A 103,138-nucleotide genomic window follows, 5' to 3' on the forward strand; every position below is an offset into this window, starting at 1 on the left:
GTCTTGTTTTCGTCCAACTAAGTCCCAGTCCCAAAGTTGTTCAATGGCATTTTTTGCTTGAAAACAGACAAATAATGGATTAATCAGATAATTGTTGCTGCTGTAATCTGTTAAACATGAGAGTCATAATAAGTGCATAAACTTAAAAAGATATACCATCTAAGAAGACATTTTTATACATTTTCAGAAAACTAGACTACATTTTTTAATTTGTTAGGAAAACTGGTTTCATTTCGCAAATCCCAGCTCAACGTCCATGTACTAGCTTTTCCCAGAGCTTTCAACCATACATACATGATCTTCATCAGTCATGGAAATGGTTCTGTTTGACATTCATGACCTGTAGCTGTTATGATTTCATCCTTTTGGCACTTTTAGGACTTCTAAGCATGAAGTTCCCACCCAACATCACCCAACACTCAGTTTCTGATGTATGTGGAGGCTGAATGTACAGAGATGCACATTAAAGCTGCGTCAATGGGCCAAATGTCCCAGGCCCAGTTATTGGCCGCCATTTCTGGAGTCTTAGCGTGGCTTGTCTGAGTTCAGTCTGCTCTGTCTGAAAGCAAAGATGGTGGACATATGATGATCGGATCGAAACACACCTCAATATATGCTTTGCTAAAAGGATCTTTGGCAAAAGAAGCATTTCACAATAATTATAAAATAGTTATAAATCCATATTTATTTATCCTCATATGCTCTCTGTATCTGTGACTAAAAATTTCTCATTCCCGGAGCCATTTTGTCACTTCGTGCACCTGCAAACCTTGCGGCACTTTTGAGTGCTCTCTGACTTACTCCCGGTGGCTTCTCCTTCATCTACTTTGGCTTGGATTGTCCCTGATTTGTACGTCACTTTGGGTAAAAGCATCTGCCAAATGAATAAATGAATAACTGTAAATATGACCCAGATTGCAGCCTGTTGGAGGCACAGTCTGTATTGGCTGTTTTAAAATGTAACGCAACCATGAGCAGCAATCAGATGTTTTCTTGCCTCGCTTCTACATTTTTAGGTTACATTGTCAGCCACACATGGCTCTGTGTCTATCAGTCTGTCCGTCCACCACTTCAGTCCAGACAAACATCTCAGCATTCATGTTTCCCTCAGGATGGTCACAACTTAACTTTTATTTTTTCCTCTAGCGCCTCCAAAACTGATGACATTCCCATTAGCCTCAGTTGTGCTACTTAGCTAATAATGCTAAGTACTGAATGTTAGCATACAGTAACCCAAAATGGCAAACATTATACATGCTTTACATTAGCATGTGAGCATTGCCGTTGTGAGCATGTTAGCATGCAGATATTAGCATTTAGCTCAAACCACCACTGTGTCAACATACAGCCTCATAGAGCCTCTAGCATGGCTGTAGACTGATGTCCTTTGTGAAACACTGTAAAAAGTGCAATACAGTTAGAGTCTGATATTATATTTATAAGCTTAAGTCTATATAATACAGAGGGTTTAAGACACCAGCCACTGGCACCACTGCACATCAGCACTGAGGGTAGGATTTTCCAAACCTAACCACCAAAGGCTGTGACATTAAGTTAACTACGTTTGAGATCCAGCATACCCAGCTGATATTTCTGCCACATCCTGTTATGGTATCATTATGTTACATGTTTCCTGAACATGACAGCCAACATCATGACAGCAGATTATAACATGTTGCAGGATCTAAATAAAAATGTGTCAAGTAAAGTCAACTTTGCCATATTCATGTACAGGAAGGGATGTTTCTCTGTAGATTAAGTTGTCTGCCAGCGCTGCCTTATGTTTGCCACATGCTTTAATTACTGGTAGCAGTGTCCTAGTGTTTGCTCATGTCATTTGCCAAGATGTTTGTAGTCTTCAACTCTGCACACATGCCAGTTTAGTCTTTTTAAGTTCTCACTTTTTTGCACACTAATAGTCTTCTTATCTTTTCCCTTTGTTTGGTTTTTGTCCCTCCTTCACTATTGAGACCCTGTTTGCGTCTCACCAGCTGTCATTGTGGAGAAGACTTTGTTCCCAGTTGACTTGCCTGCTTCTGTCTGTCTGAACTTACTTGACGTGTGGCTGCGAGAGACCTCATTCGACCCGGGGCGTGTGAGGTTACGTCTGCCTGAGAATGACTGATGGGAGGACTGGGCCAGCCGATGTTGCTGCTGGTGTGAGAAAATCAATAAACAGTGAAGAATTTGCCACTGCCTGATCTGAGGAAAGTGGACGGCCTTTTCTATACGTCATATCCCTGTCTGTTTACTGGCAAGTTAGAGAGATCATTAATTTAGGTTAAAGGTACTTAATTGGTTAATTTGCAGATATTAATGGCTTATGTGTCCTCTCGACACCAGATGTGAATGTACATCATCCCACAGGCAGACACTAAGTGCAGGTCTGGGAGCAAAGCAGCAGTTTGAGGTTTACCGCATTGTCCGAGGGCACTTGGGCACAAGGATTTTTAGTTTTGTAAAGATTTCAGATGTCCGGCTTATTATACCCAATATAGACCTCTGATTTTATTTTATTTTATTTTATTTATTTATGCTGTTTTTATTCCTATTTACTTAATCTATTTCACTTTTATTAATTTTATTTACTTGTGTTCATGTCCTTGACCTTTTTGTCATTTTATCTGCCTTATCTGCCTTATATCGTTGTAACATTGTTAAGAAAAGTGCTATATAAATAACGTGTATTATTATTGAAATTATTGTTATATAAGGACAACTAAGGAATTTATTAATCTTTTTCATGTTTTCCAACTGTTTTACTACATTTCAGTAGAAATTCAGGTTATTAAAGTTAGATATGGCCTTAAGTGCATGGAGTTAATGCATGGAGACGTACAGGATACTCATAACTCATAACTTCTCCTACCCAAAGAGAAGAAAAGTAAAAGTAAAATCTAAAATACACAAGGAATATGAATAAAAATACCATAATTTTAAACTAATCACTACAAATAAAAGTACACAATTAAAAGCATTTAAAAGCGCAAAAACAGAATAGATCAGAATAGAAAATACCACAGTAAAAACACTGAAAGACAAAATTAACCTATTTGTAATGCAAATGTTTACTACAGTCATTGAAGATTCTAAATTAAAATGGGTTGCACCACACAAACTCACTAACGTCCAGGTATAAGTGTTGTGGAGGCCTACTGTAGCTAACTGACCAGGCTAGCTTAACTGGCAATAACAGCTTTCTCACATACAACCTAGTTAGACAGAAGAGTAAATGGGTCATATGGCTAACATATCTGACCTGACACTTGATCGAAATTCTGTTGAATAAACATGTAAACTGGGAACATTAAACATTAAACTTTAAATTTCACCAAAATAACTATATATAACTAAGATTACAAGTGCTAACATTAGCCTAATGAGCAAATAATGTCAGTTTGGTTTGGTTCTTGATCAAATATTTCCCTCTCACTGTGCGAATACTATTAACTTTCTCCACATATAGAACAAGCTAGCTAGCAGTTGCTAAGAACTTGACTTAGGGCACACACACCTGGTAATAGATTTATGAAGGGCCAGTCGAACCCAATCAGAGCTGAGGGGTCCTGGCTGTAAAAGCTAGCTAAGATTTATCCACCGTCAGAAGACCTGCCAGAGGATCAGATGACCTGAAGCTGACCAATGAAGTTCTTTAAACACAGTCAGTCACGATCAATCAACCCTGAAACTGAACAGTGAAGAGAAGCCGAAACAGAGACAACACAAGAAAGCTAGTCACTGGGTGTCTTCTTTTACCTTTAAGGAGTAGTTTTCATTTTGGGAAATACAGTTATTAAAACTTCTAGCCAAGAGTTAGATGATACTACACTCATGCCTATGTGGTAAACATGTAAGTGTAGCCAGCAGCTAGCTTAGCGTTAGCATAGAGCCTGAAAAAGAGAAATAGCAACCCTGGCTCTTTCTGAAATCCATCTACCAGCACCTCTAAAGCTCACTAATTAACACATGATATCTCATATACTGAATTTGTACAAAAACAGATGTGTAAAAACGAAAAATTTAAGGGGTTAGGATTATTTCCTGGTTGGGAGCTGTTGCCAGGCAACAAGCAGAGATTCCAGGAAGTTCTGGCACATGTTTGCCTTATATTTAACAAAGAAGTTCAAGAGTGATTTTGATCTTCTCCTCTAATCTCCACCAAAATGCAGGGCTTTTTGATTTTTTAACGCTTCTCAGCTCTGAAGTAGAACTGGAATAACTGCAATACAAGGTGAATTATTCCTCTGAGGGGCTTGAAGCGCTCCTGACTGATATTTCTGATAATATTTATGAATGTTTCAGTCAGTCAGTGTGTGATGACTACTGAATTTTCTTGTGATATTTTATGTAATCTGCACTCAGGTCTCTATTGCAAAAGAACGCTTCCTGAATAGATAAAAACTTAACGACTACTACATCAAAAAGTTTCCTGTTTAGGTCACTGAGCAGCTCCGCTAAAGCAGCTACAGACAAGGCTGAATGCTCAAAAGCACATAAGCAGCTGTTAGAAGCCTGAACAGTGAGTGCCGTTATGTCACACGGCAGCTTTTCCTTCTTCTTCCTCCTTCCTTTAGTCGACTGCCGCCCACATATGAAATATAACTTTATGGGCCAATTTGTGCTGTCAGGAAGAGGATTTTCGGTCTTTGAGGGTATTTTGACAGAAGCACTTGAGATTTTCCACTCAGGTAAAGACCGAGTAAACAGACCGGCTCTGAAGTGGTGACCACAGAGAGGGAGGCAACCTGGACCACTTAGCAAAGTTTTCTGTCCATGAAATTTGAAGAGCAGTGAGAGTTTTTAGTTAACGGGGAGGCTGAAAATAAGAACTTCTGACTCTCTTTCCCACACATTTCCCTCCATCGACAAACCTCCTTTCTGTCCTCTCTTGGGTTTTTTTCCACCTCCAAGTACAAAAAGAGAGAGCATGCTATATAAAACTATAAAAGAGGGGGATTTTTTAATTTATTTTTTTGGATTCTAATTCATGTCCAGTTTATCAACCCCCTCAAAATTTCATTTGTCTGCGATGGTCACATTATTTTAGATACTGTGAATCTGCCCATAATGCTTTATAGGAAATTAATTTTAAAGGAGGCTGTAATGAGATTGAAAAATAAATTGGTTTCTGATTCTGGAATGCAGGTGTCAAAGCAAAGGTTGTTATTTTTTTTCCTAAATTAAAAAAAAAAACAAACATAGAGAGAAAATTACTCTTATAAATGGTCCATTGTGAGTTTTATGGAATTTCAGTGAGTTGGAAGATGTCAGAGAAATATTTTAGTGGTTGCCAAGATGAAGTTTTGGCTGAGGAAAGATGAGTCTGGTGATGGTTGGTTGGGAGAAGTCCAGATATCTGTTACTGTATCCTACAGGCGGTGAGGGCAGCAGGCAGGCATCATGGTTGTTTTGTCCAGACTTGCATCAAACAGCATCGGCAAATAAACCTTGATGCTGTGTTTTTATTTTATTCAGACTGTCAGGGGTTTGCTGCCAAGGACAACATGGTACACTTTAAAGTTTGAGTGAATTTAGTGTAAACCAGCTCTGTGTCTGAATTCTAATAACTTTACAGAATACACAGAAGCGTTCGTCCTCAGTTTGACCTCGCTCACATCATAAGAATATTTGTTCTGAATCCATGCAAATCAAAACGCAGTGAATGTACATGCATAGCTGACATGCTGCCAGGTCAAACAGTAGTACGCTTATAGCGTATTAGAAATGTCATTGAAGTACAGAAAAGTCATTACAAGTACACTTTTATTTTTCGGTGCTTCATTAATAATACATTTAAATTTAAGTAGTATATTTTCTCACCTGGGAATTTGCATGTATTATGAAGGCCTGCTGAGGTTACATCCACTCAGCTGAGGGTTTTGATGGACTCTGGAGTCTTTTTTCTTTTTCTTTTTTTTGTCCTGGATAGATAAAAGCTTCAGTACGACAAAAAAGATCAAAAAGATTCCTGCGTGAATCACCAAGGAGCTCCACTAAACCTGTTCAAAGCCTGAAGACTAATACTTGCTCCCTAATTTCAATGTGATCTTCCAGTCAGAAGCCAGCTTCTCTCCATTCAGTCTACTGCTGCCCACGTATGAAATATGACTTTATGAGCCAGTTTGTGCTGACAGGGAGATTTCTTTCAGGGTTCTTTAACACAAGAACTTTTATTCTTTTATAAATCTTTTCTTTGTTGCTGCATTCCTATCTCTGGAAACACAAGTTGTCCAGTTTGCAGTCAGGAACAGTGAACATGGGCTGCACAGAGACCTGCTGAAATATACAGCGCCCTCGGGTGGGCATCATGGGCAACAACAGGTCGACTCCAAAGCTGACAGAGACTGTGTTGTCAATGACTTGCTTCATCCTTAAAAAGTCAGGAAATTATGAAAAATAGACTCTGAACCTCAAAGTGACATATTCACATATTCTGATCAGCACTCCAAAACCCAGATATATTCAGTCATATATATATTCATTTACTGTCACAAAAGACAGAGAGACAGAGAGAAAAACAGCAAATCATAACATTTCAGAAGCTGGAAGCAGAGAATGTGTTGCAGTTTTTTCTTCATTACTTTTATACATTAATCAATTAATCATAAAACGCTCTGATCAAATTCAAATGTCTTGTTTTGTCTGATCAACAGTCCCACGACCCACAGTATTCAATTTACAATGATAGAAAACAGCAAAAAAGGCGGCTGCAACCAGAAAACGTGTCATTTTCACTTGACTTAAAAATGTATTGATTGTCTGTTGATTGATTAATCAGTTCAGCAGCACTGATTAAACAGGCTTTTCCCATTGGGACTGTTTTTCTCAACTGCTTCAAAGGTCAAAAATGATCTTTTAATCTTAATTTTTAGTCCCCAGAAAGATTGTGTGATACAGAGGAGCTACTAACGAACCTTGTGAAGAGATTGGATAATTTTCCACGATACGGTGCCAAACAGACTATTATTTCCTAATGCTCCACAGACCAATATGGGATTTTATAGCTGCCGAACATCCCTCGACGTCCTCTAATCACATAAGAGACAAAACCTATTTGAGAGCCTTAACGGCATCTAACAGGCTCTAAATGAGGGGTGAAATGCTTAGCAATATTTTTTACAAACTAATCTGTCTAATTAAGATATTATCTGCGCCAATCATGAAGACGACAGAGAGATTTCTATAGAAAGCCCCGTGAAGAGATCAGCTCGGAGCTCAGGGCCTCATCAAAGACAGATTCCTCATCTATTCTGGGAGCCGAGCTGTCAATCATCCCCTCATCAGGCTCACAGACTCATATCAGATCCTGACACCGACAGCTGTTACATAACCGCAGCTAATCCACATGTAAGATGGATATACACACGCATTCGAACACACACTCTGGTAGACAATAAGGGCCAGCAGCTGCCACACACACACTTTCTGCGGAGCCAAGAGAAACAGATAGACGAAGGCCGGAGATGGATCCAGTTCAAGCACCGGAGTGCAAATGGCCTATTTAGAGTTTAAACTGGGTAATTAGAAACCTAATCAGGGCTCACTTTCTCACCCCTGATGAACGTAATGAAATGCTCCTGTCCTCGTACGTGACGCTCACGCTGACACAGATTCACAGGGCTCCAAAAACAGCTGTGACAGCCTGAAAACACACCTCGCATCACGACGTGCCGGCCGATGTGTCTCAAACACAGTTCAGCAAGAGCTGGTTAGTTCACGAAAAGACGAAAGATGAATGAACACTGTCAGACCTGCACTTTGAGTGAATACCACTGTCTCTGTCCTGCATTGGATAGTTTATCATCTGTATCAGTTACAGCCAGAATCAACACTGATACTGACACTAATGAAATAATTATTGATTATTTTAGAGTAGACAAGAACAGTGTAATTTGTTGCATGAATCAGGTGCTAAATAATATTTACTATTACTGGTCCTTAAATGTAGTTACAGTGAAAGATAGTAAGACTATGAGGCACAAAGGAGGAACAACAGGACAGGAGAATTTACTGATTTTTGTAAATTCTGAGTACAGATGGGGTACAGTGCTGGGAAGCAAGCTGAAGCTTAGGAATAATGGTGCTATCAACCCTGATATTGTAGAACCTTATAAAGTAATACATAACTGTCATGAATGAAGGGTTTTTAGTCTCTCCCAAGACCCACAACTGTTGTTTAAGATGTTGCTGTAATCCATAAATGACTAACAAGCCTCCTCATTACTCCAAGATTTGACCCTCCTTTCTCAGAAGCAAACTATTGCATCTTCAGTAACATGCAGCATAAGCTTTGAGAGATTTTCCAAAAGCACCTTCTGTTACCTTTCTGTACCTCTGCTGTCTTGGCACCATATCGTAGCTGTGAAACACCGTAATTACTCTACAGGTTCTGCAGAATATCAGTGTTGTTCACACCTTTTTTCTCAAACTTCAGTTTAATTTCTCAGTACGGTCCGGAGGTGTGAGGGAGTTAAGATGAACACAAGTTACTACTTATGAGTCAAACACATATCGTCTCATCATATGATCAAATGAGACTTAACACTAGACAGCATACATATTACCCAGCAATCATCAGTTTATGACAAAAATACCAAAGATAAGAAATCATTTATTTAATTGATTCGTTTTTATTCATTTTATAATTTATGCAGAATAGGGGTATATGTATACTGTACATATGCAGGCTAGCCTCTGCCACTTCTGTCTGAATGTGTGTGAATGGGTGATTGCTGACTTGTGTTGTAAAAGCGCTAAAATACAGTCCATTTATACCATAACTTTGTCAACGATCACTGCTGACTGTTTCACAGCAACAAAAAAATGAAGCCATGATGAAGATGCGTTGACGAGGTCGTGTGTAGCCGGTGGCGCCATTTTCAATTTAATGTGACATCTTTTTTGAACAGAGCGTATTTCAGAGGTGGTAATCTGAATTACTTTTCTCTCTACGAAAACCCCCCACCTCACGGGCCCAAGCGCTGCCACACCACCTGCACCGTCTGTAATTACACCCCTGGTACAGTCCTCTCAGACACCCAATAGTTACTCCCTTATTCCCCATAGACTTGTCTTCTTCCACTGTGCCTACATTTAAGTACCAGAAAGATAATCCGAGCAGCTGACTCATAGAAAGAAATTACACTGCAAATCGTCACTTTGTTATAAGATGTCACTGAAAATGGTCTTCAGATCCCCAAAACATAAAGTAGCCGACACTGTGGAACACAAGTAAAAAATAGATAAAATACCTGAAATAAAGCAACAAATATAAAATACTGGCACAGACACTGTGGAGTGAGATTTGAGGCTCACTTTATTCCCCTTACAGCTTCGTCTTTGTCTTTCAATCCATGCACTGATTTATTAATTCATTAGTTTATTAATCAAGGACAAAACAGACGACATGTTTCATACAAAGAAACTCTGCAACACGTGTAATGTACAGAGGACATCTAGCTGAAGCCAACATCCCTGCACAGACATTAAAATTCAGGTTTAAACAGCTAAAAAAAACAGAAGTATGCAAAGGATTTAAGATGGAATAATTTAAACAGCAATAATTTAACTCAAGTCCTTCTAATTCACCTTTCTAAACATTTAATACATGATTTCTAACACACTGTAATGTAGTTGTAAGACGATATATCTGCCTCTTGTGGGCATATTACATATTATATGTGACCATATGACAGAAAACAGCTGTAATAATATAAAATATGTCTCCATAGAAGAAGTTATGATTGTTGAAAAGACTGTGAGATAAATTGAAATGATCTAATATCTGCTTACAGCTACATTATAATGTGTTAGTTAATGTTTACATACTGCTTTTAAATGCTAAAGAGGGGATGTCAATTAAATTGGTACTAATTAAACCAACGTGTGTGTGTTTCAGCAGTCTAACACAACTGCAATAAATCTTCCCTCCATGAAGGTTATAATGTTCAGTTTTTCCCTCAAACATGGTGGACAAATTAATAGAAACCCCTGTCAGTATAACACAGCATGATTGCGAACCCTCCAGTCTGTCATATTACACTGCTGGCGAGCAGCAGCTGTTACTGGGCAGTGAGATGCTGGTCTTACTGGGCTTTATATAAATCCAAATATTTAGACTGCGTGGAGGAGATCAGATGTCTGCTCGACCTGAGGGTCCATAATGAGTTTTTATCTGGACTGAACAGGAGATCATGGATCCGGACCAAGACAGAGAGAGGACACAAGACCCAAAGTCCTCCAGAAGCTTCTGAACATTTCAGGTTGAGGGAGATATTTCTTTTTGTTTGGCCTCTATATCTTTTCAGCAGATGCATTTCTGACACTAAAGTATTTCAGGTGTTTAGCGTGCTTTCTTCTTCTGCACACAGGTATTGAGTTGCTGTACATTACATCTCAATCTCTGAAAAAACAAAAACGTATTCCAGTATTTTATAACAATGAGGTGTTTATTTAAAGTAAAGTCTGAGTCTGAGTTCATTTAAATTGTGAGCAGATCTGTGAAATTCAGATCAGCTCTGTGTTTCATTGTGTGGAGGTAGATGAGTGTTATCCTCTCTAAACAGCACATGACATTAATTCAGTGCCAAAAGCCATGTAGCCTGCAGAGCAGGAGCCTCCCAGCCAGGCCTGCAAGCTGCGTTCAGGCGCTGTCAGTTATTTTAAAAGCTGCAACTTCACATGCCGAGGTTGGGCGCAAAGAGGAAAATCTTGGAAGAGTATTTTTAGTTACTTTCAAAAGCAGCAATCCAAGGAGAATAAATGTGCATGAAGGGTTTGAAATATATTTTCCATAGCCCCATATTCCATACTGACTGTAGTTCATGCATATCAATGTCTACAAATGGCTCTGACAGAAGAACTAAATCACATCAGGAAGCTGCCTGTTTAATGTTACACACTGCTTTCACATCAGCTGATCAGCATATGTTAAAAACATATTCAACATGTCCTCAAATGTTCCCTGACAATATCATCATCGAACATCAAGGGCATGTGTAGCTGTGCTGGCTTCCTCCTTCCACTGACCTGAGTTGGTTGATACTCACAGAACCACACAGCAGACGCTGTTAAAGACCCGAAGCATTCGTACGATGGCCAGAAACATGTTGCTGTATGTTATGAACTTGTTGAACAGGTTCACTACCAGTAAGGCCAGATGAAAGGTGTGCTTGGCCAGCAGTGTGGTCTCATTTGATACGTGTGTGTGTGTGTGTGTGTGTGTGTGTGTGTGTGTGTGTGTGTGTGCACATTTTTGTTGTTCAGCTTTGTTGTCCTTGTTTTAAGCTGTGTGTCTATCTTCTTATAAGCTTACAATAGCAACTGATTCTGATTGTTAACTTGATTTATGAACAAAAATACAACATTTACATTAGTCTGATAAGGCTCACTGACTCATTTCTCCACAGTAATGTAAACTGAGGGTAGCTGAGCTCTTGAATGTGCAGTGCACTCAGGACTCTCATCTTTCCCACAGCTTGTGAACGCAGCGCGGCTCCCGCGGCCCGCAGCCGCTTTCCGCGGGGCGACGCACCGCAGCGACACATGCGGCGAACAGCTGGCACAGAGCGGCGTGTTTGTCTTTGCGGGCTCAATAATACGGTGTAGGTTTACCAGCTCTGGGGATGTGGGCTCTCCCTTTGTAACGCTTAACCGGAGTCTTAGTGGTCTTTGTCCGATTTATATTTTAATTATCTGCTAAACTGCGGCTGGGGGCCATGTGGGAAAGAGCCGAGGACTGACCTCAGCAGCTGCCAATCACCCAGCAAGGAGGAGGACGGTGGACAGACACCACACATGTTGTTTATTTAATGTAAAGAACATTTTAAATATTCGACAATAAATCAGGTCTTTTATTTGGTTCATTTCATTTCAAACTGCAGTGATGCTGTAAGCAAGATCCTCAACCCGGAGTCTCATGTTCAAAACATTTGAGGTTTCTAACCCAAATTCAGTTCAGTCCACATGAGTTTGTATCTGACGCCATCTGTTGGTCATGAAATCCACGTCTGCAGAAAAAGATGCTGCAAAGACCTGGATTTTCTCATCAAACAAACAAATACAGACAATATCCTATACTGAAGTAAAAGTATCAGTACCACAATGTAAAAATACTCTGTTACAAGTGAAAGTCCTGCACTCAGATACCTAAATGAAGTGTGTGACTGATGTATGATTCTATCTGACATTATTAGACTGTTAATGCTGATGCATCAGTGTGTCATCAGCATCAGCATCAGCTTCATTATGTACAGCCAGCTAGTTAGTTCGTGGTTTCCAACCTGTGGGTCGGGCCCCTCCAGAGGGTCAGAAGATAGACCTGAGGGGTCGTGAGTTGATTAGATAAAAAAGACATTATTTAAATTCATAGACATCTAAACTGTGACTCTAGCTGCTTTCTTGTGAGGAGCCTCAAGACAAAAAGCTTCCACTGGTTGACGTTTGAAAAATGTATTTTATGAGATTAAATGTTAATTAAACCTTAAAGAAAACTAAAGATGTTGAATTAATGTGGTGAAATAAAAGGTAAAATATTCCCTCTTGTTGTAAAGTAGAAGTTTAAAGTTGCATAAAATGAAATAAGTATAAAATGTCCTATGTAACTAATTACTTTCCACCATTCCCTATGAAACTGTGACTGTTCTGCTATGGTGGGTGTGATTACAGCCCCCAGACATGTTTGGAGGCACTGGAAAATAATTAAAGCTCCACATTTGAAGGATACATGTGATGTTAGAGACAGGATCCTTTTTTTAACTATATAAGACATATAATAAAAAATATAAAATAACAATACAGGGGCTGTTGTATAATAAAATAGTCTGCATTTTCCACTTTAAACCCTGTACAACTCTTTTAATTTTAAAACAGATATGTTTTACATTTTTTATTGCAAATTTCTGTTTTATATTAATGATTTTTGACTTTTTCCCTCTGCTTGAATGTGAAAACCTACTTGGAAACAAATAGATTTTTGTTTTTTATTTCCTACATCATGTCTTGTAATAGTGTCTATTCCTGTAAACATGAAATAATATTAAGATTTTCATGCCATTCCTTCAAAATATATAAAACTTCAGTGTCGAAAAAACTAAAACTTAACATATATTTCATGATTTTTATGCAGCGATTTATAAACAGCAGATTATAATCTGTTCTATTGGTTGTCATGAATGTAACCTCCTCCCTCTCATTCTGCTGCCTCTGTTGACGGCCAACAATCATCTCAGTAGCAGCTAATAGAGATCAAAATGGGGGGGGAAACAAAGAGGAGAAGAAAAGGAAATCTCCGTCTCCAGCTCAGAGGAAGCCCTCTCCTGCTGTCTGCTTGTCTGTGGTGAATATTAAGTGACGGCCGGATGATTTGTCCTTGCGTTTGTCCTCCTCTGATACTTCCTCTCTGGGCGTCGCATCCCCCATGAAGAGGCTAATCTGCTCCCAGCGGGGGCTCCTCCCAACGAGGAGCTGAGAAAAAACGCTCAGACGTCCGAGCTTTTTGTCCCCAGTCAGCAGCGAGGAGCCGCACCTCTCACGACATAATCCAGACCTTGTGCTGATATTTTGTTCTTGTTTGGTGTAACAGCACTGAACCTTCATTTGTGTTGTGTTGTATGTTGCTAGATTTGACCATTTCATGCCAAAAATAAGACTCACTAAGATTTATATTCTGTGCTGGAGCCTTTAATCAGAAGGAAACTGAAAACTGAAAACCATCTTATGTTTAACAGCAGTTTTTTCATGAAAAAAAACCCATAACTTGGCTGTTGAAGACGTAGTTTTAGGTCTTTTCTTGTGTTTGATGGTGTGACTTCACTTTTTTCAGTAAATCATACAAACCGCAATTAAAATGTGTTTCCACATTTCACAATCTCATGCCAAAAGTGACTCAGAAACTGAAAATCACGTGTGAACATCAAGAAAAATGTCTGCAGATGACGTATTTTAGGGCCATTCTTCTGTTTTGCTGTGATTATTGTTTCTAGACTCAATATTTTACACCAGTTTAAAAAGAAGGAAGCTCGTTTTAAATGAGGCAAAGCAACAGATTTCTGCCTAAGTAGAGCAGAATGCAATGCAGTTTCATGAAAGATAAACTTGCAAGTGTTTAAATTTGTTCTGTGGGCAAAAGGCATGCTGGGAAATGTAGTAAATGTAAAACATTACTAACCAAAGTAGAAGAGATAGAGTGTATGCAGACAACTGCATCACCACATCATGAAACAGCATCTTATACAGTTAATCTATCAGATGAGTCTGTGGTCACCAACAAGCCCAGGAAGATGCCATTTTTGAATCGTCTTCATAAACAGAGCTCGCAGAGGCCGAGCTGCCTCCCTGCAGTCTTTGAGAGACTGATCCAACACAGTGGAACAAAAGAGAGAGGCGCATCTAAAGTGGGGCGAGTTTAACGGAGCCCGTCTGACTGTTTGATGTCCCCGGGGAACGCAGGAATCATGTAAGCCCCCTGTAATTTACTGTTTGGGGTTGCCCGGGTAGGGTTAATTCCCATGAGGGCCTTCTCTCAGTGTTTTTATAAAGTCAGGATTTGTAAAGCTGCTCTCGTTGACCCCCTGCAGGTCATGAGGGCAGAAGAGCTGCGTGACCCTCCTCAGGACTGAATATGAGTGTGTGTGTGTGTGTGAGATGAATGCCTGGAGGAAGAGGCAGATTGTTGGAAACACTTCACACACACACAACATAACAATTCTTTAAGGCTTTAGCAACGATTGAAGGAAAACTGAGATATTTTCATGTAAGTAAATGAGCAATAAAGCGTGAAAGAAACTCAACCTGAAGCCATGAATGTGAATGAAAGCAGTGTTGCTGTTAAGTCCGCGATAAGTAATGTAATCTACTTCACAGCAACGGCAACAGCGGTGTGTTTGGAGTGTATGGAGGTGGTTAGCACAGCGATAGCCGCCCTGGCTAAATAGGCAGAGCATACAGCGCCACCTACAGAGCCTTTGGCTTCATTCAGGGATGGGTTATCATAGCTCAATCAAAGCTGTTTGATTGAAAACAACATGCACTTGGCACCACTTGGCTCTCATTATAATCTATTGCACACACACACACACACACACACACACACACACACACACACACACACAAACACTCTAATAGCCATTTCAGGAATTCGACATTGTGCAAAGAAAGAGATTTCTGCACACTGCTCTCGCTTTCTCGACGGTTATTAAATTTCTTGGATGCATAGAGCGATAGATAGATAGATGAATTTGCTTGGACTGACTGATGCACTGCACTTTTCCCATCATCCCTCACTGCAGGCCCGTCCGACCCGCTTCTGTCCCGTCGCCTCGGCTTTGAGGGCGTCCAGACGTGCCCGAGGATTCCCGGCGGTTCTTAACCGTCACGGTCAACCTGCAGGAGAAAGGGAAGGTCGGGATTACGAGGGACTGTTTGCTCTCTGAGGCCCCTCTGTAACCTTCAACCTGCCCTCCAAACTGACACACTGACCGCTGCTATTGATGCAGTCATCACAATGTCAGACCCCCCCCCATATCCACTGTGAGAGTGTTGTGATCTCATTCTGTTATCGCTGCAGAGGAGAGACGCTTATCTGTAACATTAGCATCAGCAAACAGCAGCATTTGGTCGAATTAATCCTCATCTGTTGCACTTTTTCACGACAAAAACGAACAGTTTCTGGTGTGTTTGCAGACACAAACGATGTAAAATTCATGACCATTAAGAATTCACTGAACAGCTTTACGTAATCGTGTGATGATGAAGTTCTGAATGTTTATTATCATCACTGCTGCTCCATCCTCTCATTAATGTGGTCTCTTATCTTCTGAGCTGATGGTTTATGCTGTTCAATTAATTTTTTGTGTACATGTCCTATTTTCCTGTTCTGGTCTAAACGTTTGAGTGAACGGGACACAAAATGTGGACTGGTTTTACTGGGAAACAGTGGCAGAAATCAGAATTTCTGCTGGCGAGACTTGTGAGGTAAAATGGATGCAGAAGGAATCATTTTATGTTTAAAATATCTCATCTTGAAAGGCTTCTTTTGCCTGTGATAAACTGGATTAGCTGTTCAACCACCTGATAAAACAATCAAAAATGACATAGAAACCTTTATTTTGAGTGTGTCTGTGTACCTGCAGTCTATCAATGCTCATTTCAGGCAATCATTCCTGGCCTCTGCACAGCTGCATGAACTGTAAAAGTGCCATTTTCTCAACTTTTAATAAGTGTTTTCCGAGAGCGATTGTTTGCCATTATTACATAAATTAAGACATACAAGCATGTAATGTGGTTGTGTGTGCAACTATATCTCAAAAAATGTGATTTGTTGACAAAATGAAAGTAACCTGTAAGCTTACAGGGACATAATTGGCCGTGCAGGAGCCAGCGAGGAGCTTAATGTGCGATGACTGAGCAGACATAAACAGCACTAATCTGCCGATGAGATGGACTCTAATCTGAATTTCAGCGGTGGCCAGTGTCAAAGCCAAAGGCGTTTGTCCGTGTGCATTCATTGACAGGATCTGAGAGGTTATTTGTCAACACGACTCGTATAGCTTTGGTAATCTCCCCTCCTCGCCCGCAGACTGATTGATAATTGATCCCTGTTCAAACAGGCTCTCTTCGGGCCACAGTTGCCTTTGAATGCCAAACGAGTCATTCTGCCCCGTCCCCTCACAGCGGCCTAATCCGATAAACGAATGGGAATGAGTGTCGTCCTCTGCTGATGTCAACCTTTCACTCTGCTATTTATCTCATATTGTTTACTGATGAGGCCCTCGAAATGGACGGGGTCACTCACTGAGGCTGCTGTCGCGGAGGAAAACCTCAAGCCTTCCTCAAAGAGAAAGCTGGCACACAGTAAGAGCTGCAGCTGAGCATTGAGACAGCGAGCAAAGTTTTAGCTCCTGTACTGCAAACTCAATTCTAATGCTGACAGAACGTCTGTCTGTCGGCCAGACTGAAAGATCTCAACGGCTATTTGATGGATTGCCATAAACTCTTGAGCAGACATTCATGTTCTCCAGAGGCTGAACCCTGCTGACTTTAATGATGCCCTGATTTTTCCTCTTGCACCACCATGAGGTACACATTTTTGGATTTGAATATATTATATGTATTTCAACACCTGTTAAATGGATTTCTTTAAATGTAATTAATTTTACACCAACCAAGATTGTCGAATACTGTAGTTTATGACAAATGCTAATGACATCCCCATCAGCCTAAGGTTTACTTTAATGGTGGTGATTAAATGCTAACATGCCAACACACTAAACAAAAATGATGAGCATTTGACGTCAGAAACCATAATTCACCAGATTCGGTTGCATAAACTTTTAATGTTAATCGTTAACCAAGTGGAGATTTACGCATCATTAAATTGAAATGGGTTGTACCACATAAACTAGTTCAGGCATAGAAATTAGTTGTTGCTACATATTTCTAGCCAGTACATGTCAGGCGAGCTGCTAACGAAGCTCATTTTAGCTTTCAGATATATAAAGTAGGTACAATAATTGTATACAGTTTACGCATTTGCTGATACTTTTTAAAAATATGCTTTGATAATGGTCTTAAACTAGTTCTTCATTTCACAAAAATAACACATCATACCGGAAATTACAAAATGTTGCTAACAATGCTAACAGAGAGGCCAAATCATGTTGGCTATGTTAGCATAAAGCTTCTCACTCTAAACACTATGAATATTAATAACTCTGAAACACATATTTATCAACTTGTGCAGAACAATAAAACATGATTTTAAGAAAATTTACAAAATATTAGCAGGTAATTTAATCATTTTATGCTTTAAAGTGTTTAGTGTTAGCAGTTTTTTTCTCCAGCTTGCGATGCTACAGTCACTTCCTGTTTAATGTTGATTGCTTTGATTGGACGATGCTATATGCTTCCTATTTACAAATTCTTTACAGGTATCCGATCTTTAAGAGCTGCAGGACACAGGAACACATTGCTCTAACTCATATTTCAGGTATATTTAGGCTTTACACAAGACTTTGGTTAATGTTTTTTGGTCCAACCTGCTGTCACCCTGCTGCCGGTGTTAAATTCCTCCTCCACCTTCACAGTAAAGAGGATAGGTCAGTCCGCGATCAGCCCCGGCACTGAGCGACACAGTTTTATTTGTAAGGCACAACACGGGGAATGACATTTAACTTGTTATTATTTCCCAGAGAAGATTAATGATAAATTGTCCATTATTTTTCCTTAAAAGTAAAAGATAAGACCACAGTCATTTGCCCTTAAGCCAGAGTGCCACCACTATGCAAAGTGACAGCCAATTATCGCGGCCTAGTTTGGGATAATGACTTTACAATGAATCTTTTGATTGAAATGTAACTCGCTTGGCCCTGGGCAAAGTGCAAAAAAAAAAATGAATAGGAAAGTTACAGAAACAATGAGCACTATATAACTGTGTTCATCTCTGTCTCTAGGTCTCTCGCCCCCGCTCTCTCTCCACTCCTCTTTAGAAATAGCTATAGGAGAAAGCCAGAGATATGCATACATTGATGGAAAAATTATTAAGTCGCAGAGGGCTTGCAGCAAACATAAATTAGCATATTCAGGGTAAATATGCAGACTATTTACGATAATAAGACCGGATTATTCAATTCAATGAATGTTAAATAGATGAGGAAATGGTATGTGTCTTATCTAGTCAAAGCTTCTATTCATTTTAATCGCTTCCCAATTGAACTCTTCATTTTATTCTCTCTGAGTTATTGTTCCCATTCCAGCCAGCGATGGCACCTATGGGTCCTGGGAGATTTCCGCCGGTCACGTGGTTTAAGTGGCATTCACCTTATTCTCGGCGGAAATGGAGAAAGTCGACGTCACCCCGAGGCCAGCATCATGATAAGCCCCTTTTCATTATGCACAGGGGCCGATGGAGAACAAGATTAGCGGGGCCTTGTGTGCATAAAGGCGGGAACATACAAGTCATCTAGATTAAATAAAAACAGCTTTTTTTCCCACAGCACAGGTCCATAAACAAAACACATTTGGTTTCTTATTGTGCGCTTTAAAACTTTAGCTTTCTCTGTGTTTGTGTGTGTGTGTATTAATATATTACTGTCGTTCTGACATGCATGCACACAGACACACAGATTTTTACTGCTGCAGGCTTTTCTTCTCTATGAAAGACACATTTGAGCTAATTATTAATCCGCCTACATGTGGAACTGATTGAATACAAGCCCGTTCAGGTCTTAGAGGGGTTTCATAGGGTCCTTTTGTGGCAAAATGAAGTGTAATTTGGATGATATTTTGCACTCAATGCACAAACAAGTGATTTAAGTTATACACAGACTCCTGAGAAGGTGAGATTAATGAATGTGTATTGTCAACAAATCACATTAAAAAGACTGAAACCGACAAAAACAGTTTTTGGAAAATAATTCCATTTGTTGTGGGCTATTTTTTAATACACATTTGGCTCATTAGTGAGTATTTGCAGCAGCGGGATGGTGTATGTGGTGTATGGAACTGACTACCACACAATGATGCTGCAACTTTAAAATAAAATGTAAAAGTTGACACGATGCTCTGATGGATTAGCACCTCCACACATGAACAAAACCACAGACGACCGAGGAGTGTACGCATTATGGGTACTGAATGTATGCATTGAAAGCAACATTATGCAAGAATTGGTATTATTTACCTACAGTTTCTTAGTGAAACGCTGTCATAAATATGGACAGTCGTACATATGGGTTTGTTATGATCCCATCAGTTATGATCAAAAACTAGCAAGTCAACAACTTTTCTAAGAGCCAAACATCAAACAAGCCCTGCAACAAAATACACAACTTAGCACACAAGCTAATATTAATGGATACCAGTTTGGTATCCATGTTGCAGGATTTTGTCTTGTAAGAAAAATAAAAATAAAGTGTTTGTGGTTGTGAGAACACACTCAGCCCAAAGCATGTATGAACAAGGATCTTTTATTAACAGTTATATTAACATGTTTCACTCAGTGTCAGCCAGGTTTAGCTGGTTTAACCTGGTTTAACCCGGTGTGTGAACCTGTGAACAAGAGGCGACTTGTGATTCTGAGTTGTAGAAATAAGTTTGACTTAAATTGGATAACAGTATAAATGCAGTCCAAGTTTATCAGCAGCACCTCAGTATCATATGGGAAAAGCTGTTTTCTTTTTTTTTGCCATTAACTAAAGCAAAAGTAGCTCAAATACACATGTTTTGGAGCAAATTACATCTTTTACATATGAATTTCAAGCCTGCACCTGCTGAAGAAAGTGGCTGTAATTACTTTCACTGATCAATGATTTATTGATTGACAGTCTTCCACGGCACTCTTGGACATACATAAATAAATTAAGATAATATATAATATTTTAGTATCAGCGACCTTCTTAAAATGTTTACATTTTAATCATTTCGATATTTTTTACATTAAATAACAGTAAAACATGTCGCTGTCAGTGTCCCCCCTGTGGTGTCTGTTTTAATAAGACTTTCACTGATTCAGTCACTCCGTCCACCTACTGCTGTGACATCTTATATGTCAAAGTCTCCATCTAGTGGCTGAGACGAGGAATGACTTGAAGAGTATTTCTAGAAACTCTCATCTGCCGCCCTCTACTGTTGATATCAAGGTATTGATTTTTCTTTTTTTTTTTAAGAAATGAAATGATCTTTCATTTGATCTGATCCTTCAGAGGAAGGTTGTCTGACAGTATATGGTTTGACAGACTGAAGTGGAAGCCACTCCATCCTATGTGTTAAATTATGACTATGACTATGACACAAACATGTAGAACAAAATGTGTTATTGGGGACAATAATCAACATAGAATTTTTATTTTTATTTTTATTTTTTGCTTTTCTGTTTTGTGCATGTTGGCAGGTGTTTGTTCCAAAACACCAAGAAGAGCATTTTTTGATGCTCAGAGTGAAAAATGTCAAACTGATGTGTTTTTTTCCTCCTCTGTCACACGGTGGCACTCTTCTCTTAGTATTTCTGCAGGTCACATACACATCATCATTGTTGACACGAAGCCTAGAAAACCTCACAGTTCTGCACTGAAGGCGAGTCAGCGGCCCAATGCTCTGTGGTGTGATGCACTGGCTTTATTCTGGAAATCAGATTTTACATCCAGGATTATTTGAACTGAACTTTTCTTTTCACAGTGTTAAATTATCGTTTTCCAGTTTTGTTCTGCCATCATGTATCAACAAAAGTACTTAGATATGAAAAGTATAAGTACTTATTGTGCAGTTGACAGTCACCTGTCAGTAATATATATTTCATTATTGGAGTATAAAATGTATATTTCACATTTTTACAATGAGAACTTCCACAGCACACCTACAGGCTCAGTTCACTTTGTACTTCACGTGAGTCTTTTCTTATTTTGCCACTTTGTACTTTTTACTCCATTACAATCATGTGACAGCTTTAGTTACAAGTTACTTTACAAATTCAGAAACCACATGAGAATGTACACGTACATCTGTAATGATTAGTCAATTACTCAATTAGTCAACTGACAGAAAATTAACTGATAATGATTTATCCAAAAAAAAAAAAAAAAAAAATCAGGGTTCCTTCAATGTGCAGATTTGCTGCTTTTCCTTTGAATTATTTTCAGACTCTATTTCTTTACTTTCATAATGAAAATGCTAATTACTTGCAGTCCCACACATAACAGTTTAAAAATAGCTCCGCCTCAACCACACTGAGGAAAGGGGAGATGGTGAACATATATAAATTGAGTCTATACGAAACAGTTCATAATATATGTCAGTCTTGGATATTTAACTTTAATCTTGAGGATGTGAAGTCGACTGATCTCAGTCATGTTGAAGTTGAAGTTTGAGATGCTCACTGATAATACATAATTTTTAAGAAGCTGTTAACCTGTTTATGTGCCAGTAAGCGACTTGAGCTTTTTAAGATAGTAGATATCATTGACTGACTTCTGTTTGACTTCTGCTTTGCTTTGACCGATGCTCCACAGTCATCATCATGGCGGTCACACTCAGTTTGAGATGTGTGAGGAAAAATTAGCGTTTCACTTCATTTGCATTGAGTGGTGCTGTACAAGCTCTGTGGCAGCACCAAAAGCTGCTGGAATGTTGGAAACATAAAACTAATTAAAAATAACACTTATTTTGTCAATAAGCTGCTGCCAGACAGTATTTTTATGTCTGTTATTGTTCTTTTTTGTTCAGATAAATGCAGAATTCGGGACTCGAGGCACAGGACTCTGCTCTTCCACCTGGACTACTACACACTGTATTAAACATCTGAAGGATCTGAATTCTCCTTCCACCGCTGCTCATAATGAGCTATCAGTGTCAGCAGGAAGGCACAGCAGGTAGCAGCACAGTGGTAACATTCATCAGCATAAAGCCTAAAAAGGAGGAAGGAAACAAAGCATCATAAAGGCAATGGAAGTAATAGTCACTAAAACCATATATATACACACACAAATACATACACACATATAGTTGTATATGTATATATTTATATATCTGTGTGTATATATATATATATATATATATATATAAACACACACACACATACATATACACACACAGTATATATACCGAGATATATACAATGTATCCATATACAGTATCTGCTGATGTCTTTGGCTTTTATGTATTTATGATGAAAAGAAGAAAAAAAGAAAAGCCCCCATCCGCTCCCCCTCCCATGCACACTATAAAAAAAACCTGACATTAATTATTTGCTATTTTGCAGGCGGGAGTCTGCCCTTTTCCTAAAGGGAGTCATTTATCCCTTTGCATGATGCCTGAAACAAATGAACAAAACAGCGATGGAGATGATGATAATGATTTCCTGCAGCTCATCGCAGGTCGAACACGGATTTATTCACACGGGCAGCGAGATTAAAACCGTCGAAGAGGTGAAATTCACCCGCTGTCTGATGCACGAAGATGCTGCAAGTCAAGTGGTTTCCGTCCACAGGTTGTCGTGGTAACCGTCAGTCAGTCAGCAACCTATAGGAGCAACTTGATGTCAGCAGCCATCACTGTTGGGGGAACATGAAAGCAGTCATGCAAAACAGGGTCGCAACATCAACAGCAAATTGCTAATCACTTCTCCACTTCTGAGCAATAACATCAATAAGGAGAGGCTCTGACAACAACACGGTTTATGTCTACGGTTACCTGGGGAGATCCTTTTACCTTTGATCTCTCTGAATGACACCAATGACAAAAACCTGCTTTTGTTTTCTTTGATACTGTAAAAGCTTTTATGCATCAAGGGATTTGGGACACAAATGTATCACGGCGAGGTCTGCTTTTTATGGTAGATATCCCCGTGGTCGAAAAAGTACTTCATCTTTGTTTCTACTCTGGTCCATCTCCAAAGGGAACATTACCGGAGTTCATTTAGACTGCTACGGAGCTCCGGGTTTTTGTTCATTCTCTCCCCCCTCCTCTCTCTCATTTTCTTTTACCGTTATTTTGTCCTTCTCCGGCTTTAAAAGCCTCGAGGGAATGTGAGGGATCTAACTCTCGCACAATACCGATTCAGTCTAGGATGGAGTGGTGGATGCAGAGATGACAAAGAAAAAAAAAACTCACAGGCATTTGCTGTTGTATCTGATTTGGTCTGGGTTGTTGCCCAAGAAAAAGACCCACAATTACAGTCTGAGTACCAGACACTAAACTTAGGCGCACCAGTGATTCAAAATTGCCTCTTTCTTCCTTCCAAGACTCCGCTGAGAAACCGTTTTGTGCCAAGATGAGACTTTTTTTCGAATGACACACAGTAGAAAATGACAGCACATTAATGCAGCTTTTAAACGATAATAGCAATCATGACTGACAGAAAGATGAGGACGAGGTCTTTTTCAAATAATTTCTTTCAAGTTATATTCTCCCTCAGATGGATTAGTAATTGAGTTTTTGAATGGATAATGACTTCTTTCATTAATTCACAGCCCCAGTAAGTCTTAGAGTCTGCAGCCATGCCAGCTGCAATGTGTTTGCACACCACTGCTTTGAGCTTCATGCTAAATGCTTTAACTGAAGAAGCCTCTTGGATGAGAGGCAAAGGTCTTCTAGAACCACAAGCAAGTCCAGTTGCCTTTTGGAAGCACTTAGAGGTACCATGAGCTGGATGAATGACAGTCTTCACAGACTTAGAAGTCTTAAGTATTATGTTTGAGATTGTTATGGAGTTCCACAAGGAAGCGTACTGGGGCCTGTTCTATTTTCTGTATACATGCAACGTCTGAGCAACTTTACACCAGACTGACAAATATTACTGTTATACCGACGATATACCGCTGTATATCTTTGAATGCTTTCATTACCTGTCTAACTTACATCAATATCTAACCTGGAATGCTGATTTTGATCAATACAGCAAAGGAAAATCACATTAGCTTGATGCTTGCAACACTGCACTGGCTACCTGTGTATCCTTCAGAATTAATAATTTACTAAATTTATAAAGCTAAACTTAACGGTAGGGTTTGCTGCTTCTTGAAGGAAATGTTAGAAGAGGCTGTTAAATCTAGTCGGTGGTTTAGGCCTCCACCTTCAGCACCCTCTAAATTTTCCACCCCCTACCCGAACAAGGGTCTGTATCCAATCCCTACTTTCATCTTTTGACTCTACCTCTTTATTTTCTATCCCCTACCCGAACCAGGGTTTGTATTCCCACCCCGCTTTTTCTTGGTGCAGTTGGTGAGAGGCAGGGGTAGATGATGGTAGTGTGGCAATCGGCAGTTACATGTGGCATCTAGGCCTGTGGTAGCATTGTAGCAGCTAACAATAGCTAAAGCGGTGAGAGTATGATAGTATCTTAGCAGTTAGTATTGGTAGCTAGCAATTAACATTAACAGTATAGGTGAATCTAGCTTTATTATCTTCTTCTGTTCGTCTTAGCAGGTAGCGGTTAGCACGTAGCATTAGCTAAATGGTAGCATCGGAACTGTATTGTCTTCTTCTGTTCTTCCTAGCCGTTAGCATCAGCATTAGCAATAGTTAAATGGTAGCATCGGTACTGGCCACTACCTGGAGCATCTCTGGGTCAGTTGAACGTGGCGGTGCTGTTTGGATTGTGTAGGAGCAGTGTGAACTGGCACTAGGGGGGGTGACTCTGGGACGCCGGAGTTCACCGCCTAACCTCCTGGAGGTGTAGTGGGACTAAGGAGGCGAAACACTGTTGAAGGGAGGTTTCCACCTGATGACCCCCAGAGACGTGTTAGGAATCACTGCTCTTTGGCAGGTATAGAGGCAGATTAGAGCTCCAAGGTTCTTCACTGAGAATGAATCCTCTTTTTGAGCACAAGTATCTTGTGTTTAAATTAACTCAGCATGTTACCTTTATTAATTAAGTGAATTTGTATCCATGCTAGCTGCATTGCTCTAAAGACGGCAGTGTCGGTCAGTCCACCACTTTGGTCCAGACTGAAATGTCTCAACAATACTGGATGGATTTGTGCAGTCCCCTGATCCCCTGACTTTTCTTCCAGTGCCACCAACAGGTCAAGGTGTCAGTTTGTACAATACTTTGGTTTGTGGCCAAATACCTGCAAAACTAATGACACTCCCATCATCCTCAGATTTACATTGTGTATTATGTTATTTACCAATGTTAGCATGCTAAGAAGATTAATTTAATTAGTGAAACTTGTCAAGATTACACCTGATTGAAAACAGCATGTTAGCATTGTCACTGTGAGCATGTTAGCATTAAGATCAGAACACGGCTGTTCACATCCTCACAGAGCTGCTAACATAGATTCCAGTCACATTAAACAGAAATCCATATCATTTGAATCTGGTTTTTGGTTTGGGGTGATCCCACCATGTCAGGTCTTCAGCTTTCATTAATTTAATTTCTATTGCTTGTAATTTTGTTTAATGATGCTGTGTCTCTGCATGAAAGATGATTTAAAAATTAGGTTATTATTATTTGTATAATTAATCTTAGACTCATGAGAATATGGTCTTGTTATGTGGAGAAATTATAACAGCATCTATGTGTAAACGAAGGCCCCGTCCACACGTAGCCGGGTATCTACTAAACCGAAGATATTTTCCTACGTTTTGACCTGTCATCCACACGACAACGCATCAAAAACGAATATTTTTAAAAACTCCGGGCAAAGTGAAGATTTTTGAAAACTCCGTTTATGCGTCTGCGTGTAGACAGGTATAACCGGAGTTTTGCGTTTTCGAACGTCACAACCTGCGCCGAAATGATAACAAATGTGCTCTGACGTAAAACATGCGACCTTCGTTTACTGCAGAAGCCAGAGCAGAAGCATGGATGAGTAATGGACCGGAGTAGTGCCGTGAAAGCTGTGATAGCGTTAATTATTGTGCAGGCGCTTTTTACATGTTTAATTTTAGAATCCCAACTATTGCTCCAAGAGCACAGGCGACGGACAACATTGCGGTCCGTGATTTACCCCATCATTACCAGTAGGCCTACACATAGGCATGTTCCTCGCCGAAGTCGTCGACGCCGCTTTTGGATCAGACCGGGACGCACTGCCAGCTGGTGGGAAAACTTTGAGATGGAAGTCGTACTCCCACAGGAATGGCGTGACAATTTCCGTATGTCCCGGTCCTCTCTCCTGTCGCTGTCGGAGTTACTACGTCCTTATATCGAAGGGCAGTCCACTGTCATGAGATCATCCGTCAGTGTCATTAAAAAAGTTGCGTGCACGCTTTACTATTTAGCTGACGAGGGCAGATTACGGAAAACAGCTAATGCTTTTGGTTTGTCAAGACAGGTTGTCTCAAACATTGTCAGGCAGGTGTGTAGAGCAATAACGGTGCACTTGGGACCCCAGTTCATACAACTGCCAACAACTGAAAGTGCAGTGCATACACTAGTGGAAAAATTCGAAGAGATCCATGGCCTCCCTCAGTGCATGGGTGCAGTGGATGGGACCCATGTGGGGATAAAGCAGCCTTCAGCAAACTCCACTGATTATGTGAACAGAAAGGGTAACTTTACCTTAAATATCCAGGCAACATGTGACTATAAATACTGCTTTTTGGATGTTGTAGTCAAATGGCCGGGAAGCGTCCACGACGCCCGAGTTTTTTCCAACTCAACCATCAATGATTGTCTCAAAAATGGAAAAATCCCTCCTTGCCCGAAACAAATTGTTGACAATGAAGCACCCATTCCAGTTTACATTTTGGGTGACCCTGCATACCCATTACTGCCATATCTAATGAAGGAATATGCCAATGGAGGAAGCACAGTTCAGGAACAGTATTTTGGACTGTCTTTGTGCAGGGCACGCATGGTAATAGAATGTGCCTTTGGGAGGCTAAAGGCCCGTTTTGGAGCTTTGAAGAGAGCAATGGATATTAATCTACATGACCTGCCCTTTGTCATTTATGCATGTTTTGTTTTGCATAATTACTGCGAAGCCTCCAAAGACACAATAGATGACAACTATGTTACTGAAGCCATTCGCCATAACAGGGACAACCAGCCAGACTCCGAACCAGTTGCTGTCAGAGGAGACAGTTTGACGGCTGAAGGGAAGAGGGTCAGGAGAGTCCTAACCCAGTACCTGGATCCATAAAGGGGACAATGTTAAAAAATAAAAGCAAGCAAAACTCTTCAAAGCTGTTTAACTGCCAAGTGGCATAATTTTTCTTTTATTCTTGATAACAGCACCTCATATGTTCACATTTTGCACGGTTGTGCACACATTTCTTGAAAATAGAAATCCTAGTTTTGAAAAAAAAATTGCACTTGTCAAAACAAATATTGCACTTGTCACTGAACTTTTGGTGTGCAAAATTACTCTTTACATAAAGCAAATAAGAGCTTAATATTCCAATGAAAGTAAACTGAAAATTCTGTTGAAGGATGTTTCCCTTCGTTCCTCACAATCTTTTCTTTTTATGACCCGTTTCATTTCTCTCTGTGGCTGATATTACTTCACATATTGTATGTACAGTATGAGAGCTGCTGCCATCAGCATTGCTGCAGAAATACAAATGTAGAAAATCAATATTGCCTTGTGTCATACTTGGTACGCTTAGAAACAGCAAAGAACAATGCCTTTAAAACCATGCTACAGAATAGAACTTTGCATCTTAAATGCAAAAAAGTAACTTAAATTGAGCTCCTGTAACCAACTGTAAACTTCATATTCATCACAAGAACATGTGATGAACATGTTCACAAGAAAATATAAAATATGATCAATACTCATCACTGAAAAGAGCTTGAGTGTAAGAAAACCCTGTGAGCCGTGTGTCAGCAGTTGGGCTGGCATGAGCAGCATCTTGTGTGCTACCTGCATTCTGCTGTGTTCCTCTGACAAGAGGTGGGTTGTTTGATAATGACTGAAAAGCTTGATTGGGATGTGCCGATTGTGTATATGGGGAGTGTGACATGTGCCCTCTTACTCCGTATGGCATGTAGTGTGATGGCTGAGGGGGTGGAGGCTGAATGACTTGTCTAAGGACACTAAAACCTTCTGACACGGTTGTAGTCAACATGTTAAGTGTCTCTGAAAGTCTAGCGAAGTTATCGGAAGCTTGCTTCTCTGACGTCTCCAAAAACTCTACCAGTCTCTTCTTAACACGCTGGTCCTCCTCCACTGCATTAAGCCACTGGTTCTCCGCAGGCAGCTTTCTTCTCAATCGGCTGTGCCGATGTCCATTCAGTCTTTCCTTTAAAGAAGAAAATTAAAAATGTTCATATTAGAATGGCTATTTCAGTGCAACTACTGGGCTCGTTTGATGGGTGTCACAGGGATCTACGCAGCCATATTGTTGATAAACATAGAAATTAATTTCTATGATTGATATACACCAGTTCAGATTCTAGTTCCATTGCTGGCCCCAAAGATACGAATAACCAGTCAAGCCTGTAGCCGAGCCTGAACCATTCATCTAATAGATAACACGATGTTTGAAAAGTTATTCCTTTTGTTATGGTCACTGTTAAACAAAGTTATGTAGCCTATGAACGATGGCGAGGTGTGTTTGTAAACTATATTTAGCCTAATTAACTGCAAAAGAGACAAAACTGCAAATACTGTGTTGGCCTACCTGCAACAAGTGTCTTCTTTCCTTCACTGACGTCACACTGCTCTCCTGCTCCGTGTCTGAAGTGGTATCGGATGGGTCCACGGTGGACGAGGATTCAGTAGGGGAGGGAACAGGAGGGCCATCATTCAAATCATTCGTCTCTATGCCAGACGACATGGTTGTCGTTGCTGGGGAACCACCCCATATTTGTTCACACAACTCGAAGTAGAGAAGAACGACTCTCCCAAAGCCGCTTCTGCGTCCGTTGTCCACAGCCAACCGATATTTACTCCTCACAGCCTTGATTTTAGTGGTCAGGATACTCCGCGTTAGCTCGCCCCTTTCATGAGGGAAATCATTGCTACTCTCTGCGGGATAGTGCTCCAAAAACAGGGCCAATATATCCAAATATTTGCTTTGACACGATTCCCAGTCAATGTTTTCTTGCGTTTTTTGAAGTTTGTACTCCAAAATCGTGTTTAAAAGCAATTCCGTCTCCGAATCTGTCCAAACAAACGAGCTTGGTGCCATGTTTGATGTTTAGGAGGAAGTGACGTCAACAGAGGGCTAATTATATGTGATTTGGGGAAATAATGCCATCTACAGGTCTGGAGTGCTTATTGAAAACGCAGATGTTCGGTTATGTGTGGAAGGGAATTTTTTCAGAAACGGGGTCGTGTGGATACGTTTTTTTTTATAAACGGAGGGGCGGAAATGTTCGTTTTTAAAAATACCCGGCTACGTGTGTACATAGCCGAAGGCACATTTGAGTGCTAGATTCACATTTTCAGAGGTGAAATCAGTGGGAGCAGATTAAGCCTTGCACAGTCCACAACATATCAATTATCTCTGATTACTGCACGCTGTGAGAGCAACGCTCCTGCTCGTGCTATTATATCATCTCTCTAAATACCACCAGAGCCTTTTCCCCCTCCACACCGACACTATGCAACTGTTCATTCATTAGATCTGAGGCTCCAGAGTCACTTAAAAAGCCTCTCTATCCATCCATATCTCACACTACTTCATCATGCCTCACGTCTTCCTAACCCCATACTGTGATGGTGGCTCCCGTCTCTTAGCAACCAGCCCTCTTAGAGGAGGTGACAGCATTTGAGTGGGCACCCTCACCTCTCCACATACGACCCCCACCCCGCTCCCTCCCCTCCATCATCCGGATGCTCTTCAAGACAAGTAAACACACCTCGCTCTGTGGTGCTTCATGCTTCCTGTACTTACGCATTCGAGTCACTGTATCAGACTGATAATGAGCCTAAATTATCATTTTGTTTCATATTTTGATCAGTGAATCACTATGTGAGCACCTCAAGTCAAACCAGACACAATGTGGTCTAATTCATATTTATTTGTGATCTCTACACTGAACTTATGAAGCAGTTCTACTGTCGGCCATGACGTGATCAACATTAAATACAGTTTCTTTGCCAGAGCCGTGATAAAAATTCAATGGCTCCACGCTCAGGTGCATTTCTTTGGTTGTAGCAGGTTGCTAACTCAGATCTGTTTCAGCAGATACTCCAAACTGAGGTTTCAGATTCTGTGTGTTTGGAGGGAAAAGCTGGATCTGTGCATCCCGACTTTCAGTTTTGTGATAAAACTAAAAACTAAAAATACATAAATGTTCGTGTTCCATGAACAAATTACTCATCATCTGCAGTAAACGGATAAAAGTTAGTGAGTCATTTTTAAAGGGTTTTAATGGATGCTGTCCCAGATTCTCTGCAGCTGTTTCACAGACGGTTACACAGTCGAACAGTTCATTGGCGAGATCTTCCTGGCTGATGAAACTGCTGTCTGAAAAGACAAAACAGGCGTCATGATTTAAAACAATGTTCTAATACAGTCTTCATTTTTCAGATCGAGGCGTGCGCTCTCAACTCGTCGAATGAGATCATATAAAGAGAAAACATTTGGAGGAAGCTGGGTGACTCTCTCTTCACTGAAAGTGAAGGTGTTTTGTGCAGAAACATACAGAGCTTAATGTGTGAAACATGCGTAACGAACACACCAAACTTAAAGCCAAAACCATGAAATTTTCCTCCATATAACCAAGGAGTTTTGTTGCCTGAAAGTAAAGAAAGTGGACCGTTCCACAGCGTTAACCATGTGTTTAGTGTTGTTCTCAGAGAGCTTTATTTTGAAAGCGTAACTGGCCGTTGTTTTGTTTTTTTTAATTGTTAGCTTGACCATGAAGACCTACTTGTTGAAAAATGATGCTAAAATGGGAATCCATTGCCTTTAAAAGTGACACTGAGGGGTCCTGACAAAGCGCCCATAAGTTGGCAATAAATGATGTATTGCCAGTTTACTTATATGGTGCTTTATTTGAAAATGGTACCAGCAAAATTCCCTTGAAAAAAGTCTGAATCAAGTTAATTTCACTGTAACGTTTGCTGAACAGCAGCCGCTGTGGGCACGATTGGAAGGTTCTGGATAATAAAAAACACTGCATCAGTATGCTACACAAGCAGAGAAAGTCATCAGAGCGAGTCAGAAAGGCTGGTTACACAACAATATGTCTCAGAGGTTTAGCTGCTATCAGCTAGTGGTCATACCAGACCACGTAAGGCTCTAACAGCAAAAAACCTCTGTGTGTAATGAACTGAGCAAATGTGTGTTTTATGACGTGAGTTCAACATTTTGTTTAAGAGAGAAACAACAACAAAAAACCTCTTTAAAAAAGTGACATGGTGTCACTTTAAAAGCACTTTAAAGCTGCTTTAAATGTTTTGGATATGGACAGAATAAAGAGCCAGTAGACAAAAGTCTATCCTTAAATGTTGTTTTTCTTCTCGGTCTGCCTCAGAATGGACGTTCAGGTCAGGATTGAAGTTCGGATAGTTTTACAAGGTTTAGGAAATTTGAGCCATTTGAATTCAGCAAATTGAGAGATAGATCTTCACTTTTTATTTATGGTAGTTTGATTGTATTGAGTCGAGATCAAGACATTTTAAAATGCATGCAAGGGATGTTAAGTGGTTGCATGCCTTTTTTGTAATCCATTACATGATTTGATTATTATTTGAATATTTCATATGGTGGCACAGAGTGTCAGTATTTGTTTCCAGTAAAACCCGCACCTCTGTTGCCTTTTTTTTACATGTTGCATTTGTGTTTTTAATCCAGAAGATCCTGTGTGTGTTGTCTGTTTTCTGGCAGATTTCTGACACGCCACGCCAGCCGGGATCCCTCTGTGGTTTCAGATGTAAATCTCATCACGCTGCGCTAACATTTGGGCTGGCTGCAGCCTGGAGCCACACTGCTAAAATGACGTGAGTGCTTGACGATGCTAAATGGCAGCACTTGAAATAGCCTACCTGCCAGCCTGCTCACCCACTCGCTGATGCGATCACGACCCCATTCAGAGCGCTTCAGCACCGCGGCGCGCTGGACAGCTCCACCGCCTCTTCCGCTCCAGGAGAAAAAGTGGAACACAAAACTATTTCACTTCATTTCTTGACTTTTTTTTTTTTTTTTTTACTTGAAGGAGCTCGAACTTTAAAGTCACAAGGGGAGAGATGGATATTGATCGACCTGCAAATGTTTCCTTTTTTGATTTTGTTGGAGGAGTTCAACTTCTCCAGCGGGAGGAAACAAGGACCGCCATGCCCGTCATCCTGATAGGGATCTGCGTGTCCGGTGCGGTTGGGAATTTGCTCGTTTTGCTGATTTTCATCCGTGACTTTAGAAACGGGAAGGGCTCTGAGGTGAAAGCGCTCCTCGCCTCTCTGGCCTCCACGGACTTGGTGATCCTGCTGCTTTGCGCCCCCGTGCGCGCCGTCACCTACTACAAGCAGACCTGGACCTTGGGGAGTTTTGTCTGCAGCACCACGGACTGGTTCCAGCACTCGTGTGTGGTTGCAAAAACTTTAATCCTTGCAGTCACCACCAGAGCCAAACACACTTTGGTCCCCAGCACCGCAGCGGGGTCCCTGTACAGCCCGACGTGGATTCACGGAGCCCTGGCGTTCATTTGGATTGTGTCGATGATGTTTCCGATTCCTCAGATGCTTTTCGCCTCTTTGGTGCAGCATGGCCGCGAGGCTGTGTGCGTCTCTCAAATGCCAGTGTGTGCGTCTGACTTCATGAGTTTGTTCTACAAGATTTATCCAACTGCGACCTTTGTGGCGCCGGTCATCTTCACACTTGCCTACTACACAAAAACGTTGCACTCTGCGGTGAATCACGCACCCAGCCCGCAGCACCAGAGCAAGGTTACCCTGGTTTTACTGTGTCTGAGCGGCGCCCTCGGGCTCATGCTGCTCCCAGAGTGGGGGACTTTCACCTGGATCAGGCTTGGGTACAACAAACCTCCCGTGGGTTTGATCATCTTTGCGCAAGTCCTCCTTTACGCATGCAGCTCTCTCTCTCCGGTGATCTTGATGACCATGTACGACGACGTGCGCCAAGGACTGATCACCATCTGGTTCATCGCGACCTGCAGAGGCTCAAAGCGCGTCCCAAGCATCAAGTGTCCAAAAACGGAGGGGAACGGAGCAGAAGTCGGAGCCAACGCCGTCGCCAACGCGGTCTCACCGGACAAGGAGAAGACCTTCCCGGACGTGGAGCACTTTTGGACGGGGCGCAGGAATACGCAGGTGGAGGAGGAGCAGGACCCGGTTCCGTGGGAGAGAGAGGAGAAAATGTTGTAGTGAATCAGATGTGAAAGTGTCTTTTTTTAGCAGAAGAGTTCATCTTGTTCTCAGCTGGTTTCTAATGTGTTTGACCCACAGTGCAGACCCTCGTTGAACGGCTGTTGTGGCCGGTTTGCTGTCGTGAGCTTGATTAGATGTAAAATAAACTTGTACACTATCATGTTTTGGTGTTACACATGCTTCTACTCTATATTTTGGATATGTGTTCTTGCCTGCAGCATTGCTGCGCTGTCAAGTAGAATAACACCTTTATTAGCGGAACTTTGTACAAATATCAAGCATCAAGGGGTTTGTTGTGATTGTACGTGTGATGAAAAACGTGAATATTAAACATTCTCAAATATGGACTGCTGCGGGTTTGTTTTTTTTCCGCCAAAGGCTATGAAATACTCAGGTCACCTTAATCACGGATAAAATACAATTCGACAATCAAATCTCTCAATTTAATTCAGAAGGTTAGGAGGTGACATACACAGTGCAAACAGAGATCATTTCTCCATATTAAATTCACAACTAATCCAGCTGCATGTACTAGGTCAAATCAGTCATCATATTTCAGTGAAAGCAGCATTTTGGCAGTTTTAACAAGACGTGACGTAACTCAAGTGAAAGCAACAATACCACACAATAAAAATACTTTGCTATAGAAAACAATTCAATTTAAAAGTAAAGTAAAAGTAGAAAAGCAATAGCATCAGATCGTACGTACAGTCCTAAAGTAAAGAACTCATCATGAAGAATGGCCCATTCTGGAGTCATTTACATATCACTGGATTATGATTATTGATGCATTCATGTTTTTATCACTTATCATCTTATCTTAACCTATAATACTAAGTCAGATCTATTTGCTGGTTATATTTTGTGGTGTTAGAGTAATCTGAATTTGCAAGGTAACTAGTAACTGATGTTAGCAAATAAATGATGTTAGCCCAATAAAAAGTACACCATTTGAAGTATAAAGAGTATAAAGTAGCATACAATGGAAATACTCATATAAAGTACAAGTACCGCAAAATTGTACTTGAGTACATGTGCTTATAGTATAGAAACATTTATAAAGCGTTTAGTACACCACAATATCATGTAGTTGTATGCAGATGAGAAGTATTTTTATGTGTTTATGGATGCAGATGTCAACAGTTTTAACTTTGCCTGGATGAATGACACAGTTATGATATAAAACATGTCACATGGGAGAAGTTCTGATTGGGTAACACTTTACTTTAAGTCCCCCTATTCATCATTTATAAGCAACATATTAACATTTAACACATGTTCACAACACACTACAAGTAGTTGTACGCAGCTATACGTCATATAAATACTACATTATAGTGTGTCATAAATCATTTATTAAGTGCATTAAGTGCTTTTAAATGCCAAATATGTGAGACTTTAAACAAAATGTTACCTATGAAGGTTCAAAACCAGCACATTGATAAACAATTAAAGATGTTCTCTTATCTGCATTTAACTATATTATAATGTGTTATTATGAAAAAAGTATTATATGTTTACCGATATGGACGGTTAAAGTAAACTTTCTTTTTCTGGTCACAGTTACTTTCAGCATGATAAAGTTAGATAATATGAATAAAAGTACAAAGAGAATCACATAAATGTTTCTGAGGCATCACTGAAGCCTTTATTACAGTTTGAAGTAGGAGCTCATTTTGATTTCTTGTGTCGTAAAAACAGTTTATTCACATTTTACACAGTTAAAATGAGAAATTAAGACCTGTTAGATACTTACAAAAGGTATTCCTTCATGTAGACGTTGTAGGCTTTGGTGTCATATATATGGATGGAGAGATGCCCCCTCCACCCCACATGACCCGCGTCAGCAGTCTAACCTTTCAGTGGACGTGAAAAGAAGCCTGCTTTTAGTCGTCTGTGTGTTTACCAGTAAAGCAGCGGCCGCCTGTGGCTCCGACGCCCCAGACGATTTGACATTTTAGTCTGCCTGAGTGAAAAGAAAGGTTACAGGTTGAAGAGAAAAAAAAAACAAGCTCTTCAGCTTGATTGTGCTCCTGCACATAATTTATTCATTGACAATAGACCATGTCTCCAAATGTCTGCCCTCAGGTCACCTGGTTTTTCATTTTATGATTCACTATATTTTTAACGTTCTCCATCACAGGAGGAGACGACGCTGAAGAACCGACTCTCTGTTCAGCCAATCAAAGAGTTGCTTTAATGGACAAATCAAATCAAATCAAAATGAACGTGATAACCTGTTAATTATTTTTTTTTTTTTTTTTTTTTTTTACATAAAATCAATAGAGAACAGCACAAAGACAATATATTTAATGTTTGACCTCATCGGCTTCATTGATTTTTGTAAATATCTGCTTATTCTGAATCTGATGCAGCAACATGTTTCAAACAACTTGGGACAGGTGCAACAAAAGACTGGGAAAGATGTGGAACGCTCCAAAAACACCTGTTTGGATCATTCCACAGGTAAACAGGTTGATTGGTAACAGGTGATAGCATCATGATTGGGTCTGAATCATCCTGGAAAGGCTCAGTGGTTCACAGCGAGGATGGAGCGAGCTTCACCACTTTGTGAACACATGATTGGATAAAGCAGATTAATACATGGACTCAGGAAGACTTAAAGACACTCAGGTCTCAAACTGATGAGACAGCAGTGTGTATTGACGATAGCAGAGAGTCCAGGCTGGGAGAAAAGTTCCTAGTAGAGGGAGTAGATATGAGACAGTTGTGAGTTCTTGAAGTGAGAGAGCAGAGAGGGGTTTATTTCTCTTTGTAGGTTTATGAGGAAAAAGTCGAGTATTTCTCATTTGGTGGTTGAGAGATTTTAACGAGGGCAGTCCTCAGCATTAGAAGCCAAGATATGTGCAGTGCACGTCTAAGCAGTGGAGTACAATGAATTAAATAACAATACAAACCTGCAACAAGTGTTCACTGGCTGGTATTTAGCTTTGTTTTTTGCTTTACTTTTGTGATCAAAACCACTGAAAAGTTTAGCAGTGATGCACTAAAACAAAGGAACAGGTGCACTGAGTTCAATTCAAATACTGAAATATTAGCAACAAAATGTGCTCAAGCATAAAAAATAACACTCGTTAAGCAGAATAATCCCATTCAGAGTGCTGTGATTCACTGCTGTATCGTGCAGAAAAAAAGTACAGCATTTCCCTTGGAATTGTAGTGGAAAGTGGCATAAAAAGAAAATACTCAATGCAAAGTACAAGTACCTCAAATTTGTACCTTTGCACAATACTTGAGTAAATGCACATTCCACCACTGCGCTGCTGATATGCTCCCTGCACCACCCCAACCTCCTTATGTGCTATATTTTTGTTATTGTTGATTTAAGTAAGAGTTACTGTCCATAAGGGGAACTAGTTGCCCTGCAGGCTCCTCAGTGCTGCTCAGCTTCTTTGATATAAAACATCAATATTTATCCTTACACTTTTCTCCACTGCTGCCTTTATCGACTAAAAACCCAGATAGAGATCTAGCCTCTAACCCCGATGGTGTTGATGCATGTCTGAGCTATCCAGGACCTGGACCAGGTACTCACAGATCAGGCAGACACAACCTTTATGCACTCAGCAGAGGATCGAGGTTGAGACACTCTCTCATAACCCAGAGCGATTTGTGACAAGTCAGCTGTCTCCTTGCTGACTCCACATGAACCATACAGCTGTGTTTGGATTGAAAGAAACCAGCGACCAAACATAGAGGAACTGTTTGCAATGATTTTATGAGCTTTTCAATGCTCTCAGAGGGGCAGTATGTAGAAATATCCATTATCCCAGTGTCTAAGCAGCAATGATGATGCATGTTATGTAATGCTGTGTAATGCAGCCACAGTGCTGGTTGATGGTTCATTTGGCTATTTAAACATAATGCTGGCATAAAAGAAATTAAACTGCCTTTGGGGGATAAAGTCAATAAGGGCCCTTACTCCCTCTGTCACATGTATGCCTTACAGAGGAGGAAGAACTCTCTCGAGCATGCACATAGTTCAAAACATCAGTGAAAGCCATCACATTCCTCATTCATGCAGTCAGTGAGCTTCCTGGTATGTTGGTCAAGGGTCAGTCATGTCTGGAGGGCACCCTGTGGCTCACCTGGTAGAGTCCTTAATGCAGCGGCCCAGGTTTGATTCCAGCCTGAGGCCCCCTCGTTGCCTCTCTCCAGCCGTCAATATCACAAATAAAGTGGAAATGCTGGAAAAAAATCATTGTTAAAGAAAGGAGGGGTTAGCCATGTCTGCTCTAAGACTGAGCTAATGAGCTTTAACCAAACTCTGAACTCACTCACACCCACAAGTTCATGTTGATGTACACCTATGATGAACAGGGAGAGCTGAAAAATGATTTCAGCCACACCAAAATGCAGTGGCAGAATGTGATTAAATACGTTTAATCAAGTGCTTCTGTACAAACTCGAGCTACTTGTACTTTAGTATTAGTATTTTCTTTTCCTACTCCACTACAGTTCAGAGGAAACATTGTATTTTTCACTCGACTGCATTTATCTGACAGATTTAGTTACTGTATTTCTAATAAACTATACTAGTGTATATAGTGTATACAGGTACTTTTATCTTTTGTGTTTAATTTAAAGTATGTTTGACACATACTTTTAAAAAGTGTACTTCTAAATAGATGTCATTAAGTTCTGCTGAAGCATATTAAAAATGAATATACTAATTCTCAAATACTTAAAGTGGTATGTCAAAGTACTTATAAAAGTGCAAGTGAACAGTTTTATTTCAAGTCCTTTGTAAAACACTGTTAGCAGCTTAATTAAAGTGTGCTTTAATTTCACTTCATTTGAAGTATATTTAGGTGTAGAGAAGTTGAGCCAATTTAGCAACTATTTACACTTCAAGTACACTCAAGTATTACTCAAGAGGTACACAAGGACTACTTGAGTACACTTAAGTATATTTGAAGGCGACAAAAATAACACAAAGTGTACTCAGTACATTGTTCAAAAAGTGTAATTTAATATGTTTTCACCTGCAAAGAGCTTTTAAAATCTCTTTTAATGCTTTAAGTACAGTTTCCTGATTATAATTGCAGATTTTTACTTGCAGGACTGTATGGTATTAGTACTTATACTTCAATAAATGAATTGAATACTGCCAAACTGAACCAACACTAAAGCCTGAGCTGAAACATGTGTGCTGTGTGTATTGAATGCCAGTGTTTCTTAGGAATGTGCTGTACAGTCCTGCTCTCTTGTTGAGGCGTACATGGTGTTTTTTCTCCCCACTCAACCGTGATGGATTGTTGCTACCGCCTCAGGCTCTCACTGTGGCTTTATTTCTATCCTCCTTCCTGCTGAAGAAGGTTTGCCCTGCAACATATGAAAGGTTTGAAGCAGACTTGGGTCAAATAGGACTCACTAATAGTTTTAGTATTTCCTCTGAGCTGCATGGAGAGTTTTTACCAAATAAATATATCTAAGTATTGTTTAGCATTGCTCTAAAGTGATTTTCATATTCCTAAGAATGTCATTGAAGGTTTCTGGTCAGTTTCAGGTCTGGATCACTGTGTCATCACGGTGATTCAGCTTCATTTTTAGATTTTTCTTATCACTGACAGACAACAAAAGAAATACAATAACCCTAATTAATTATAATAATTAACTGTCCATGTCTGGACTGCAGGCCAAATATGAGCAGAGCTTTAATCACATAATTAAAAGACGGAATCGTTATGATAATAACCTCGGATCATCACATTTTCATACAAACACATCTTTGGTTTCCTACTTCATGCAGCAGAGTGATCACAACAGTAATTCAGCCTGTTCACATTTACTTTTCCAAACAGCTTCCTGGGAAAAATCCTGTGGCAGCTTTACATTTACAAATCAGCAAAAAAGAAGACATTAAAAGTAATGGCACCCAAGGCTGAACAGACAAAGACAGAAGCACCACCTAGATGCAGAAACAACAAAAACAAAAGCATGACAGGAGATGTCACAAACAAGTACCACCCACATTTGATTGACAGGTGATGTCTGGGAAGTGCAGTGCAGAACGTACAGAGCGATGAGCTCCGAGCACCAAAGATGCCCACAAGATAAAACAAGCTGGGATGTTCCTCGAAATTCTGTAGAGAGTTGAGGTTGAAAATATTGCAAGGTTCTCCAGTATTTTAGTAATTAGACCTTCATAAAGCTGAAGAACGTCCAAGAGACGTCCAAGTCCCTAATATGGATCAAACTCCAAAACTCCTGGATCCTGCACTTCCCACAGTGCAATTTTTTTATAACATCTTTCACTTTCAGTTACAAATGTGCAGCCTCCAAATTTAAGATGAATAACTTTCAAAACCAGTTCAGTGATTTGTACAGATTTGACAAAACCTCTGCAGGTGCAACGCACATGAACAGGTGAAAAAAAACTTACATTAAAACAGTCTGATTTCATGAAGGGACAATAACCAGCAGGTTTACTGTTACTCTACTTGAGGCAATGCATTAAACATGTAAGGCAATCAAGTATGATATGATATAATATATTCAAGCAATGCAATCCAACATCTTTAATCCCTGTTTCACAGAACTGCAATAAAATGAATCAACATCCTGCCTGCTGTCGTTATCCTTCCCACAATCACCAGGATTCTGTTCATGTTGTTAACACACAGCTGTTAATAAAGATGTGCATTCAATAAGATTATTGTCACGGAAAGACAGACCTACTGTCAATATAGATCATTGGAAACATCCTCATTTCACTTTCATTTTTTTTAAATGCACAGTATGTTGTTACTGAACAGTCACATACAGTGGACCTCTCATGTCTCAGTGAGTAAGTGGCGCCACCTTCTGGTTTGAAATGAGCATAAGCCATGATTCCACTTCACTCGGTCGTGTCCCTGCTCTCGTGCTATGAAGTTCTGGTACACCCAGAATTAAAGTAATATTAAAGTAATATAACTACTACTATAGAGGACTACTGTTTGCTGCCTCGTCTATTTCTTTACCGGTTTACAGATTTTAATTCTCCGCACGGGCTGAATGAAATTTATATTATCTTGTTTTCTTCAATGATCATGTTTCAAAACTATGACAGTCATAATGTGAAAAGTGTAAAAAATAACATGACAACCACATAGATTTCAATTAAAAGGCACTTTCCTACATTGAGAACATAAAAACTTTATTAAAAAAAAGGTGAAGTTATGAAAACAATAAAAGACAATAACACACTATTAAAACACTCGGAACGGCAGTTCAGAGGTCTGTGATGAGATTAGTGACTTATCAAACATTGTAGGTAATTTGTCGCTGTACAATAACACTACATATATAATTGTACAGTCGAGGCTGGTTTACTACAGAGGGGCCCAAAAGAAGCCCCAAAGGCCCCAGGTTCACTGTGTAGCAATTTGTTTGTTTAATTAGATTAACTGCAAATTAGTTTGGTATGATATACCACTAAAGGAGAATAGTAAGTGAAGTAATTAGGGCCTTAAAGCAGGTCCTTCATTTTCATTCTTGTGACTGTAAAACTTTTATTATTTCAGGTAATATTGCACTTGCTTGCTTTTCTGGTGGGCTGATCAGTCGGTGCATACAGCTGAAACACCAGAACTGCAAAAGAACTATAATAATAGATCGTACAATAATCTCAAGGTTTTGATGCTGTTGTTTACGCTGTTGGCGGATTAAAAAGGCAGCACTGCTGAGGCATATGGAGAGGGAAGTATGGATTGTGGAGGGTAAGTATAGATAAAAAAAATCATGTTGCTACTGCTGTTGATTATAGTTGTTGCACACAGATTAGTCATGATTAAACATGGATTAGTATATTTGCAATCTGTGCTGCAGTATTTTAGTGTTATTCTACTTTATACTGCTACTCCACTACATTTCTGTAGTTACCTGTTACTTTGCAGGTAATCATTTCACTTAGAAAACCTATGATCAGTTAAGTGACACATTATTAACTACCCAACAATATATAAAGTAATTAAAATTAGTTTCCTTTACTTTTACTTAAGTAAAGGACCTGAGCATCTCTTCAACCACTAAATATCACTATGTATACCATAATGATATACTTATAGAAGTATTCAGATTACTTAAGTAAAGTACCTGTACTACGCAAAAAATACTTAATTACAAGTAAAAGCTCTGTGTTCAAAATGTTACTTAAGTAAAAGTATGAATATAATATGAATAAAAATTACTTAAATATCAAAAGTAAAAGCACTCAATGCAGAAAATGGCTATTATCATTATTACATTGGGTTATCAGTATTGATACATCAATGTGTCAGTAGTTACTGCTGTAGTTTAGTGCTTTATGTAGTGTTGCTTAATCTATAACAGTGCATCATATTCCTGATGATCATCAATGTTTTGTAAGTAAAATCTTAATCTGCAAAGTAACGAGGATCTGTAATTGTCAGATAATGCAGGAGTATCGTGAAATAGACATATTCATGCACAAGTACGTCAAATTTGCAGTGTATTTGAGTAAAGTTACAACCTACCACAGTCTTTTGCATGCACAGATAACACAGTATATCCCCCCACTCTCTCTCTCGGTCCATGTGAACGGATTAGGATCAAGGATTATGGGCAGATGTAAACCAGAAGTCGAGCTCCAATCTAATTCTGCTGCCATCACAGCGGAGGAAATGTCACGTTTAGGGTCAAGATTAAGCACATCCCGCCTCCATTTAAAGCATGACCTCGTTTCTATTGCTCCACATTTTTGATTGACGGTACTGTCGTCCAATGGGAACAGAGAACGGGGATCTCGGGGCTGCCGCTGCGCAGATGTGTGCGAAGAGGACAGCGCAGGTTTTAGTGAGAGGAGAGGTAGCGTTAGAGAGGGACTCACGAACTGCTGAGGCACCAAAACACGAAAGGTGAGCCCAAGATTATGTAATATTACGTTAAATATACTTAAATTAAGTGTGTAATTACAGTGATTGTGTGTTTCATGGAATACTTTAGTCGGTTATAGCCTGCCAACTCTGGAAACAGAGGTGACATTAGCTAACTTAGGCTGCGTCGTATTTGTCAATTTAAAGTAGCTTGTACACAACTTTTAATGGCTAACTTCCGTTCGCTAACGTTATTTTCACGACATATTTCAATAATTTAGAGGCAGGTATACGTATGTGTCATTTTTGTGCAGCCTTTTTATGTCTTACCAACCTTCTTAGTCGGTTGTTTTACCAAAAAATAGTCTTTGTTCGCAATATTTCAATAAGGTAGGTAGGTAGCATTTTCTATGCTCCTTGTTGTTTCTGTGTAGCCGTTTTTAATTGTTCCCAACCGACGGTGGCTGTTCGCCAAAACTGCCTTGTGAAGTTATTTCCTCATGCCAACATATAAATCTAAATGTCTGTACTTTCGCTTCTGATCAACTCTTGCATGCGTGTCTTTTGCTTGCAAGCTTCCTGAGGCTGAAAAGAGAGACAGAAGACATGAAGCAGTTGTTGTGAGATTTTACTCAAACACATCTGTTATGCATGAAATTTGATCCAGAGACTTGGAAAGCCGAGGAGACTGGCAAGACTGTCAGACCTGCTTTCTTAGAGGTCATTCATTTGGCTCAGTTCTGCACGATTCGACCTTGTTTCAAGGTGCTTTTTTGTCCTCCAACACAACCTTCCTTGGTTTGTTAATCTGCAGTCTCTCATCAATTTAGATGCATGCTTGAAAGTAATCTCTCTCTTTAGGCCTGAACACGATGCAGTATTTAAACCTGACAGGCTGTGTGTGTGTCAGCTAAACCATGACCTCTGAGGGCTAATGATACAACGAGGAAGACTTTGCTCTTTGGTTGCTGCCTCTGACATTTATTCCAGTGTGAGACGCAGCCAGATTGCTGCTGTCCCACGTTTGCACTAAACTTCAACATACTGCTCTGCGATGTCCTGTGAAAACGTTCCCCCTGAGTGAATCTGACAACAGATTACTACAGATGACTGTTTAGGTACAAACATAGTGAAGGTTTTAAGGTGTATTCAATACAAAAAAAGTGTGGTCAAGCTTCCTCTTTGACCCTGTAAAGCCTCAGCAATGAGTGGGTGTGTTTGGAGTATGACGTTTGAGACTTCCATGCTGCGCAATTTAAGTTCAGATATTAAACTGTAGTCTGGAGGTGATTAATCAGTGACTAGTCAGGACCAATTCACTTTTCTCTCCAAACAACTGCAACCTTGAAATGTGGGAGTGTCGTCCTCTCCTTGAATATTACAGAAAAGGGTTGCAGCTGTGCAGATAGTCACATCCTGTCTTTTTAAATGTTTCTCCTGAATTGAAACAAAAAGGGAAAATGTGATTTTTTTTCTCCCATAGCTACATGCTGGCTGATCTTCACTTTCACTTTCAGTTTCATTGAATAAAAATCCCCGAACTGTGTCTGCGATCATTGCACACAACAAAGATCAGGTTTCATCACAGTCTTTTGCGTACTTTAATATTTCATGTAGTAAAGGGGAAGCTTAGAAGTAGGGAATGTGGCCAGCGTGCATCGTCATCTTAGGCGGTGTCTAACAAGTACAGTGTGTATTAACTATCGAAGTACCCCTTTGCAAAATTCCACCATATAACCTGGCATCAGGAGTAAAAGTTATTAACATTTCTTTCTGTTATCGGTTTTTGTCCACTTTCTCATTTCACAGATGTCGTTTGCTAATGACAAACTGTACAAGGGATACCTGGTGCGGAATATGTCCACCATTGTGACCCGGGTAAAAGTGAGAGAGATAGTGACCCGTTTGCCTTGCTTGTCTGATCATGACAGGGTAGGTGTCATTAGCTTTAAGGAACTTGAACTGGGGCTGGGGAGTGTTTGACTAATACTGGACTAATGTAGTGTATTGGTACTAGTATGCACATTTTTAGACACTTGTGCTATTACAATGCCGAAATTTCAGTACAAATGTCAAAAAACATGCTTTCTCCAACTGATAACTCCTCTAATAAACTGACATGTTTTTTTCTCATGCTTTTTTTTATGAAATCAAATTTTAGGAAAACATAGAGGCAAAAAGAGAGACATGTGGCAACTATGACGGCATGGTGCTTCTTCTGGACTGTCTAAAGAGACGAGAGAACTGGCCGGAGCAATTCATCGCAGCACTTGAAGCCTGTGATCATCCAACTTTGGCAGCTGAGATTAGAGCAGAATACAACGCTCTGAGAGGCATCAACAGTAAGTCAGCAAGTATTTGTATTATTGTGTAGAGTTTAAGAAGTATGCAAAGATTAGAAAATATTTGGCACTACCTCAAGTCATTCAAAATGTTTTTCAGGTTCCCCATCATCTAAGTAGTTTGTGAGATAAAAAGGGAATATTTTGCCCTTAAATTAAGTGTATTCCCTATCTAAATTCCTCTCTGCTAAATTGGATTACCACACAGTGTTAGCAACCATATTTTCAGTTTAGCCTTCTCCTGAACAGGACCACATTGTTTCCCAGACCTTAGTGCAGAGTGTCCCAAGGTCATCTCTATTCACCCATGCATGGACAGTTCACTGGCAAGTAAGAGTACTATGTCGCACAGTTGAAGTGAAACATTGTCCCCTTGCTTTCTGACCTTTGATTTAGATCTCTGTGCAGAATTGTGAGGAAGAATGTTGACCTTCTTGACCTCGGTAACTGAGCATGAAGCTCAAAATGACAAAATCCATCATTTATAAATTGTCAGGGTGAGATATACTGTATGTCTTCTGGATATCTCACAGTTATCTATTGTGTTGTGCTACACACACACACACACACACACACACACTACAAATAGAAAAGCATGGAGAAACAAGTTATCACAGCACAGTAGTTGAGGACAAACAGCAGGGACAATAATGCATCAAGCAAAAATAAAACTTGCTTGTCCACTAGAGCCCCCTAACATTCATTTTATATTCACTAATATGTTACATTAGTGTGATTTTAAGAAGTTAAAAATCATATTGAACATGAGGTTGTTTCCACAAAACACTGCCAGGAATAATTTGCTGTATGTTTGCTGCACTAGTGCACTTGAGACCCCAGTAAATGGGTAAATGACAAATGATGTACTGTGTGGTTTCAGGGTTAGCTAGTCCTTCAGGCGCTTTAGTCATATGCATTCAAAACAGATTTAAATGACAACATTGTTTGCTCTGCCCTAGATTCCAACCCCAGCTCCCCTCCAACGACTGTCATCAGGGCACACGTCCATCCAGCACCATCTGCCAGTCATCTGTCCATCCCAGAGAGTGGTGGAAACAGTCAGGCTGCTGTTGCTCAGCCAACCGAAGCATCAACTCTTCCAGAGCCAGCTACCCAGCCTTCACCCCCTCTGGAAATTCCTGTGCAGCCACAAGCCCCCCAGAGCTCAGCAGTCCAAGTTGCTGAGGCTGTTTCCCCACCTGAGCCTGTCGCTGAGCTTCCACAGTCAACTCAGATTGAAGTGGCACCTGCTCCATCAACACCTCCTCCATCCCCTGAAACCCTGCACACTCAGGCAACTATAACCCCACCACCTCGCAGGGAGAGTAATTCTCACCAGGAGCCAGTGGAAAACTCTGAATCAGACATCCAGGATATCTCTGCTGACAATGGTGTGATTCCCGATCAGGTGAGCGCAAGAAACGGCAAGGTATCGATCATCGCTGTGGCCACTCCTCAACCATCCCGTCCCGTTGATCAGTGTGATAGTCCGCCCCAACCTAATATTCTCCCAGCAACATCCACTACTGCGGTGGTCAGGCCACCGCAGAGTCCCCCTCCAAGTCAGATAATCTCAGATGTGAGCAACGGATCCTCTTTCCCCATGATGACCCCAGACAAGCCTCCAGTCCAGGACACCACCCCTCCTGTTGTCCAGCAGCCTGAAGAGACTTCTGAACCTCCTGCCACACAGGTGAGTTGTTGAGTTGACTTTTTCTGTAAACAAAGTTGTTTTTACATTGTTTCTGACCGAAGTAAGTTAAGTGAGCTCTCAACAAAAGTGTTGAATGGATTTCCTTCCTCATAAAACATCAGATTTTTGAAATCTTCGAAAGGGCAAATTTTGCATTGTTTACATTCATGAGCATGCAGTCGTCTTCTTTCTTACCTTTGCTGGCACATTGCTGCATTAGAGCTGAGAGCTCCCAATCTGTGGAATAGCATGAAACCTTTGGTGGAAATGTTTATCACATAGCCACATGCTCAGGCTTGTGCATGACATACAAACAAAACACACTCCTTCAGTTTAGTGTACACCTGTACAAATTAGAGGAATCTAATACAACAACTGGGCAATAATTTCTACCTCTGTGAATCTTATAATGTTGACACTAAACACTAAATCAGCGAGAGAGCGATTCAGCTAAACTTTAAGACAGAAGTGTGATTTCACTAGACTGCATTATAATGGCACGTCTTTCATCTTGTCAGGCGACATTCACATACATGAGAGGTAGACGAGATGTTAAAGAAATAAACTTGACACACATTCATCAATTTCACCTGCAGGTTGTTGGAGGCAGCCCACAGGCAGAAACTCCAGCTACAACCTTCCCCCTGCCTGGTGCTGCTGGGATGGACGCCTCTCTCTCTGATGACAACACCATGTGTCTTAGCAAGCCAGGCCACCTCATCAGCATCCAACCACAAAATCATGGCAGCCCTTCTGATCCTGCACCCAGCTCGCCAGTGGGGCCCTACTCGGGTAACAGTGAGCGACTGGAAATAAGCAGTGCTGCTGTGACCTCTACCCACGTTCCTGCATGTTCTGCTGTCAGTTCCACCACTGTGAATACAGTCTCTGCACTGCCATGCCAGGAGAACGGTATAGCTCTTAACCATAACGAACCGGAGGAAAACCACTACGAGTCACCCTGTCAGAGTTTGGAAATGCGGGAGGTGCGGGTGAACGTGGTGCAAGTATCCGAGGAGATGTCTATCCTTAACCTAGACGGCCAAAGCTCGCCACCGCAAGCTCAAAGCATCAATGGTGAAGCAGCGAAGGAGATCACCTCTGCACCCCCACCACCCACCATTGCTGCTGATACTGTATCGAGTGTAAACACCCCTGCCAGTGAGAACTACCACCCCTCTGAGCCTGCTCCAGCTGATTTTTCACCAGAGCTGAAGACGCTGCAGGATTCAGAGGAGAAGACTTCCTCTCCCACCCTGTCAAATAATACAAAGTACATTCTGACTGCTGCAGGAGTGGGCGCCTGTGCACTGCTGATGGCGTGGAAGTTTAAGAATTAAGGGGATTTAATATCTTAAAAGGAAGGAAGAGAAGATTAGGCTTTAAGGCGTTGGAAAGAGGATCTTAAGGTTATGGTGCCTTATTGTAGTCACTGACCTGGGCTAGCATGAGGCAACTGTTTAATAATTACCCATAGTAATAATAGCTGACTTGCCAGACCTTTGATCATGTCATTACTTACATGCCTGTTATGAAGCTGTGGTTTTATCCTTTTACCATTTAATGAAGCTGACCCTAGTGAGTGAAAACCAAATCTACCCTTTTTATTCAAGTTAGAGAACTGGGTTGAGATCTCAGGTTATATATGCACTTGCTGCAAATATAGGGTTTGTAATGATAGAAATATTTTTATGTTCACTTTTGTGATAAGCACTTTCAAGATAGGAGTCTTGGCTGAACACCAAATTACCTGAATTTTACTGGATGTGGACTGTTGATGAAAGAGTACCAGCATCACACACAGTAAATTTTTCTTTTCCTGTTGATAGTGGGAAGTGGTGCTGTAAATGATGGCTAGTGCACTGTCTCTATTTATTTGTACATATATGTACACTATATAGATATCAAATTATGTATTTTAAGAAATGCAGATGAGTCAAAAACATTCCAAAGCAGTTATAATGTCTCAGATATTCAGCAAAAACACCACATAATTAAATTGCATACTTTGCCAATGCATCTTTTCATAGTCTAGACCAGTTGCTCCCAACTGTTTTCAAACCATGGCCGTCTCTGATCATGATTTTTCCTTCATGGGACCATCCTGTTTCTTTCTGAGCTAGAAAATGTGTTAAATGACAAGTAGCTGTCATGTCATTAGCTGCATACTTAACTGGGTTTTGAAATGATGATTTTTGATGATTTCTTCTGCTATGATGTTTGAAAACATCAAGTTAATGATTACTTATATTTTTGATGCAATGAGATAAGGCATAAAAATGTACAATAACAAATTGGACATGAGCAAATCATGCTGCACTCGGAAGGAACCGACTTTGGCAACCACTGGTCTAGAAAAGCAACTGTGTGCTTCCTTGTCATTATTTGGTGTAACTGTTTGAGATTGTATTTTATTTTTCCATAGGTTTTCTTCCCCGTTAAATAGAAATAAGTTTGACTGTGTGATGTTCTGTGAGATGAGATTTTACTGTAAATAGCATTGTCAATACAAGAAATGTCACGGGAAAAAAAATATTTTGAAGGTTTTTGCACATTTTAAGAGGACATTTGAGCTGCAAGGATGCTTTGTAGATTAACTGTATCGTCATTATGGTACATATGTAAATTGTAGTGTCAGTTAAAGTTTGAGTTCAATTTTTATGCACTTGTCTCTAGCTCTGCACTTGAAAATCACTTAAATAAACCTGAAATTCTTAAAAAATTATGCAATTTGCATGTTGAGTTCATGAAACCACAAGTTTATATCAACTCCGTTTTGGTCTTAAAGAACAAGGATGACAGAACATCCAAAAAACTGAAGAAAAATGTGACATCAGCCTCTTTTTATCAACTGTTTTTTGACTGGGGGATTCGCATTCTGATTAGTTGTGGCGTCCTTCAATCACCTACTGAGCCCGCCCACCGCAGTCTTGACAGCGAACATAAAAACGACATGTACCGCGGCCGAGTGTAACGACACAGCTACTTAGCTAGCTAATTAGCTAGCTTATAGAGCCTCGGACTTAATTGTCCACGGAAGTCATTGAGGTTCAGCGGTTTTATTTATCTTAAACTACAGCATATATGTAGCTAATTTATAATTTCAATGGCGTTCAATGGCCACCAACGCGACGATGAAACTATCGACAAAGACGAAACGCCCACGAAGCAGCCGCGGTCTAACAAGGAGATGCCCGGTTATTACAGGAACGAGCCCAACAATGAGGCATCCGCGTCCGCAGGAAGAGCCGCATCCGACCGGCGGACCTCCAACTCGACGGCGAGGCAGCGGATCGACTCGGTGAAGAAAACAAGGCCGCGTAGGTGTTAACATTGCCGGAGTGGGCTTAGTGTATTTGCTGGGAAAGGCACCGTTGCATGTTTACAAAAAAATCAAAGGCGTTCCCCACAAAAGACAGCCAGTGAAAATACAGATTTGGTAAGAAAACCCTGTAATGGGCTGGATAAATTTTGGGCGGAATAAATCTTAAGTAGCTGCATAATGCGCTGTGATGATGCTAAATCTGAGAAAACCATTTTGGCATTGCTATTACAATGTAATATCGGTGCGCTGCAATAGCAGTAGATAGCCAGAATCTGTTTTGCAACAAGATGGCGTTCGCGGTACACACTGTACCGCTGCTTCTGTGGATGGAGCTGCTTATCATTATGTCGGCCAACAATGAGACATCAGCTCTACTTGTCCGCCCTGTCTCTAAGCATTTAAATATTAAACTGCATGGTGTCATTAAACGAAAAAATGTTGACTAATGTACATTTCTTTGCATTTATTATCTCACATATTGCAGCATTTCCCTGGTTTGGGATGGACATTGGAGGCACCCTGGTGAAGCTGGTGTATTTCGAGCCCAAAGACATCACAGCAGAGGAGGAGCAGGAAGAGGTGGAGAACCTCAAGAGCATCCGGCGCTACCTAACCTCCAACACTGCCTATGGTAAAACAGGCATCAGGGACGTGCACCTGGAGCTACAGGACCTAACACTGTGCGGCAGGACAGGGAACCTGCACTTCATCCGCTTCCCCACGCACGACCTGCCAGCCTTCCTGCAGATGGGCCGCAACAAGCACTTCTCCAGCCTCCACACCACCCTCTGTGCCACAGGAGGGGGGGCGTACAAGTTCGAGTCTGATTTCCGCACGGTGGGTCTGCAGTTGTTCTCTTCTGTTTGCTTTTACAGGCTGGACAAGAAGAAGAGAGGAGAGAGTGATCACATCAGCATATATGTCATCACATATTAATAGCATTGGATGGAAATTCATGTAATCATGGCAAAAGTGATGGAGAGCACCTTCAATCCACCGCCAGTGAATACTAGGATGAAAAGGGCGTTTTATTAGATTAGTTTTATTCTTAAAGTCCTCATGCAGTTGGCAACAAGTCAAAGAAAATGTATTTTCTGGCGCATTGTTAAGATCACTTTTTGCCTTCTGGACCACGAGAAAGCATTGGTTAATTAGTTTGGACAAATTAAACAGTGATGACGATGAGATAAATCACATAAGATAAGACTTTATTATTCCCCAGGCGGGGAGAATTTGAGTGCTGCATCATCTGTCCCTTCAAGTGTTACATTTTTATTGAACTGTGGGATGTACAATTGCACAATTACCTGTTAATTTTGGCAAGAAAAAAATCTGTCTTTTGGTAAATATTAGATACAATAGATATGACTTTCCTTTCTGTCTTTCTTGGTGAGACATATTCTAGTTGAATTTTAATAAAGGTTCCTGTTTTCTTGCCCCCCCTGCTTTCCCTCCTACCCCAGTTTCCTGCCTGTGTCCTCTCGTGACCACATCCCCTCACTGATGTAATCCATGTTCTCTTTCCTCTCACCAAAAAAAAAAAAAAACAACAAATGAAGATGGCGGACCTGCAGCTTCACAAGCTGGATGAGCTGGACTGTTTGATCAAAGGGGTGTTATACATCGACTCGGTGGTGTCCAGCGGACCCTCAGAGTGCTACTACTTTGAAAACCCCACCGACCCCGATCGTTGCATCCAGAGGCCCTACACACTGGAGAACCCTTATCCTCTGCTGCTGGTCAACATAGGGTCTGGGGTCAGCATCCTGGCCGTCTACTCTGAGAGCAACTACAAACGAGTTACAGGGACCAGGTAATTATCTGTGATGGAGATTGACAATGCACTGGCCAGGTGATGCGTGAGAAAGTGAGGAAGAAAGAATGAATCTATGAACTAGCTAGCTAGCCACTATATTGTTTACTATGGGTTGTATTGTTCATTTTCATCTGCAATGATGGTGTTTTTTACAATGAAGACAACTCCCATGATCCCACACAGTCGTCAAACTTGGTCATATTGTGTGTTTAATTTATGTTCATGACGAGTCGGGCCTTCGTCTGACACTGACAAAGATTCAAGAGGTCAGATATTATTATGCAGTCTTTGTTAAAGAAAGACCAAAAGAAAACAAACTTTTTTTGTTGAGTGCAGCATTACACATTTAAAGATACAGTGTTTTGCTTTTAGTGTCACTGGCCCCAAATGAACAACAGAACCGTGACTCGAGGGGACCACACGCAGGCTGAGACAAGGGTAAAGTGAGGCAGGGATTTGCAGGACGGTGCCCTCCATTCGAGCAGGTGGCCTGTGTCTCCCTTGAGCCTTTGTGTGAAAAGTAGCAGCGATTTTATTTATTTATTTTTGTTTAGCCGTCGGTTTCCAAACCACTTTCTTCACCAACTGCTTGCTGTGAGTTGAGGTAAAATAGTTCTTTGTTAGTTTGATTTGGGTTTAAAGTTTGAAAAAAGTTAAACTCACAGTCCTCACTCCTCCTAGTCTCTCCTCTGGTTTATTTTTACATGTGGTTTCTCTGTCTGGTGGTTCTGAAAGGGACCCATGAGTGCTTAGTTCTACCTCGACATAATGGCCCTTTGTGCCGAGAAGGAAGCACTAGATGACTGTATTTGAATTGGGAGTCTGTATAATGTAAATAACCTTTTTTGAAGAGGTCAGTCATTTTTCTTTGCCCTCGATTTCTAGACTCCGAGCGAGTTACGATCTCTGCACGGTCTAGCAGTGAATTTATATTCCAGACATTTCTAGAATACTGAAGTCCAGATGAAACAGCATTTTGAGCTTCTGTATCGTGAAGCATTTCAGAGTGAAACAGAATATGCAGACTGGATGTAATGTTGGGAGAATTTGATTTGAATGTTAAAATCAGTGTGTCATGACAAATATGGAGAATTATAGTGATTCAGAGTTGGATGCTAGCCTCCATTCCATCATAGAGAACAACTTGCCCCCCTTTAACACCTTCATCACCCTTGTTACAAAGCAGGCTGAAGTATCCCGCAAACTGCAGGTGGAAACACTCCACTGTAAAATGCATTGTGCATAATCTTATAACCGCTTTCCTCAAAGTGACTCATTTCTAGCCAGCGGACCTGTAACCATGGTATTTTGATGCAGCAAACACCCGACGACATGCCGACCTACTGTGCTGTGGCCAGCTAGCTAACCTATGAATCTTAGTTCTGTGCCGCTAAAATACGATTGATTGATGGGTGGATGTCATGATATCATTGGTTGAATTCATTCAATTGAAGCTTGTGTAAGCACACTTCATATTTTGTTTAACAGGAAGAAAACAGGATTGGATTTTGATTTAAGAAAACAGAAGTGGATTTTTGTGTTTTCCTTTGTTTGTGTTTGTGTGTTTTTTGACATATATTGTTGAATATCTGCACAGTATGACCAGGGATGTGATCTAAATGGATTTAAACAATATTTTTCATTTTATCTCGACTCTAATAGCCGATGTATCATCTCTGTTAATGTGTGTGTGTGTGTTTGCAGCCTTGGCGGTGGGACCTTCCTGGGCCTGTGTTGCCTGCTGACTGGCTGCTCTACTTTCGAGGAGGCTCTAGAAATGGCTTCTCAAGGGGAGAGCACCCGAGTGGACAAGCTGGTTCGGGACATCTATGGGGGCGACTATGAGAGGTTTGGGCTGCCAGGCTGGGCTGTGGCCTCAAGGTGTGGGTTTACAGCAGCTTTTTTTTTTTTAACCTGTAGGACACAAGCTTGTTTTAAATGAAACAGGAAACCAGGACACTGCTAAATTTAATCTGTTTCCAATCCCATGGTGAAAACAAGAAGCCTTGATATCAATTCAATGCACTATGAGCAAGACGTTTTTATCCACAGATGGCCAGCGAATACCAACTTTCAATATGTGTAGCTTCCAAATGTGTTTTAAAAATGATTTGATCTGAAACAAGCTTTTGGGATCGGATGTTTGATGTGTAACGGTGCTGAACTTCCAATCACAGCTTGTGTTTTGATTTGGCAGTTTTGGCAACATGATGTCGAAGGAGAAGAGGGAGTCGGTGTCCAAAGAGGACCTGGCCAGGGCAACACTGGTCACCATCACTAATAACATCGGCTCCATCACCAGGATGTGTGCTCTAAATGAGGTTAGTAACCGGGGTCGGCCTCTAACTGTAGTTGCAGGAGAGTATTTTATTGGTGTTATACTGGCTGGATGTCAAGAAACAGCGGTGAGGAAGTATTTATTCATTTTGATCATATACTTACCAATTAACAGTGGATTGCAGCAGTCAATAATGATGTGATGGCAAACAGTCATCAAAGGCCTAACTGAATCAGATAATCAGAACAGTTGACGACAGTGAGGCGTCCAATGGATATCAAATATCTTGGTACGAAAGTTGCAACTGCAAAAGTGTGGTGACATACAGATGATTTTTTGTTTGTATCAGACTTAGAATTTTAATATGGGTTGTTATAAAAGAACTTACTTTTGATTGACCAGTGCGTGGAAAAATGCGTTCCCCAGCGGCGTCCCTGCTGGCTGTTTCCTCTTTGCGTTCAGCCTCTTTACGGTGCTGCCTTGTGGCGTCTTGATCAAGCAGCATTGTACAGGGCTATGAAGGCGTAGAGGAGGTAAGCTGCATTGTTGTGTGTCTTTCACGGCCCAGAGCAGGGGGTTTAACCAGTTAAAGACACATGAACCAGCAATGATGTTTAGCTGTCAAAGTAGCACATTTCAAAAACACAACCCTATTTTGTTGTCCAATAAATGTATAAATTATGTTTTTAAAGTTAACATGCAGATAAGATAAAAATGCAGAAAAGCAGAAATATAAGCATATTGGAGAGAAACACAGTAAAAGTATAAGCAGAGCAGTTTTCCTGTATGTCAGTGTGATTTATTAGTTGAGTTGTCTGTTTTATGGAAACCATAAATAGTTACTACACACACTATCTGTAAGACAGTGGCATGTAGTGTGTTTTTGCTGACATGAGTGTTCTTTGCTGCTTTATTTGGGTAAAATGCTGATGTGTCCAAGTACACCATACCTCTCAACTTCATTTTTATAGCTGCTGCTGCTATCACTGTCTGTGCTGTAATAAATAATATGATATGCAAGTAAATCATATCAAATAAGTAATATCACTGTCAACGTTGTGGGAGGAGGTTTTACAACTGCCTCAACATTTCCCAGTTTGAAATACAGATGATATTTGTCAGTTGTGTTTATACTTTTTTGAGGTAATACACTTATATTTCATCCTCATTCTCTCTCATCATTAAGAACATAGAGAGAGTGGTGTTTGTGGGCAACTTCCTCAGAGTGAACACTCTCTCCATGAAGCTGTTGGCCTATGCCATGGACTACTGGTCTAAAGGACAGCTCAAGGCACTCTTCCTCCAGCACGAGGTAAATAACTGAAACCCGTATTGACGTCAGACACCAAAAATGAAGTTTCATGCTTTCAGTGTTCTTTCCTTGTTCTTTTAGGGTTACTTTGGAGCGGTTGGAGCCCTACTGGAGCTCCTGCATCCGTCCTAATCCGTCCAAACTACACCCAAAGAAGTAGTTGTTAATCTGCTGCAAAGACCATTAGCACTTTAGTCTGTTCAGATGAATTCCACACTGTTGTGCCAGCTATTATTCAGTTACTGGTCAGTTTTGATTGTGACAGGCAAGCTGTCCAAAATTTGGAGGTCCTGTTTCATTCTCATAAATCAAGGTGCTTTGTAAAATGGTGGCTTCTAAATGTTGATACATATCTACTGTTGTGGTCAGTGGATGGAAGTCTGTGTCCTGCCCTCACCAAAGTTGTATGCAGAAAAGTCGACAGTCATCGTCAGCAGGACTTTTCAGAAACAAGCTAAGTTTGGTCTAAAACATCTCAAGGAAATTCACCACAGTTGCCTGAAATACTGTAGGTCAAAAATTACTCATCATCACGTAGTCTTCTTGTGGACTGAACTTACCGTCAGTGAGTATCAGGTCCTGGGCCAAATATGTGCAAGTACTTTGTAAGGTTTATGTTACTCAATGTAGGTAGCAGGTGGATGGGGGTTTATTCAATTGGACAATAGTGTGTGAGTTTATACTGTGGGTGCTTGAACATAAAGATCATCAGATGAAAGATTTTCCCAGAAAAGCATCATTCATCATTGTTGATTTGCAGAATATGTTGTTGAGTTATAGTTTGGTCTATAAAATATCAGAAAAGTTTAAAATGTCCAACATTAGTTTCCAGAAGTTGACTTAAAAGATTCTAGATTTGGCTGATCAATATCAATAATTCTAAACCCAAAGATACTTAGTTTACTATCATATAAATTAAAAAAATGCAGGAAATCTTCATGTTTTAAGAAGCTGGAACCACCAATTACTGTTTTTGCAATTCTATTGATTATCTGCCTATTGATCGACAGATCCTTTCAGCAGTTGTAAATGAACGCCAACAGCACTGGTTGGTTTTATAAAATACATGCTGAGCCGATTGATTGAGCTGAGATGATTGAACTGTGCAGCTGAAAGCACTCACTACAGACTGTAGCACGACTGACCCTCTGTCAGACAAGATATCTTCAGTCCTGCCACTAGGCTGAAACCAAACACTGAGACTCATTTACAACCACTTAATAGTGTTTTATCTTCTGTTAGCATGTATGTGTTGTCACCAGTTCAACTTTGAATGAGGGTTTGAATGATAAATTATTTTTTAACAGTTGCTGCAAAAAAAGCGGGCAGATTTTCCTCACTGGGTGTTGACACACATTTAAATTTACATTTTACATTTCAGCCTCCATTAGCATCATAATTGATAAAAATGCACATTGTCACCATTTCCTCAGATGTATTCTTTAATCATAAAATTAACAGTCATTTGTTTGTCATTTGTAAATTGTTTCTGCCTCTTTAAACGGTAAATATCTTCCTGTTACAGTAGTTTTTCTAACTGGGATCTCAGTATTGGTTAAGTTTATGAAACAAATTGTTTACTCCAGGCTGTTTTTAGCAACAGTGCTAGTATCAGGAAATCTAGACAATCAGTTTCGGGGTTTGTTAGACTGTACTGTAATGTATGAGTGATACATTTAAGTCCCTTTCTGACTCCAAACCCCTGCCCTGCTGAAGTGTCCTTGTGCCACTGCATCCATCCCCTTGTAGAGAGAAATCAGAGCAAGTTGAAAGCTGTTAAGAAATGTGAAAATGGAACATGGAGGTAAAATCAGGACACTATATCCCTGAATTTTTCCAAGGATCAAGAAAACTTCTTTTGATGCAGAAACTTGATGCACACCTCCAGTGGAGGTTCTGAGCCCTGTGATCCCCCAAACCATTTCTGTGTTGTTGATCATGTTTAGTATACGCTCAAATATTAATGTTTTGAATTTAATGTACTTCTTGGTCAGTCCCCCTGAGGCTTTTGTTTTATAAGAGGACTTCAGCAAGGTAGAACTTGAAAACTGTTCAAGCTTATGTCTCCGATGTGTTACCAGAGTTGTTACTCTTTCCATCATTTTATTTTATGCTTATCCGTCCCATTTTAATGTAATCTTTTTGTTTTCCGTTATCGGTCCATCGATGGATTACAGGGACCATAGTGAATCATAATCTACCTAATGAAGGGATTTGACTCCCGAAACAGTTGGAAATTCGGTGGACACAGTTTTTCATCTGTCAGGTATCTGAGATAATGTATCTGCAAGTTATACAGTGAGTTCATTTTAAATGAAGTGCCTGTCATGCTTTATGTATAGAATGCATACAACAAAGTGATTTAAAATGAGATGAACTGATGTGTAATTCTCAAGGTTTCCCTCTATTGTTTGCTTCTATGCTGCAAAGAAAACATACCTCTTTTGTAACAGATCGCAAATTTCTTATTGCACTGTCCCTATTAAATACAAACCTTTCAAATCGTGGTGACTAGTTGTGGCGTTTTTATGGAAGAATTTTTAAGGGGAACATTTCACATTTTGGGAAATAACTCGTTATCTTGCTGAGAATTGGATTAAAGATTTACACCACTCCTCAACTTGGAAGCTTAACGTAATGCTACGGCCAAGAGCTGGCTAACGTAGCTTTGCTTAGAGTCAGGAAGAAGGAAGTTCCCTGTCACCGGGACAGGTTGCCAGGCAACAATTGGACACTTGATGGAGTTACTGCTCCCGCCAACGGATGATAGAGCTCCAACGTCCAATAAGGGAGTTGTCTTTTAGACTTTTTTTCATAGAGGTCAAACGATAACTTAATTACTAAATTTTAGAGGTATCAAAAGGTGGATTTCGTTAACCGTTGTTTAAGCAGAGCCAGGCTAGCCGTATTTCTTTATGGTAAGCTAAAATACCCAGCTGCTGGCTTTAGCTGTATGTTTAGCTAACACAAACACAGACTGAGACTAATGCTGTCTCATTCCAATGGGTCTTGGCAAGAAACCGAGCGTGTAATGGTTTTTCTCATAAAATTCCAATTGTTCCTGTAAGTTAAAGACTCATTGAAAAGGCAAAGTAGGCTAGGGTTTGCTAGTTGGATTGAAGTAGGTTAGTGATATTTTTCCGCTACCTTTTTGACCCATTACACCTCCTATGTAAGAAGATACAATTTTAATGTGAACTCACCACCGTGTCCTACTAGGCAGTCTATTTCAACTGCAGGTCAATGTAAGAATATTTTATTGATTTTACAGTCAAGATATTTTTACAAAAACATATTTGCAGCTGTTTTTTTCCGGTTGTAAATCTGCTGACACGTAGCGCCCATGAAATAAGTGAAACTCACGTTTTTTGGCGTTATGCAAGAGAAGACAGCCTGTTACAGAACCATCCATGAAAGAGTTAGTGTCTTTCCAGGGAATAAATCCAGCCCACTTCAGTCTTGCAGCCTCCTCCTCCTCCTCTTCAGTGAGGGCTGCACAGCTGGCAATTTACAGACCGTAGCGCCGTAAGGAGTAATTGGCTGCTAGGTGGACCACTGCCCCGCAAACTGGACCCGTGTTTGATGGAGGAGATGATTTAGCATAAGTATCGGGATATTAATTTACCTTTTGTCTTCGGGGGGAAGAGTTTATCAACCTCTGGATCGCCAAAATTTAGGACCCAGCTGCCCCTCTCCATTTGAACCGTTATAACCTCCTCATACTAGAACCTGAAGGTAAGGCAGATTTGTTAATAGTTTCAGTTTTTAATGACCCAGATGAAGAAATAAACAGGGTGGAATCGCGACTCAACTGCAAAACGTGCATTTTGCTGTGTTTGAACAGTAAAACTCCCTAATTTGTAAGAATAAAGTAACAAACTACATGTAATACTAATGTATGCTACATTTCAGTAGTGCTTTAATAACTATGAGGCAGCTTTGTCCTATATAGTCGCTTCATACAAACTCAAGCTCATCTGCAGCTGTCTATCTGTTCATAACTTCACTTTTAGGATGCAGAGTGGTGGAGATTAAAAAGGAATACTGCAACAGGAAGTAAAATATGTTCCCAAAATCACTTTAAAAAGTGTTTGAAGTGTATTCACAAGAAGTCCTTCTGCCAAATATCTGGTGCACAAGTTGTAGCTATATTTATTAATGGCTCCTTAATTATTTACTAATGATTTATAGCTCACCATCGCTGGATGGTGTTTTCTGTGGAAATCAATGTATATGAATTAATAAATTATCATTCTCACTTTTGAATAAGCTGTCACACCCGCAGTTATAAATGTTTTTAAATTGTTCATATATAGATTTCGATCTGGGTGCTCTGCAGCTGTTTTCCAGAAGATAAGTGGTGAATGGGTTCATTGGTGGGAGTTTTCTCAAAGAGCTAAAAAGACAGACACATTATAGTCATGCAGAAACATTATAAACAGCAGCCAAAAGCAACCGAAAAGTCGTTCTTAAGTCTTATTAGGAAATGGTACTGTTAAATTTCTCTCTTGAGTTTGAAAAAGACTGCATCTCTGTGTAATAGTTTCCGATTGGACTCTATTCCCAAAACAGTTAGGTGAAGAAAGCCAACAAGCCCTAATTGCACTTTCTCAGAATTTCAAGGAAATGTTTGACCACCACATGTTTCTATTTTGAACCACAGTTGTTTTCTTCCTTCCTCCTATATATTTCCTTTTACATCTAAAATGTATCCCTCAGTGCTCATCTGTAAGGCAGCTCCTTCTATCGGTCAAACACTCCCTTTGATGTGGCTCATGCTCACGTTGACTGGTTTTGGTATACAGTTTCACATAGTTCCTGTGAGGTCAACAACGTGCCTCAGCACGGCAGGAAAATCTTTTCTGTTGTCCGAAGAACTTTCACTCCCACTTTATTTCAGTCTAGCACAACAAGGTCTGGTAACTCTGGTAGTGATTAGCAAGCATATTCCAAGTTGTGGTTGTGTGTGTGTTTTGGTGAGAATGTGTGCATGCTGTGTTTCAGGACAAGATTTTGATGATTTGATTTGCGACGACCAAAGTGTTCTGTATGTTGAAGCAAAAAGCCACGCTGATCCAGAGAACTGCTGCCTGGTTGATTTGAGCCTTTCACAAGACCTGATCCATGAGCACATTGGTATGGAGTGTCCCTGCTTCAGTGAAGGGCGAGAGAGGAAGAGAAACAGTTCAATGTGTGTGTGTGAGAGAGAGATTAGGAGTTTAGGTTTAGGTTTGAATTAGGATTAATGTACAAGTGTTGGCCTTGGCATTCAAATCAGATACTTGCCAGACTGTGCCGCGTCATGTGATGGAGGTGTCTTGTAACCAAAGCTACAAAATCATCAATTTTTACGGAAATTATGAAATAATCTTTTATAGTCTGCATAATGTATTGCATTTATTTAATTAATGGTCCACAGTGGTCGTCAATGGGCCTTTCTCCTTTACAGGATAATTGGAGTTAATTCAATTTGAGTCTTATTTTTGTAGTTTTGTGTCATCATCTCTATCAGCCATGATATTACTACTGCTACTACTACTACTAAAAATGATGGCTAATGTCTGGCATCTTGGTGACTTTGCTGCAGTGAAGTCACATGAGAGGTCAGATGATCGCACAGGCTGTGAACGATTAAACCAGATCATCTAAAATACTCTATTTGTGCACCTGAGATATTGGTAAAATCCCGAACAGTACAGAGAAAATGTGTGTATGCAATGATATGGTGAGTACAGTAGGTTAGGAGCAAGAAGTCAGTGTGTAAATTGTGATGGATTTTTACTGCACACAGGATAAAATATTAGTATAGTTCAGCATAGTTTGGGTAAATTGTTACAGCCTACATTTCCCAGAAGTTCATTTATTCATCTGCAGATAAAAACGTCAGCGACTGCATATTTTCTCCTTACTCCTTCTTTAAAATGTCTAAAGATGTTCTCACTGCCTATATTGCAACAAAGTTCTTCGTCTGTGATCATTGAACATTTGTGTTAATGAAACATCAAACCAGAGTCTATGCTAGCTGCTGGAAATACCTGGCTGTCATATATACAATATAACCAAACGACAAAAAGGAATTATTCAAATTACCCATTTCGACCATCTCATGACGTATTTGATGCATTTTTAAAGGATGAGGAAGTAGGTGATGAACATTTCATTTGTGTTTTTTGTCAGTTGCTGGGTAAAATTTCTTCTGTTTGAACACAGTGGCTGTGCCTTTAAAATCCCCCGCCGACTAAAGCTTAGCGTGAACGTGTGTGTCCTTCCATACACTGTGAAATTGGACTCAGACGACACAGTCATTCTCAGACATGTTTTGGAAAAGGCCACGTTAAGGTTGTGGTTTCTGTATAAACACATCACACTACTGTATTTGTGTATCTGGAGAAACAACCCCCCACTCGCTAAAAGCTAAGACGGAGCATAGCTGTCAAGTTATCAATAGCAGGCCTATGTTAGCATCAGCACCTACCAGAGCTGTACAGGAAAGGTTTAAGAGAGCAGAGTGAACATTTTGTAGGGAAAAGGTGGCTTATTGTATCAAGAAATATGCATAGAAAAAACCCCAGAGGAAAATGTTCTGAATAATTCTGGTGTCTGCTTAATAAAAACTGAACAATAGCACATTGACAGAAACTGGAGAGAAAGGCCATGAAAAGGGATAAACTGTAATAGTGCAGCTGATTTCATAAATATAAACATTAATGTCAGAGAGGCCTACATATTTTTAAATGTTTCCTGTTATTCTTGCCCCTGTCAGAGTCAAATAAACAGTATCCAGATGGTTTGAATCAAGCTCCTGGAGCAACTCTACACTCTTAAATCAATCCTGCTTCCATATGATTTCACCTCTTGGTTTTACCTATAAGTATTTTCAAAATACTGAGCAATCAGAATCATTTGATGATATTTTCTGGTATATTTTGTGGTCACAAAAGTATAGTCGAGTTTGTTTGTGAGTAATTAGAAAATGTTAATGATGTTTTGTCAGTTCAGTAAATAGTTTCTCATGCCCATGACATACTTCACTGATGTGCACCAGATACTTGCTCAAGCATCCCTGCTGTTCACTGGTCAAATCTCCTAAAGCTTATGTGAATGAGCCCAATATTCAATATTTTGAATTATAGAAAAGCTGAAACAGTCATTTTGTTCAATTATTTTATTCATGTCTTGACATTGTTTTCTTTTTCTTCATGTGCAGCTGAAATAATGGAGAAGTCAAGATGCAGGAAACAGTTAGCATTCAGCCTTCTGTTTGGGTTGTGGTTTACCTGCTGTTTGGCCCAGACTACACCGTCAAACACAGCCACGCCGGCGCCCACGCCATCCCCGTCCCCCAAGCCCCAGACCGAAAGGATAAAGATCAGACTGACTGGATACCCACGTAAACACAACGAAGGTCGGATAGAGCTTTTCTACAAGGGAGAGTGGGGAACCATCTGCGATGACGACTTCTCAATAGCTAACGCCAACGTGCTCTGTCGCCAGTTGGGCTTCGTCTCGGCCACAGGATGGACCCACAGTGCTAAATATGGCAAGGGCCAAGGTACTGTAAGAGTGACCTCAGCCACTTTCTGAGATTCAGCTTCTGGTTTAATACACTGTGCTTTGCCACATCTGTATTAGTGTTCATGATGGTGTGGATGTACACAGACATCAGAGATTTTCTGAAATAAGTTGGCGATCACAGAATTCTGTGACTTGGATTGATTTGGAAGGATTGCTAAGAACTTTTGTACATTCATGTCCCCCTTGTGATGAATTGTAATTACAAAATGATACAGGTCTAAATTTCAACTGTCTAATATTTTAGGCTATGACAGAATACCTGCAATACAAATGGCCTTCACATAAGCCAGTTGTACTTATTTTTTGTTTTAGTGCAAGTTAGCGAATGTTAGCATGCTAACGTTCTAAACTAAGATGCTGAGAATTATATCTGCAAAATATCAGCATGTTAATCTTGTAACTGTGAGCACTTGTGAGCTGATGTTAGCATTTAGCTTAGCCTCACAGAGCATGCAAGTGTTGCTGTAGAGTGTCATTCTTATTACAACTTGTTTTATGGCTATTCTTTACAGATCTTTACAAAAATATTAATGAAATTGTTTCACAATGTTCAACCAACTTAAGGACCACTTGATTCCACGTCAAAGACACCCCAGTGGCCTCAAAACTGGAAAAAAAAAAAGATTAAATTTTTTACATTTTTTAAAAGCAGAAACTCACGTTTATTAGGAATGATTTTAAACATGTTGAACTACATCCATAGTTTAGGTATTTCGCTGTTTAGAATAAGTGCAACTGTGGAGAGCTCGCTGCCATAACTTCCCAGAGCACCAGTGTTTGAGGCAAATAAGTGTCACTTCCAGGCCTGCACGGATTACTTTCCGCAGGCCTGGGAGTGTGATGGAGCCACACTGACAGTCTGCTGCCTGTCCAGGGAAAATCTGGCTGGACAACGTCCTGTGTAACGGAGGTGAGAAGAGCATTGAATTCTGCAAGTCTCGTGGATGGGGCAACAGTGACTGCACTCATGATGAGGATGCAGGAGTGGTGTGCAAAGACGAGAGGATTCCTGGCTTTGTGGACTCAAATGTTATTGACGTAAGTTGCCAAAGTACATTTAAAGATTTTTTAAATTTTGTTGCTGTAAAAATTATGTTCAGAGTTCATTAAGAAGCTGTTATAAGACCATAAACTTTTGCATTCACGCGCTGCTGCTCCACAGCCCATAGACTATAAGATTGAACCCACATGGAAGACATTCAATACCTCAGTGTGACGCCACCTGTGGGTGCTACACACATGGTGTTGATTAGCTCTGCTGCTCTATGCCATGTGTCTGAATCCGTTAAAAGCAGCAGCTTGGTATATGGTCCTGGGGTGATGTAGTGTGTGGTAAGCTTTCTTAGTAAACCTGGCATACCTTCCAGAACAGAGTGCAGCAAGTTCCTTTGTTTTTGTGGGGTTGTGGAGAGGAGCAGGGTCATGACCTCAGGGTCCCTGCTTCAGATGTGAAATTCTGCTGTTGTGACGTTGTCCCCTCCTTCAGCAGCAACTCGCACTTTAGGAATATGGGCAAAGCTTAAAGGATTAACTCTCCCAAAGACTCCTCTTAGCCAAAGTGTTTTATATCCATCCAGATATTCTCTCTATTTGTATGGAGATAAACATCCGTCTGGCATGCTTTGGTAGACGAGAAAGTGCAGTTTTCTGACACTGTTCAGTTCACTTGTCAGATAGGTCTGTGTTTGATTTGTGAACATTGCTGTTGAATTTTTAAATGTTATTTTCTGAGTGTTTGTGCACTAAAAGCAGTTGAACTGTATGTATGAATCTCCAAACCTCAGCACATACTCATTATCCTCATTATACTGAATTACATTGTGGTGTAAACTGGGGAATATGGAACCTGTGCTGGGATCCAATCGCAGTACATGATATCTGCCAGATATCATCGGATGTCTGTCCTGACCAGACAGATGTAATGTGCGCCATCATTTCTCACATTTGTCTTAATCATTAATACTGAACAGTAAGTTGCTCTGCATATAAACTCCTGATAAATATCCTAAATGTAAATAATAGTCCATTATTATATATAGAAAGACAGTCAGTGATACTGACTTGTCAAGCACTACTCTTTGTTTCCTTGAGTGAGGAGGCACTTCACTCCCACCACCTCCGGTAGAATTAGAGAGTATGGACTCTCAGGTGGGAACGATGGCTGAATGAATGCGAAGCAGAGTGTTTCTAGAAAAGGCCAAGTGTGCTCAGTAAACCCTCCCTGGATAAATAAAGATTTAAGATGTTTCCAGCTGGCCGTCATTTTCCGTTTGTCCTCTTTGATGTCCATCTGTGTAACTGGTCCGAGGTGAGCCAGGTTAGACTGCGGACTCGTCTCCACAGACCACTGGAAACAGCTTGAATGGCTGACTGAGGTGTCTGTTACATAGAAGGATCTTATGAAAAAAAGTTTCATAAGAATAAGTAGGCGGTCTTTCATATGCATAACGACTCTCCCTCTTTCTGCCTGTTGCTGCGAGTCAGGCTTAGTCAGAAGTAGTGTCCAGACTTCAATCTGTGACCACAGGCAGTTTTTTTTCCAAATAAACCACAGCGGAAGTGACTCATTGAAAAGCTGACAATTAGAGATAGTCACGTTTACCACTAATGAGCTATTAGTGAAAAGATTTGATCTAAATTACTCTCTGTCTTAGCCATGACTCAGTGTTTAGTCGGCCCCTCTCATTCAAGAGTCTTAAACAAACATGCATATGTGAGCTTGTCTGTATGTCTGCATGCATCAGTATGATTATTACAAGGAAAATGACCCCATGAAGCCTAAAGCCTTCCAACAATTTAAGTACAGACAGGTAACGGAAGTCAAAAACGAAGCCCACTGACACATTTTGCATTCATAATCAATTAATTCTTCATGAATATATACAGATTTTACAGTTGGAAGACAATTCAAACCTGGAATTATTTTTAATTGAAAAATGATTTTTTCCAAACAGGCTCATGTCGATGAGAACAAGGTGGAGGAGGTGCGACTCCGGCCCGTGGTTGCCTTGGCCAAGAAGAGGCTGCCCATCACAGAGGGCGTGGTGGAGGTGAAACACAAAGACGGCTGGGCACAGATCTGCGACCTGGGGTGGACGATAAAAAACACACGTGTGGTCTGCGGTATGCTGGGATTCCCACATGAGAAGAAAGTCAACAAGAACTTCTACAAGTGAGTGAAATGCTCGGCTTCCACCAGTAAAACCTGATTCTGCTGTTCATGAGGTCAAAGCTGCAACTGACAACTCTTTTCACAGAAAAGTTTGAACTTTAGGGTTCATATAAGTTGTCATCCGAGAATGGCGTGCTCATGTTTATCAAACCAGTCTGCAAGGGTTTATAACACAGAAAAGCAAAGGAGGAGAGGCAGTCAGCTGTCTCAGGGACTGTTTATCTCAGCATAAAGACTGGAACCAGGGTGGAACCGCTACCTTGGCACATAACCCCCTAGAAAACCACATGGTGTCATTTTTACGCTTTAGTTTTTGTACAGTTTAACCAAACAAGATATATCGTATTAATTGGTTAATCTTCTGATCTATTTCTTTGCAAGAAAGTGTTTTTTCCCAAAATGTCAAACTATTTCTTTAAACGGATAAAAATGGGCAACAAAGGGAGAGTCTATAAATTTAAGGACATTAAACTAATATCGCAATAGGCACAATCTTTCATTTTTCAACTTTCTTTCCCAGTATCAGCAGTGGGAATTAGGCCACTTGGCATAGTGACTGTAACTTTCTCATTCACTCAGGATGGGATGTTTGGTGCAGCCTGTTTGACATTCCCGTGGTTTTAGTCAGTAAAGCAAAGTGGCAACACTTTGACCAAACCACAAGTAGGATCTTAGTCTTTGTTCAGTAAAGAGTGGACATTATAGGAACAGCTGTTTACTGCAGACTTTCTCTTCTATCTGCCAGAACTGCAGCTTGACAACAAAGCACAACGAGCCTCTGGTTGTTCTGTTTCTCATTTCTTCCTTCAGAGGATGTTTTTGTTTTTGTTGTTTATTTTCTTTGGATAAACAGAAGAGCCCTTCTGTGCGTGTGTGTGTGTGTGTGTGTGTGTGTGTTCTGGTCGGGTCACATATTTCATGTTCTCGTCTTCTGTTCATTACTTTGCAGAGGAAGTTGAAGAGAGATCATTATAACTTCCTGAAGAGATGCAAAAGTATGAACGAGCGTGTGATTTGTTCCATGTGTTTTCACATCTGCAGGGCTCGATTTGGCCCAGTGTGGTATTTCATAAAAATCTAACATGTCTGCATTCATGAAAGTGTCAATGACAAATTTGATCACAGATTTGTTTTTAGTGTGTTTAATCAGGCAAAAATGTTCAGCTGTGAGGATTTTATGCTGTTTTCTGTTTTATATATTTTTAAATTGGGAGTTTTTGAGTTTTGGTCTGTTGGTCTGAAAATCTAAGACATTTTAAGGCATTACCTTAGGTTTTCAGTTCTCATCCTTAGCATTTTTCACTACTGTTTTGACATTTTTAATTTGCCATGTATTTTCTCAATTAATCATTTGAGCTAAAAAGTGTCAGGAAGTAGTGAAAAATACCCATCACAATCTTCAAATGTCTTGCTTTAAACAATGAACTGATTATTCCAAGTAGTTGCTGATTATTATAATTGTTTCAGCTCTCAATGTAAATAGTTGTAGTTTTAGTGTTCTGTATTCTGAACCACTAGATGTCGTTTAAAGTGAAGATGAAAATCATTGTACATGACTTGCTTTCATTAATCTATTGAGTTCATTCAGTTTTGGCATAAATTGCCCAGAGGTGTAAAAATAATTCATAGTACTAGTGTTAGTTGACAGATGGGCAGAATCAAAAGATTATTGCTCCAACTACAAATTAAAACTATATGGACTCTGCAGGGGTATGAGAGGACAGTGATTATTTTAGTGGACTCTCCGACCTCCACTTTCTCTTCCCAGTTTGTTCTTCCAGTATGATTGCACACATTCCTGGCTGAGCTCCAGTTGAAGCCGTTTTATTCATCCCCTGGAGACAGTTCACAGTAGTATGAGGGGAAATGTGTGTTTTCTCTCAAATGTGTGTGAAGGCTGAGACTCAGGGGAATGGTCCAGGGTTAGGGAGGGTGGTCTCATAATGTACAAACAACAACGGCTGGAGTGAAGCCAACCTGCATACAGTCACATTTTTTTAATAATGCCCACCCCTAGCTGCTATCTACAAAATCACAGCATGGTCAGTGACTGGACCAGCACCAGCCGATAACAGGTAGACACTGAGGTGTGGTAGCTGCTGAATGAGGCTCAAATGGCTGCTGTAGTGCTGAATTCTGAATAGTTGGAATAGCTCTGTAATTGTGATGGTGCCCTCGAAATCTGAGGTCTGTAACAGTATATACTGGAGACTTGTGGAATGTAAAAAATGCTATTCACCACTGACCCTCCAGTATTTTTCCTTAAAGACACGTAGGTGTGCAGCCCACATACAGAGAGTGTGTGTATGTGTGTGTGTGTGTGTGTGTGTGTGTGTGTCTGCTTGCAGCCTATGCATAAGTGTGTGTTTGCATGTAGTCTGTCTCCTGTATGTGATGGAATTTGGCTGTCTCACTGTTGCAGACGTCTGAAAAAGCGAGCGGCTGAGAAGGTCTCCAGGCCAAAGGTTAATGTTTCAGCCGGTGGAAGGTACACTGTCACTGGGAAAACCCACCGTCCACCTCTGTCTGCACTCTGTTTACTGTAGTATTGACAGTGGGTTTCCTGTTGGAGTAGACAATAGCAATTTAGCTCCTGTTTCTAGCTATTCAACCACTTCCCCTCTCTCTAATATCATATTATTATGATGTGCAGCATGTGAATGGGTTGAGTATTTTTATTTTATCCTTGGGTTGAGGTTTAGTTTTTTCCACTCATTTCTGTTGTTTTGTCTGTCTTTCTCTTTTTAACTGACATGGCACAGATGCTAAAAACTGACCTAATCAAAGTAATGTCAATATCTATTGCACAAATAATTTATAGTTAGAATTGTTAATAAATAGAGTAAGTGTACATAAATAAAGTTAATTGGGTACTAGTCTGTGCTATGTCAGTGACAGGGCCATTTCTCCACAGAAAAGTGGTCCTTTAGTCCTTTTTAAACTAACGCAACAGCTGGAAATCCCATTCCCCACAATGGCATGCTTTTTGGAGGAGGTCAGTAACTTTTCATTCTGGGTTCGTCAACTAAGAAGTCACAGGCCTGAGCCTCCTGAGTCCGCATGACAAGAAGTGATCTGTGTCTGGTGGAGTCTGCAAGTAATTCACAGCGATTGTTTTAGCTTGCTCAGAGTGCCAGAGGGTGGAGTTCGCCACGTTGAGACAATAAGAGAGGAAGTCAGTCCATCATTTTTTCTTTTCAAAAGTTATGTGACACCATTTATAAAGTGAAAACTCAGAGAACAGGTTTCTGACATTGTTATTGTACTGAAGCCCTACTGACACTCCAGATATGTTAAAACAATTTGATAATCATTTGCAGATTTTAAATGACTCGGGGCTGGACCGGGATAACAAAATATCTAAGGTTGTTTTTCATACATTAAAACTACAAGTTTATTGTGAAACCTGTACTGAAAAAGTTGAGGAACCCACTAACATAGACTGCGTGTGGTTTAAACCACGTAACATCATGCTATTGATAATTACACCTACCTCTATAATTTAAAAGCAATGCCATACATCAAACCAAATGAATGTGGTAACGAGAGGTTCACATTGGCAACAACCACAGTCGGATTGTTTGTACTAACTAACATGTTCGTGATCGTGCTTTACATTTAATAAACTATGTGGCCAAAGGTATATGGACACCCAAAGCGTACAGCACTTATTTGTTCTCTTTCCAGTTCATCCTAAAGGTGTTGGATGGGGTTGAGTTCAGGGCTTTGTGCATGTAATGTTTACACAGGAAAGAGTCTTCTCCAAACTATTGCACAGTATTGTTTAAAATATCATTGCGTGTCATAACATTAAAATTTCCCTTTGTTGGCAGTGAGACGCTTGAACTATGAAAAAAAGTCAAGAGATGTAGGAAAGTGAGTGTCCACATACTTTTGGTCATGCAGTGTATAAAAGCCTGATGAAATATGATGAAATAACTCTTGAATGTCTAAATTTGAAGTGATTTAATTGTTTGTCACATTTGTGTTGTCATTTACTTGCATTTACAAAGGATGTGTCACTTTCAACGAATTTGTGACTGCTGACAGTAACAACTGTGTTGAAGGCGACACGTCCATTTTAATCGTTTAACAACAGTTTTTAACATAAGTGTGCTTCATGTAGTCTGTGTTACTATAATATTTCACCTTGTCACCTCATTTTTTTTCTAACTGTGCAGTCTAACCGATGTTTACATTGCAGGCCGACATCCAAAGCTAAAGCTAACGCTAAGTCTAAACAGAGCAGCCCTGGCAAAAGGTAATCTGAGGATAAACAATTCAGTGGGTAAATTCAAGCTCTCTGAAAAGACCCACACACATGCTGCTTCCACAAGCCTCACAGACAAATTCCACTTAAACTGATAAGAACATCGGGGGATTTGCCAAAAAATGTTGGATGTTCCCAAGAGCGGAACAAGCCACATCCATCCCCTCCAGTATAAACACCTGCTGTCCACATGTGGCTAGTTAGGAAGAATGTCCATGCCCTTCAGAACAAAAGCCTAGAGCTTAATCCAACAAATGTTGTTAATATGTAGACGAAGTACTGATGGATAATGGATGTGCAGAATAGTCCAGCACCTTATGTACAGGATGTGCTTTTGCTATGCAAATTATTCTGTTTGTGATGACAAAGAGCCTACCGTAGAGAAGTTAAAGAAATACTTAGACATTTTGGAAAATATGCTTATTCATTTTCTTGCCATGAATTAGAAAATAAGATTGATCCACTCTCATGTCTGTACGCTCAATATGAAGTGACAGCCAGTTGCCAGTTAGCTTAGCTTAGCATGCAGACTGGAAATGGGTGGAACAATTTGCCTGGCTCTGTAAGGTATCAAAATTTGCCAAGCAGTAGATTAATACTAACATTGGTTTAATACCAACATGGATTACACTAATAGGATAAAACATGTAAATTATGGAGTTTGAGAGATTTTGTCAAACAAAGCCTCTAGTTAATGGTTTAGCAAATTAAATTTACAGTCAATTTAATATTGGGCTTTCCTGGACACAGATTAGCTTTTGGTACCCAGGATTAAACTCAGCCCCCAACAGCTGGAAATATTTCCATTTGTCCAACATGTTTTTATAATTTAATACAATATCTGTGATAGTTTGTATGAGCCTGAATGATTTTAATTTTCCGATTGATGCGTGTGCATGTTCTAATGACCTGGAACAAACTCACAGCGTTTTCATAACCAGACTGTATGTTCAGTTTTCCTTTGTGAATCAGGGCCATTATGTAGACTCATTTTCACTTGTTTGTGCATTTGTGTGGTTATTATTTTATTTTTTTGTTTTCAAATGTTTGGTTATCTACTGATAACACAACTAAAGTATGAATTAATTCATCTTATCTATCTAAACTAAGAGCAGTCAATTTTCAAGTGTGGTGTTAATGGACACGATTGTCCCACAATGTAAAAGGAAACGGAGGAGCTCCTCACAGCTGGAAAAAATGATAATAAATTGTGGTTGGAGATGATGTTTCTACTGTTCCTGTCATTACAGTCCTTGCCCTGCCTCTGCTCCCCTCAGGTTGTATTTGGAGCGTCAGAAGAGCTACTTCCACGTTCACTCTGTGGCGTGCACGGGCACAGAGGTCCACCTGGCAGCCTGCCCCCTGGAGTTCAGCAAGCCAAACGCGACATCGACCTGCGCCGGCGGCACGGCGGCTGTGGTCAGCTGCATGCCGGGGCCCCTCTTCATGCAGAGCAGTGCCATAAAAAAGAAACTTAAAACTTCGGTAAAGTAGCTTTTATCTTAACAGAAAGGAAAAGGCATTTTTCACTGCAGACATTTTGACTCATCACAGTAGGAAAATCACAGGTGTTACTCATAACAATAACAATGGCTCTGTTCTATTTAAGTGTGCCAGTGAGCCGTGACGGTGTGACAGCCGGTTTTTCCAACGTGAAAACAACAAGCTTCTTAGTGCACGTCGTTTAAAGCCCTCGTTTAAAGCCCTTGCGTTTATCAGTCGCTGAGGTGGAATAAAAACCATAAAAATCTGAATTGAATTCGTCTGTTGTGCATGAATTTTCAAGCTTGATTTTGGAAATAGTAGTTTGACCAAAAAAATGTTACCTCAAAGTAGGACTTACTAGAGTTTTATGGGGCTTTCAAACACATCGTACTGTCTTCCTCAGCAGTTTGCTCAGCTGTCGTGGAAAAAACTATGTATTACGTGACCCAAGTGAAGTATGGACCTTTGGTCACATGATTACATGTGAAATGTGGTTGAAAGCTCCAGATAAAGCTAAGTCCTGTAATGGTCTAATTTCTGTTTTCTAACATGAAAAGAGCTAAATTCCTTGTTAGTATTTGTATTTTTTTGGAATGGAAGCAGCATTACATTTTGTGTACATTTCTTCATTCAGTCTGATTGCCTTGTGAAATTACTGTAGACGCCTGCCAGTCTGCTCAGAAGACTAACCTGCCCAACATAGATTAAAATATAATTTTATTTGTCTGCTTGCTGTCTAGAGCAACGTGAGGCTGAAGGGAGGTGCCAGGGTGGGCGAGGGTCGGGTGGAGGTGCTGAAAAACAACGAATGGGGAACGGTGTGCGATGATCGCTGGAACCTGCAGTCAGCCAGCGTCGTCTGCAGGGAGCTCGGCTTCGGCAGCGCCAAGGAGGCTCTCACCGGAGCCCGTATGGGACAAGGTCAGGAGACAAGTGTTGTACTACAGTGACAAAAGTGTTCTGGTTTGTGCCAACCCAAACAGAGGTTGAAAAGTCTGGTAGTTATGATGATAAATTAAAAAATGATTAGTGATTGTAAAACAATGCAACACAATTTTAACATCACACAAGTAAGTAAGCAAAGTAAGTAAAAAGCAGTCAACCTTCTGTTTGAGAGGAGGCCAAAAAACCGTCGTTACGTCTGCCTGCAGAGGCAGAACTCCATCCTGTACAAGGCTCTAAAGGCTCGCCCTGCAATTATAGATAAGTTTCCAATTTAGCAAACCTCTCAAAAATTCTATCTTTGGCTGCACCCACAGAGGTTTGACTCGACCAGAGATGTTATTTCTGCATCTTTAGAGATGTGGTATTATAGAACTTAATACAAATTAAAAGTACACGATTGAACGTGGCAAAAGTAAAGATAAATTGAAAATGTCTGCTATTTTTTTTGCGATGTTGACTTGCGTGATAATAATGTCGATCCTCTAGTCAGAAAATCCCCATTTCAAATGATTGCTGTTCATGTCGATTAGCTGTCTTCAGACTGGACTTCAGCTGTCTATCTGCAGCTTATCCGTCAGGTCATCTCTTCACCCCAAAGACCTCTGTCCTCAACAAGTCCACATTCCTACATGGATTCCTCATTTGGAGCTTATTTTGATAAGTAAAGGAATGTTGTGTGTGAAGAAAAAAAAAGAAACAAAGGCTAAAAGACATGAAACAACTTCACAGTAAACAAATATGTTGTTCATTTCTGACCAAGTTATTACAACAATAGACAAATCCTAGCGTATCACTTCCTTCTATTAATTTTTCACAAATACAAGATACCCCCTGTCCCCCATATGTCAGGCATTTTTTACAAATGAAAACCATATGTGTTATTCAGGTTAGGCTTTGGACCATTTCATGCTAAAATCAGTCCAGCTTGTGTCTGAGTCACACGAGTAGCAGTAAATCTTAGTAACAGTAACAGTAAATCCTCACTGAAGCCTGAATGTAGCCAGGATGGAAACCCTAAAGCTCCTTGTTATTCCTTGTGAATGTATTATATCTATTAATTAAATATTCACTTCCATGTGCAGCATGACAAAGGTCACGTGAAGTGAAACATTGCTGTGAATAATTACAGTATATGAAAGCTTTGAGCCAGCGCTACCATGTCACTCAGAATAATAGTGCCAGCTAAATATTGAAATATTTATCTCAGTGTGTGTGTTCCTCATTAGTGATTCTCCTCAAGAACGTGGAGGTGTGTGTAGTTTTTAGGTAAACTACCCTGAGATTCCACCAAAGACGAAACAAGCAGTCCTTTGAAGGGCAGTTCTCAGAAATGCTGGGTGGGGATGTCTGCTCTCGTGTGTGTACATTATGATTTCTACCACAGAGGAAGTCGGTGGAGGAGATTCATCACAAAATCTCTTTGAGGCAGCAGCATACCTGCTCTGTGCTCAGATGGATGTCAGACCACCACTGGGCTGAGTCAGGCCAGGAAACTTTCCTAAACGTCACTGAAGTCGGAAACGAGCGCGGCTGAAGGAATTCCTTTCACAGAAATTTCATAATACAGTCACCTCATGGTGCTGTGACTTGAAGTGATGGAGTGAGAGTTTACAGGGTGAATGTAAAGCAGGGTGTCGCTGACAGAGAACATGCACGCTCAGCAAACATGCCGCAGGTCAAAACGTGAGCTGATTAGTCTCAAGAGATAGATATACTGTGCATCCATGTATCAAGATGTGTCTCTTTGTGTCTTTAGATAGATCATTTGTTGTTATGATGAAAAGCAAGTTTCCTGTGACATTTTCATGCGAATCACTGTCTCTTTTGTATTTTTCACTTGGTCAGAGAGGCTGTCAGCAGCGATTCGGGCTCAGTGAATGCTGCAGTAGTTGCAACATATGAAAACCCTGTAACTGATTAAAACATGCATTTTTATATTTTATCATTTGTTGCCGTTAAAAATAGTTTGATGAATAGCTGTCTGGAAACGGTAGATCCCGGGATTCTACATATTAACTAGAACATGTGTGATTGGTGGTGGAAGAAGTAGTCACTTTTACTTAAGCTAAAGTAGTAAAACCACAGTGTAGAAATGCTACGTTAGACATAGAAATTAACATTCAAAATCTCTTAAGTAAAAGTAAAAAAATATTAGTATCAGAATATACTAAAAGTAAACAAAAGTACGCATGGTGATTGGCCCATTTCACAATATCTATGTTACTATCTATGTTAGTGGATTATAATTGTTTATACATAACGTGTTCATCACTTTAATGTCGCAGCTGGTGAAGGTGGAGCTCATTTTAACTACTTTATATACTGCTGGGCAGCTTGTGAATGTCCCCTGGGGATCAATAAAGTCTTATCTTAATGAATAATGATACATCCTAATTAATCATTTGATTTATATTTTGTAATATTAATCACAGTCTACAAGGTAACAAGTAAATGAAGTTATCAAATAACTGTAATGGTGTAAAAAGTACATTATTTGCCTCTGAGATGTCATGAAGTAGAAGCTTAGGGTAGTGTAAAATCAAAATACCCAAGTAAAGTACAAGTACCTCAAAGTTGTATTTACAGTACAGTTTGTACTTTGTTAGTTATTTATAGAGAAGCTCTAACAGTATTGTTTGTTCAAGAAGCAGTAAATAGAGAGGTGGTTCGGCCTAAACCATCACTTTGCTTCCACTCCAATCAGGTTCAGGCTGACAATGAAAGCAGAGCTTCAGACTGTTCCATAAACGAGTCTGCCTTCATTTACCTTTAAGCTGCTGTCTGTCTGTGCAGGAATGGGTCCGATCTACATGAACGAGGTGAAGTGCCTCGGACAGGAGAAATCCATCTGGAACTGCCCCTTTAAAAACATCACATCGGAGGACTGCCAGCACATGGAGGACGCGGCTGTCCGCTGCAACGTGCCCTACCTGGGCCTCGAGAACTCGGTCAGAGCTGAACCTCCTTACCGAAATGTTTCATCTTGAAATTGTGCTGTTAACTTATTTATACTATTATTATACTATTTATTCATAGTTATTATCAGCCAGCACAGGAAATTATGTCCATTACTTGTGAAAATTGGGCTGAGTATCTTGCAGTTTATTCTGCTATGATAAATGTAGCACAGGAAAGAACTTGAAAAGTGTCTCATTTTATACTGTGCTTATTGTATTTTCCATTCATTTAGTTCTTTGCTGCTCTGGAAGTCTTTTTGGTTTGCCCTAACATGAGATTTAGAGCTGATACTCACAGAAATCTCTCTTTTTCACTGCTGTCACAAAAAAACATCATCATTAATCATTTTATCTTTTTCTTAGTTGAAAGTTCCATATTTGTTTGTACTGAATTAGTTTAATAGCATGAAACCATAGTGTGAAAAAATATTTTTGCTGATACTTTTTGGGACAACAGAGATTTCCTTTTTAACACAGAGTATTTCTGGTTGTGCAGTTTGTATATTACCAGATCATACTCCTCCATGTTTCCAGTAGATACACACAGAGGCTGGACTGAGTGGGATAAAAACTCTACATGTAAACCACTAGTAAATAAATCTTACAAAGTTTTTAGATCATGAACTTCTAACAGATAACAGTTAGAGTTTTTACCCGTCCAGCTCTTGTGTATCTACGCTCTGCTTTGTGGTCTCTCACCCCTTCGGCCCCACACAGATCCGACTCACAGGAGGACGGACCCGTTACGAGGGCCGTGCGGAGGTGCTGAGCACAGACTCTAATGGGACGCAGAGCTGGGGTCTAATCTGTGGAGAGACCTGGACCACCAATGAGGCCACGGTGGCCTGCAGGCAGCTGGGCTTGGGCTACGCCAACCAGGGCCTGCAAGTAGGTTATTAACACTCCTGAGGCCAACTTTCTGCAGCAGAGTGGAGCTGCTTTGACCGGTTGCCATGCAGGATATTTGACATATGCAAATATAATATACTGTCATAAACACCCATTTTTTTGTGTACACAACAAAAAGTCTCATTCCTATAATTTCATTATAGTAAATGCAGCTAATTCTATGCATGTATGTTCAAATACATTAAATATTTCTGTTCAGTCACATATTTAACATGCACAGCATACTAATACTAGTTATTATAACTGGTAACACATTAAGATATATACTTGAACATGCATGCATGCATTAATGACAGTATATTATAAGATTCATATGGACTGGATGTGAAAGAACACAATACTGTTTTGGTCTTTTCAGCCAAAACAGACACACATGAAGTTCCTAATCAAACTCAAAAGCCACTCACCACTAAAGCCAAGTGGTGACCTCATGTGGAAACCACGTTAATGTTTTCCATGCCTGGAAAAGTCTAACCAAGCTGCCGCTTTAACAACACATTCTCCACTGAGGACTGTACATGAACAGCGTTAGTCGCAGCCCAGACAGCTCAGAGACAGGACAGGAAGTGTGTCCCCTCACTGACTCCCAGCAGGGCATTTCTGCAGATCCGGATAGCGGGCGGCCGGAGCAGTTATGAGGGCCGGGTGGAGGTTCAGGTTGGGTCCAAGTGGGGCACAGTATGCAGCACAGGCTGGACCACAAACGAAGCCATGGTGGTTTGCAGACAGCTAGGGCTCGGATACGCCATGCATTCCATCAATGTAAGTAGGACCAATGGCTTAAATGGAAGAGATTTGTTCCACAGTGAGACATTGGACAAATTGATTGTTTATAGGATGAACCTCTCGAGATGCATCATGAAAAAAACACGCAGAATGCAGGCAGAGAAACAACAACAAAAGCAAAACAGCATGACAGTATCATTGTCATGATTAAATAATAATTACAAATGTAAACATTAGAGGCTGGAGTAACTTGATTTGAAGCAAGAAATAAGGCTAGTTTTGATTACATGGGTTTAACCTGAAATAGAAAAGTGTCTTTGAAGAGTTTTTCATCAAAATCTTTTTTTACCTTTTCCAGTAGAAACTGAGGGAACAGAAGCAATGCATGTCATTGTCCGCATATATATTGAGGTATATGGCTGTAAAAAAAACCCTGCTTCAGATAAACTGGGTAATTAAAAGGAATGAATTTAATATATTAACTTTTGAAATTGATTTAGAGACACTTAAAGACAGAAGAAAATTAAGAGCTACATATCACATTAACTACTGGAAATTACATTTAAAGGTAAAAGGTAGTATTAAATTTTGAAATGCTTGATATAATTTATATTTCCAACCTGAAGCAAACTATGATTCTTTTTCAAGTAGAAATCCACACAAAACCCAAAAGTAATGCCCCTTTAATCATGGGCCCATTTTGTTTGTTTTCATCTGATCGACACAACACAATGCAGTTTGATAGAATATGTCTCAGCTATCTTAAAGATACACTTCATCTTATTGGTACTGCAACCTCCCTCCACATCCAGCTTGTTGCTGAAGCTGTGAAACTCAGCTGTGAGCCGTGTTGAGTTTTAAAGCAGTAAACTGGAGGAAATTTGGGGATTAGGATGTACTGATGTGCAGTTAAACATAATTCGGGAGTGTATCTTTAAACATCAGCAATAAGTATAATAATGTCAAGTTTTGTCTGTTCCCCAAAATCAAAGAAAAATCAGTTTTAATAGGCACAGAGACCAGTTTCTACATCCACAAAACAAAACGTACCACAGTTACAGGGCAAGACTTAATTTGTTATTCTGTGGCTTCTCCTAAATGTCGTAACTCATTGACTGAAGGAGATCGGTGGGTAGGGAAAGTGGGAACACAAACACTTAAAAAATTGCAATTCTTCATGTCAATGTTGCATCTGGAACTCAGTGAACATCACAAAATGATGATATATGAGAAGAGTACATTGATAGATTTTTGAAATTGAGAAGCCAAGTAATATGATTGCTGAATCACTCAGCATTTGCACAAAGTTATTGTCGCGCAGTGATCATAAACTCAGCATTACTCTGTGTCCTCAGTGAGCAGCCGAAAGTGAGTCATGAACATCTGTTTTTCAAAACAGCAACATCACACTGAACCCTCTGCAGATCATTTCCTGATTGATGCACTGTGTCTGTTTTTGTCTGCACGTTTGTCTGTTTGCTATCATCTGAACCGTGAATCTAAGGAAACCTGGTACTGGGACAGCAGCAATGTGACGGAGATGGTGATGAGCGGTGTGAAGTGCACGGGCAGCGAGATGTCTCTGAGTCAGTGCCAGCATCACAAAACCGTCAGCTGCCAGAAGTCTGCAGCAAAGTTTGCAGCAGGAGTCATCTGTTCTGAAAGTGAGTGACTAGAACAGAAACAAATGGAGATGTTTGAACAAACTCCTCTGTTTACGGACAGTCTTAAGTGACATATTTTGTTGATCTATTGAAACTCTAAAGAAAACGTTAACTGTTTACTGATGTACTGATGTGGGTCTGTAAAGCTCAGTGACAACACGTGCAGATTATTCAGAAAAAATACTGCAAAGTGAGAAAACACAACTAAATACAGAAACGCTGAAAGTAGCACAGACAACAAGGGAACCTGTTTCCAGGGGACACTAAAAAGTGATGCACACAGCTGTAATGTGCTTGTTGCCATGGTTCATGACTCATGATGAATGAAGTTATTGAAGTGGGCTATCCATCAGTGCAGTTGGAAGATGACAAGTTTTTTTGTTGGGACAACAAGTGTTCATCATTTTTAGAGGCCCCTGTGCAACGTGTAAATCCAGCCGGTTGAAGCCGACTAACATCTGATGGGACAGTCATTTTCCCGTCCAGTGTGATCTGCATTGTTTTGCAGCTTTGTGATTCTCTGTACTCAGCAGTTTCACAAAGACAAATTGCTCCCTTGTACTTCCAAATAAAGCAATTCTGATCTTGTTTTTTTATAAGGAATATAACTCAAACCTAATCCTGCTACTGTCCCTGTGCCCAGCGGCCTCTGACCTCGTCCTGAACGCCTCTCTGGTCCAGCAGACGGTTTACATCGAGGATCGCCCTCTGCACATGCTCTACTGTGCTGCCGAGGAGGACTGCCTGTCCAAATCTGCAGCCAAGGCCAACTGGCCCTACGGACACCGACGCCTGCTCCGCTTCTCCTCCCAGATCCACAACATCGGTCGGGCTGACTTCAAGCCAAAGGCTGGGCGGCACTCGTGGGTCTGGCACGCCTGCCATGGGTAACGTTGTCTTGATTAGTCTCTGGAGGACTGCTCCGTTTAGATGAACTGTTTCATCCTATTAACAGTAGACTGGAGTTTTAATGATGGGCTGATCTAAGTCTCAGTAGGCGGAAATAAGGGATCGGGAGTACAAGCAGGCAAATCTGACAGGAAGCATTCAAAAAACACAAAAAAATAAATAATGTGATGACATTATTTTGTCATAAATCTACATTATGTACTCATTTTATACATGGCAGTACAACTCCTGTCTTTGTTTCTATTATATGTGCAAAACTGAGTTCAAGAATAAATTAAAGTCATTGCAGCAGAAAAGGTAGATACAGATAAAAATACAAAATTAATCCTGAAGATACATTGACAGTTCAGAGTAAGAGCATATATATTTATATTGCCTGTGAATTGATTTTATAAGATAGATTTAAACCCAAAACTCCTTCTACCATTACATTTGGTTAATGTTCCATCCATTTACTCCTTCTGAGGCAGCAGAGTATACTGTAGCTTCTCTGCTATTATTCTATAGCCTCTTACGCAACTTAGAGTGTCTGCATCTGGTGGTCCTGATTCCCCAGACTACATCTGAGTGGGAACAAGACTGAAAACCAGTTCCCAACTGCATAAAAACACAAAAAGAAGTTACTGGGAGACACAAATCTGACATATGTATTCACAATGAAAAAATGCTGCAGAAGCAAACCTCTTCAGTATGAACGCTCTTCAGTAATAAGTGAACTGAAATGTTGTTTTTCCCTTAACCTTGTTTTAAGTTTCCCCATTTAAATAGACATGTGTATCAAGGAGGTTGTGTATAAAGGGGTTTCAATGAAGATAAATAAGCAAACAAAACTAATCTTGCAGGCACCAGGTGATCGTTAGGAAAGCAAAAACTCCTGCACAAACAGCACTACGCTTATTGAAAGGTGATATTTTAATATTTACTCAAACTAGGCTCCAGAATGTTCAAAATCACCCACAATCAGAAAAGCAAAGAAGTCTGAAAAGGGCCTAAACAGACCAGAGTTTTATCTGCTAAGATGAGGTCTGCAGTAAATCAAGGATCAGAAGTCCCGTATGTCCAGTTCTCCACCTCTCTTTAGCCTTAAAGAAAGGGCGTTGTCACACCCTGATTGGCCACGACAGCACTGTACCAAGCTGCTCTCAGTCAATATTTAAGAGCCACTCTCCACACCCTGCACAGCAGGTGATCTGAATAACCCTCCAATCAACTCAGAGAGATTTCATCATTCAGCTAACATGAATTTGGGAAAGAGAAACAACAGCAAGTACCAGAGACTGAGGCTCTGCTACATACAGTAGATATTTAGCCCCTGTCACAGATCTCATAATTTGAAGTCTTATAAAGTTACTTTGAAAAACAAAGTCCAGTATGTCTAGTATCACAATATTAATGTACTGCAGTATTTGGTAACTTTTAATTAGCTTTTCTGTGTACCTTTTTTTTCAGGAAAAATCAAGTCTTTACCAAACATCAAATTAACAACAAAACATTAAATTAACTACCAAACATCATGTTCCATTCAGAAAAACATTATTTCATAATAATTTCACGAGATCTCGAACTCTCTTGTTTTAAAGCATAAAAACAACAACACTTTTTTGAATGGTGTTGAATAAAAGTGCCATAACTTGTTTTGTGTTCAGTTATCAAAGGAGATGCCAACAACAACATATTCTCTGTATTATGCAGCCACTACCACAGCATGGATATTTTCACCCACTATGATCTGCTGAACGCCAACGGTACCAAAGTGGCGGAGGGACACAAAGCCAGTTTCTGCCTGGAGGACACAGATTGTCAAGAGGGTGAGTCGATGCTTCAGGTTAGAGTCAAACCACTGGGGTCTGTTTTCATTTGCTTTGGAGAGCCAGAAATGAGGCGTCATAAAGAGTAAATTAACTTGGGAGTAAATCAAATTTCACCTTTAGAAAAGAATGACCCTTTATTTGCCTGATTAAATATCACAGAATCAAAGAGAAATCACATTAAATATTAAAATTCCAGTTTCATTTCTAGACATTCCCAAGGATCACTTCATACGTAAATATTCTAAAACTTGTTTATAAAGTTTTTATGGATTCACTAAAAAAAATATTCAATGCAGAAAAATGTCTCCTGTGACTGTTAAACTAATGTATAATATATCATTGGATTATTATACCTCGTGTATTAATGTAAAAGCAGGATTTTGCTGTTGTAGTTGGTTAGTTGGTTGAGGTGGAGCTCATTTTGAACTATTTGTGCAGGCCTGCATCTAATTATCATTTACATGATGGATTAATCTGCTGATTTTTTTCTCCATTAATCGTAAAAAAGGAAAAAGTAAAATATTTCCTTGTGTAGTGGAGTAGAAGTAAAAAGTGGCTTGAGACGAAAATACTGCTGACTGCTGAGCATCTCTGAAACTTTTTGTCACCCAGGTGTTTCTAAGCGGTACGAATGTGCCAACTTTGGCGATCAGGGCATCACTGTGGGCTGCTGGGATTTATACCGTCACGACATCGACTGCCAGTGGATCGACATCACGGACGTCAAACCTGGAAACTACATTTTTCAGGTGAGCATGTGCGACTCTGTGTAGAGCACAGAGCAAATACTGCCCAAATACCTTTAGAGCTCAAAAACATATAAAATCCCAATTCCAAAAATGTCTAAACCCTGTTTAAAGTTGTGTCTATCAAATAGTTATACTGGAAACACACTGGGAATGTTCCAGACAGACACCAGTATATTACATTTAATAAAACAGAGCATGTAGGTGTATATCACCACAGTATTTCCATTGTATATCAGACTATTGTAAGGAAATGATAGCATCTGTCTGACTCCTGCAGTTATAAAGGTCTCCTGCCTCTCTTCTCTTATTTCTCTGTTCTGTCTGTCTCACCACATTTCTGACATAACAACTCAGTTTACAAAGACAGAAAGGCATAGCTGTAGTATTTGGGCAAAGCAGTCCCAGATTCACTCTCCTCTCTTCATGGAGCCAAAAACCACCACAGAGAACAGTACAAGACTACAGGAAGCACTTCAGAAAACCCTGTTTACATGAAGTGAGACCCTCCTGTCAATCAAACCCATGTTAAGCCAAATATTTTCAATTTACTCAAATACTGTACTTGTAAATTCACATTCCAGGTACTTGTACTTGAGTATTTCCATTTTATGCAACTTTATACTTCTACTCTATGACATCTCAGAGGCAAATTTCGTATTTTTCACTACTACTGCACTACACTACATTTGTCTCTCATCTTAAGTTACTAGTTACTTTTCAGATTACAGTTTTTCACACCCTATCTGCCCAGCAAAACCCCATATTTCCAAATTTGGTGATTTTGAATGTGAACGATAACTGAAGGATGAAGTGTTCTTTATGGGTTGAGATAATTCTTCTCCTTCGTAAGATACATTAATTAATTAGTTATTCTTAAACTGCATTAGCTGGAAAATGCATTGTCACAAAGATAAAAATAGTTTTTCTGAGCTCATTGAACTTTTTAGAGATACGTGGTTCTCACGGGACAGCCACCCTACAAACATATGATGATCTTATAGAATATGATGCATTGCTGTAGATTGAACTAGCCAACAGTATATAAAGTATTTCAAATGAGCTCAACCTGAAACATCTAGCAGTCAAATACAACAGACACACTAATATAACAGATATTACAGTATATTTACATACTTTTACTCAAGTAAGCTTTTGAAGCAGGACTTTTACTTGTGGTATCAGTACTTTTACTTAAGCAAAGGGTCTGAATACTTCTTCTACCATCATTTCAATGTCTGTGATTTTCTGTCCTATTCTACAAATGTCCCCTTTACGTTTCTCTACAGATTGTGATCAATCCAAATCACGAGGTGCCTGAGAGCGACTTCACCAACAACGGCATGAAATGCAACTGCAAATATGACGGACATCGAATCTGGCTCCATAACTGTCACACTGGTAAGCAGTCAAAAAAAAAAACAGATATAATGTTAATTTGTCTCTTTTTAAAACGTTTCTTCATTCGTTGTTTTTTAATCCCTGCAGGTGATGCGTTCAGTGAGGAGGCAGAGAGGAGGTTTGAGAAATACCCCGGGCAGCTGAATAACCAGGTTTCTTAATCAACAATCACATTAACAACAACATGAGAGCCAAAGTGGGGGTTTAAAGAGTAAAAACACACCTCATTAGCTCAAAAGGAAAGACACGAACCCGTAGTTTTCAATGGATTCCGCAACATATCTCAGATAATGGAGTCATAGAAGAAGCCAGCAGTATTTTTACTCTGCTAAATGTCGTATGTCTGAGTTATTATACTTGAATATTCAAGTGTTTTCGTTCTGGAGTTTCTTTTCTCAGTCTAATGTGAGCTAATGCTATATTTTCTATCACAAAGGAGGATTTTATAAAGTCAGTCTGTGTATGATTCATGTACAGCCTTCTATTGAATGTTCTGAGTTATGAATGAGGTATTTTTTTATAACCAGTGTTTGTTTGTACTGGGAGCAGGCTGGTTCAGAACTACCTGAGCTGTTAGCATCAATTACAGCACATTTAAAGAGCAGAGGCATGAACGGGAACAAAGGCAGCTCTGTGCAGCTCTTACTGGTCTTGAGTGCAGCTTCATACTGGGTATTATGGACAGACGAGGCGGACTGTCCCGTTTTTAAAAACCTGCAGGTGCATCAGAGGATAATTCACTCTGATAATGAACATGGTGCTCAAGAGAAAACATTTTCACATCAATCCCTGTTCAGTTTTCTGCCATCTTTGTTCACTGAAATGGTTTTGCTTCGAGTCATAACACTATTTTGTGAATGTATTTATTGCTAATATCAAGGTGCTCAAGAACAACACTTGTTCATTAGCATTATTGTAAGTTTGAAGGGCTTTGGAACAAGTTCGAAGCCACCTTTAGCTTTAGTCTGTATGTATTAATAATAGTCATTTAGAGTCAGAGCATAGATGTTATTGGGCAAAGACAAAAAACGGCAATTACCCTCAAGGATAGCTGTATGTATGCTGATGTAATCACACCCGCTGCACCAAATAAAAAGGAGAGGAATAATAACTGTGCTGCATCTACGAGACTTATTTTAGAAGTTATTCACTGTGTGAAAAGTCACGTTGAATGTTGAACGTCTCGGGTCGAGGTTCTCAACCTTTGTGGCTCGTTGTGTGCTGCTCGAACCGCGGCTTATTTTCTGTCCTTGTTTTGTCTGAAACCTAAAATCATCCAGTGCTTCACAAGAAGAAAACAAGATTAAAGGAAAGTCTGAAAAATGTTCATAATTTGGGGTTACAGAAATATGTTTTTTCTGCTTTCCTTTAATCTCACCATGACGACGGTCTCTCTAACCCAAGATTTAATTTTTCCTTGTCCTTGTTTCTAAAACTGTCTCACCAGTTGACTGCATGTCCAGCACCGGCCTTTATCACAGCCTGTATTTGCCGCACAGGCTCAATGCAGTCACGAGGAAGCAAAACACTCGAACTATGATTAATGTGCCATGTGGGAAAGAATTCTGGTATATTTGAAGCTGTAAAAAGAGGCAGAGTTTAAATAAGGCTGAGCTGGAACTGCAAAAGATGACATTGGAGTGAATAGATGGAGACTGAATTTTCATTTACAGGCAAATTCTTTGTACTTCTGTGTAAGAAACAAAATGATTTACAGGCCTACCTCTCAGGGGCTATAAATGAATCATATGAGGCCTCACTGACCGTTACCACTGACTAAAAATCAGATGAACTGACCGTGACACTGACAGAGTTGTGAGAACAGCTGCTAATCTGTTACCTCTGATCCCAGCCTTTGCTGCCATGGTTAAACAATCCCATTAACCTCAGTCACCAATCACATTAACCATGTGCGCTACAGGACAATTCAAGTCACACCCTGTCAGGTTTAACGCTTAAACAGCAGTAATAACATGCCATTATCTTATAGAGAGTCCTAAAAATAAAACCACTGCAACTCAGAACATACTTTTGAGCACTGTACTATGAGTAGATTCAGCCCAAGATAACATCTTCAAATATCTTGTTTTGTCCAACAAAAACACTCCCCCAATATGATCTGTTTATGATGTTATAAAGAGAAAAGCAAAAAATCCACACATTGAAGAAGCTGGAACCAGAGAAAGTTTCTAAATTCTGCTTCAAAATTCACTTCAATGATTCATCAATTATTAAAATAGTCATGAATTGCCATTTCAGCTCTACTCCAAACCCTCAATTAAAACTGAGGATATTTGGAACCGATACAGATGAAGGATCTGAAATTGGCCTCAAAGAGAACATCACTGAGACGCATCATGTTGTTCAGAAGGGGGGAACTCTGTGTTTATATGAGGTTTTGTACACTTTCTGTCAGTGTGACATAAACACTGAGGTGGTAAATATTTAAGTCATCTCCCAGAGAAACTGCTGTTCTTTAACCACACTGGCTGCAGGTCATGTGTTCCCGTCACAAAGTCCCTGTTCACACTGAAGCTGCTGCAGGTCGCCTGACTTCCTCACCTCTGATTATCATCATCCCATCAACCTGCACGCCTGGCTTGACAGAAGAGGATTACACTGGTTCGGCAGCACGTTGCCATACATGAGCCACTTTAAATTTGTGTTTGGCAGTAAACACCGTCAACAGCGAGGAGAGCTGCGCACAGCGCCTCCTGCAGGGCAGGAGCTTGAAGTGCAGGATCAAAGGATGTGATTGTGATGTGAAAACTCCTCTCATGAGACTTCAGAACAACAAAACAAAATGTATAGAAGTGTCTATTTAAAGTCTCCACCTCCCCCTCATTGTTAATTCCTAAGCCACTGGTTCCCAACCTCAGGGTTCCGTCCACCACTAGGGGTCGCCAATGCTTCACGTGGGGTCATGAGGCCTCTTTAATATTGAGGGGTGTGAGAAAACCTCTTAACACTATGCAGCAGATTTGTCTCAGAATGTTGTTTCATTTCTGTAATGAAAACTAAATGAAATTGTTGTTTAAAGTTTATATTATTATTCAAGAATTCAATTTTAAAAGATCTCACACCACAGTCCTTCTCTGTCCACCCACGTTTCCTGTCTCCGTCTCTACAAAGAAGAAAATGCTGAGAAATCCTCTTAAACAAAGACTTCTCCACTGACCTGAAGGCCCTCGACAATTAATATATTAACTACAAACCCCCATAAAACCAGTGGACACACTGCAAATGTGGTGCGTTCAGGGTGCCTGAGGCTCCAAAGTAATTTCCCACCTTTCCTCAAATGGTAATCCAACTTTACTTAGGACAGAATCTGCTTGTTGTCCACTGCGTTTCTACTTTTCTATGTTAACAGTATGAAAACAAATAGGATGGTGTCACTGTTCTGTTGAGTAAAAAGGTCCTGAAAATTCATCCACTGCTTGTTTATGTCAACTAGTTTCTCACAGCCTGATCTTAAGTCTTAGATCGTTTCCCAGTCGCTGTTATTCAGTTTGAGTGCATTTCGCTTTAAAAGTGAAGAAGAAAAATGATCACTTTCATCTTATACCATTCAAAAAGATAATTCAGTGGAAACGCTAAATAAACATACATTTACTTGACATACAGGCAGGCAGCGTCCGTCACACATCCAGATACAGGCAGAAACACGGTCTCATTCTGAACTCAAGCTCATACTTTCCTGTTGACGTGAGAAGCTACCGCTAATGAAAACACGTCACATGTTTACTGAATTAGACTGAGCTCGGATCAGTCCTCAGTCCGTCCGTCTTTGTTTGTTTGTCTTCTGCGACAGACACGTACGGCTCAGTCTGGTGCTTCACTGCAGCATTGTCTGTTTAACAACTCTCCCTTGTTTGTCAATGGCAAAGTTATAATTCTTTGGATTGTCCAGAGCTTCTTCTATACGTTGATCCATGTTCTCCAGCGTGATGAAGTTCTTTGCATCCTCCTGTAAGAGTCAGAAGTCAAAGTAAGCCAGAGATCAAATTTGGATTTTCAGTATTTATGAAGATAAACTGGGCTATTTTATCCCTTTTTCTTGCAAAGATTGAGGAAGTCATACCTGCAACTGCAGAATTTCCCTCTCTTTTTCTTTGACCAGTTCCTCCTGTTCTCGTTGACGCTGAATGGCAGCTTCTACCTGCCTGCGCTCGGCTTCCTCCTTTTCCTTCTGGATCCTCAGTATCCTGAAAGACACAGAGGGAGGGTGAGCCATCACTTCTAGAACAGGACAACACCCAGAACCACACAGACGGATACGAGACACAAAACCGGCAGCAGGCGAAGTACTGCAGACACGCTTCTTTTCTTCATGTGGTCATTTCGAGCTTCTTCTTACCTGAGTTTGAGCAAGCGGAGGTTCTCCTGGTCGTTCCAGGCCATGAGGGCGCGGTGCTCCTCCATCTCCTGCCTCGCCCTCTCCTCCGCCAGGGAGCCCGTCTCCTCCTCGTACTTCTTTCGAAGCATCTCCTCCTTGAACTCCAGGCTGGCAAAAACAGAAGAAAGAACCAGGTTAGTTCACTCATTCCAGCTATTTAAATTCAGTCAAATCAAAATCAACATGACGTATGAATCATTGTTGATTATTTCTTTTTTGCTGTATTTAGGAGCAAACCTTGATGTTTATTAGACACCTGCAGTTACACGTAATGTAGTGTAATGATCAGCAGCGTCAGAGAAAAGTCATGTCGCTGTATTTTTTGAGGGAGAATTTTGAAACTTGATGAAAATGAATACACAAAGATTCTTTCAATGATTTCTAATTTTAAATAATCTGCCAACAATGTTTTCAAATAATTTGTTGATTCTTTGGTCTAAAAATAAATAGTATATTGTTTTGTAAGGATAATAGTCCAAAAGGCAAAGATATCCAGATAATTATCTTAAAACACGAAGAAAAAGAGCATTTGAAAAGCTAGATGTGAATTCTTTTCTTCTTTACATTTTCCCTAACATATTGATTACCTTTTTGCCAATTTGTTAATTGATGAACCGACTAGGTTTGCATTTTATGCAGTTGGTTTTGATCCCAGACATTTTTACCTGTGTTATTCAAAACATGCTGATTTTAACACTGTGGAATTGAACGTACCGAAGCGCCCTCGTGATCAGCCGGTACTCCGTGTATCTCTCCTTGAGGACGACCATCTCCACCGGATCGACCGGGGCAGGCACTTTGATTCGCCCCTCTTTGGACTTGGCTACCGGGTCGGTGCGCGACTTTCTGCCCCGGACGGCCTCCACGAGCACGGCCGTCCTGGGTGCGAAGAGCCGGGCCGCCTGCACGCCCCTTCCGCCGATTACCTGGAACATGTCGGCGTCGAAATGTGGTCACAGGTGCAGTTTCTTAGTCGCTCAGTGTAACGGTTAGTACAGTTTTCGGGTCTGAAACCAACACTGTGAGTTAACATTGACACAGAAACGTTATACAGATATAGTAGCCGCCATTTTGGTGTCCTCTGACCGAAGGAAGTATTTACCAAAGTAGCTAAGACCTCGTTTAAACTCTACCGCCATCTGTAGGTGGCAGAAAAGACGATTTTTATAGCAGTCTGCTTCTCATGGATCCATTTAAAGAGAGTTTTCATCGTCCACGACTCTCCTACACCAGTGTTGCTGTGATTTAACACTCCGCCAGAAAGCTAACTACAGCGGCAGATTGCTAGCTAGCTACCGAGCTAGGTAGCGAGTTAGCTAAGCTAGATAGCTAAATGAGAAATTGTCACACACGGCTTACATTGTGTTGTGCATAATGTCCAGTTTATGTTCCCAGTTTGCGCTTCTCCTGTGTTCTCTTTGATGTAATTAACAATGAATTATAATACATGTGGGCTAAATGTCCACATTGTGCCGTTACAGGCCGCGTTTTACTGTATGAAAGTAGTTTAAGATGGAAGGAAGATGGTAACCCAAATAAAGTAATTTATGTAAAATAGATAAACAAGTTGGACAGAGTTATTTGTTTTATGCAGTATATAAAGAATTACAATTTTTTTAAGCTCTCCAACAAATTACTGAGAGAGTGGGCAACATAGATGAAATCATATATCATATATCTGAAACTGTTTTTAGATAAAGTCATGAGGAAAAGATGTCTGTTTTGGCTTATCCAGCAAATTAAAAGCCTGACAAAGATACTTTATCACATTGATGAAAAAATCCACTGTGATAATATAAAAGTCCTGATCCCTGATTTGCAATTTCGCCCCGAAAATGGTCTGAATTCACCATATTCACTGGAACTGGAAGAACTGAATAGGATGCAGCCATTTGTAATATTAGTAATTACATCTGTGTTTTTCTGCTATCAGACATGTCAGAATGTATGCCATTAATAATTTCATTCAGACAGTAAACACTCTCACCAATCTCAGTATTTTTCCTTTATCAGTAAGCTTTTTCACTGCAAAAAGATGTGGCAGGTGTGCCATAACAGCAGCTCTTTCTCCTAAATTCTTGTTTTTCCCAAAGTGGTTCAGCACAAAAATGTACTTGATTGAAAATGGAGTCACTCATTCTTTTATTTGCCCTAAAAAGCAGAGCCCCAGTTCCAAATGCTGGGATGTCGCATAAAACATGAAAAAGAATGTGACAATTTACAAATAACTTTTGACATATACTCAACTGAAAACAGTACACAGACAACATATTTAATGTCTGACTTCACTGATTTTTGTAAATATCTGCTTATTCTGAATGTGATGCAGCAGCACGTATGACTGCATTATGTTTATACGTATGTTTTACACAGCGTCACAACTTTTTTGGAATCAAGATTGTAAAAATTTACAGCAAATTTAAGTAATGAGAGTACCTCTAATTACTCAAAACAGTTATACACAACACTTCACCTTTGTATGCAGAACTATTGTTTTACACTCACAATACGCAGAAAAAATATATGTGGAAACTGCATTTCTTGTGTTTCTTTAGGGTTAAGTGGGATTCCTGGTGTCAGCCTGGTGACTGATGGTCCTGCTGAGGCGAGGCACCAACACATTACAGCTACAGTCAGCTTGGCAGGAACACGGAAATATGGGAAATGGTGCAGTGCCGCTGTGTGTTGTTCCTGTGTCACTGAGAGCTGTAGGTAAGTAGAAATTTAAGCTTTTGTGAAATGAAAATATCCAAGCTCAAGTCAGAAATCATTAATGGAAATATTCACTATTGTCAATTGCAGATGTAATATCCCTTTAACTATGCAATCAGTCATTAGTCTATAAACTAGGCAACACACAGGCAAATAATTGTGTAGTACATGAGAGTTACAGAGGAGACACAACTTTGAAATGCAACCAAAGGAAAACAGGAGATGTGAACTGATTTGCAGGTCAGTTATATGTTTATTCAGCTTGTTGCCGGCTGTTACAGGTACATCGAGCGTAATGGTGCAGACTGAATTAGTTTCACAGATGTAAAGCACCATTTAGATTTAAAACCAGCAGACGAACAACAAGGGGCTCCTGCAGTTATCTTTCAGTTTCATCATTTAGCTTTGAATGAACTCACAGAACAGAAACAAAATTGAATGCAGATAGGCTGCGAGACACACTGCATGAATATTAAGAGAAACCAGTAACAATTAGTCTTCCACAGCATTTACATGTCCAGACGGTTATGCAGGAAAAGACACAGTTTTATTAGAAATTAGAAATTTAAACAACCGGCCAAATAGAAACACCCAAACTCACTCTGGTCTTTAAACCAACCAAAACTTGTAGTTGTGTGGATGTAAATGCAGAGGAAGAATCATTAAAAAGGACAAAAATGGGTTTTTAATATAGTGAAAAGAAATTGTTAAGGTTACTGGTTCACTGACTACTACTACAGAACCAGGGGTGCAGGACAATGCATAATCGATTGGTAGAGCTCCCAGTCAATAATGCTGCAGGTTTCTTGCATCAGTTAAAACACAGATGAAGTCCAAGCATCAGGAGAGAAAATGCGTTTTTGTCCTCCTTCACAAACAATTGGTCAAATGTTTGCACAATGAGGGTTCAGATGAGTCGAATAGCGACCCTGCTGCTTGGACCTTAACGTGTGACAGAAAGGAACTCAGCCAAAACAATATTGCTGTCCGATATAGCTATGTAACTAATGCAGTGCAGCCACTCTGCATTTTACAGTTTGCCATCTTCTTGATGTGTGGTGTCAGAACGTGTGTAGAAGAAGGGGGACTTCTGGTGGACCTCTTGTTTAGCACAAGGGCGCATCTGTCTTGAGAACGATGAGCTTTGGTTTGCCGTTTGGTTTTGGGAGGAGTAAAGGAAGGAGTACTTTTTGGGGGAAAGATGGCAGAGGGGAGAAAGTAAGAGAAATGAGGGAGAGAGAGGGGTGGTGTTCAGGTCAGGGCAGGAATGACGGGTGTGAAGAATTCAGGTTTTTGCCAGGCTGGTGGCATTTGGGTTTTAGTTTAGGGCGGGAAGGGATGGATAAGCCAGTCGAATCTCTTCCCCCTCCAGAAGTTTTCTGAAAAGATAAAGCAAACGGATTCTCTTTACTGTGTATTTGTTTGCATACAACATAATTTCTGTAGGTCAAGTGAGATTAAAAATAAAATAAACAAGGTCTTTTAAAACATTTGGCCTCAGAGAAAGTAATGACATCAGAAATGTTTGTTCAGTGTCCAGTATTGGTGGAGAAGCCAGATCTCACCTGTACGCAGCTATTTCAATGTCAAGGGCCATCTTCACATTGAGAAGGTCTTGGTACTCTCTCAGATAGCGCGCCATCTCTTGCTTAGCGTCAGTGATATCCCGCTCCAGCTCACTTATCCTCACCTATGAATGCAAAAAAACCCCAAAAAACATGGTCATTCATTATCAAACATCGCAATTAGTGATGCTTGACACAAAAAGATAAAACCAGAATCAGGTTGTTATTGCTTGAAGAGATTTACGTCAGAATTGATTGCAAAGTAGTAAATTAAGAAATACACTTTTTTGAAATCCTTGATCATTTTTTGTGTGTAGCTATGATGTGCTCTCTCCGTTTAATTAGACAGTAACCTTGCAGATTTTCACCTCTGCTGTGAGTCTGCCATCATTTCCTGCTGAGCACTACAGTATGGGGAGGGTGTAGCTGCTGCAGAGAATATATTTACATCTTGTCGCAAAATGAAGCATGGCTTCTTCCTGCTGTTTCTCTACTTTCTACGCATAGAGTGCTTTTTTTTGTTCTGGGTGGTGTCTGTTGATATAACTTCTTATTCCTGTGTCCAACCTTGAGGCCAAGGCCCTTTACACACCATCTTCTCGTCTTTTTTGTCTCTTTTCCTTTCACATCTGTTGGGAGCAGAAACGCTCTTAAAAAATATTTGAAAAAGATTTCTTCTGATCTGAGAGCACAATACTTCTCAAGTCATGGGCAGATAACCAGACCAGGCACCACATATTAGTTCCCCTACTGGGTGAATGTTCATGCAAATCAGGACCTAAATATCCCTTATTCACCTGATACTTTGCCACCTCTTTGGCCTGCGTCTCCTCCAGATCCTCCAGTTGCTTATTTAGGGAGTCGATGACGTTCCGGAGAGCTTCGATCTCCGAGGAGCGGGACTGAAGCAGCCTCCGGTACTCCATGGTCTCCTCCCGGATGGCGTGCACGGCCTCGTTGTTTTTGCTGGCCATCTCCGCCACACTTGCGAACTTGCTCTTGTACCAGTCCTCGGCGGCCTGCATGTTCTTGTTTGCCAGCCGCTCGTACTGCGCCCGGATGTCTCGCAGGGCGGTGGAGAGGTCGGGCCGGGACACCTCCACATCCACGCTGATGTTAGCCACCTGCAGCTGGGCCTGCAGCTCTGCCTGCTCCTCTGCAAAGACTTTCTTCAGGAACACCATCTCATCACACAGAGAGACCACAGTGGCCTCGGCATCACAGTTGGAGAGCACGGCCCTGCTGGCCTCCTCCCTGGCCCTCTGCAGGGCCTCCTCAGCATCCATACGTCGCCTCATCTCCTCCTCATAGCGCTCCTTCATCTGCTCATACACATCACGCAGGTAGTCTCTCTCCGCCTCCATCCGCATCTTTTCCCCGTTCTCCGAGTCTATCATGGCCCTCAAACTCCGCGCCTGGCCCTCATAGAGCATCTGCAGACGGGACGGGTCGTTCTGCCGCCTCCTCAGCGCCTCCAGCTCGGCCAGCAGGGCTCGGTTCTGCAGCTCCAGGTTCCTCACCTTCTCGATATAGGTGGCGAAGCGGTCATTCAGGTCCACTAGCTGCTCCCTCTCCTGGGAGCGCAGGCCCAGCAGCTCTGTGTTGAGGGAGCTGGCCTGGGCCAGGTCCATCCGCTCAGACCCATCTGGCAGGGAAGAGGAGGCCAGCCTCAGGATCCTCTTCCCAGACGGAGGAGCTCGAGGAGAAGAGAAGAGGGAGGAAGACATGGAGGATTTGGTGGTGGATTGGGCGCCTCTGTAGCTGTCCCAAGGGCGGCGGTAGGAGAGGTAGGAATCGTAGCTCATGATGAATTTTTTGTTGTGGATTTTTTTGTTTGTTTAAGAAAAGGATATGGATGTTTTTAGTTTCAGAAGGTTTTTTATGTCCCCCTTGTTCTGCACACCATCGGTGAGGATGAGCGAGCGTTTTTGCACTGCACCAGCTCAGTGATGCTGCAGATCCCTGGCTTTTATAGAGTGAGGCTGCCCACCCCCCTCCACCACAGAGAAACATCAGTGCTGTCAGCATGCACCAGGCCAATAGCAGACTGCTGCAGTGAGGAGAGAGGAGATTGGTTTTCAGGCTCACTCTCAGCCATGGCAGGTGGAGTTGATGTGGTAGAGCAGGTTTTCTTTTAATCTGCCCTAAAAAATGGCATTGCAATTGCAGTTACTCTCATTATTCTGTGCATTTCTGGAGGCACATTTCACTCTACTTTATGCCTTCAATGCAGGCTGAGATGCAGCTCTCAATCAATGAACACATCCACATCAGTAAAGTGAAAAAAACTGGGGCAAACCTTGTGAAAATGACTTGAAACAAAGTCTTTTCCACAACCCAGTTAGAGAGATCAATACATAGTGCATAAAGACAGAGCAACGGGCCATATACGTTAAGAGCCAGGCACTATAAGGTTTTAATGTAGAAGACAATAAATTAATTACCATGAAGACTGCTTGGTACTTAAATAGACTGATGTGATTGAAACCTGCTAAGTGTTTTATCTGAATGATGATCGAATAATGCCACATTAGCCCGTCAAAACCCTTTACTGCTAACTGAACATTACACAGACTGCTGATGCTTTACTTTATTACCTTTTTACTTTGCATATATTCCAAAAGCAGTATTTTCTTCTATGCACTTTTCTTTTTATCTCCTCTATTCATTTTTTTGCCTTTCTTTTTCTACTCCTTTGCAATGCCCTGAATACTGCAATTGTTCCTTGAGTATCTTCAGACGCATCTATTTGATCTATGTAGATTGCAAATTGATGAGTCACTGATGTTCTCGATCCAACAGTGTGTGGGAGACACGACTGAGGAAGAAAGTGTTATCTGTATCTGCTGACACAGAAAAACAGTCCTGCGGTTTAACATCCAGAGATGAGTCAGAGGGTACCCTTCTTGTTTGTTGAAAAAGAGGCATCAAGCTAGTGTTCTTATACAGGAAGCGATTCAGATTTCTGCTCAAGGACATGGTTTTGGTGACAGACACTTCCAGACTGGTGGCAGTTGGAGGACAGTCTCTTTAAAGCTGACATTATACTCCTAGAGGGTGTCAGGATCACTATTTGCCACCTGACACTCATTTGTCTCTGCAGCTGGCTAGTCAAGGGGAATACATTAAAAATCAAACAGCTTAATGAGAAAACAATTCAAATTTCTAGCACAAAATGACCATAATTTATGAGCAGAGTGTTAATTTAGTTTTTGATCAAAACTGATGATTCAGCCAGCCCCGCCAGCTGCTGAAACATCTGTTTGGGAACAAAATATTTTTTAACATTGGGAATGCTCCAAAATTACCTTAAAACCGTACCTTAATTATCCTAAAACATCAGAAATTTGAACAAAGCCTGGTGCTGTGGAGAAGAGTTCAACACCACCCTTCAGCTACAAACGCTAAACGATGTTTTCAAGCCTAAAAAGCAAATGACAAAGTGGTGATATTATGCCAGTAGGTGACACCATTCAGCCACGCAAAGTCCTCAATTAGCTTTTGCTCCCATACTGAAATTTTAATGCTTGCCAAAGTAAAACATGAGAAGCAGCTCTGCTTCTTTTTATTCATTACCAAGAAGAGGTCAGTTACGCTCACTGATTACCTAACATTTAAAGGGACAGTTCATTCAACAAAAACAACAACATTTTTGTCACGTAGGGAGACACAGAGGGTTCAGCTGAACTTAGTTTGCAGCTTCTGCACCTGGTTAGTGTGCCATCTGTAGAAGATTCAGTGTCTTTGCTTGATTAGTCAAGCCATGCTGTATTTCACACTTAGTTCACTCAAATCCAGTTTACAGTTGATTTGTGGACATTTTAAAACTCAGTGGTGGTGTCTGTTTGCAAACACGGTGTGGTTACTCACAAGAATCCACAGATCTACCAGTAAAACGTTATATTTAGAAAGACTTTCTACCAAAATGCTCCCACCAGCAGTCTTTCTTTACACACTTTCAGGGTTGTGCTGGTGGAATGTACATTTATTCACCTGCTGTACTTTTTGTACAATTTTGAGGTACTCACTTGAATATTTCCTTTTTATGTTTCTTGATACTTCTACTCCACTACATTTTGGAAGCCAATATTGTATTTTTTAATCCACTTTACTTTGCAGATTAAGAGTTTTATTAATACAACATATAAATCAACTACTAAATCATGATATCATTATATGTTAAGATGTCCAGCAATATATTAATGTACCACTAATCATAATCCAGTAAAATAATGTATGACTCTGAAAAGCGGCCAGATTTTTACTGCTGGTTCATTCAAGTGTACTTTTTATGCTAATACCTTTACCTTTACTTTTACTTTGTCCACCACTGCTTACTGGGACACTTTAGAACAGAGCCCGTGCTTTTCCTGTTATGACAAGTCAAAATTTCTGCAGTGGAATAAAAGCATATTGTCTCAGCAACACCCAAAGGCTTTTATCAATGGCTATAACTTGCAATGGAGGGAAGTGTTACACTGTGTGTGTGTGTGTGTGTGTGTGTGTGCGCGCGTGTGTGTGTGTGTGTATCTGCACTGTTACCCTCACACACAAATTCATATTGAAACCATGTTCCTTTATTTGGTAAGACAGGTCACCGGACATAATTCAGCGGACGTTTCTAATACCAGTGGAGTTGCTAGCTAGTGGCTATTGCTAAGTCTATCAGAACCAGATAGACTTAGCTGAGCAGCTGCAATGTAGATATAAGACCGGCCACACCGCTGACTGTGTGCTCTTTGCTTCGATGACAGTAGGATTTAAGGCAGCCTAAAGGTATATTAAAGATCAGGGCTATAGAGTGGTGACACCTGTCAGAGGGCTCAGTATGACAGCAAAGCATGATAAGCCTGCATAGCCTAACGATTTAACATGAATACTGGGCATCCACAGGAACGCTGACCCAACTATTGGCACGCTTTACTGTGTATTGATCACTGTCATAGAGGTGGATACGGCCTATTTATGTTTGTTGCAGTTTTTAGCTGTTGCCAATAGAGGTCAATGAAACTCATCGATTGCTCAACATTTAAAGGGAAAGCTCATCCAAAATAACAAAAAAAATATTTTCCCACTCATTTAGCTGGAGTGTGATCAAAGTGGGATTATTTGACATATTAGATGTAGATCCCTCAGTTTTTTCATGCTCAAAAAGCGACTTTCAGAATAATCTTATTGTTGCTCACAGGAATCCATAGATCAAATTTTTTAAAGTTTCTTCTGCAGCTATTATTACAAGCCCAAATTACATGCGCCAAACAGCTAAGAAACTCTCCCCAGTAAGCTCTGTGACTGATGATGTATAATGTATGTCACATTTGTAATATCAGAGTCTTTCTTGGTGGGCCATCCCTTGATATTAACATTCAATGATAGTGTTGCAGTAGGAAGATTTTGCCCCAGATAGCTGAGGTTTTGTTCAGACCTGACTTTAAAATACCTTCCTAATCTTGTCTCACATGGCAACAACCAATCCATCAGAAAGCATAATAAATCATCTCTAGGAAACATCCCAGCGCTTATACATGAGTCCAGTTCAGATCTTTACTGCAGGGGATGTTGTCGTTTAAGGTTTTCAACACTAGGTGATGCCCTTGCATCACATGTCAGCGTGACGATTAGCCTACAGATGTTTTCAGATGAAATAGTTGAGAAAATGCTAATTCAGTTATGTGAGAGAAAACAAATCTTAACGTAAAATAGCATATTTGGTCAACTACATCACAAGTGCAGAGTGTAGAGAATCAGGAGTGATTCCTGGTATATTAAAATCAGCTGTCGTTCCATATAGTAAAAAAAAAAAAAGCAAATTACATGTTTATTCAGAGGTCATTTACAGTGAATATACTTCCCAATGATACATAAGGTAAAAATAAAAACATTTCTATTGACAGATAAAGACTTTGGAATGTCAGGCTTTTCTTTGCTAAAATTGTTCACCCCTTTAATACATTTACAAGAATTGCAGGAAATCGTTTCCATGTGAAAAAGTCAATTCATCATCCTTTTTTTTTTTTAAAGTTATGACAGTAAACTGAAATAATAGAGCTTGGAGCCACTTGAAGAGCATGTAGGTAAACTGCATGTCAGATCTACCTTCCGCTGTTTTACATTCAGTTGAAATCTGCAAAATACTATCCACATAAAATCACGTAAAGAATATAAGACATCCAACATATAAACAATACAGAAATTACCTTTAGGCTAATTTTCAATACAAAATGTGTATTCCTTTGGTAGAAAACATTTATCTCAGGAAAAAAATGTGCTTGATATAAAGGAGTATATCTTGCATGGCCTGTCAGACTTCTTCCACCCATGGACCAATGAACTATGGGACTAGACATTCATATCAGGAGTGCTGCATATTCATTTATGTTGGCATCTCATAAACCCAGAGCCGCCCGCTGACATGCACAGGGCTGTTTGCACTGGCACTGTGCTTCTTGAAACACAGCAACTTCTGATTACAGCATGAAGGTGGTCATTCACAGGTCGATCTGTACAGTACTTTGGTTCATTTTTAATCACCAAGTCCTCAAGAGTGCTGCAGGGGGGGAAACATTGCGCGCAGTGCGTCCAAGTGTAAACTATGTGCCCATAGAGTTACAAGATAGACGAAAACATTACAAATGAAGCAGTGACACATACAAAAAAATCAATAAAAATCTTAATTTCTTAAAATCTTCCTCTCCAGACTTGTCTTGTGCATGAAATGGGGCAAAATTACTGCCATACACACTAGTAATTTACAGTGCAACTCAAACTTCATTCATCTCCTCGCTTAGAAGATTTTCAGCCTTTTGCCAATCGCTCTGCCCCCCTTTGCCACCCTCTGGCTCGCCTGATCTTTAGAAAGCGGGCAGTACTTGATGGTGTGCGCATTGTCGCCGTTGGCGCTGCAGAGGGGGCAGGTGTATGCCCGTAGGATGGGGCACAGGACTCTGCCGTCCGCTGTCTTCAGGATATGGGTGCCGTAAACTTCCTCCGGCGCGCCATTATTCCGACAGAAGACGCACACCTTCGGCTCCGGCTTGCCCCTCTGAGTCTGTTTGCGCCTTCTGTCCATGGAGAGCAGGTCGAGGCCGGCGAAGCTGCCCCTGTAAGAGGGCGAATCTCTGTCTCCCAGCGGCGAATCACCAGCAAGGTGTTCGTACGGCCTGAGAAGCGAGATGCGCTCCTTGAGATCATAGATGGAGATCGGCGGAGAGCCGGGGGCCGCGCAGCAGCATTCCAAGTGTCCGTCGCTGTCCCTGCCGTGCCCAATTACGCAGGAGCAAACCGGGGAGTCGTCCTCCAAGCCCAGGGTCGCTTTAAGAGACTCGGTTATAGAGTTGGGGCTGCAGGACGGGCTGTTGATCTTGTTTTTGGCGACAAGTGTCGACAGGCCGAGGTAGTCGTTCCAGAAATTAAAGGTGTAATCATACGGAGACCGCGCTTCCAGGTACTCGCGGTCAAGAAAATCCATCCTGTCAGAGCTGCAGAGTTTAATGCCCACAGAGGTGAATAGGCGTTTCGGACGGTGTGTCTGTCAGCATGGGTAGTCTGTGGACGGGATCTACTCTCCTCTCTTGCTGGGTCTAGTGTAGAGCGCACTCAACATGTAGGCGCTGATAAATTCCCCGGAATAAAACAGGGGGGCGTGGTTTGGTTCAAGTTGATTATCTCTCTGGCCCCATAGGAGGGTCTACAGGGCAGAGCAGGGAGTTACTGAGCTGAGGAAATCAGTTTCCCTCCCACAATATGACTATTACCTCTGAAAGAGTATCTCTTTGTGTTACAGCAGCATTTTATCCTATTTATCCTGCTTAAGAGGGACTGATATGTTTTTCCTTCACATGATTATTTAATGGGCTGTTTTATCCTCGCATTTTTAAATCTAAGGAGAACGCTTGGAGAGAAATAGGCCACAATGCCTATTTTGCCTTGCCACCCCTTGTCTTACATGGTGTTCTCATCATGGGTACTGAGCAAAGTCAACCCATAGCTGAGGTGGAGTTATATTAAAACAAACTGGGTCAATTTTGCCCCAGTGATTTTACCTTTAATTTACAGGCAGGCTTTAAAAGGTTTTTGACTGACAGAAGTAGAAATGATGCTTTGTTTGCTTCCAGCAGCAGCAATAACAGTTTATTTAAAGGGGCCCTCCACTGGTTTTGTATTACACCCCCATGAAAATTAAAAAAAAAAAAAAAAGGAAAGGAATAATCAAAATCGATGCAGCAGAGAACAAGACACCTTGACTTATTGTCCCCAGCTTGGCTCAAGCTCCAAAACCACGGACTCCTACATAGCTATTGTGTCCCCCCCTGAAGGTTTAGGGCCAGATACTGGTCTAGGCTAAGCTCAGGCTTATTTTCTCAGACTTGACAAAGCTTCTCCAGAGCCACAGAAAACATTATAGTACTAACCGTGTCTACTAAACTGATCTTTACGTGTAAAATCATGAGACAAAATGCCAGAATTTGCAGCTGTAGTCTGTTTCACTTTTGATGACATTATAGACAATAAACAAGAATATGCTGACTGGTGTTTGCAGATCAGGCTGCATCAAGAAACACATTTTTTAAAGTGTCCACTCCTTTGCAGCACTTCAGTTTCTCCCCAGTGTAAGAAGAGTCAAATACCACAATTTACAGAAAAGGGGTCACAAGTAGACAACAGCAACACCCTACATTCTGAAGAGTTTGAGATTAAAATGAGTCCTAAAAGATAGATTCACATCTTTCAAGTCTATCTTATAATACAGCTATTTACCCCACGTCTCTTACATTAGAAAGGGATCTCGTCATGGTCCATATTTAGAGGAGGAGCGATTACAGTCACCAAAACTGTTTAATGTACATTCAATGTGTGAGTATTGTTTTAAGACAGACTTGAAAGTATGTGAAACTATCCTTTAAGATAAATGATTCTTTACATCCTGAAAGTCCCAAACGTAAAGCATGTTGGGATGAAACAGTCATGACACACAACTTTGAATAAAATAACTGGGGAGTTAGAATGAGTAGCATCATCAGCAAAAAAAAAAAGTAAGGAAGTAGTCTCATACAGGCCCCTTTGTTTGCTTGACAGGACATTTCGAGGGCAGAGAGTGCAGCGACATCACAACAATGACCATTTGACACAAAAAATAAAGACAAAAATCAGGGTGGTGGTTTTGACGACATTAGCAGATCCCCTCCTGCACCGATGAACCTATACTGAGTCGTTTTCACGTGAAGCTGCAGTGTCCTCCTCCCTGCACCTGTTCTGCTTCCCCTGAGTCCACGGCTTTGTGCTCACAACCAGCCTTCCTCTGCTCCATTGTCTCCTCTCTACAGTGGACCGTTTAACTTCATTAATATGCATTAAAACGGAGTGTGCCGCATGTGTGTGTGTGTGTGTGTGTGCGTGCGTCAGTCAAAGCTCAGTGAGACAGACTCACAAAAAGGAGACAATGACTATGTTACTATTTCTGTCAGACATTCAAGTGAAATATTAAGGACGGTCAAAGTTGAGAAAGTCATTTGCGCGTCTTATATTTTGAAATTGGAGCTCAGATCCATTTTGCTACCATTGTGGGGGGTTTTCATTGATAAAATAAATCAATATCAGTCTTTCACAGACTTAAAGGGAGACTCCGAAAATGATTCTAAGATTATTGGAAATTTAGTTTTATGTGTTTTTTTTTACTCTGGTTTATCACATCTCTATAAAAATGTTTTTAAGAGTGTCTCTGGGTTTGTGTACATTGACAATCCATATAAATGCGGACATAAGAGATGTATCTGGTTTTACAAAAGGTTTGAATTTGATGTTAAATTGGGCTAAAACCCCCCTCAACACACACACTCACAAAATGCATGCATCCAAAATTTGCATGGCCCGATGAATCCTGAATGGATTCTTTGAAAAGAGAATACATTGGCTGCTGCTCTAAAAGTTACCAGCACACGTCAGTGGCACAAAAGCAAGAAGAAAATCATGTTAGTGAGACAGTTTATTGTATGTGAGAATAAATTATCATCAGAATACACCACACGGTCCATTTTCAAGGTCACCTCCGGCTCTGCATGCACAAAGGAAATCATGAGAGAGCATTTAAAAGATGAATGGCTGCCAAATCACAATAGATAAATTGCATAGGGGCCAATACGACATGTGGCTGTGCTGCTTCAGGGTACCTATATTACTCTTAGTGCAAAACATGTTGGGCAGCAACAAAGAAAATATTGATAATGAATGTGAAATACATTCACTTTTACATTTGAAGAGTGTCATTCAGGGTACCATCACTTGAAAAATGGCAGCAGCTGATCTTACGTAAAGATTTCTGGAATGAAAGAGGAGTCAAGGCAAGTTCATTTATATAGGGGAATTCAAACCGTGCTGTACAACACAATGAAAATAATAATACAGTCAAAGAAGAATATGATAAAATAAAAATAATGGACAGTTTCAGTGTAGCTGTGCACGGTGCACTAATACAGCACCACAAATTTAATATTGGAAACTGAAGTGCAATAGAGAAAATGACACATTCAAAGACACAGGGAAACAATAAAGTTGTCAATTTAGATTTAACAGA

At 40.4% G+C, this 103,138-nt stretch overlaps 8 protein-coding genes across 12 annotated transcripts; 4 read left to right on the top strand and 4 right to left on the bottom strand.

Moving 5' to 3' along the window:
- Positions 1–27,624: 27,624 nt before the first annotated feature.
- On the bottom strand, positions 27,625–29,733 carry LOC121618776. Its single transcript, XM_041954375.1, has 2 exons — positions 29,065–29,733; positions 27,625–28,683 (listed from the first exon to the last, which is right to left on the bottom strand). The coding sequence occupies exons 1-2, from the start codon at positions 29,572–29,574 to the stop codon at positions 28,210–28,212; spliced, it is 984 nt and encodes a 327-aa protein (XP_041810309.1). The 5' UTR covers positions 29,575–29,733; the 3' UTR covers positions 27,625–28,209.
- Positions 29,734–32,331: 2,598 nt separating this feature from the next.
- On the top strand, positions 32,332–33,716 carry LOC121618468 (G-protein coupled receptor 151). The gene is given in 3 exon segments (XM_041953986.1): positions 32,332–32,336; positions 32,389–32,425; positions 32,427–33,716. Coding segments are annotated over 3 exon segments (1,332 nt in total).
- An 8,802-nt stretch (positions 33,717–42,518) lies between these two features.
- Positions 42,519–49,312, top strand: mavs (mitochondrial antiviral signaling protein). Its single transcript, XM_041953504.1, has 5 exons — positions 42,519–42,601; positions 44,369–44,491; positions 44,721–44,901; positions 45,861–46,594; positions 47,191–49,312. Exons 2-5 carry the CDS (start codon positions 44,369–44,371, stop codon positions 47,932–47,934), a joined length of 1,782 nt encoding a protein of 593 aa, XP_041809438.1. The 5' UTR covers positions 42,519–42,601; the 3' UTR covers positions 47,935–49,312.
- A 230-nt stretch (positions 49,313–49,542) lies between these two features.
- Positions 49,543–57,824, top strand: pank2 (pantothenate kinase 2). 2 transcript variants are annotated; one of them, XM_041954521.1, is made up of 7 exons: positions 49,543–49,914; positions 50,404–50,756; positions 51,479–51,732; positions 53,440–53,616; positions 53,933–54,056; positions 55,200–55,325; positions 55,407–57,824. In XM_041954521.1, exons 1-7 carry the CDS (start codon positions 49,701–49,703, stop codon positions 55,455–55,457), a joined length of 1,299 nt encoding a protein of 432 aa, XP_041810455.1. In that variant the 5' UTR covers positions 49,543–49,700; the 3' UTR covers positions 55,458–57,824. The 2 variants fall into 2 exon arrangements, with proteins under 2 accessions (XP_041810455.1, XP_041810456.1); XM_041954522.1 differs by having other exon boundaries at positions 49,902–50,033.
- Positions 57,825–58,852: 1,028 nt separating this feature from the next.
- loxl3b (lysyl oxidase-like 3b) lies at positions 58,853–85,015 on the top strand. 4 transcript variants are annotated; one of them, XM_041953864.1, is made up of 16 exons: positions 58,853–59,060; positions 62,533–62,877; positions 63,775–63,938; positions 65,855–66,072; positions 68,495–68,560; positions 70,277–70,333; positions 71,620–71,827; positions 72,568–72,748; positions 75,566–75,720; positions 77,245–77,400; positions 78,869–79,028; positions 79,672–79,915; positions 81,630–81,745; positions 82,361–82,497; positions 83,784–83,895; positions 83,983–85,015. In XM_041953864.1, the coding sequence occupies exons 2-16, from the start codon at positions 62,541–62,543 to the stop codon at positions 84,054–84,056; spliced, it is 2,385 nt and encodes a 794-aa protein (XP_041809798.1). In that variant the 5' UTR covers positions 58,853–59,060; positions 62,533–62,540; the 3' UTR covers positions 84,057–85,015. The 4 variants fall into 4 exon arrangements, with proteins under 4 accessions (XP_041809798.1, XP_041809795.1, XP_041809799.1 ...); XM_041953861.1 differs by lacking the exon at positions 77,245–77,400 and adding an exon at positions 76,447–76,617 and having other exon boundaries at positions 83,983–85,014; XM_041953863.1 differs by lacking the exons at positions 58,853–59,060; positions 77,245–77,400 and adding exons at positions 60,360–60,461; positions 76,447–76,617 and having other exon boundaries at positions 83,983–85,014.
- Positions 85,016–87,484: 2,469 nt separating this feature from the next.
- On the bottom strand, positions 87,485–89,366 carry mrps26 (mitochondrial ribosomal protein S26). Its single transcript, XM_041954318.1, has 4 exons — positions 89,006–89,366; positions 88,253–88,399; positions 87,977–88,100; positions 87,485–87,862 (listed from the first exon to the last, which is right to left on the bottom strand). The coding sequence occupies exons 1-4, from the start codon at positions 89,224–89,226 to the stop codon at positions 87,731–87,733; spliced, it is 624 nt and encodes a 207-aa protein (XP_041810252.1). The 5' UTR covers positions 89,227–89,366; the 3' UTR covers positions 87,485–87,730.
- Positions 89,367–92,093: 2,727 nt separating this feature from the next.
- si:dkey-33c12.3 (uncharacterized protein LOC335380 homolog) lies at positions 92,094–94,373 on the bottom strand. Its single transcript, XM_041953968.1, has 3 exons — positions 93,366–94,373; positions 92,569–92,693; positions 92,094–92,382 (listed from the first exon to the last, which is right to left on the bottom strand). Exons 1-3 carry the CDS (start codon positions 94,371–94,373, stop codon positions 92,322–92,324), a joined length of 1,194 nt encoding a protein of 397 aa, XP_041809902.1. The 3' UTR covers positions 92,094–92,321.
- A 4,000-nt stretch (positions 94,374–98,373) lies between these two features.
- LOC121618681 (nanos homolog 1-like) lies at positions 98,374–100,136 on the bottom strand. Its single transcript, XM_041954229.1, has one exon. It carries the CDS (start codon positions 100,034–100,036, stop codon positions 99,353–99,355), a length of 684 nt encoding a protein of 227 aa, XP_041810163.1. The 5' UTR covers positions 100,037–100,136; the 3' UTR covers positions 98,374–99,352.
- Between the last annotated feature and the right edge of the window lie 3,002 nt (positions 100,137–103,138).

This window comes from Chelmon rostratus, chromosome 15, assembly GCF_017976325.1.
Source record: "Chelmon rostratus isolate fCheRos1 chromosome 15, fCheRos1.pri, whole genome shotgun sequence".
In the NCBI taxonomy this organism is placed as follows: domain Eukaryota; kingdom Metazoa; phylum Chordata; class Actinopteri; order Chaetodontiformes; family Chaetodontidae; genus Chelmon; species Chelmon rostratus.

Excerpts from the sequence above, each read along its gene's own strand:
- LOC121618776 (XM_041954375.1), bottom strand. The coding sequence starts at position 29,574 with ATGGCACCAAGCTCGTTTGTTTGGACAGATTCGGAGACGGAATTGCTT. Across the intron at positions 28,684-29,064 it reads AAAGAAGACACTTGTTGCAG|GAAAGACTGAATGGACATCG; the intron begins GTAGGCCAACAC and ends TCTTCTTTAAAG.
- mavs (XM_041953504.1), top strand. The coding sequence starts at position 44,369 with ATGTCGTTTGCTAATGACAAACTGTACAAGGGATACCTGGTGCGGAAT. Across the intron at positions 44,492-44,720 it reads GCTTGTCTGATCATGACAGG|GAAAACATAGAGGCAAAAAG; the intron begins GTAGGTGTCATT and ends ATCAAATTTTAG. Across the intron at positions 46,595-47,190 it reads CTGAACCTCCTGCCACACAG|GTTGTTGGAGGCAGCCCACA; the intron begins GTGAGTTGTTGA and ends TTTCACCTGCAG.
- pank2 (XM_041954521.1), top strand. The coding sequence starts at position 49,701 with ATGGCGTTCAATGGCCACCAACGCGACGATGAAACTATCGACAAAGAC. Across the intron at positions 53,617-53,932 it reads GGCTGGGCTGTGGCCTCAAG|TTTTGGCAACATGATGTCGA; the intron begins GTGTGGGTTTAC and ends TTGATTTGGCAG. Across the intron at positions 55,326-55,406 it reads CACTCTTCCTCCAGCACGAG|GGTTACTTTGGAGCGGTTGG; the intron begins GTAAATAACTGA and ends TTGTTCTTTTAG.
- loxl3b (XM_041953861.1), top strand. The coding sequence starts at position 62,541 with ATGGAGAAGTCAAGATGCAGGAAACAGTTAGCATTCAGCCTTCTGTTT. Across the intron at positions 71,828-72,567 it reads AAAAGAAACTTAAAACTTCG|AGCAACGTGAGGCTGAAGGG; the intron begins GTAAAGTAGCTT and ends CTTGCTGTCTAG. Across the intron at positions 75,721-76,446 it reads ACCTGGGCCTCGAGAACTCG|ATCCGACTCACAGGAGGACG; the intron begins GTCAGAGCTGAA and ends GGCCCCACACAG.
- mrps26 (XM_041954318.1), bottom strand. The coding sequence starts at position 89,226 with ATGTTCCAGGTAATCGGCGGAAGGGGCGTGCAGGCGGCCCGGCTCTTC. Across the intron at positions 88,101-88,252 it reads CTCCGCTTGCTCAAACTCAG|GATACTGAGGATCCAGAAGG; the intron begins GTAAGAAGAAGC and ends TGTGTCTTTCAG. Across the intron at positions 87,863-87,976 it reads GGGAAATTCTGCAGTTGCAG|GAGGATGCAAAGAACTTCAT; the intron begins GTATGACTTCCT and ends TGACTCTTACAG.
- si:dkey-33c12.3 (XM_041953968.1), bottom strand. The coding sequence starts at position 94,373 with ATGAGCTACGATTCCTACCTCTCCTACCGCCGCCCTTGGGACAGCTAC. Across the intron at positions 92,694-93,365 it reads AAGAGGTGGCAAAGTATCAG|GTGAGGATAAGTGAGCTGGA; the intron begins GTGAATAAGGGA and ends TTGCATTCATAG. Across the intron at positions 92,383-92,568 it reads ATTGAAATAGCTGCGTACAG|AAAACTTCTGGAGGGGGAAG; the intron begins GTGAGATCTGGC and ends TTATCTTTTCAG.
- LOC121618681 (XM_041954229.1), bottom strand. The coding sequence starts at position 100,036 with ATGGATTTTCTTGACCGCGAGTACCTGGAAGCGCGGTCTCCGTATGAT.